This window comes from Desmodus rotundus, chromosome 10 (assembly GCF_022682495.2).
Source record: "Desmodus rotundus isolate HL8 chromosome 10, HLdesRot8A.1, whole genome shotgun sequence".
Classification (NCBI taxonomy): domain Eukaryota; kingdom Metazoa; phylum Chordata; class Mammalia; order Chiroptera; family Phyllostomidae; genus Desmodus; species Desmodus rotundus.
In genome coordinates this window covers 46,744,074-46,853,353 of record NC_071396.1, presented here as the reverse complement: position 1 = coordinate 46,853,353, position 109,280 = coordinate 46,744,074, and the positions used below count along the sequence as shown (strand labels likewise).

Genomic DNA, 109,280 nt, shown 5'->3' with positions numbered 1-109,280 from the left:
ATCATCCCATGAGTCTGGTACCTATTCTCTTACTGTCTTTTTCTGCTTAACGCTTACAACCCGCTCCCAAAGTAAATGTATGTACTTATTCTGTTTACTGTCTGTTTCTCCATGAAGATAAGCCTTGTGTTTTGTTCATGGCTGAAACTCAGATCAGTGTGAGTGCTCAACAGGGTCTTCTTACACTGTTGAGGGCCCACACTAGTCTTAGGAACCAAAGAAAATGTTTTAAGTTTTCTTTTTTAAAAAAAATGTATTTGTTGACAGTGATTTGAGAAAGAGAAAAAAGGGGGAGAGAGAGAAACAATGATTTATTGTTCCACTTACGGATGCGTTTGTTGAGAGCTAGGAAAGAGGGCTAGCCAATTTTAAGCATTGCTAAGCAGAAAACCTCTTGAAGGTCACCAGAATAGATAGGGGAGAGAAACAACATTGTTGGCCAAAGTAAGGGTAAAGGTAAACAATATGTGATTTGCAGAGGGCTTATTCTGAGTTACAGCCAATTAGAGGGCCATAAAACTTTGGGTGCCAGACTCATCTCGGGTCTGGACCCTTATCTTTAAACTGAGGGTACAAATTAAGTGGGACAGACAGATGGTTCTTATCAACAGGAGACAGACAGATAGTTCCTCCTGACCCCAGAGCTATGCAGAGATAACCGCAACTCCCACTTTTGTAACTTGCTTGCTTGCTTCTCACCGTATAAAAGAGCTAGCCTGTGAGCGTTCGGCGCGACTCCCCTTTGCAGCCTTAACGGGCACCCTGGGAGTTCGCCCCTGCGCAGGTAAAAATAAAGTACCATCTAAGTGCACTCCACACGTCTCCATTTGATTTTCTGCTCGCGTACGGGATACAACATTTGGAGGCCCCAGCGAGATCTCCCTTTTGGGAGTTTTGCTTTTGGAGACTGGGTGGACAGTTCGAACTCAGTAAGTAATTTGTCAGGATCCTGTTTTGGTTTTGGTTTCAGTCCTCCGGAGGCTTTGCCCTGAGGTAGTAGGCAGGACGCTGCCGGAACCCTACCCAGGGGTTCGGAGAATAGTGGGACGCCACTTCCGAATATAGGTTTTGTCTCTGTGCCGCGCGGCCTTGTCGTGTTTGTCTGTGTTATGTTGTCGGAGGTATGTTATTAATGTAGTGAGAATGAGAGTGTGATTGTGTCTGTGGCTCCACCGGCATCAGCCTACGGAGCGTGCGTGGGCCCCAACCTGCGGTTCCTTAGTCTGTCATACGGCATAACGGCTGGGAGTTTAACCCGAATTCTACGCGGGCAGCCTTAGCTAAGACAGACCTAAGTCCTCGCGAGAGGAGAGGCCAGGCGGGCGAGGCGAATATCCTCCGACCTCGTTAGCTGTTTGTCTCGATATTGTGCTTGTCTCAGTTACGTGAAACTAACCCTTGTGAAAATGGGCCAGCGGGAGTCCACCCCCGAACTCCCCGCTTGATTGCATCTTGAATAACTTTTCTGATTTCCAGCGTCGTGCACGCGGCTACGTGAGCGTGCAGCTCGATCCGGAGTTCCTGCGGACTCTTTGCCAGCTAGAGTGGCTGACTTTTGGTGTCGGATGGCCTGCAGAGGGGACTTTCGACCTCCCGGTATTGTTTGCAGTTCGGGCCACAGTTTATAGAGCCCCACACCCCGATCAGATAGTTTACATCAATGTGTGGGTAGATATAGCCCCAGACAAGCCAGGCTATATTCAGAAATGTCTAAGAAGGAGTGCTTCCCGCGGAAGAACGGTTCTGTTAGCCGGGGGAAGAGGAAAACAAAAAGAAATTCCCGGAGCCCTCCGCGCCTAGAGGGCGGAGGGTGCCTAAACTCTACCCCCACCACTACCAGGACCTGGGGAGGACATGTTAGACCCCTTGAATGCGCTCCCTCCCTACCCTAGGAGGGAAGTGCCGCATTCTACCCAGCCGGAGGAGGGAGGGACACTCTCGAGCCCTCCTCACACCCGAGGGGGAACTAGAGAAGGGGAGGAGGCTCTAGTATTCCCAGCACCTCCGGCACTTCTGCCACTCCGTGAGGCACCGCCCAGACCGGGTGCCCCTGCTGGAGCACCCCCTCGGTTGATATATGTTCCTTTCTCCACTAGTGATCTGTATAATTAGAAACACCAGAATCCCCCATTTTCTGAGAAACCGCAGGGATTAATTTCCCTACTAGAAACTATATTTAGGACTCACCAGCCAACCTGGGATGATTGTCAGACTCTATTTACCTCAGAAGAAAGGGAAAGAATTTATAGGGAGGTTGCAAAGATTGTGTTGGGAGAAGGGGAGGGAGGAATCTCCCGCTGCTTTCCTAGAAAGATTACTACAGGCAGGTGCGGTAGTTCTTAGGAGCAATAGGATAGTGCCGCCTCTGGATTCTAGGGTTTGCAGAATTGGCCAAGCCTCTCCATGAACTTACGAGGGGAAAAGAGGGAAATATAACTTGAACTGAAAAAGAGAACCAAGCCTTTGAGGCGCTTAAGGCAGCTTTGGTATCTGCACCTGCCAAATTTAGGAAAGCCGTTCCAGCCGTTTGTGGCAGAAAACGGAGGCATTGCAAAGAGAGTGCTGAGCCAGGCTTTAGGACCCTGGGGAAGGCCCGTGGCCTATTTGTCCAAGAGATTGGACCCAGTAGCCTCAGGGTGGCCAACCTGCTTACGAGCTCTAGTTGCCACAGCCATGCTAGTGAAGGAGGCCAGCAAGCTCACCCTTGGACAGAATTTGCAGATAATTGGGGAGCATCATATAGAGAGAATTTTGAAATCCTCTCCTGATCGCTGGTTGTCTAATGCACGGCTAACTCAGTACCAGGTGCAGTTGCTGAATTCCCCATCAGTCCAGTTCCTGAAAAGTGCCGCCTTGAATCCAGCCACCCTGCTTCCAGCCCCTGATCCAACCATCATGCATAGCTGCCATGAAATATTAGAGCAGGTCACAGGCATGCGCCCAGACTTGCGGGATGAGGCATACAAAAAACCAGAGCTCGCTCTGTTCTCGGATAGCAGTAGTTTCCTTAAGGAAGGGCAGCGGTACACGGGGGCTGCGGTAACCACGGAAACTGAAGTCCTTTGGCAGCAAGCCCTGCCAAAAGGAACTTCAGCCCAGAGGGCGGAGTTGATGGGGCGTTTGCAAGGTCTAATCTTAAGAAAGCTGCAGGATATCTCTGCATATCTAGGGACTTTGAGTAGAAGATGCCTGTACTGGTAGGGACTTTTGGCTGCCACGTACTGAGTTTAAGTGCTGAGTTTAAGTACAGTCCTTCCCAGGGTGGGAAAGGAGCAGGGATTAAAGGTAGACTGTAGTTAAATCTGGATGGGCAAAAATATGTAGAAAGGTTGTGAAAGTTTTAAACCTGGAGGAAAGGAAACCTCAACTACTTGTTTTCTGGTTTTATGGTAATGTAGTTTCATTTTGCTTCCGTTTCTAATCAGAAACCCCCTGTATCTGAAGACCTAGTTAGGGTCACCTGAATACCTAGTGAAGGTCGCCTGTAACCGGTTGGAGAGAATGCCTTTGCCACTCAGGACCCAGGAAGGGTCATTTGGGCCTGATGTGTGTTTCAGCCTGAGGCAAAGGAGCATGTCTCTGCCAAGAGACCGGACCTGAAGGGCATGTCTCTGCGGAGGCTCCAGTAGACGCACCGGTGCAAGAGGATGCCTCTACCTGTGTGCTGTTCTTATAGAACTCCGTCTGTGTTTTAGATTTTGTTCTGTATCTTCTCTGAAAAGAAAATTGAGGATTCCAGGGATAGTTAAAACTTCACACTCTGTAGGAAAGTGAACAAGGGAAAGTGCAAGATATGTAAATGAAGATGTATGAAAGGATACAGAAGGTTAGTGGATGTTGCAGAAGGTCTATGGGAAGCTGTAAAGATAGAAGAGGGTTTGTAAAAAGGTGTGTAAAAGGTTATAAAAGTTTGTGAAAGTTTTGGAAAGAAAGTGTGTGGGGCCAGTAATAGAAGGTATAAGGCATAGAGATGCAATCTTAGTAGATATCAGAAGGAAAAGGATTTTCCTTCGCACTTGGTATTTTTCTCCCTACCTGATCCCTCCAGAATTTGGCATTCTGAAGGAGTGAGTAATGACATAAGGTTTCTCTGCATAAATCCATTAAGACCAGTCATTAATAGTTTGTTAACCGATGCTTTGACTGGAATGTCACGCCTGAAGGAGGCATGTCTGGGTTCTGGTTGTCACCAGGAAGCCCCGAGGAACTGGGATTGACTTGAGAAGCTAGCAAAAGCCCACAGGAAGAAGCCTGGCACCTTGGTTGATTGTGTGGTTCGTGGCAGTCTTTCCAGGGAAGGAACGAAGGTTGCTTTCCTGAAAGATGGATAAAAAGGAACCTGTAGGCACAACGAAAGCCTCAAGGATTTAAGTGAAACAACTGGTACAGGTGAAGCCAGGTGGCAGATGTGTGGCTCTGCTTCTGTGCCCTGAGGGGCAGACTGAAGTCAGTCTAAAGGTTCCCTGAGTGAGTTCCAGCGAAGCGAACTTAAAGATCATAGGCGATCCAGGCTGCTCTTGGTGTGTTTATGCAAACGAACAGGCAGAATTAAACGTTGGACTCAAAGTAGTCTCTTTAATAACGATGAGGGTGCTCTTAAGGAGAAAAATCATGGTCTAAGGAAAATCACAATGCTCAGTATTGGATATAGGAATCATGCAGCTGTCTTGAAAGTTTGCTTTCATTTGAAAGTTGAAACTGGGTTTGTAATATTACCGAAGATGTTCAATTTACAGGCACGAAGGGCCTGTCAAATTGCCATTGCTGTATGTCATCGCAGCAAGGGCCTTGCAACTGAATGTCTTCCCAAAAGACAGTCTCACCAGCATAGAGACTGGCTTGGGAGTGGTTGTGTAAATTAACCTGCGTGTTCCTCCTTCTGTTTTCATAGGGCGTGGGACTATGGCCTCATTACCTGAGAGAATGGTTGCAATATAGGCCTCACTTAAGGAGCCCATCTTCATCATCTACCCCTGAGACTCAGCTAGTTTGGTTAAACTAGGTAGTTGGGTTGGTAAAGGGTTTGAGAGATCTGTGGGCTTCACTTCAGAGCTTATCTTCCCTTTTCTGTCCTAATAGCCAAGACAGAAAGGGCCCAGAGATCTGAAAGGAGAGAAATCCTGATATATTCCCCTCAGCCTGAGTGAAGTGTAGTGAGCCACAGGGTTTTGGATAGGTGTAGCATGTCTCATACACCTTCCCTTCCTCCAGATAAGCCATTCTTTACCTAGGTGCCTGCCTTTCTGATTCGGTAATTATGATTTAATTGTGCCTTCCAACTCTCTTGCCAAATCTGTCACCTCCAGAATACGACGAGGATGCCAACTGTCCAGTAATGCCAGCCTTTGGACACCGAGCTTGCAACTTCGCAGTGACAGCCAACTGACTTGGATTAAATAAGGTCCTTCCCCTTACAGGAAAGGACTACCTCCGTGCTGCACCCCCTTTCAGGGCACCCCTGACCCAAGGTTAGGTAGGACAACGTCCATGTCCAGCCGGAAGCAGTTACAAGAAGATGAGACCTTCGCCCATTGTCCTTTATATAATTATAAAGGGGTTATATATCTGAAAGGAAGGATTGAAGCAGGGTGCAGCCAAGAGGAGGTCCCAGGAAGGGATTTGTAATAGGGTCCAGAACTCAAGGTGTACCATTCCTAGGCCCCTTACTCATAATTCTTCTGGGGATTAAGCCTAGGGCCTTGCATCCTACAGACCCTAGTTCAGAATCTAGAAGCCACAGTCACTCGTACTGCAGTAGCTAAGGTGCTGGCCCTTCAGAATTATCAGCATCAGTACCAGAAACTAAGGCAGTTTACTGATACCCAGAACTATGGCCAGCTCTATAGTGATGCTAAAGGAGCCGAGAACAACTTTTTGCATCAAAAGGGGGGAATATAGTAGATAATGGTTTAGTTAGTATGCTGCTCCCAGTTACTATGCTGCTTCCAGGTTGCCCCTGGCTGCTCACTTACAGGTTCAGTGAGCCCAGGTGGCACTAAGGGAACCTGTGCTCAGGTTTGGGGAGGAAGTGAACCCCTAGGCTCTATAAGCTGAGCCTGCATGAATATTAGGAATTGGATACTAAGCCATGTAGGTACACCACCATTTTAGGTAAGCCGATTATAGAAATCGTTGTTTAACAACAAGGAACATGACCCACTCCTCCGAAAAGAATCCAGGATTACTGAAAGCCCCTGAGGGTATTTGGTTTATATGCCTCCAAGGAATATATCTTTGTTTGCCACCAATTTCTTATCAAGAATTTCGTGTAACTGGGTACATAATTCCCCAAGTGTATCTCTATGCAGGAAACCCAGATTTTGTTCTCCCCTCTAGGACTAGGAAAAAAAAAACTCCCCTTCTTATACCCATAGTAGCCACTGTTAGGATCTTAGGGTCCCCCGCACTCAGTGCTGCAGCCCTCATTCGGGAGATTTAGAGTTAAGGCAGCTTTTGCAGACTTTCTCTAAGGACATATCTCTGCTGCAAGATCAGGTAGCTGATTTAGAAAGACTGGTAGACTCCTTAGCAGAGGTAGCTGTCCAAAATCGGAGAGGATTAGATGTATTGTTCTTAAGGAAAGAAGGATTATGTGCAGCATTAGGAGAAACTTGTTGCTTTTATGCTAATCATTCAGGGATAATTAGAGATAGTATCAAGGTCTTAACCCAGAGACTAAAAGAATGAGAAAATCTAGAAGAACCAACGCAGGAATCTATTAAGATGTCCCCATAGTTGACTACCCTGATTTCCTCTATTAGTGGGCCTTTATTAATTATACTCCTCTGTTTAACCTGTGGCCCCATCATTAGTATGATTCAAGGATTTGACTCATAAGTGCCAACAAGGAAATGGGGGAATGTTGAGAGCTAGGAAAGAGGGCTAGCCAATTTTAAGCATTGCTAAGCAGAAAACCTCTTGAAGGTCACCAGAATAGATAGGGGAGAGAAACAACATTGTTGGCCAAAGTAAGGGTAAAGGTAAACAATATGTGATTTGCAGAGGGCTTATTCTGAGTTACAGCCAATTAGAGGGCCATAAAACTTTGGGTGCCAGACTCATCTCGGGTCTGGACCCTTATCTTTAAACTGAGGGTACAAATTAAGTGGGACAGACAGATGGTTCTTATCAACAGGAGACAGACAGATAGTTCCTCCTGACCCCAGAGCTATGCAGAGATAACCGCAACTCCCACTTTTGTAACTTGCTTGCTTGCTTCTCACCGTATAAAAGAGCTAGCCTGTGAGCGTTCGGCGCGACTCCCCTTTGCAGCCTTAACGGGCACCCTGGGAGTTCGCCCCTGCGCAGGTAAAAATAAAGTACCATCTAAGTGCACTCCACACGTCTCCATTTGATTTTCTGCTCGCGTACGGGATACAACACGTTCATGGGTTGGTTGGTGTACGTGCCCTGACGGAAGATGGAGATCTAATCTTCAACTTCTAACCACAACCATGGCACACTATAACCAAGTGAGCCGCCTGGCCAGAGCGGTTTTTAATGAATCCTACCTGGATTATGGTCCTTATTCCAACACAGTCATACAATTTTGAGTATGGCTTTTGCGGAAGCAGGAGGCCACGAAAACCAAGTACCTAGGGCTACCAATGCAGCCCTGGAGCTCAGTAATGGCTGAGTGAGTGAGTAAATGAATGAAGGAATTGAATTCCATGTCAACTCTTGCCGGGAAACTGCAAAGGCTGAAGCAGCCTAGCGCACCCCTGCAGTGAAGCCAGCTGCACAATCGCACTCAATGTTAGCAAGCACGTGAAATCCCTTTTAGAAGGTAATAAAATAATATGTTAACTGTTAGTCCTATCTAACCCTGCCCCAGACCAAAAAGGGGTTTGAGAAAAAAGTGTAACAAACAAAATTTACCTTTTGGACTCAACCACATAAGGAGCTCAAATATAAGCACAACTTTCCCCCTTCATTGCATGAAAGCAATTAACATCCCTAGTTAATAACTTTAAAGCATTAAAAGAGGTTCCCATGCATAGCTGTACATACTACCTACATCTCTTGAGACTCAGACTGTCTTTTAAAAATTCTACAATTGAAAAAACTGTTAAGTAGTAACAAATGGGCAAAACTTGATGAACTTCAATCCTGATGAGTCAAGACCAAATAACCATTCCAGGATAAAAGATTTTTTCATTTCAAAAAATTTTTTTTTCATTTGGGAGAGCCTATAGAAGCCAAATTAAAAATTTGCGTTTTAGTGATGGATTGATTGATATGAGGGAGACATCAATTGATCTGTTCTTCTACTTATTTGTGCATGCTCTGATTGATTCCTGTATGTGCCGTCATCAGGGATGAGTTTGTGGGAACAGAATCATGGACACGGAGAACACTTTGATGGTTGCCAGATGAGAACAGGGTAGGAGAGAATGGATGCAAAGGTGAGGGGATTAAAAATTACAAGTAGGTAGTTGCTGGGAACCGTTCTGCCTGGTTTTAGGAGCTGTAACCTCGGCCAACAGGCAAGAAGGTCCCATGGCTAAGGCTGAGAGAACTTGAGACCATAAGCCACTAAAGAGACAAAACTTATCCTCCCGGCAGGGGAGCAGCCTCTGCCTGCTTTACTTCACCCTGCTTGGCCCCTGGAGGATGGCTGGATAGCCAATGACAGGAAAGATTCCTCAAGGAAGGAACAACCTAAGGCATAGTCTCAAAGGGGCCATCAGGGAAGGATTTAGGGGACTATAGAGAAGGGGCAAAAGACCCTCACCCCTCGACTTTGTCATAGCCTGAGTCCTCATTCTATCTGTAAAGTCTCTTAATCTCTTGGCTGCCTGCTTCCCCTGCATGACTCAGGCCTGAAACAATGCGGGAGGCAGGTGCGGCCTTGTGCTGGAACAGGCAGTTTCCTGGGGCAATCAGACCTGAGAAAGAATGCATTAAATCCTGTGAAACCAGCTTTGTTAAGAATGCCCTGAAGTTAATATATACTAAATGTTTAGGGTCCAAGCACAAAATGAGTTTGTTTCCCCAGGTTTCATGGCCAATTGGCGTCACTCTGTCTACCAGACTCTGGCTCAAAAGGACCCTCTGGTCCCAGAAATGTTATCTGTAAACCATATCTCCATTCTTTGATATGTGTCCCTATGCGAGCTAAACTCAATAAAAGCCCAAGGAAAAAGGTGCTCTTCTCCTCTGAGATGAGCCAGCCTTTTCTCCCCGAACAGATCATGTCTGGGTAATCTCATTCCACCCGCAACTCTGGGGGACACTGCAGGACGGTTCCCCTGCAGGTAGTCACAGAATAGCCATGGGGATGTAAAAGTACAGTATAGGAAATGGAGTAGCCAAAGGTCTTATGTGCACGACCCATGGACGTGAACAATGGTGGGGGATTGCTTGACGGAGTGGGAGGCGCTAGGTGGAGGGGGACAAAGGGGAAAAGTCAGGACAACTGTAATAGCATAATCAAAATATAACTAAAAATATTAAAAAATAAAGTAGCTGAGAATATTCCAGAATTGAAGATAGACACAAGGATCGCTGAATTAAAATATTCTCTGAAAATCAAAAGGATAAATAATAAACTCAGAGCAGTAAAACTAAAGATTATTAAGGATAAAAGAAAAATCTTAAAAGCTATCATTATCCGCAAACAACAATTAGACCGACAGTAGGTAGTTTATCAGTAACAAACGGGTCTAGAAGTCAATGTAGTACCTTAAACATATTTAGAATTAAAAAAAAAAATTCAATCTAGAATTTTAAACCCAGCTAACCTTGAGGAGTAACATCAAGATTTGGTTTGTAACCTCCCAGACAGCGACTTAGATTCAAAGCACCTTCAGTGATAGTTTTGCACTAACTTGGTTGCACAACATAGCAGTACTCAGTGACTGGCAAACTGTTGCAATCACTTTGCCCTGACTGGTGTGGCGGGTTGGTTGGGTGTTGCCAGTTTGATTCCTGGTCAGAGCACGTGCCATAGGCAACCAATACATGTTTCTCCCTCACATCAATGTATCTCTCCCTTCTTTCTCCTTCCCTTCCTCTCTCTCTAAAAATAAATAAAATCTTTAAAAAATTATTCTTATCACTTAAATAACTAGCCACTATATGTAAATGCTTTCGATTAACTTTATTGAATAGGCAAATTGATTAAATTAGCACAGTTCAAACGATTGTTTGCATGGGTTACAAATGATATTTTTTTACAGGAATAAAACTGTGAAAATTACAAACTGTAAAAAGGAAGACAAATCTTGTCTCTAACATTTCAGAGAAGCAAGATTTATTAACACAGCACGTTGAAGATCAATACATATTTGAATCTGAGGACAAGAACTTAATGTTACAATATTATACACTACTTTACAAAATTAAAATTTCTATATAAGGATTATATCTGTAATAGTTAACAAAATCTTGAAATCACATTTGGTGGTCCCCTAGATAATAGCTGTTATGAATCTTTGATTAGAAGAAATAAATCTTTTATTCTAATTATTGTAAAAACAGTCTATTAGACTCAATACATTACATTAAAGTAAAACAGTGCCAACTAAAATAAATGGTACAGCTTGAGTGAATATTAATATGTCAGACGTACAGAAATGTTATTTTAAAAATCCTAGAAATTAGAAAAATAGAGTACTTTTTATGGTAGAACTGCCATACTCTGATTTAAATACCAAGATTGCCCTTGTCTGTTACTTTAGTAGTTGTAGATCTGTAGAAAATGCAAGGATCTTTCGTAATTTACAACTACAATTAAAAAAATATGGCATAATGTAAATTAGTTGCTTTACATAAAAAAATTAATACAAGTGCCCTACTGCCAAAAAAAAAAAAAATCAAACTAAAAAGCACTTCAATATTGCAAAAAATAATTGCTTAATATTAATCTCCAAAAGGGTCATTCGTTCCCTCGTTATCCACAGAACAAATATTGCGAATCCTAACTGAAGTTACGGTTCTCAATGGCCTGGCTATTATAAAATTATTCTAGATTGCACATGTTACACAATATCTGGAATAATTTTTTAAAGGAAATTTTTAAAAGGAAATTTGTGGACTATACTAACCAAGCACGTAGCAGTAACAAGAGCCATACCCACACAGGGATGAAGTGAGGCACAGGAAGAGTATCGTCCCTAGAAGCACAGACTTTTCCCTCTGGAATTTCTTTACTACAATTAAGAAAGGACCTACAAATATCAACATTTAAAATTCACATTAAGAAGAGAATTTTAGTTAAGAAACATCAGTGCATAATAATGACTGTTTCTTTAAAAGAGGGGAAATATAAATTTTAATTTGCTACAGTTTGAAAACTGCTTCCTAATAAATGAAGGTTTCAAGAATATTTCCAGTTCAATGTACAGCTTGCATACTGAAAATAAATTGTAACACTGCTTAAGGGAGATGATATCTTTATAAAACACAATTAATTATTCCCGTCTGGCTAATAAATAGTAGTGTATACTCTAGTGGGACCTGCTTTTTCCCTATCCCAAAACACTCATTTAAGTCAGCTCATATTGCTGTAAACCTGATAGTTGTTATTTCATTGGTGATCGTATGAGACCAAGATTGTAAACACATTTTTCTAACCCATGAAAACAAAGAAACAAAAATCTTTTCATCAAGTATTATACATGAACATCTTTAATAAGTTCATACAAGATATATCTGTGAAAACTGAGCCAAACTCTTTTAAAGATATTCCCTCACAGCACTTGAAATATACAGATGTATAATTTACCCATTTGTAAACAAAATTCACTTGAATGGTTTGACTATAGTATTTCTCTGGCTGAATCAAAAAAGCAGTCTCTTGAGCATGTTCAGAAATCAAGTTTCTTTCATAACTTCCATCTACTGAATTCGTGTAATCTCAATACCCATCAAATCCAACAGCAGCATTCACGCTTTAAGTTTCACTATCCAAGAATGAACACCTTATGCGTGGCTTTCAATTTAATTGTTAAAACTCCTCAGAAAAATGTTACTGATGTATTTTAGACAGCATTTAAGAAAACTTTTAATTTCTCTCATTCATATTCATGTCAGCAATATAGGACTTTTATTACATATCACAGAGCAGACAGACAGTACCCGCTCAAAGGATCCAGGTATCTAAGGCTTCTCATCCGCCAGTGTCACTGCCGGCCCCACACACAGTGAGGACAGCTCAGGTTCCTTTCAGTGCAGAATGAGAGAGTGCGTCCAAGCCTTTGCAGTCAAATCAGAAAACCACTGCATGAGTTTTCACATCAAATCAAGGTGATTTTGTTCAAGTATTGAGAATACTGACAAATTTTAAAGCTTGACTGTTATTTTATAATCTTCTTTTCAAGCTAGACCAGAGTTAATTTACTCTAGTTTTAGTTCGGTTAACATGATGATCCTTTTTTTTCCTTAATTAAGAAAAACACAGGTATGGGGAAATAGATTCTAGTTTTTCTATATGCTATTTACTTCTGACAAGTTTTATTTATTTTAGAAAGATCATTATCACTCGATTTGTAACTTCCCTGCAACATGTAGTCTTGTGAGGTTTTAAATGTAGCAGCCAAAAATTGAGAAAATAAAAAAGAGAGAGAAATATACATTTGGAACAAGGAAGTCTTTATTTTACAAAATGCTCTTTGCCTCTGCAATATTGTCTCATCTTAATTCAATCCTTAACAACTCAAACATAATTGGCAGCAAAGAAAAAAGGTATCCAATCATATTTAGGTATATTCTGATTTGAAGAGTACAGTATTTCAGAGTTGCAGGTTTGATTCTCTGCTGTAGTCCTTTATTTGCTATAGTTTGTTGAAATCACAGTGAGAACATGTAATCATCACATCAGTCCACAAACCTAATAGAAGAGGGAGGTATTTCCTTAGAAATAACTAAGCCAAATATCTTCACTCGTTCATTTATTCACTTGCTGTTGTATATGCAAGAGGAATTCATAATATGATAATGCAGATTCTGTTCTGTCTTCTATCATGTTTTGAAGGAAATTTGCTTTCATTGGACTCTCATCCCTTAGGAATAAAAGGAAAATATTTATATACATTAGATAAAATATAACAGTAAAATAAACACAGGATTTGTCACAATGCTTTTGACATAGTGTTTACTTATAGCTGGATGTAAAGCATAATTCAGTAATGTTTGAAAATTCTTTTTATTTTTCTCTATATTCTTCTAAAGGGTTTACTTAAGCAATAGGTCACATATATCTATGAGTCAAACTGTTTCACTATTAGCGAATGAAAATTCAACTTACCTTATTACATAAAGTATTGGGAAAAATGGTCTTTGTTCTCTAAGCCAAGAGATGAAAGCTATTGTTCTGGCAGATTCTGGTGTATCAAGTTCCGGAAGGTCTGTCTATTAAACAGAAACCAGCGATATTCAACTTACTCTAATCATATGTATCGTCTACAGTAATTCTCAAATTTTATCATGTGCGGTAGTACCCCGTTATCCGTGGGAGATGCATTCCAAGACCCCCAGCTGATGTCTGAAATCACGGACAGTACTGAACCCTATGTTTTCCACATACGTACATACATGCACACACACACACCTTTTCACTTAAAGGAAGGAAGCACTTTACAGCTTCTTTTTGCCATATCCAAACTGCCAGCATCACTGCTCTTGCACTTTGAGGCCATTCGCAAGTAAAATAACGGGCTCCTTGAAAACGCGCTCTCTGATACCCTGACAGTCGATCTGATAACTGAGACGGCTGCCAACTGACTACTGGGCAGGTGGTGCACACAGTGTGGATCCATTGGAAAAGGGATGATTCACATGCCAGGCAACGAAGAGAGACGGTGTGGGATTTCATCATGCAACTCAGAACAGCATGCAACTTAACACTTATAAATTGTTTTAAGTTATTTCTGGAATTTCCCATTTAACATTTTCAGACCTGGTTGGCTGTGGGTAACTGAAACGGTGGAGAGCAAAACCGCAGATAAACAGGGCAGTGCTGTGTCAAAGCACCTGGGGATCGTACTGAAACTACAGATACGATTTAGGCGGTCTGGGGAGGGGCCTGAGGCTCTGCGTACCAGTTTTCTAGTAAGGGGCGGGCAAGCCTCTTGAAGACGCAGATGGTGAATACTTTAGGCCTGCAGGTCGTTTAGTCTCTGTTGCAAGTACTCAATTCTGCCATTTCCACTGAAGTAGCCACAGACAATATATGTGTGACTGAACATGACTATGTTCCAAGAAAACTTTATTTACAGAAACAGGGCCCTGGCCTGGTAGCTCAGTTGGTAAGAGCATCGCCCTGAAAGCCAAAGTGTGGGTTCAATCCCAAGTCAAGACACATGCAAGAATCAACCACTGAATGCATACATAAGTGTAATACCAAATCAGTGCTTCTCTCTCCTCTCTCCCTCTCCCTCTCTCTCAAAAATCAATAAATTAAAAAAACAAAAAACAGGTGGCAGGCCCTCTTGGGCATAGTTTGCTGAGCCCTGATCTAGAAGAACATCCTAACTCTTCTCTTCATTTTATTACGATATTTAGAACTAACAGGTTCATTCGTGCGGCTGTCACAAATACAGTATCTTCTCTCCTCATTAAAATGTCCAGTCATTCAGACCACTAGTTTTACTCAAAGCCCAAAGCTCGTGCTAATCCTAGCTATAGTCCTGACATACGTTTTAATTTTTTAATTTAATTTTTAAAAATTTACTGATTTGAGAGAGAAACATCGACTTATTGTCCCACTTATTTCTGCATTCATTGCTTGTTTCTTGTATGTGGCCTGACTGGGGATCGAACCCACAACCTTGGTGTATCAGGATGATGCTCTAACCACCTGAGCTATCGGGCCAAGGGCTCACATTTTTTTAAGTACAAGAATCTCCTAATGCCTTCTATGAATGGAGTTAAACCCATAAATATGAAAAAATGCTGACATAAAACACATACTCCAAAGTTGCTGACAAACTGATAGGAACTAAAAACATGCAACACTAAATAAAACCATGTGATAATTAATTCTCACTTTTCAATTTAAAACTATCCAAATGCAATATAATTGAACAAATGACTTCTCATGGATTATTTCAATTACTCTTCTCTAAGCAACAACATTCTTAATGTACAAAAGAGACTGTTAGTTACTTGTCCAAGGTCACAGAGCTAGTGATAGAGTCCGTATTACTTTCTTCAATAATCAATAGTAATCCAACTGACACTGATCACAAGTCATTTGCTTATGTGGCAACTATCTTCGTTCTCACTCCAAAGCAGCAGTTAAAAGAGCCCTGCCAAAGAACAATGAAATCTCGTGCCCAAAACACGCACGACAAAAAAAAACCATGACTCTAATGCTAATGGCAGCAAGCTCTTTCTTTTTTTTCTTTTTTCCATCAACGAAATCCATCACTTCCTCTGAAGAAACAGTATACCACCAGACACACAAGAACACATAAGTCATCAGGATGATCACTTCATAAATCATACAAATTTCTAATCACTGTGTTGTACACGCAAAACTAATATAATACTGTATGTCAACTATAACTGAAAATTTTTTTTAAATTGAAAAAAGGTAACTCAATGATCAAAGTAACCTATAAAATGCATTTAAAACATAAAATGAGTACTTTCAATGCAAAGAGAATCTGTGGGAAGATTTTCTTTTTTGGAAAAACTTTTGGTACTATGCTATGATTTCAAAATGGGCTATTCAAGTTTTTTGCCACATTTGAAATGCCCTTTAAGTGCATTACAATCACTCTAAGACAGTCTTACCATAGTATGTGGAATTAATGCATAGCTTTGAACTCCTAGAACTTGGCTGAGAAAATTCTGTCCACAGTTTTTTCCAACCCAAAGCATCAGCACCTGGGGACAGGAGGAAAATCATTTTGAGACGTAGATTAAGAGTGAGTTGTTGACTCACCTTTCCCACTGATAATGTTTTAAAAGATCAAAATGATTAATAAGTTCAGTGATAATGTAGAGTCTTCACCTGAACTAATTAATATTTACCAAGACGAGACATTTTATGCTTGGTATGAAAGCAGGCTATGGAGGGAGGAGGTGGCTAATAGAAGAATGTATAGACTAAACAGCATACATTCTGTTCAGGAAGAGATATTGAGGGTAATGAAGGTACGGCAGAGTGCAGACCGAAGGGTCAGAATCAGACAGGTTACTCACAGAGCCGGCGTCCATGAGAAAAGCTCCGTCCCTGCTCAGCTTCTCCACTGAAAGCTGAAGAATAGGGGGCTGAGGTATAGTTCGATCATTGATGTTCAGTGCTCCCTGAGGAATGAAACAAAAGATTAAAAGCTTTTAGATACGGGTAATATGGAGTCACAATTAACCAAAAAATGTTTACACAATTATTCATACTTAAATATAAAAAAAGGTGAAGAAGAATACTTATCACTTATTGAAACAAAGCCACCGTGAAACCCCAAAAAAGCCAATATGACGACTTCTGGTCTTATATTATTTTAAAAATTAATATAATAAATGCAATTGATATCCACATATCCTGAACAGATAAATGAATTAGTGAGATTCACATAAAGCCTGGAATTTAGTTAATAATCATGGCTGATGGCATGGCCTGGTTACGTGCTCACCCTGCAGGAGGATAAGAGCGTGATACAAACAAGAGTTTAATAGTTTATTATTTATTAAGGCCAGAAATGGAAGTTTCTCATTTATAACTGAGCACAGTACTGTTATCTGAAAACACACACACCTTTAAATATTCATAACTATTTATTCGTAAGACCTCTGGTGCAGGACGTGTGGGGAGCAGGAGAGACTGTAAATCAAATATGGCCCACCAGAAATTCCCGCTAGAGGTTTTCTAATGGGAACTAAGAAAAGAGCCTTTGCTGTCTCTGCCGGTAAAGAAGGGCAGACATCAGTGGCTGTTTCCTAGTCTTGAAGAGAAGACTGATCTGAAAGAATGAGGCAACACCGAGAGAGCTGAGTCGCAGCTAACCCTGAGACTAGCTGGACCCTGCGCGCCCGGCCCACTTTCCTCCCCAAGTGCGCGTCCTCACACACACACACACACACACACACACACACACACACACACACACACACACACACACACAGACATGCCAGTAGTGCTTGTCTCCGAATGCCGCTGCTGAGTGTTCTTCTCCTCCTTGCTGCTGGTGGCTTCCATGTTACACACAATATATCGCGTTTATATTTTTATGTTAATTTGCCATTTTAATGTGAAAAAACATAGGCCCAACAATTTGAATTTGTCAAACACAGGATTAATCTCGAGTTATTATTTCTGTAATACAAACTAATAGTGTTTTCAACAGTTCTCATTTGCTAAAAGTTACCACAAGTTTCATAGGCAATTTTTCCCTTCTATATGCAAGATATCTTAAATTCTTTAAATTTTGAAAGGTTTTAACCAAAATATTACTTGCAACATCCTAATTTGATCACAGTTTTAGAAAGAAAGATTATGACTTAACATTTCAGTGCTTGGGATTTTAACTCAGGTCAATTTGCTATTGAGGACAAATAACATGACAACTTAGGTAAGTATTTTGTTCTGTAATTTAAGAACACGGTTACATTGAACGTGGATCTAGAGGGTCTGGACGCACTTGGATTCTCAGGATGCTCCTCCAGATCGATCTGTTTAAAGAAAGGAGCCCTAGGTCGCTCTGGTCAATCTGACAATCTCTCTATCTATCAGATCTGCCCTAGAGGTAAATAAATTTTCACCATTTTCAGAAGTGTCCCAAAACCAAAATTTCTTTTCATAGACCTAGTAAAGGAATAAAGTAAAAAGCTTAAAAACACTTGGCTCATTTCCACATTGGACTGAATATAATTAGGTTCGTAAACCTTCCAGTAAAGGCCACTAAAACCACAATGGTCTTACCTCGTCTGAAAGGTTGTCAACTCGGTACAGACTGGGGTGAGCTGTGAGCATGAGGTAAACCAAGGGCTGGTTCTTCACCTGACACATAGCAAAACTGCGTTCATCCAGACGCGCATCTGTCCCCGTCTGGAACGATTTCTGTAACAGGAAACCACCCCCCCAAAAAAAGGTATTTAAAAAATACTTGTAAAACTTTGCAAATATCAGTTATTAAAAAAAATATCTTCAGACAAAATCAGCAAGTTTGCTGTTAATCATTCTTTGAAATATATCTTTTAAGAAGCCGCACACAGGCACTAAACTGTAGCTCTATCCCCACCTGAAAGTCTTGGGAAATTAATTACCTAACACGGCAGTCATTTGATCTCACTGGTGTTGCTTCCTAATCAGTGAAACAGATCTAAATACTCCATCTACCATGTAGTGACAGTGACATAAAAACAAACACCACAGGAAGGATACTGTTACACTACAGGTGACAGACGAAATACACCCATGAAAAAATAAAATAACGTAAATACATATATGAGGAACCCAACATCTAAGTGGCCTATAAATGCAGGGTGAAGATCGATGGTGGCTAACTATCCTTGTTTCTCCCACAGTTAGCGAAATTAAACAATGTACAAAGTTTACGTATCAACCAGGAAGAATAATACACATAAGGACAATTATGTATCAGAATAGTTTAACAGGTAATTGTAAGTTTTAATTGATATATTAGCTTCATGGAAAATAATGAAGTTTTCTTTTGTTAAAGATTTTATTTGTTTTTTAGAGAAAAGGGAAGAGAAGGAGAAAGAGAGGGAGAGAGAGAGAAAGACATGCGGGAGAAACGTTGATCTGTTGCCTCTCGCACGCCCACACCTGGGGACCTGGTCCATAACCCAGGCATGTACCCTGAGTGGGAGTCAAATCACAGCCTTTCAGTTTTCGGAATGGTGTCCAACCCACTCAGCCACACCAGGCAGGGCAGACAATAATGAAGTTCTGAGATAAGGTTTTAAGCATTCCTAGTGATGGAAAGGAATAAAAAGAGGTAGAGAGATAGTGTAATGAGATTATGCCTCAAAACAAGTACATTAACTATGAATAAAGGGAGACTTTAAAAGGCTCTTAAGGTATTTTAAATTGGTATGTGGATAGTCACTAACAAAGAAGAAAGAGTACTACGGAAAATGGAAGGAGGGAAGTTTCATTTATTCATTCAAAAAATGTTTACCTAGTGCCTACCATGTACTAGGAAGTGTTCTAGGTGCTGGGACAAAGTGATGAAGGAAAAGATAAAAATCCTTTGCTCACGGACAAAAATCCTAGTAAAGGAGAAGTAAGTGATAAACAAAACGTGGTATGTCAGGTGTTAATAAGTGTTATGGTCCTCGCCCTCAGAAAACTTGGCTGGCAAAAAGTTGTATGTACAATGTTTATGGGGTTCAGAGGATAAATATTTTGTCTTTTGACATTTTCATTGCATTAATTTCTGGTTTTGATTTTCTTACCTGTTTAAGAAGAGCCAACACAAACAGTGGAAAAAGCCGCAAAGAAAAGGGAACCATGAGCCCGGGCTGGTGGCTGCTCAGGACGGAAGAACGGTAAGCGGAGAGAGAGTCGATGACGGCGTTCACTAGGGCATCCCGCGCGTCACTCAGACTGGCAGTCACAGACCTGTCCACGGCTAGTGGAGGCAGGGGCAGGGACAAAAGAAAAATAAAATAGAAGTTTAACTCCCCTACAGAACAGAAAAAATCAGCTTTAAATTATACACATTCTCTCTCAAATTTATCATGTGTGCAAGGAGCCAAACGTAGCAGTTAAAAGCAGATACTTTGGCGAATCCAGCCAACGTCTGCTGAAAAGCCGCTCTGCTATTTCCTAGCTGTATGACACTTTGGCAAGCAACTTAACCTTCATAAGCCTCAGTTGTCTTGTAAGTAGGAAAACTGCATTTCATAGAATCTAAGATGTTATTAATTGTAGTCCACTCTTTTATTTTACATACCACTGAGAAAGAAAAACTCCGCAATTAAATACACTTGTGTTTTTATTTTTTACTTCTTCTTATTCTTCTTATTATCATTTTGAGAGACAGAGCAATATCAACTCGTTGTCCCACTTCCCCATGCGTTCATTCATTCATTCTTGTATGCGCCCTGACCCAGGATCCAAACCACGCCCTTGGCATGCCGGGACAATGCTCCAACCAACTGACCCACCAGCCAGGACTAAACATACATGCTTTTTTAATACAGAGAATTTTTCTTACATCTACTGAAAGAACTCTTCAAGGATTAGTTATGTTCATCATCTGTCATGCTATTCTGTATACGTGCATTCTGCACACTCAAAAGTTGTTCAACACTAAGAACACTGCTCTTGTTTTGAAAGCCTCTTAAACTACTACTAAACTCAATTCATGTGGTACCAAAAATACACCCAGGAAGTGATGTTATTAACTGCTATGACCAAATTTGTGCATAGGCCAGAAGAATGAAGACCACTGCTACCTGCTCAACAGTAACTCTAAGGCTTCATCCATTTAAGACAAGCTGATTTTGATAAAACGTGAAAAATGTGCATCTTGGAATCAACCAAATTTAGTAACAGTGAAGAAAACTGTTATGAAGATTTTTTAAAAAATCCATAATACTGTCTGATAATATATTATAGTTGTTGGTGGTAATAATAAAATTACTTATAATGATAATACTGTTACCAAAAAGTACTAGTTAAAAAATAAACACAGTGACTCTCAAATTTCTTCAGTCATAATCTTTAACTTTTAACAATATATGAGAATACTAACATGGGTTTGGACCCTTTACCAGGCTCCATTAAAGAAAAATTTTCCCAGTAAGAAATGAAAAAAAAAAAGGGTAAATATCCCAATTATAGGCAGATTTAAGTTTGAAGCAAATGTACTCACTGACTTGCCTGAAGGAGAAAAAGAGTAAGAACTAAAATGATGTTAAGCTCTATGTGTTTGAGAAAGGGACCAAAAAAAAGGCAGGAAGGCAACCGCTGTGAAGACATGAACGAATTTTCTGCTGGCCCACAGGGTCTGGCCACGGCCTCGCACTTACGTGCGACACTGGCGGGTGTGCAGCCCAGGTCCCACGGCTCCAGTCTGGTGACTGTCACAGGGCACCGTCTCTGTGACCTCAGTTACAGAGCTCATTAAAAAGCTACTGGCTACTAATACCAAACATGATGTAAAAAATGGTTACTTCAAGTCCACAGCAGACAGATTATGAGGCAGAAAGCAGTTTGGTGTTGCCTACGGCCAATGGGGGAAGGAGGAGGAAGTGGGCTGTCAATGGACATGAGGTTCTTTTGGGGGTGACAAATATTTTTAACTTAGACTGAGGTGATAGCCACACAACTCTGTAATCATCCTAAAAACAATGGATTTGTACACTTAAAGTGGGTTCAGTGATAAAGTATATAAGTTATATCTCAATAAAGCTGTTTGAATTTAAAAGATAAGGCTATCTGCAGCAGATCCTTTATTCAAATAGTTATTTAACAGGTATACATGGGATCCGAAACACTGAAACCCTTCAAGCTAATTACTTAAATGAAGACAAACCATGTGGATTTTTCCAATGTTATTACCTGCAAAATATTTACAGTAGGTGATAACAGTTCTTACCCATATTGGCCAATAGCCCTGAAATTGCTTGAACATCAGCTCCAAGAAAGACTTCGTTCAGAGTTGAAACTACTGGCAGACACAAAGTATGAACACGAATCCTCCTTTCACCTTTGGGAAGGCACAAAAATGATAGTAAGAGACAACTATATTTAAAAAGTTTATATTAAAGTCATTTCTTTTCGATTCAAAACCAAATAGGGATAGTCAGTATAGATGGTATCAAAACTTTAATGTGAAAACTAAAGTTTGATTTATTTTTTACTAGGAAATTCTTTTTGTTCAATGTATTGCTGAAAAGACAACAGAAATGGTATTCAAATGATGGTAACATGCTAGCTTTAAAAAAATCTTTTCTGAAATTTTTTTGTTAATTCATCTACTTTGTAATAAAAATTGAGTGTGTGTATATCTACATACACACACAGGCGTGCAAATATATATATGACAACCCTACTCCAAAATGTGCTCTTGAATCTGTGTCTTTTTTGGTTGTTGTTCTATTTACTTTTAGAGAGAGAGAGAAATATCAATTTGTTGTTCCACTTAATTTATGCATTCATTGGTAGATTCTTTTTTAAAAAATATTTTATTTATTTATTTTCAGAGAGAGGGGAAGGGAAGAAGAAAGAGCAGGAGAGAAACATCAATGTGTGGTTGCATCTTGCCCCACTGGGGACCTGGCTAGCAACCCAGGCATGTGCCCTGACTGGGAATCAAACTGGTGACCCTCTGATTTGCAGGCCAACACTCAACCACTGAGCCATACCAGGCAGGGCCATTTATAGATTCTTGCATGTGCCCTGACTGGGGATTGAACCCGCAACCTTGGAGTTATCAGGACGATGCTTTAATCAACTGAAATAATGATCCAGGGCCTTGAATCTTTTTTTTTTTTTTTAATTTATTGATTTCAGAGGGGGAGAGAGAGAGAGATACCAATTTGCTGTTCCACTTACTTATGCATTTATTGGTTGAGTCTTGTATGCTCCTTGACCAGGGATCGAACCTGCAACCTTGGCTTATCGGGGCAATGCTCTAATTAACTGAGCTACCTGGCCAAGACTTGAGTCTGTGTTTTGATATTCAAAGTCCAGAAATAAATCTTATACTTTTCTCTTTAATCACCAAAGAAAAAATTAATAATTGACTAATAGCCATAATACTTTCTCTTTGATAATTTAACTGCAACAAAAATCAGTGAATACAAGAAACAAAAATGAAACACTTTTGACAATCATCAAATATAAAACATTATGTCAACCTTTAAAAATTTCTGATAAGCAAGACCTCGAACACCAGAGAAAAGAACAAAAACTTAGAGAAGAAAATTATAACCTAAGACTAAGGAAAATATACATATGAAAAACTCATATAAATTACTTTTAAAGAGAAGAAATGTCTGCATAAGAGGGTAACACTGTTTAGAGCTTCTATTCTAGGTAAAGGCTAAAATGAAACGGGCACTTGAGGGGGCTACAAATTACTAAAAGCTTTCTCAATAGCAATCAGATAATACCAAGATTTTTTTAGACAGTTCATCCCTACACTCTGCATTTCCAATCCTAGGAGTGCATCTTAGGGAAATTATTACAAACGACAGATCTGTGTACATGCATATAAATTATAATCATAAAACAACCTAAGCTTCTAACAGTACGTATATGAAAAGATACCCAACAGTAGTCATTAGGGAAACACAAAATAAAACCAAAGGAGATACCTATACCTTATTAAAATGATTAAAAACAAAAACCTCAAATGAAAAAAAAAACCAAAAACTAAACACTGAAAAGAGCAAATCCTGGTGAGGATGCCGAGCAGCTGGAACTCTCATATGCTGCTGGTGGGAATGCAAAATGGTGCAGCCACTTTGGAATCAGTTTGGCAGGTTGTCAAGAAGTTAAACATATACTTGACATACAACCCAGCAATCTGGCTCCTAGCTTTTAGGCCAAGTGAAATAAAAACTTACGCTCACACAAGATCTATACATATATGTTAAGAGGGACTACACTTGAAATTGCCCAAAACTGGAAACATCGCACATGGACCTCAACTGGAAAGTGAACAAACAAACTGGGTGCAATGGAACACCCCTTAGGAATAAAAAGCAACAAACTACTAGTTGGGGAGTAACACAGATGAACCTTGGATGTGCTCAGCTGAGTGAAAGAAGCCAGGTACAACAGAATGCCTGCTGTGTGACTCCATTTGTACGACATTCTTGCAAAGACCAAACTGTGGGGTCAGGAAACTGATCAGTGGTTGCCGGGAGTTGGGGATGGGAGAGAGGCTGACTACGAAAGCATGAGAAGCGTTGTCTAAGTTCTCCATAAATTCTGGATAATCAATAGGCAGAAAAGGGACTGGGATGTTCTCCTTCTGTCATATAAAAATGGTCCCGAGAGACAGAAATCTATCTTTCATATTTATGGTGAGCTGTTTTGATTTTAGAGGGGATATAAATGTAAGTAGACATAGCACAAAAACACTCCTGAAACTTTAAGGCGGTAAAACAGTAGGTGAGAGTGGTAAATCTTTAAAATAAAAAATTAAATTTAGCCAGCCTTCACATCATTTTTAGGACAAAACACATTAACCTGCTTTATATTTCTCTGTACTTAATATCACTATATAACATACTATTACCCCCAAAGAAGAGAGAGTTTACCACAAGCCACAGAGTACATGACCGAATCAAAAAACGTACCTCTGTTGTGACATTGTTCTCCAGTGAACAAGGCTGGACTGTATACTTAAAACTTGTTAAGAAGGTAGATCTCAGGTTAGGTGTTTTTGCTACAGAGAAAAGCCTAACAACGCACCTTTGCTGGACGTGTACAGGAGCGCCGACTGAAAGGAAACCAGCTGCGTGTCGGTGAGGCTCTCCTCCACGGACATCTGCACCGCATACCCAGCATCGGGGTTTACGTTGGGCAAAGACAGTAAGTCTGTTGACCGAACAAAGAAGTTCCCGTGGAAAGTGTGAATGGAAAGACCTAGAGGAAAGAAATATATCAAAATGATTTATATACACCTACACATGGATATTTACATTTTACCCTTGCCACTTATCAAACTGGCAGACAGTAAATAAAAAAAGTTTAGATGTGATGTTGTGATTTATAATAAGAAATATGTATTTGGTCTTTGCCCATTTCTGGCACAGAGCTCCTAAAACCCTTAGAATTTCCCAAGTAATGAGAGTCCTAAAGGTGTTTTTTACTATGTTAATGAAGTGACGTTTAGAAAGCACCTAGGTCATCTAAGGTGGGGGGGGGGGGCTGGTTGCCAGAGGAGCCCACTCTGTGATTAGAGGGTGGGGACTTTCATCGGACCCCCTTTGCTCAACACACATCCAAGGGAGGGTAAAGTGGCTGGAGCTTGAATCAATCACCAATAGCCAATAATTTTCTAGCAAATTAATGGAACCCAAGTAAGGGTTCATTGGAACTTCCAATCTATTACCAGACAATCAGAAGCACAGGCAACAACCTGGACTCAAAGTTAGCTTCTGCAGTGTATGTGTGTAGTTGGGTGAGGGAGTTCAGGGGCCTTCACCTGTGGGATCTGATGCTATTTCCAGGTAGACAGTGTCAAAACTGAGGTACTTGCTTGGTGGTACGGGAAAAAGCAACCCACACATTGGAATTGGGAGCACAATGGCATTAGGAATACACAGTATTTAGTGAGGGTGAGGGAAGAGTAAGAGATATCTTCTTAAATGAAAGTGAGGATTCAAATTTTCAAAAAACTTTTTTGAAGGATAAGTTGGCAATATCTACCAAAATTCTAAATGAATACTTACTTTAACCCTAGTAATCCCATACCTAAGAATTTATCCTAAAGATACACTCATTCCAGTGCCAAATTATACATTTTTTAAAAATTAAGCAGTACTATTTTGATGTTATAATGAAAAATCAGAAATATCCTCAGTGCCAATCAGAAGTATTAAACTGTGATTCGTACATTCTACTGAATACTAGTAGAAATTTAACAAAATGAAAGAAATCTATATAAACAAGTATTAATGGATCTTCAAGATTTGCTGAAATCATGAACAATGTCACATAAAAATCGGGAGTGATATCTCAGGAGCAAGAGGTCCCAGCCCCACACCAGCCCCCCAGCCCAGGGTTCCAGTATCAGGAATACAAGTCTACGTAACTTCTGGCTGTAAAAACTAAGGGGGAATGGGGCTCTGGAAGATAGAAACTTCTGTCAAAGGCAGTTCCTCTTAAAGGGCCCACGCACAGACTTACTTAGACCCATTCTCTCTGCGCTCCAGTGCTAGGGCAGCAGATTGAAAGGCATCAGAGACACATGGGGAGGGAACTGAACGGTCCAGCATCAGAGCGAGAGTTGGGGGGCAGCTTTCTCGTGGTGGCAGAGGCCACTGTTCCTTTTCTGAGCCCTGCCACCACAGAGCCACAGAGTTGGTGGGTGGGCACCATATCTGAGATTCCACCAAACTGGCTCACACTGTGTGCCTCATGCTGGTGATTCCCCGAGGCCCTGTTCCACCCAACTTTGAGGCCCAGCAGAGCTGTTTCCAGTGGCAGGCATGTGCCCAGAGTCTCCCAAACAAGATGAACCCAAAGAGGCCCACCTCAAGACACATCATTATTAAAATGCCAAGGTTAAAAACAAGGAGAGAATCTTAAAAGCAGCAAGAAAAAAAACAGTTAGTTACCTATAAGGGAGCTCCCCTAAGACTGTCAGCTGGTTTCTCAAAAGAAACTTTATAGGCTAGAAGAGATTGGCAAGAAATATTCAAAGTCATGAAAAGCAGGGACCTACAGCCAAGATTGCTCTCCCCAGCTAAGCTATCATTTAGAATCAAAGGGCAGAGAAAGAGCTTCCCAGACAAGAAAAAGCCAAAGGAATACATCACCACAAAACCAGCATTATATGAAATTTTAAAGGATCCTCTTTAAGAAGATCATCAAAAATATGAACAATAAAATGGCAACAAATACATGTTTATCAACAATTGAATCTAGAAAACAAGATAAACAAACAAGCAGAAGAGAAACAGAATTATAGATATATTGTGATGGCTGCCAGATGGGAGGGGGCTGGGGGAATAGGCGATAGAGATGAAGGGATTAAGGATAAATTGGTAGTCAGGGAACAGTCACGGGGATGTAAAGTACAGCACAGGGAACAGAGTAGCAACAGAAAATATATGCATGACCTACAGACATGGACAATGGTGTGGGGATTGCCTGAGGGAGAGGTGTGAGGGGGGTGCTGAGTGGAGGGAGACAAAGGGGAAAAAATTGGGACAACTGTAATAGCATAAACAATAAAATACAATTAAAAAAAGAAAAAATGATAAATGTAATGCAAAACATTAACAAAACAAAGGAAAAAAGCCACACAATCATCTCAAAAAAAAGTGATAGTACGTACACACACAAGCTAACGCAAGAGGACTTCAGCTTTATCAATGACATTATTATTACTCTACAAAAGGAAGTTATTACTTTGTACAAAAACAGATGCGCAAGATGGAGGAATGGGGAAGCATATCTTGCATCCTCACACAACCACAGCAAAAATTACAATTAGACTACAAAACAAACATCACCCAGAATCACCAGAATATCAAGCTGTATGGAAGTCTGACAACCAAGGAATTAAAGAAGCCACATTCATCCAGATGGGTAGGAGGGGCCAAGAGGTGGAACGTGCAGTCACACACCCACATATGGTACGTAAAAATTGAGAGGGACAGGGATATCCCAGTCCCACACCAGAGCACCCAGCCTGGGATTCCAGCGCCAGGCAGGTTAAGTTCCCATAACTTCTAGCTGTAAAAACCTGTGGGGGTTAGGGTGGCAGAAGAAACTGCGGGATTCTCAGGAGTCTCCTCTTAAATGGCCCACGATAGACTTAAGACTTATGCAGAGTCACTGCCTTGGCTTCAGCACCAAGGCAGCAGCTGGAAGGGCACCAGAAGCATATGGGGAGAAACTGAAGTGACTGGCATCAGGGAGAGAGCTGGGAGATGTCTTTCTCCTGGGTAAGACTTCAGAGGCTAGGCAGCAGCACTGTCCCCTCTGTGAGCCCTCTCCCATGGACCCACAGAGCGGTGACACAGGTTGCCCCACCCTGGCGATTCCCTAAGGCTCCACCTCATCCAACTTACTGGTGTGTATTTCTACAATAGGCCACGCTACTAAGATAAGGAGTCAAAGCAGCTCTACCTAATACACAGAAACAAACACAGGGAGGCTGCCAAAAATGAGGAGACAATGAAATATGGCCCAAATGGAACAAAACACCAGAAAAAGAACTAAACAAATGGAAATAAGCAATCTATGAGAACCAGGGTTCAAAACACTGATTATTAGGATGCTCAAGGAACTCACTGGGTATTTCAACAGAATAAAAACAAACCAGGCGGAAATGAAGGTTACACTAACAGAAATAAAGAAAAATATACAGGGAACCAACAGTAGAGAGGATGAAGTCAAAATCAAATCAATGATATGAAACATAAAGAACAAAAAATTCAACCAGAACAGCAAGAAGAAAATAGAATTAAAAAAAAACAAGTATAGGCTAAGGAGCCCCTGGGACATCTTCAAACACTGGAATCAAAGGGGTGCCAGGAGGAGAAGAGGAAGAACAAGAAATTGAACTTATTTGAAAAAACAAAGAAAGAAAGCTTCCCTAATTTGGTGAGAGAAATAGACAAGTCCAGGGAGCACAGAGAGTCCCAGAGACAACCACACCAAAATACAAGATAATTAAAATGCCAAAGGTTAAAGATAAAGAGAGAATCTTAAAAACAGCAAGAGAAAAAATGTTAGTTATCTACAGGGGAGTTCCCATAAGACTGTCAGCTGATTTCTCAAAGGAAACCTGGCAGGCAAGAAGGGACTGGCAAGAAGTATTCAAAGTGATGAAAAGCAAGGAACTACAACCTAGATTACTCGATCCAGCAAAGCTATCATTTAGAACTGAAGGGCAGATAAAGTGCCTCCCAGAAAAGGTAAAGCTAAAGGAGTTCATCATCACTAAGTCATTATTATATAAAATGTTATAGGGACTTATTTAAGAAACAGAATATTAAAACTATGAACATTAAAATGGCAATAAATTCACAACTACCAACAACTGAATCTAAAAAACAAACTAGGCAAACAAGCAGAACAGAAACGGAATCATGGATATGAGATCTTTTGGAGGGTTATCAGTTGGGAGGGGGAAAGGGAAGAATGGCGGGAAAAGGTACAGGGATTAAGAAGTACAAATTGGTAGGTACAAAACAGAGAGGGGGATGTTAAGAACAGTATAGAAAACGGAGTAGCCAAAGAACTTATATGTATGACCCATGGACATGAAGTAAGGAGGGGAGGATTGCAGGAGGGAATGGGAGGTACCAGGAAGGGACAAAGGGGGAAAAATTGGGACAACTGTAATAGCATAATCAATAAAATATATTAAAACAAGAACAGAACAGATGCATGTTTTGCTTATGAAATTAAAACCAACTTTAAAACAGTAATCAGAAAATAAAAGAAGAATACAGGTCAGTATGTACAAAAATAGAAAGGTATGGTTAAAAAAGGCCAGATGTAATCCCCATTGCTTTTTTATTATTTTTTTATCTCACCAGAGGACATGCGTATTGACCATAGAGAGAGGGGAAGGGAGGGAGAGAGAAATAGAGAGAAACATCCATCTGTTGCTTCTTGTGTGAGCCTCAACCAGGGACCAAACACACAACCTGGGCATGTGCCCTGACTGGGAATTGAACCCACAAGCCTTAGGTTCACAGGATGACATTCCAACCAAGTCGCACTGGCCAGGGCCCCATTGCTTTTATTTGAAGGCTAAAATATATGCTTATATATGCATGGGAAAAATTTTAAAGGCACATGAGAAACTTCAAGGTAGCACATACTAGATTTAGTTTAATTTTTCGTTTTATATCTTTTTGTACTGTGTCCTTTTTAAAAACTTTACCAAGAGCTTATTTCATTTGTTATGAGATTATGTAAAAAAAAAAAAAAAAGGCAAGACCTAACAGGCAAGTGACCACAAACATGTATTAAATTAAGCACTCTAGCAAGAAGGCAAACTGTTGGTATGCTGGCCTACTCTCAAGCTCTCTATGCAAAATTAGGTACATGTTAAATAGCTTCTGTCCTACAAATAGAAAAAGTTTTAAAAGCACCCTTAGGATATACATTTCCAGGAATGTATAGCCAGTACCATAGAAATAAATCATTTTTGAGGTCCATCAATCTTGAATGAATGGAATACAACAAATGGGCCCTTTAAAACATAAACACTAAAAACTATTCAAATAACTAAACAAGTGCAGCAAGGCTGCAGGATACGAGATCAGTATACAAAGTATTAATTTTCTTTATATAAAGTAGCAATGAAATTTTAAAAATAATGCCATTTACAATAGCATCAAAAATATTTAGGAATAAACTTAAAGAAATGCAAAACTTATACTCCAAAAACTATGAAACATTGTTGAAAGAAATTAAAGAAGACACAGATAAATGGAAAGACATACCACAATTGTAGATGGGAAGGCTGAATTCTGTTAAGACGGCAATATTCCCCAAATTGATCTACTTATTGAATGCAATCCCTATCAAAATCCCAGCTAGCTATTTTGCAGAAATTGACAAACTGAGCCTAAAATTAATATGGAAATACAAGAGACCCCAAATACCATAACAATCCTGGGAAAAAATTTAAAAGTTGGTAGGACTCATACTTCCCAATTTGAAATTTACTAGAAAGCTACAATAATCGAGACAGTTTGAAACTGGGTAAGAACAGGCATATAAATTAAAAGAATAAAAGTCAGAACACAGAAATAAACCCTCACATTTATGATCAACTGAATTCAACAAGGGGATAGAGGTCACAAGACAATTCAATGTGGGAAAAATAACCTTTTTAATAAATGATACTGCAAGAATTATATATCCACATACAAAAGAATGAAGTCAAATACCTACCTCAAATGAAATACAAAAATTAACCCAAAGTAGCCCTGACTGGTGCAACTCAGGGGATTGAGTGCCAGCCTGCAAACCAAAAGGTCACTGGTTCAATTCCCAAGCAAGCACACGCCTGGGTTGTGGGCCAGGTCCCCGGATGCAGGTGTGTGAGACGGAACCAACTGACCTTTCTCTTACACATGGATATTTCCCTCCCTCTCTCGTTCCCTCCCTCTCCTTCTCTCTAAAAATAAATAAATAAAATCTTTTTAAAAAGCCCTGGCTGTTGCGGCTCAGTGGATTGAATGCCAGCCTGAAAACCAAGGGGTCACTGGTTCTCTTCCCAGTCAGGGCACAAGCCTGGGTTGCAGGCCAGGTCCCCAGCTTGGGGCACGTGAGAGGCAACCACACTTTGACGTTTCTCTCCTTCTCTTTCTCCCTCTCTTCCCCTCTCTCTCTCTCTTAAAAAAAATTAACCAGAAGTAAATCAAAGACTTAGAGTATAAGAAGTATAACTATAAAGCTCTTAGGAGATAACATAAGCATAAAATGTTCATGGTCTTGGATTTAGCAGTGGTTTAATGCTATAACACCAAAAACGTAACAAAAACAAAAAAAAAATTGATGGGACATCAAATTAAAAACAATTGTGCTGCAAAGAGTACCATTAAGAAAGTGAAAAGTCAACCTACCAAATGGAAAAAAATTTTGCAAATCATATATCTGATAGAAGCTTTCTATCTAAAAATATATAAAGAACTCCTACAACTCAGTAATAAAAAGACAAACCAAATTTTAAAATGGTAAATTAATCTGAATAGATAGTTCTCCATAGAAGATATACAAGTAACCAATAAACCTAGGAAAAGATGTTCAACATCATTCATCACTAGGGAAATATAAATAAAATCCTCAATGAGTGTTGGGAACAGCCCTGGCTAGTTTCAGAAACTGTAACCCCCGTGGCTAAGGCCAAGTAAAAAGACCTTGGGACCATAAGCCACTAAGGTGACAAAGCTTATCTTGCCACCAGGGGTGCCACCTCTGCCCCCTTTACTTCACCCTGCTTGGCCCCAGGCAAATGACTGGTTAAATAATGATGAGTAAGATTCCTCAAGGGAGGCACGACCTAAGACAGGCTCAGTCATGAAGGGGCCATCAGGGAAGGACATGGGAGACTATAAAAAAGAGTCACCCCTCACCCCTCCACTTTGACATAGCCTGAGTCCTCATTCTGTCTGCAAGAAGTCTCTTAATCTCTTGGCTGCCTTACTTCCCCTGCCTGACTTAAGCCTGAAACAATGCCAGAGGCAGTGCGGCCCTCCCAGGCAATCAGGCCTACAGAAAGAATGCATAAAATCCTGTGAAACCTGCTTTGCTAAGAATGCCCTCAATTTAAATGATAAGGGTCCAAGCATAAAATGAGTTTGTTTCCCAAAGTTTTATGGCCCTTTAGCTACCTGACCCTGACTCAAAATAAGCCCTCAGAGTTCTTTGGATGTTATCTATTGTTTGATCATTACTGCTTGAAGATGATTGATGAGCTTTACCTATACACCCTGTATTCCTGTACAAATTTAACCCGATAAAAGCCCATTGAGGAACAGGCTCAAGGGCCTTCTCCTTTGAGAGACTGGCCACCTTTCCTCCCCAAGCAAATCATGTCTTAGAAGAATTATTCTCATCTGTGATGGGAAGGGGGCTCTGCTGGACAAAGCTCCACCACAAATGAGATACCACATCAAATCCATTACGATGGTTAAAATAAAAAATACAGCCCTGGCTGGCGTGGCTCAGTGGATTTAGTGCTGAACTGTGACCAAAGAGTTACTGGTTCGATTCCTGATCAGGGCATATGCCTGGGATGTGGTCTAGGTCCCCACTTCGAGGCATGAGAGAGGCTACTCATCGATGTTTCTCTCCCTGTCTTTTTCCCTCCTTTTTCCTCTCTCTAAAAATAAATAAAATCTTTAAAAAAATAATAATAATAAAAGTACAGGACAATAACAAGTATTGACAAGAATGTGGAGAAATCAGTACTGTTATTTGCTAGTAGGAATGTAAAATGGTGCAACTGCTACCACACTCCACACTTCCTCAAAAACTTAAACATACAGTTACCTTATGACCCACGTATTTGCCCGAGAGAGATGAAAATATGTCCCTGAACCTCCACACAAATGTTCATAGAGGTATTATTCATAATACCCCAAAAGTGGGGACAACCCAAATGTTCATCAACTGATGAATGGATGGACAAAGCGAAGTAATATATCTATACAATGGAATACCACTGGGCAATAAAAATACATAAAATATATTTTTTTAATTAATGAAATACTCATACATGCTACATGATTCTTGAAAACATTTTGCTAAGTTTAAAAAGCCAGTCACAAAGGAACTCAATAGTGTATGACTCAAGTCATATGAAATACCCAGAAGAAGCAAATCCATAGAAACGGAAAGACTGGTAGTTGCTGAGAACTGTGGAGTTTATTGGGGAAGTAAGTGACTACTAATCAGTACAGGTTTTCATCTGGGATGATGAAAGTGTTCTAAGAGGCTGTGGTAATATCATGGTAAATATATTTAAAACCAGTGAATTCTACACTTCAAATGGGTGAATTGTTAGTATATAAATTTTATCTCAACAAAGCTCTTATATAAAAAAATGAAAACAGAAAGCTACTGTGATAATCCATTGGTTATGGGTGACACTGATACTGTGAGTTGTCTGGAGTTGTGGCAACCTCTTACGTGTGTCATACCTTACATAAGAGATTGCGTCTGTCTTCTTTTCCATTGTTTCACTCAACCACTTTTTTCTTTTTATTATAATAATAGATAAAAACCACTTACTTCATTTGGCACACGGTTTGACCAATAGATTTCAACATTTATCTAACAGATGTGTAGATCCTTATCTTTTGGTATCTATTTTTTAATGCATACTTCACATAATCTTTCCACTTTAAAAAATGATTGCTTCATACCTTCCACTAAGCAATAATGTTTTAAAATCTGAATAAAAGATCAGGACCATGTTGAAAATGTGGAGAAATGAAGTATCGAGAATTATAATTTCCTAGTTTAATAATAAAACAGTTATCATTTAGCAGCCTCAAAATATTTATGATGAGAAACGAACTGGACACAGACATTCTGAAACTGTCAGACTACTTGCAAAGCGCCACTGTGAGGCGGTGTCAGTGGCAGGCGCAGGGTGAGGAGGGCACACGCGAAGAGCTCCCCTACTGATGGAAATGGGGATGGCAGTGGTTGCCCAACTATGAGAATGGACTCGATGCCACTCAACTGTATACTTAAAAATGGTTAAATGGTAAATCTTATGTTATGTATGTTTGACCATAATTTAAAAAATAATTGTTTAAGTAGAATAAAAATCTATCAGTAATATGTTTTATTTCCTTTGGGGACATAATCTTTTTTCATTGAGATATAATTCATATACAGTAAAAATCACCTTTTCAAGTGTACAATCCAGTGGTTTTTAGTACATTCAAAACATTCCATTTTAAAAAATACATTTATTCTTATTTACTTATTTATTTATTTAAAACATTGTGTGGCTGCCTCTTGTGTGCCCCCAAACAGGGTCCTGGCCAGCCACCCAGGCATGTGCCCTGACCGGGAACCCTTTGGTTCACAGGCCAGCGCTAAACCCACTGAGCCACACCTGTCAGGGCTATTTCTTCTGATTTCTAATTGCATATTCTATCAGAGTAAAATATGTTAGAATAGCAAATTTTGAGATAACACTAGGTAAAAGCATGTATATTTACTGGTGGTATCAAAAGCAATTTCCTCTCCTATGTAAATGCAAAACATAGTACCCCACCTTTGGTGCATCGAATCCTCATGACTGCCTCAAAGCCGATCTTCCGAGTGAGGTACCTCTGTAGCTCCTTCTGCAACTTCTGTACTTGGACTGGGTTGTGCTGATGGTGGTAAGAGGGATAGTAGTAGACACTGCCTGCTGAATACCGAGAGATACAACCTGGAAGAGAACACACTCCTTTTAAATCCTGCCGTTAACTACTATTACCACACCAAAGTAACTACAGGCATTTGAATCAATCTTTAACTTTCCCAGGTACTGTCCAATAGAATATTTCATTTCTTTAAACAGTAGCATAGAAGTCTCTCTATCATAAATTCTTAAAGTAGAAGACTATGTAGGGTTTATATCAGACTAAATTGACTTACTTACCCAAGGGAATAAAATTTCTTTCACTTTGTCTTCTATTTAGAATACCACTGTACAAATAGCATTTTGACGCTTACTTGAAAAAAATAATCATTAGGAGAAACTTACCCAGAGAAGCCAAATCAGAAAACTGTCCACTGAGAAGAAATAAGTCAACAGCCACCTGCTGACCGGAACAGTCCAAGGCTAATTTCTTATAGAAGTCAGTGGATGGCGTCAAGTGAATTTCCTATTAATGATAAATTAAAAAGAGAAAAAAATTTAAATCATTATATTGTCATAAAATTTAAATGTCTATCTATACATACCCAGGTGTTAACAATTATCCTTAGGAATTCTACAAAATCCTTTTGCTTTGGAATATTTTTGGGTTTTCAGTAAGAAACATATGGCTTAAGAACTTTTTCTTTTGATTTACTTTTAAAAAGAAATCTATTATACTAATTTCAATAATCTATTAAATTCTTAGTATGCTGGAAATGTTCTAAACAATTCACAGTTAATATCTATTTAGTCTTTTAACTACCATTAATAGGTGGAAACTATCATTATTTTCACTTTATAAATATAAGGAAACAGAGGGGCAAACAAGCTAAGTAATTATTCAAGCTCATACATGTAAAAAGCAGTAGAGCTGAGGCAGACTGACTCCAGGACCAACACCACAAGCATCATAATATGTGGCCTCTCAAAATCTTTTGAGAAATACACATCTCAAACTAAGGGTACAGACACGAAGTGCTCAAAAGCAATCCATGGTGGTCAACATACCAACCTACGAGTACTTTGTAGTGGTCACCCAGGTCCTACTTGGTCCCTAGCAAGTTTATTCTCTCAGCCTACCCTTCTCATCCAAGGCAGGCTGCATTGCTCATGGCCTGCTAAAGATCTAAAAATAAGGCAAGAGTGAATACGGTAGAAAATAATGTAATGAAATAGAAAAGTCTACATAAAAAAAAGAAATGTTTTATCTATTTCCTCATATTCCCTCCTCTCCACAACTGAAATATAAACAAAAAACAAGCTGTTTGGTCAAAGAGACAGAGCGCCAGCATAAATTTTAACGCAGATTTGATGACCTTCTAACCTTAGCAGATGACCTATGGTTGGGTTCCTCTCGCGGTTTCAGGGCTCCCACACCTAGAGTTGGGAGTTGTGTTTGAAAGACAGACATTCGCCCACCAGTTGGGGACATCAGCTTAAAGGCAGCCTGAAGTGCAGGACCCAAGGCACTCTGGGTCTCCAGGGTCTTGGTGAACATTTGTGGCAAAGTTTTCAGTAAATCTTGGACAAGCTTGTGAAATAAAGCAAGAAAATGCAAGAGTGTTACAATGTAAAAGATTTTTTTTACGAAAACTAATATAATAGACAAGACATTGAGTCATGATGATGGTCAGAGAATGTACAGACAGTACAGGAAACAATGAAGTTGGTCAAATGACAAGAAAGCTATTTTAAATAAACATTATCAATTGGCAAGCAAGACAAAAATTGGGGCCTTATAGTTCTTGCACATGCAGTAGTCCAGCAAGACTATAAGTCCAAAATGTATCTAAAAGAACCATCACAGATTAGAGATTTATTTTAATGCCATGAAATATGGCCTTCTCAATCCCCTCTACACACTGTATTCTTTTGAGTTCCAAAGAGAGTTTAACTCTTCCCTATTACAAAATCTAAGATATCCAGTAAATTTGCCAACTAGTAATAATCACAACAAAAGAAAAACAAAACGAAAAACAACTACCTATTCAGGTTAGGTTGTACAAATAAAGAGAGTTAATGGGAAAAAAAATACATCGCACTATGGCGAAGTCACCATTGCCAACAGCTGAGACCATAGACTTGCTAGTTAAAATGTTACCCCTACGGCATATATGCATGTACAGGGTAGACAACATCCCCCCTTCAGACACATTCTGTTCACCTCTCACTGTATTATGTCATGGCAATTTCCAGGCAGGTAATAAGAGTTTCTTCTGAACTGACCCCAATGACACTCTGTGAATCAGAAAAGCAAAGGGCACTGAAAGCAGCCTAGCTAAAGTGCTTCTATGCAGTGAGCAGAAGCTATCTCAGCAACCCTCCCAATTTCCCAAATGGCTGGCAAGGCAGGTTTCCTTCAGGTTTTCCTCCTTAATGGAGTAGGCTCATCTTCTACCCTCCTACAAATACCTTGCTACATCAGACTTAAAAGCAATCAGTTCAAGGGCAAACTCAAGAGCGGTTCTTCTGATGAGTTTTAATTAACAGCAAAATATAAAATATTACACATCTTAGAGATGTCACAGAAAGAAGCAACATTTTACTAATGTCATTGCAAAAATATATTCCTTCAATATTGCAACTTAACATGTCGGAGAGGAAAACGTGCCTTACCTCTTTACTTTCATTTAAGTTTACTAATAAGTTCTCTGGCATAGGTATAAAAACATCTGAAAGAAGAAACAAATATTTTTTAAACAAAACTTACTTGTTAAAGGTGTCCCAAGTATGCAAGACTGATAGAAGTAACCATGCCCATACTCACATAAAAGCCACTTCCTCCACTGTAATAGCACTGTCTATACACGTTCAGAGAGACCGACAGAGCCCTGACTTAGGCATTCACCACAAGCTAACTGTTGCTGTGTGAAAGGTAAACAGCCTCCCAATCAGAAACTACTGAGCTGTAAGAACTCAGTAAGGGTTCGTACAAACACTCTGCTTACTAGGTTAAAGACAGCAATTCAGAATCCTGCTTTATGTTCTTGCTTAGCCCTAGAAGCCATCCAAAGAAACATTCATTAAAAAAAAAAAAAAAAAAAAAAAAAAGGTTGACTCAGATGACATACAAGAATACTATGTCTTTACATATAAACATAACATAGTCCACTGGCAGACTGTCACTCAGAACGCAGGTGCTTTCTCATAAAGAAGGCCCCCGCCAGTGCCTCTCCTTGTGGAACTACAAAACCAAGTGAATCCGAAGTATGCTGACTGGCAGCCACACCGTGCGCTGCTCAGGATTCAGATCTATTCTTGCTCAGGAATGAAATTCCTTTCCTGAGAAGGACGCGACTGGGAAGGAAACGTGGGTGGTGGTGGAGGATTATGAGGGGTCTCAGTCTGCATCAGTGTACTGTTTGTTTTTATTACAAATAATTAAGGTTCACTATAATGTTTATAGAAAATAAACCAACAAATAATTTGAATCATTAAATATTGACTTTAGCTGTCATACAAAAATTCTACTGTTCAGATTTCTCCCCTTCTTTAAATTAAGTTTTATTGAGATACACTTCACCCTTGTAGAAGACATAATTAGCGATTAACATATTCAGAGCTGTACAACCATTAGCACTACCTAAATCCAGATCCGTTTCATCACCCCCCAAAGAAAACCCTCTCTGATTAACAGTCACCCCTCACTTCCCTGCTAACTCCCACAGCTCCAAGCAGCTTCCAGTCTTTCTGTCTCTGGATTTGCCTATTCTGCACATTTCATATTAATGGAGTCACAATACGAGGTCCTTTTTGACTGATTTCTTACACTTAGCATATTGCTTTCAAGGTTCCCCCATGTTGAAGCACCTAGCAGTGCTTTATTCTTTTTATTCTGTAGATATATCACATTTTGTTTATCCATTCATCAAAAGGTGGGCATTTGGGGTGTTTCTACTTCGTGGCTACTTTGCTGTGAACACTCATGTATACATTTCTGAGTAGGCTGTGTTTAATTGTCCTGAGTATATACCTACTGAGTGGAAATGCCGAGGCACATGGTAACTCTATCTTTAACTGCGGAAGATCTGACAGACTATTTCCCATAGTGGCTGAACTGTTTTCCACTCCCACGAGCAGTGTATGAGAGTTCCAATTTTCCCATATCTTTGCAATACTTGTTATTATTCTTTTACCCCTATTTTAAAATCATGTTTATTTTTCAATTACAGTTGCCATATATAATCATATTAGTTTCAGGTGTACAGCCCAGTGATTAGACATTGCATAGCTCGCTAAGAGGTCATCCCCCAAATCTCACACCCATCTGACACCACACATAGTTACTAGAAGATTACTGACTGCATTCCCTAGGCTGTGCTTTACATCCCCATGACTGTTCTGTACCTACTTATTCTGTCCATTTGTGCTTCTTAATCCCTTCGACCTTTTTCACCCTTCCTCCCAAGCTCCCTCCCATCCCGCAACCGTCAAAATGTTCTTTATACCTATGAGTCTGTTTCTATTCTGCTTCTTCATTTGTTTTTTTTTTTAAGATTAAATTGACAGAACATATTATTTATTGCCATCTTCTTATTCATATATTTTCTTTAAAAATTTTTTATTTTATTAATCCTAAAGAGGAAAGGAGACAGACAGACAGGCAGACAGAAAGTAAGAGAGAAACACTGATTTGTTGTTGAACTTACTTATGCACCCAATGGGTGGTTCTTATACGTGCTCTGACCGGGGATCGAACCCACAACTTTGGCAGATCGGGACAACACCCTAACCAACTGAGCAATCCTGTAGGGCTCTTTTTTCTCTTCTTCTTAAAGAAAAGTTTTCAACATTTCTTATATTACTGGTTTAATGGCGATGAACTCCATTAGCTGCTTCTCATCTGGGGAGCTCTTTATCTGTCCTTTAATTCTAAATGATACTTTCGCTAGGTAGAGTAATCTTGGTTGTAGATCCTTGCTTTTCATCACTTTCAATATTTCTTGCCAATCCCTTCTGGCATGCAAAGTTTCTGTTGAGAAATCAGGTGATGATCTTATGGGAGCTCCCTTGTACATAGGTAACTGTTTTTCTCTTGCTGCTTTTAAGGTTCTCTGTCTTCAACCTTTTGCATTTTAATTATATGTGTCTTGGTGTGGGCCTCTTTGGGTTCACCTTGTTTGGGACTCTCTGGGCTTCCTGGACTTGTATGTCTATTTTCTTCACCAAGTTAGGGAAGTTTTCTATCATTTTTCAAATAGGTTTTTAATTTCCTGCTCTCTCTCTTCTCCTTCCAGTACCCCCATGATAGAAATTTGTACACATGAAGTTGTCCCAGAAGCTCCTTACGCTATCCTCATTTTCTGGGAATTATTTTTTCTTTTTGCTCTTCTGGTTGGGTGCTTTTTGCTTCCTTATATTTTATTTTTTTTTATTTGTTGCTTCTTTATATTTTAAATCACTGATTTTATTCTCTGCTTCATCTACTCTACTGCTGATTCCCTGTAAATTATTCTTCTTTTCTGACTGGTCTTCTCTATGCTGTTGAGGTTCTCACTAAGTTCACTGAGCATCCTTACAACCAGTGTTTTGGACGCTGCATCTAGTAGACTGCTTATCTCCATTTTGTTATTTTTCTGGAGTTTTGTTCTTTCATTTAGGACATGTTTGTCTCCTTATTTTGATGGCTTTCCTGTGTTTGTTTCTATGTATTAGGTTGAGCTGCTCCATCTTCCAGGCTTGGTAGGTGGACTAATGTAATTGGTGTTCTGTAAGATCCAGTGGCACATCCTCCTCAATCACTCAGGCTGGGCACTCAAGGTGGGCTGTGTACACACTCCCCTTGTAGTTGAGCCTTGATTGCTATTAGCACATCAGTGGGAGGGACTTACTCCCCCCCCCCCACCAGGGCAATCACCTGCAAAGACTGGCTGCGACCACTGACCACTGACCTCCAAACAACATGGAGAAATCAGCTGTGCTGGGGCCCACCACACAGAGCAGGACCTAGTTCACTGGGGCTCTGGTGTCTGCTGAGTCTGTCCTTTGAGTGTGCTGGTGGAGGTGGTTGGGTGGTGATGCTTTGACATGGTCTGAAGCTGTCCACTGGGTGAGAAGGCTCTGGAGCCTCATGGGAGGTGCAGGCCAAGGTCAGCTACCACCTGTGTTCTCTGCCTGGGGCCGCCTGGCACAAGCTGCAAAGCAATCTGCAGACGGCTGCTACTTGTCCTACATTGGGAGGTGCCCACACGAGGCCAAAGCCCGCTGCTGCTAGTGTCGGGCCTGAAGCCAGAGGTACAGGGCACACTGAGGCCAAGTGCTGCTTATTTGAGAGATTTCAGGAAAATCTGAAGCATAAGCCAAGACAGGCCATTCCTATGAGAAGGACAGTAGAAACAGCTTGGGCGGGCCAGATTTGGGGGGTGGGGTAGGGCCTCAGGGAATGACCAGGTGGGGTAAACAGTGTAAGCCAAGTAGATAGAGTCTCAGATATGAAGCCCACCTGCCAGATCTGTGGGGGGAGGACTCACCAAAAAACAAGAGCCTCTGTCTGCACTTCTGTCTGAGAGTAAGCTATCCCTGCCCCCAGCTTTCACCCTAATGCCAGACAACTCAGTTCCTTGCTGCATGTCTCTGGTGCCTTTTAAGATGAGGTCCCAGCACTGCAGCTCTGAGGGAGAGTTCAATAAGTCCACACACAGGCCCCTTGAGAGGAGTGAACAAGGTCTCCAGAAGCCCTCTGGAGACCAGCCTGAATTCCCACTGGTCTTTACAGTTGGAAGTTAGGGAGATTTTTCTTCCTGGCACTGTAACCCTGGGCTGGGGGGCCTGGTGTGGGGCTGGGACCCTTAGTGCCTCAGGTGGGATCTCTGAAGCCAAGATAGCCCTCCTGATTTTTACTTGCCACACATGGGTGTTGGTCCAACCCAGAAGTGTCTCTGCCTCTTCTACCAGTTTTGACATTCTTTAATTCTCCAGTTGTAGGTCTTCCATTCAGTCCAATTTTAGGTGGTTCTGAATGATGGTTGTTCTGTAGTTTAGTTGTTATTTTGTGGTTGTGGGAGGAGGCAAGATGTTTACCTATATCATCACCTGGCTGGCAAGTCCTCCTTTTCCCCCCACCACGTTTCATGGATCTGTTTCTGTTATGTTTAGTCATTTGTTTTGTTTTTTCAGATTCCACACATATGTGAAATCACGTTATTTGTCTTTCTCTGACTTATTTCACTTAGCCTAATACCCTCTCAGTTCCTGCATGTTGTTGCAAATGGCCAGATTTCACTTTTTGATGAGTAATATTTCATTATGTATGTACATACACACACACTGAATTTTCTTTATCTAGCTTGCTTCCCATATCTTGATTATTATTACTACTGATGCAACGAACATAGAGGTGCATATGTGTTTTCAAATTAGTGTTTTGTTTTCTTCAGATAAACGTCCAGGAGAGTTGCTGGGTCGTATGGCAGTTCCCTTTTTCATTCACGGAGTACTCCCCAGACTGTTCTCCGCAGTGGCCACACCACCAGTGCCGCCTGCGGTGCCACCTGCGGTGCACAACAGCTCCTGTGCCTCCACATCCTTGCCAACATCTGTCACTTTCAATTTCTAGGTAACAGCCACACTAGTGGATATGAAGCGGTATCTCACTGTGGTTTTGATATGCATTTCTCTAATGACTAAGAACATTAAGCACTTTTTCTTTATTTCATTATTAGTCATGTGTATATATTCTTTAGAGAAATGTCTATTCAAGTCCTTTGCCTATTTTTGATGTGTTATTTTGTTGTTGAGTAGTTCTTTAAATGTTTGGGATATTAATCCTTCCTTAGATATATGATTTACATAATTTTCTCTCATTCTGTGAGTTGCCTTTTTACTCTCGATAGTGTTCTTTGATGTACAATAGTTTTTAACATTAATGAAGTCCAATTTATTTTTTCCTTGTTGCCTTTTCTTTGTCACATGCAGAAAATCATTGCCAAATCCAGTCTCATGAATATTTTCCCCTATGTTTTCTTCTTAAAGTTTTATATTTTATAGTTTTAGCTCTTAAGTTTAGGTCTTTTAGCCATTGAGTTAATTCTTTTAATCTGTTTAAGGTAAGGGTCCAACTTCTGTAATTTGCACATTCAGCATTCCCAGAACTACCTGTGGAAAAGATTGTCTTTTCCTATTGAATGTTTTTCTATCCTTGTCAAAAATCGAACGACCATACATGTAATGGTTTATTTCTGGGTTCTCTGATCTATTCCATTGGGCTCTAAGTCCATCCTCAAATACTTTTTGAATGAAGAAAGGAAAAGAGCAAAAGAGCCAGCCTGAGTTTTAGCATCAGTGTTTTTGTTGCCTTGTTCAGAATTCACTTTACTTCCCCGTTTCCGCCTCTATTAAATGAGGGGTTGGACTGACTGAAGGACTCCCGCAATTCTAACAACCTTATAATTTCATACTCAAGGTTTTCCTCAACGTAGTGGAATTACACCATACACTCCTAATTTGTCAAATAGTCATGAAATAGTTCTAGAACTGAAAATGACTAAGATAGTTCAATAATTTCAAGTATATAATATATACCTTCAATATCTGAAACTATTAGCATCTGAGGTTGAGAGAGACCTTCTTGAAGACTGTAGAAGTGGATTGTACTATCAAATGTTATGAAGCCAATTTTTGTCCTAGTGTTGCCAGGAAGCCTAAAAATAAATTTAGAAGTTTATTTTATCAAGTTTCCCCATACATATATACATATTAAACATCTGCTAAGAGTTACATTGCAAGCATCTACTTTCACATTATATGAGTCATCTCAACATAAATGTCTAACCCACCCAATGTTTCATCACCATGAAAACATACCCAACTCAAAGTGAAAACACTACACATAAGCCAATCAACAAAACCCAGCAATAATATAGCAATTCAAAACTCAATACATCTATACAAAATTATATAATCTCTTGGGAAATGGCATACAAAAACACGGGAAAGCATATCCAAAACTTTGTAGATGGTTTTAACTTATAAAAATACACTCTAAAATTACTATACACCCACTCTAAAATGCAATCTAAATTTAGGTACTGTTTATCTTTTAAAAATTTGACCCATGCCCGGGTGAATCGGTGGGCTCTTCCTCAACAGACAATACCCATACACAGCCTGCAACATCGGAAGTACGAGTGCCGGCAAGAACAAGGATGCCCCTTATCGGCAAGGTGAGGGTGTTAGTCTGTTTCTGATGAGATTTGGCTTCCACATTCTTCCATACAACACGAGAACGCTATAATTCATTACACTAAAAGGTCACACGAGTTTTTATGGGTTACATTAAGTATCTCAGCACCATTTAAAGTACAGATATTTTAAGGGACTTTTTAGAGATATGACAACCAAATTCAATGTGTGAACCCAATTAGGTTCTTACTCCAACAAACCTCCAGTAAAAAACATTTTGAGACAACCAGGAACAAAAACTGAACTGGTTTAAGTTCACATTATGAAATTATTGCTAATTTTGTTTGGCATGATACTTTTAGTTTAGTTAAGGCTAAAAATAATTCCAAGTATTTATAGGTAAGATGACAGGCTGACTGAGATTTACATTAAAATACTCAAGGGGGAGAAAAGTATGTGTGTATGAGTGCATGAAGCAAGAACAGCTGAATGCTAAAAATGCTGAAGTTGAGGAATGGATATGTGGAAGAACTATTACTATATGTTTAAACTTTTTCCATAATAAAAAGTTAAAATGAAGTTTCTCAGCGAAAGCAAGGCCTAAAGTTCACAACTGATTTATGTAGGCTTTTAGAACATGATTACATGGCTATTGTTGTATTTTGAAACTACTTATCCATTTTGCGAACACTGTTCGTTTCTAATTTAAACCGCATTAAGGTACTTACAAATCCAGATTGTCTAACAAACTCTGGCAAACTGAATTCAAGTATCCAGTTTCGACTGCATTGTGAGACACGTCAAATACAAAGAGGTACACTGGAGGCTGAGGAGGTCGCAACTGGAGAAAGAAGGGATCTCATTGAGCACACTCAAGGGTTAAATTTAAATTTACCATTTGTCATGTCCACATATAGCAAAACAATAAAATAAGCATTATTCACAGATTAAGTGGAGACTATAATAAACAATGGATAAAGAAAATAACATAAAAAGAACCTAAGTTTAAAAAACAAGCAGAGAAAAATAAAAAACAGGCAGAACTAGGTTAGATTGCTTTCAGATGCAGACTTAGAAAAATATGAGGATGTGACTGCCGAAAGTCAGAAGGGCGTTTTCTCCAGGACGGAAGGGGCGGAAACGTAATCAGCAGGGTTCTGGGGTGTTAGCAACATTCAATTTCTTGACCTGGGTGGTGCTAACACAGCATTTATAATTATTTGGTATCTTATATATTTATGTTTTATAGACTTCTCTGTATATGCATTATATTTCAAATTTTAAGGAAATTACAGTTCTGAAAGGTATAAATTAAGTTGTCTGAGCTGGTTATTTAACCAACACATTTCAGCCAAGTTTCATAAAAATCTACAACTATATTTTTAAATTTCCAAATTCAAAGATCTGTTTTCAATTCAACTCAGAGCATCAGATAACCACAACCAGAACTGGGCATACAGTGTACTGTACTAACTTTTCTCTTATTTTTTAGCATACATCGTTTGTGGAATCACAGTGTCTGTTGCCCAAGAGATATGTCAGGAAGAAGCAAAACCTCTTGCTACAGGCAAGTCCCAAAATTAAAGAAAGCCATTTTTGCAAAACCTGGAAGATAAAAGAAAAGAAACCCAGGAAGGCCAATTCAAAAGAACAAATGCTTCTGCATCTTTTGGGTTTAATTCAGCAAAGGGACAGCTACACTGCAGAAAGCTATTACCAACCATGTAAGCATCACAAAAATGTTTTCTACACTGAAATTTCTCTGTGGTGAAAAAATATGGAGCCCTCAGAATTTCTGTACTAAAATGGCCCCAACTGCTCAGGTACAGAAAGACTGTCTCACAAAAACATGCTAAAATAAAACATTAAAAGTTGGTGTTAGGTGAGGCCTATCTTCATACTCCCCTTCCCTTACAGGCAATCATGGCACGGTGACAGAATAATCAAATCAAAAGACCTAGAATTTAATGCAAGCTCTCCCACTTATTAAATGCTATTTAGCAAGTCACTTAATCTACACTTAACATAATAAGTCTCTTTTCACTGTAAAATAGGACTAACTATTTCCTTAGCTTAGTTCAGAGAGTTGTTTGTGGTAAAAAATATAGTGCTTTGTGAAATGTGAAGTGCTAATTAAACATTGGGCATTATTATTTTTAAAATGCAAGACCTCAGATACTCACACAAGTGTATAAAAGTACTTGCAAGAGGGTGTTCATCACACCATTATTTGTAATAAGCCCTGGCTGGTGTGGCTCAGTGGATTGAGCTCCAGCCTGTGAGCCAAAGGGTTGCTGGTTCAATTCCCAGATCAGGGCTCATGCCTGGGTTGTGGGCCAGGTCCCCAGTAGGGGGTGCACAAGAGGCAACCACACATTGATGTTTCCCTCTTTCTCCCTCCCTTCCCCTCTGTCTAAAAATAAATAAAATCTTAAAAATTGGAAGTGACTTAGAAGTAAATATGGTCCCAATATGATACTGTAAATTTCTGGATAAACACATAAGAAACGTAAGTGGAACTTTACACACACTTTTCAGACTTACTCTCATATACTAATTAACTATTTTTATAACGAACAAGTATAACTTCTATGAATTTTTTTTTCATTTTGAGTGCGTGTATTAAAGTTGGGACCACTGACATAAGGAAGGGCTTAGGATAGAAGCAACGGGAGAGCACGGGCAAGGCTGCTTTGGCTCCCTAGAAAGCCAGAGCAAAGGGGCCTTGGAGACAGGCTCAGGGGGTTGGCCTGGGAAGAGCTACCACTGCCCACTGCTCCCCTGGTTGCAAGTCCCATGGAGGTGCACACCTGAGGGAAAAAAGAGGGGGAAGGAAAAGGCGCAAGCGTGCTACTTTTATATATTTAAAACCATAAAATTTTGTTAAAGGACACTATATTGTTTCATTTACAATCCCGTATTATCAGATGAATAAGCTGTATTAAAAGTTGAAAACTTACCATGTATTCAGCAGGAGCCATAAACTCAATTGTAGCATTTTGAACTTCAGGTCTTTTGAGAGATTCTCCATAGACTCTGGTCAAAGGGTTGTACATGAATTCTTCAGGAACTATGTAAGTAAACACCATATAATGATAAACCTAAAAGATTAAGTTTACTAAACCCTGCATTTGGCTTTTGTCTTCATTTAGTAATTTATAAATACTTCAATATAGACTAAACATTAAGGGGTAACATATACACCTTGTTTTGAAGGTTCATTCAAATTCCCCATGTACTGAATGGCGCTATGTATATCTTGTTTTTATAACTAAATCACTTTCTCAGTGTCTTCTAATATCCTCTTTGTCTTAATTCTTGCTATAGCAGCTTTTCTAAAATAGCTTGAAAAATGATAAAAACTCATTAAATGCCAATTATTTTCTTAAATGCAAGACAAAACTTTGTCTTAAATTTCAATGGTACAAGGACATTCTCATTTGACATATAATATTCATACATACAGACTCTTACTGCTCCTGCAAAGTCTGAGAGTTTGGTGAATTTCATTACTTAATGAGGCCACTGTGGAGTATCAGTTGCCCATCACTTATGATGATAGAGCTCAGACAGTATCTTCTAAATGAATTATCATTGTATCTCTCTTCCCACTATTTAGAAATTCAAATTCCTATGTAAGCCACAGTTCATGAAATGGTCTGGGCTACATATAAGAGGGACTTCAACCTTTACTACACTTTCATTCCATATACTGAAGCACATACACATAAGATTTTCAAGGTGTATTAAACACTATATACATATTTTCTGAATTATTATAGAGTAAACTGAATACTTTTAATCTATCCTCACTTTTCTCTACTCTTTTTTTTTTTTTTTAAGAGAGGGGGAAGGGATGGAGAGAGGGAAACATTGACATGCAAAAGAAACATCAACTGGTTGCCTTCTATAGGGGCCTCGACCAGGGACCAAACCCACAACCCAGGCAAATGCCCTAACTGGGAATCGAACCGGAGACCTTTGTGTTTGTGGGACAACACCCAACAACTGAGCCAAACTGGCCAGGGCACTTTCCTCTACTCTTAAAATATACAAACAATAAAAATGGCTTTTAAAAATTTCTTAAATTCCTTTATTTCCCAATGCTTAATGAAATTTCCTTCTAAGCAGAGACTTCATTTTCTTTTATTTTTTTTTTAAATGATTTTATTTATTTATTTTTAGAGCAAGGGGAAGGGAGACACAAAGAGAGGGAGAGAAACATCAATTGGCTGCCTCTCACACACGCCCCAGCTGAGGACCTGGCCTGTACGCAGGCATACGCCCTGCCCTGACTGGGAACCCAACCAGTGACCCTTCACTCTGCAGGGCGATGCCTAACCAACTAAGCCACGCAGGCCAGGGCCAGAAACCTACTTTGCAGCGGATACCAGCGTACCTTTTCTCTTTTATAATCCTATTAAAGTGCTGCTGGTTAGATGACATCCCTCAAAAATAAATTAGGAGTTACTAAAAGAGATCTCCTCCCCCCCAATTACTGAGAAAACTACATTCAACTAACCTTCTAACACCGTCCACACCTGCCTTCATACAGCAGCGAATGCAGCTAATGGCAGCTTTTCTGTGGATTTATTTTCTTTTACTCTAGAGCACGAATTTTCAAACTTTTTCATCTCATGGCACACGTAAACTAATTCCTAAAATTCTACAGCACATCAAAAAATATATTTTTTGAGGATCTAATAAAAAAAATAGGTGTAATTTTGATTCATTCACACCAAACAGCTATTGTTGTGTTGGCTGCTGTCATTTATTTATTCGACAGATTAAGGAAAAAGGTCAGTGCCCCTGATTAAATAGTTAGGCACTGCATGTTTGAAAAATTCTTGTGGCACACCTGTTGAAAATCGCTGCCCTAGAGTAACGGCATCGGACAATTTCTAAATAAAAATTTCTTTTCTTTCTTTAAAATTACTTTATTGTTGTTCAATTACAGTTGTCTGCATTTCCCCCTGCCACTCCCCCCCACCCCAGCCAAACCTCCCTCCGTCCCCTGCTTCTACCCTCCCCCTTGGTTTTGTCCATGTGTCCTTTATAGCAGTTTCTGAAAACCCTTCTCCCCACTGTCCCCTCCCCCCTCCCTTCTGGTTATTGTTAGATTGTTCTTAATTTCAATGTCTCTGGTTATATTTTGTTTGCTTTTTTCTTTTGTTGATTATGTTCCAGTTAAAGGTGAGATCATATGGTATTTGTCCCTCACCTCCTGGCTTATTTCACTTAGCATACTAAACAAAAATTTCTTAAATTACAGGCTTGATTAACATCATAAAATATATCACTTATTATATACCTTATATAATAAATGTAAAAAAGTGGTATCAAAGTAATATTACCACTGTTTTGCTTAAAAAGTATATAATTATTTATATGTAAGTATAAGTGCATAGAAAAAAAGTTAACAGAGGCTAACTCTAAGTGGAATGATTATAGGTAAATAAGACAGGGTTTTTTTGTGTGGTTTTAACTTCACATCTGTATTATCTGATTTCCCCACAATGCAAGTAGAAACTTTTATGTTTTAAAAAAACATACCATCGTTGACTTGATAACATAAGTTACACTTCCATCTTCTCTGATCGAGAAAGCTGACAAAAGGGTTGATATACGTCCTGCATGAACGGCATCTCACAATCGTGCTGGAGGTAACCACAGGCGCCTGCGGGAGACACAGAGCTAACTGTTCAACAGCAGCAATCATCAAGCTAAAGGTGAAGCGTTAATCACACGTTCCAAATTACGGTTGGGATATTACAATTTTTGTAGAAAAAACCTAGGGTAAGAAGCATATGTCCAAATTGCCACACAAAAAAAGGACATAGCAGAAATGTATTGATTTGAAACCCTATTGCTTTTCTCCAGGACTGGTCTCTTAAAGTTTACCTTCTATTTATTTATTTTTAATATGTATTTTAAAATTGATTTTAGATAGACAGATGAAGAGAGAGAGGTAGGGAGAGAAACACTGATTTGTTGTTCTACTTATTTATGCTTTCATTGGTTGCCTCTTTATGTGCTGACTGGGGATCGAACCCGTGTTTATCAGAACGACACTCTACCCAACTGAGCCATCTGGCCAGGGTTTAAATTCCATCTTTTAATAAGTATTTACTTTCTCATTAAACATTTCCATTGCAAAACCAGCATAGTAATTTTTTTTTTAAGATTTTATTTATTTGTTTTTAGAGAGTGGGAGGGAGTGAGGAGGAGAGGGAGAGAAACATCAATGTGCAAGAGATACATCAATTGGTTGCCTCTCACATGCCCCCAACTGGGGACCTGGACCCCCAACTCAGGCAGGTGCCCTGACTGGGAATCAAACCAGTGACCTCTCGGTTCTCAGGCCAGTGCTCAATGCACTGAGCCACACCAGCCAGGGCAGTAAACTTACAATGTATTTCTGGGATGGGTGGCAAAGGAATGATCAACATTCTAAAACAAAGAACCAATGAAATTATTTGGAAGTTTCTTCTTGTTACATTAAGAGACTAAGTTCTCACGAAAGAAGACTCATATTTAAATATTCGATTAAACTTTGCAATTTTATTCCTATTTAAAGTTTATCTTACATATTAAAAGTTGTAAAGTCCTCATATAAAAAAGTCAGTAGAGGCAATACAATCTTATCATCAAAAGGAGGTTTGTCTGGGGAAAATCAATTAACTTACACACTGATCCTCTCAAGAATATGTGGCCATACATCAAAGTACCAGAGCTTTAGGTCAGAAGTCAAAGGGCTTGCCCGGCCTATGTGGCTCGGTTGGAGCATTGTCCTATAAATCGAAAGGCTGCCGGTTTGATCCCCAGTCAGGGCACATACCTAGGTTGCAGGTTCAATCCCCAGTCGGGGCATGAGCCAGGAAGCCACCAATCGGTTTCTGTTTCTCTCAGCAATGAAAAAAATGCTCCGGGTGAGGATTTGAAAAAAAGCCCTTTAATTAACAGCTTCTTAAAGCAACAAATTTTACTCCAAGAATGGCAGAACTGGGAGAATGGGTAAAGCATATTAATGGGTAAATAATTTTATAACTTTTTTAAATGATATGGTTCATTTACTCATTTTCTTTTAGTATCTCTATTCTTTTCAGTACCTCTTGGATTCTTCAACAATATGCTCATTTTACCCTACTTCAAAAGAGTTTGGTTATAAAATGGTTGAATTACAAACAAAAGAATCTGTCAGTGGTCAAATTCCTAAAGATAGTTCAAACAAATTCTACGTGTGACTCTTGCACTACTGTACAAAACTCCTCACCACCAAGACACTTTTCTGTAAGACATTTACTTTCAGTAGTGAGACATACCGCTGGGTCTTTGAAAGGATGAAGCAGCAGCCCCAGAGGGAGCTTGGCTTTGTTCAGTAAGGCCTGAGTCTGCGGGACGCTGGTCAGTGTGCATCGAAATAACCTACGTTGAAGTAAAAGTGACGTGTCAGTTGTTGCTGTGATCATTTTCGAACAACAACAACAAAAAGATTTAAAAGCTACAAATTTTAACACTGGATCAGATTACAAATAAAATATTTCAATGGGCCCTCTCAAATGTTATCCCATTTAAGTATTTAAGTCCTATTCAGAAAGACAGGGTAGATGGTTACAATCTCTATTATATAATTAAGGAAAGTCTCTTCCCTGCTGTGTGTAGGAGAGTCTAGACTATCAAATGACCTATTTCTTTATATAAATCTAGGCTACATTGAAATAACAAGGTGATGGTCCAAATGTGTAGGCACAAGTTAAGTTTGTTACTGAAAAGTTCAGCTTTGCTAAAGGTTCTAAAAGACTATTTATTACAAAATTCAATTTATCAGAACATCTTCACTATATACATTTAAACCTACACAGTCAATTTTAGGGGAGAAAAAGAGTATTATAACTATATATGTTATGAAAACAATTTAAAATGAGAGCAAATAAAGGATTATATAGAAGTCAAATCTCCGTACTTCGTACTGAAGAAAGGACAGAGCTGCCACAATGAGACTGAATGTCACGCTCCCATTAGAGCTGATAAGGGCAGCAATCACCTCAGAATTGAAAACCTATTTCTGGACTTAGGACATTTCAAAGATCCATTAAGTACGCAACTGACAGAGTTGTTTTCTGCATGCAGAACTACTTTAAGAAATTATTGTATTGGCACAACTTGTTCATAATATATGAAGCCCCCAAAAAACCTGGAAGATCTCTAGAATAAGTAAAAAGTCATATTTAGCAGGAAAACACTGCAGCCTTACTCTGGGTTACAGTTGAGCCTCTGGATATCTTCATGCAAATTTGGAACCGGAGGCTGCAAAGGTGTTGACGGAAGCATGTTTCTTTCTTGAAGAAGGTTAACAACTCTTAGCCCCTCTGGATGTAGACTTAATCCACTCATGCTTGCAGTTAAATGATTAGCACCGAAGGGAGTCTAAAGATATATAATTTCAAAGTAAGCAGCCTTTATAGTGTCTTCCGTTGAAAAGGGATGTGTATAAGGACTTAGTTCCTTAATTTCTCTCTAAATAAAACCATAATCTAGACTTTCTGGTCAACTTTTTGGTTCTGGAGATATGTAACAGAACAAAAGTCTTATGAAATACCCATTGTTATTATTCTAATTGATTAAAAATGTTCATTATACGCTTCCTAAAACTTTTTCATGTGTGTACAGTTTAAACCAAAAGATGGAAAATAAGTAACAAAACAAAAGCAAAAAGTTTACCTGAGTAAAGGCCTGTGGCCCACTTGGGTAACTCAAGGAAGAAGGCGGCATTCCGGCTGCACTAGGTGGCGACGTGTTCTGATAAGCAGGTGGTAAGGAGGGATATGAATATCCCACACTTCGGCTCACGGTAGTGTTCTTATTAGTAAGCTGTGGTGTTGCTAGAAACAAGGTAACTTTTAAGTTCTATTTTATACTCCAGAATAGTTGAAACCAACACATAGAGCCATTGAATTATAACTCCAAAATCCTTTGGATAATACAGTACTTTCACTTACTAGTTTTGTAAAATAAGACAAATGATAATATAATACTTCCACTTATTAGTTTTGTAAAATAAGACAAATACTAGTAACAAAGTAATAGCAATGATTAAAATCTATTTAATGTAGACTACAGCTATAAACAAAAATAAGTTTGGTACAGTTAATTTTTTTTTTTTATATTTATTAAACTTTGAATTCAGAAGAAAATTCTAATTCAAAACAACTTTAATGAAGACATATTTCTCTGGCTGGCATGGCTCAGTAGATTGAGTGCTACCCTGCGAACCAAAGAGTCACTGGTTCGATTCCTAGTCAGGGCACATGCCTCGGTTGCGAGCCAGGTCCCTGGTAGGGGGCATGTGAGAGGCAACCACACATAGATGTTTCTCTCCCTCTCTTTCTCCCTCCCTTCCTCTCTCTCTAAAAATAAATAAATAAAATCTTTAAAAAAAAACCATACTAAATGTCCAACTGCTTAAATAAATTTAAATAGCTCTAATTGATAAAAATACTCTACAGTTATAATATAATAATAAAACCCACAATCCCAATTCTAAGGGGAAAAACTAACAAAAAAAACTATATTCATGGCGATAAAAAATGCTAAGAGTAGGTATTGCTGTGGAACATGATTATGAAGATTTCGTCTGTTTCCAAGAATGAACACATATTTAGGGGGGAAAAAACTTTCATAGCATCTCACCCAAGAAGCCACCGCCTTCAATTTCATCATAACTATTGTGAACCACCATAGATCCATTATTGGTACTTGATGTAATACCTAAGAAGTAAGTTTACCAATATTTACATTAGAACATTGTTACAATATCTGCAAGACTGGAGCTAATTTCAGATAACTTTACGAATGACAAATATGGTTTAAACCACAGCCCAAGAAAAATGTCAAATGTTGAAATAAAAAGTTCAAACAATGACAGTTTTTAAATATACAATACATCAAAGTATCAAATAACTTTATAAACTTCTAAAAAGGATTGTCCTTTGAGGAGTTTATAAATTTGCAGACTATCTGAAAGATTTCAGCTTCTCTGAGACCAGCATTAAAAACCTCTGAAGAGCCCTGGCTGGTGTGGCTCAGTGGATTGACACGGCCCTGAGAACTGAGAGGTCATTGGTTCCAGGGCAGGGCACGTGCCTGGGTTGTGGGTGTGTTACAGAGGCAACTGATAGATGTTTCTCTTGCGTGTGGACGTTTCTCCCTTTCTCCTTCCCTTCCCTCTCTCTCAAGAAAAAAAAATAAAATCTTTTAAAAAAAATCTCTAAAGAGTAGTACAAACAGAAAAAGAAATCACAAAAATCAATACTATTTAAAAATAAAATGAGGATAAAAATAACATGTTTTCAAAATATGAAACAAAGTAAAATTTAGAATTAATTTGAAGGTGACATAAACTAATTAGAACAGCTGATTTAGTCTACAGAACCACTTAAAAAAAATAATGGCCTTGCCCAAGTAGTTCAGTCAGTTAAGAGCGTCATCCTGATACACCAAGGTTGCAGGTTCGATTCCTAGTCAGGGCACACAGGAATCAACTGATGAATGAATAATTGCAACAACAAATTGATGTCTCTCTCTCTCTGCCCTCTTCCTGTCTCTCAAATCAATTTTAAAAAATCTGGTCTTCACCCCAATTTAAAGAGTTCAAGTTAAATGTCATAAACATCTGCTTATGAAGAGTAAACATTTATTCCTAGGTATGTATGCTACTGATGAGCTCTTCTTCAGGTACAGAAGAATCTAAAATCAGTGAATAGCATCAACCTCTAGCACCTAAGCACAAAGGTGCTAATGTTAACAGCCACTTGAACACCAAATAGATAACTTTAATGGTCTCAATAAAGACAGTAACTGCTTTCTAGTTCTCAGAACCACCATCATTTGAGCCATGCGTTGATAAAAGAAAAAGTCAGTAAAACTGCAGAAACAAACAAAAACACTCGTGTATATTTTTAGTTGGTTAAAATTTTAAATAACGTGGCAATCAGTGGGACATTGTTTTATACTTTTGTTATTTATCATTAATATCATTCTTTTTAAACTACTCACAAGTCTCTTTTTATCCCCCTACTTACAATTCTAAAAAAAGGAAATATTAAAGGAAAAATGATAATATTTATTTTATGTAGTAGTAGGATACAGACAATGGATTTTCCCCTCTTACTCTGTTTTCCTATTTCCACATCTTGCTGCAATGGTTGTATTACTGCTAAAATCAAATTTCTTACCTCACAAAATGTTTTTTAATTAATAAACATATTTTAAAGTTACATCTTAAGACAATGCTTTAAAATCTTTACTTATAAAGATTTTATAAATAATGGATTGACTTCTGGCCTGCGAACCAGAAGGGTTGCTGGTTCGATTCCCAGTCAGGGCATATTCTCGGGTCGCAGGCCAGGTCCCCAGGAGGGGGCACACAAGAGGCAACCACACACTGATGTTTCTCTCCCTCTCTTTCTCCCTCCCTTCCCCTCTCTCTAAAAATAAATAAATAAAATCTTCTTAAAAATCTTTTATTTATATAAAACTTCAAAATGCTTACATATTTAACTTTTTATTTAGACACATAAATATTCATTAATATTTACAATAACAGTGGCAATCAAAATACTGCTTCCGTGGAAAAGAGTCAATATATTAAAAGAATAGTTCTAACATCATGTCCAGAAAAGCAGGAACTCTCCTCTCACCCTACTCTCCCAAAAGACACCTAACTTTATAACCACAGCAATAAAAAAGTTAACAGCAGTACTTCCCAAATGCTAGTGCATAGTCCAGCATACCCAGGACAGTGGAATTCTGAGGAATTTTGTTAAACTTTAAATTTCTGCCCTGGCTGGCACGGTTCAGTGGATTGAGTGCCAGCCTGCAAACCAAGAAGTTGTGGGTTTGATTCCCAGTCAGGGAGGTCCCCAGTTAGGGACGTACAAGAGGCAATTGAGTGATGAATCTCTCATACATTGATGTTTATCTGCCTCTCTTTCTCCCTCCTTTCCCCTCTCTCTAAAAATAAATAAATAAAATCTTTAAAAAAAAATTTCTGAAGGCCAACCCTACCCAAAACAACTAAATTTTCTGGAAAAATATGACGGATGCACAGATTTCAGATAACATTCATCCTCCTACCCTAAGTCAAACTTTAGGACCTGACTTGGTTTTGCCATGCTTACCTTCTTGGTTGACAGCTGAACTAAATGAGGGCTGGGGCCCGGCCCCATGTGACGATTTCTGAGTAGTGAGAGCCCTCCCGGGAGGTGGTCCTCCAGTTGGAGGGGGCCCAAGGGGAGCTCCTGGTTGAAAAGTGGTAGCCAGAGGTGAATTCACTAAGGGGGGTGCAGAACCTATGGAAACATTGGTTTTTCACACGTTACTTAAGAATTTCAAACAAAGGCCAAAACAGCCTTTTACCAAATCTGAGTAACTTCAAAATTTACATTTTAATTATAACCACCAACAAATGACCAGAAATATGTTAACTTCCTAGGTTTATGATTTAATTTATATGCATATTTGACACATTTCAAACTCTTTCCTACAATGCTTTCTACCTCTCAATTATTAAAGCAGTGTTATGAACTCAGCATCAAATCACTTATGGGGCAGGTATCGCATCCATCAGCAGATGTGTGGATAAAAAACTATGGCTGCCCTGGCTGGGGTGGCTCAGTGGACTGAGTGCTGGCCTGTGAACTGACAGGTCACTGGTTTGATTCCCAATCAGGGCACATGCCTGGGTTGCGGATCAGGTCCCCAGTTGGGGGTGTGTGAAAGGCAACCAATCCATGTATTTCTCGCACATTGATGTTTCTCTCTCTCTCTCTCTCTTTCTCCCTCCCTCCCTCCCTCCCCCTATTTCTTAAAAAAAAAAAAAAAAAAAAAAAAAAAGCTAGGGTACATTAACACCGTAGAATACTACTCAACCATAAAAAAAGAATATTTTACCCTTTGGGACAGCATGTAATGACCTGGAGAGCATTATGCTAAGTGAAATAAGCCAGTAAGAGAAAGACGAATAGCTTATGATTTCACTTATATGTGAAATCTAATAAACAAAATGAACTAATAAGCAAAATAAAGACAGACTCATAGATAGAGAGCAGGCTAACAGTTGGAGGGGGTGTGTTTATCGAACAAAAAAGGAAAAAAAAGGGAACTCATGGACATGGACAACAGCATGGTGATTGCCAGGGGGGCGGGGATAAATGGTGATGGGTGGAGACTTGACTTGGGGTGGTGAACACAGAATACACCATCATCAGGGTATAGATGATGTCTTAGATTTGTACACCTGAAACCCATATAATTGTTAACCAGTGTCACCCAATAAATTCAATAAAAAGGAAACAAAAAAGCAGTTTACTTTCAATAATAGTTTAAATACTATATTAAGAACACTCCTGCCCTGGCTGGTGCGGCCTGGTGGATTGAGTGCTGGCCTGTGAACCAACGGGTCGATGGTTCGATTCCCAGTCAGGGCGCATGCCTGGGTTGCGTGCCAGGTGGGGGAGCACGAGAGGCAACCACACATTGATGTTTCTCTCCCTCTCTTTCTCCTTCCCTTCCTCAATACAAATAAATAAATAAAATATTTTTAAGAAAATATAAAATAAATATAAAAACTTAAAAAGAGTAAAGAAGCATTAAAAAATACACATTGCTTCCAAATTCTCATTTGCCAAAGAGGAGAAACAAACTCTACAAAGTAGATTAAATACTAGTGATAAATGTGTGATTTAATTTTCATCCCAAGACTTTATTTTTATCCTCAGACTTTGTAAATGAAATAGACAATAAATTTTACTTATAATATATTCTATAGTTAATTCTGTATTTTGTAAAACTAAAGGAATAAAGATAGGCAAATACAAAAATCTTCAATATGCTTCCTCAATAGTGTTCAACTCTCCAGGGCTGAATTGAAAAATTATCACGTTACTAAACCTTGGAGCTCCTAACAAGACTAATCAGTACCCTGTTGACAAAAGCGAAGACAAAGATTACCACCCCGCAACTCCCTTATCAGAGAAGCGCCCACACAGACCTTTGGCAACACAGACAGGTCAAGGCACAAAAGGGCAAGGTGCATTACCAACTCAGCATGAACAGGAACGTGTGATACGTCTGGCCATAAAAATGTGACAACCGAGTGTTTACCAGCATGCAAGTGCACTGACAAGATTTCTCAATCTTTAAAGAGAGTATTTTCAAATCCAAAAATATGCTACATTTAATAGAATAGACATTATTTTTTTCAAGCTGCATAAATTTTATTTATAATGCTAATACCTACAGTTTTAAAACGTGCCTTCTAAGATCCCTACAGCTAAAGTAAGGATGGGAGAAAAAAAAGAGAATTTTAATATGTGAACTATAAATTTAGTGTAACTTAGATACACAGTTTTGAAATCAATCAGGCACCTACTATCAATGATGAGTTAAAAAAACAGAGGTTTAAAAATGAGGACTTTTTTTTAGAGGTCTCATAATGAAAAAGGGTAGTCATACATTTATTTTAGGTTCGTTTTATTAGTTTATATATCTGTCTCCTTCTTTTACATGGAACCCTTCGTACATAAGCTCGACACTATGTCTCGCTCACCCGTGCTGCAGTCAAGGTGCTCTCCCTGAGAGTCTCCATTACGGCCAAAAATATTTCAGATTAGTGATCATATGCATTTAAACAAGAAGCTACACATGCTCCTAAATAGTTTTTAGAGAGTACCTGTTCCCAAATTATTTTCTTGTGGCTTTGGGTAAATTATTCAAGCCTCAGATTTCTTGCTTGTACAAGAGACTGTTGTGAAAATTAAGTAACAAAAAACATATAAAAGTTTGGTAAAGTGCTGGAAAATAATAAATATTCAATAAATGTTACCTTTATTAATAATGAAGTGAATGTTCATTAATTTTAAGTGATTGATGCTCACTCATGGTATCAAATGAATAAGAATGAAAGCAACCATAAGAACTTGGTGCTAACGATTGTGGGTCAAAAGATTTCTACAAAGAAACTAAATTTCTAGAATTAGCCGTAATCTTCATAAGGCCAAAATATATTTACCGGGGCCAATGGCTGGTCAAGAAGCTAAGAGCTAAGAAAAATAAGGAGTTCAGCAGTTAACAAGCTACAAGCCTGATGAAGGGTAGAGAGTATATAGGTCCAGAAATGCACATGAGTATAAAAAGGAAACTATTGATATTACTATTAAGCTTGGATGCTCTCACTAGTTCATTTCCTTAAGGATGTCTGCTGAGCAGACTCAACCTGCAAATCCCAATACAGGATTTTAAATGCTTTTCAAAGTAACACTACTAGTGTTGGTAAGTGTATAAGACAAATTTTAGTAGTTAAATCAACCTACTTTTGAATGAGATATGACCAAATACTGAGGTTAAAAATACAAAGATCAAAGTCAACCCAAGAATATATTTCTTCCCAAACTGATATAGTTTCAACACAATCCCTTGTCAAAATCCCAGTTGTCTTTTTTTTTTTTACAAAAATGTACAAGCTGATTCTAAAGTTTTTATGGAGAAAAAGCAAGGAACCCAGAACACCAAATCAATCTTGAAAAAGAAGAAGCAAGTTGGTAGAGTCACACTTCCCAAATTCAAAGCTCACTACCAAGCCTCAATAATAAAGATGTTTAGTACTGGTGTGAACATAGACATATAGATCAATAAAATAGAATTCAGAGTCCAGAAATAAACCCTTACATTTAGGACCAACTGATTTTCAACAAGGGTGCCAAGACAATTCTACGGGAGAAAGAATGGCCTACCACACAGTCCCGGAACCTCTGCATATTCGCATGCACAAGATGAGCCCCCTACCTAACACCACACACAAAAATTAACTCCACACTGATTGAAGAGCCCTGACCAGCATGTCTCGGTTGGTTGAGCAATGTCCCGCAAAGCAAACAGTTGCTGGTTCGATTCCAGGTCAGGGCACATGCCTGGCTTGTGGGCCCGGTCCTGGTTGGGGCAAGTGGGAGAGGCAACCAATTGATGTTTCTCTCTCTCTCTTTCTCCCTCCATTCCCCTCTCTCTAAAAATAAATAAATAAAATTTCTTAAAAATTGATCAAAGACCTTAATGTAGGAGCTAAAACTACTGGGTTGATCCAAAAGTTCCTTTAGTTTTTTCTGTATGATGGCTCTAGTAATGCTTAGTTGTCTTCAACTTCATTCAAAATTATTTTGTTAGATTGTTACAGCTGTCATATAAGCATGCATTAAAAAAACTTATTAAAATTAGTAAATTTGTATGCAGACATTTTAATATTGAAGATGGAAGAAGATATACAACATTTCAGCATATATGCTTTATTATTTTACAAAAGGTAAAAATGCAACTGAAACACAAAAGCAGACTTGGTTGTTTTTTTTTGGAGAAGGTGCTGAGAGTGATCGAATGTGTCAGAAGTGGTTTGCGAAGTTTCTTGGTACTAGTGACATTCTGACCAAATAATTCTTCGCTGTGCGGCTGTCGTATGCACTGGGAGATGTTTGGCAGCACCCCTGGCCTCTACCCACTAGAAGCCAATAGTGGGAGACAGCCGACATACTCAAAATATCCAAATCAATAAAGTTATTGGTGAAAATGAAAACTGTGTCTTTTATTTTACAGAAAAAACTAAATGGACTTTTTGGCCAACCTGATATAAAACTCTTAGAAGAATACACAGATATAAATCTCTGTCCTCAATAACACTCCTCATTCTGAAAGTATTATCTGTTTTGACATCCACAATCCTACAGTTTCTAGGGCCAAAAACTGTCTACACCATAACAAAGATAACCCAAAACTCAGATCAAGACCAGAGAGAGACCACAGGGGTTGAGCTTCCCTGGAATACACAACAGAGCCCAGCTATTAAAAGTGATGACTGGTCCTTCAGGAAGTGGTTCTGCATGCATACCTCTATCCCTGGAATATCGTAAGTGACTCAAAGAAACAGAGGATGAGAAGCAAAGCAGGAACAACTCATAATTTTAAGTTAACTTAAAGGTTAGAGAAGTGATTTATTTAAACGTTAACAATGGTTTAAAAAAATCAACAGTCTTCCATATGGTTTTAAGGCTTGAAATATTAATTCAAACATCTGAATAAGAAAAAGTTTCCCATTTCTATATTTTAGAAAACTCTTACCTGATTTTCTGAAGTTGTTTTGAAGTGAAGGATCTCCAGCAGAAACATACTGATGACTTGTCAAATTTGTATTCCCAGACATAGCTGGTCCGGATGATACAAGAGGGCCATGGTTTGTCTGTGAGCCTGTGGATGGGTAGTTATATTGCCAATTCAAAGGCGGTGATACATTGGCTCCAGGATGAAAGCTACCAGAAGGCACTGGGGTAGCAGCTGGATTCTGAGATGCATGTTGTGGCATTTGGGGAACAGGACCACTATGGAGTGAAGGTGTTACTGGATTAGAAGCCACAGGTGGTCTATGAAGAGTCTGCCCAGGTCCCTGATAATTAGTTAATGGAGAAACAGTCTGAGAACCACCATATTTAGACTGTACAGAGATGGGATTCAAAGTCTTTGCTGGTATTAGGTGAGAGTAGGACCCTGGAAGCTGAGAATTATATCCTTGTGAAGACATCAGTTCATTTTGGATGGGACCTTCCAATAAGAAGAGAAAAAAACCCTCAGTTTTACAAACAAATAAAGCAACATTTAAAAAATACAATAAAACAGACCTCCTGGTTTGGCTCAGTGGATTGAGCACTGGCCTGTGAACCAAAGGGTTGCTGGTTTGATTCCCAGTCAGGGCACAAGCCTGGGTTGCAGGCCAGGTCCCCAGTGGGGGGCATACCAGAGGCAACCACACATTGATGTTTCTCTCCCTCTTTCTCCCTCCCTCCCCCTCTCTCTAAAATTAAATAAAAATAAAATCTTTAAAAAAATACAATAAAACATACGGTATTATTACAACTCAACAATAAAAAGACAAATAACCTAATTTAAAAATGAACAAAGTATTTAAACACACATTCAAATACATTTCCAAAGAGATACACAATTATATGGCCAGTAAACACACGCAAAAAAACACTCAATATTAGTCATTAGAGAAATGCAAATCAAAACCACAATGAGGGAGGAGAGGGGTCCAAGGGGACTAAATGGTAACGGAAAATAACATAATAGAGATTATATATTTAGAGAAAAAAAAACACGACAAGAGCTCTGGCCGGTAGGTCAGTCGGTGGGCCTGCTGTCCTCATGTGACAAGGCTGTCGCTTTGATCCTGGGTCAGGCACATACAAGAATCAACCAATGAATGAATAAATTAGTGGAACAACAAATCAATGTGTCTCAGTCTGGGCAACCAATGTACAAATGTCATCAGACGAATCCCAGTGCTTTCATAATTATACGATGCTTATACAAACATACACGAGCCTATGTATATGTAGCGAGAGAGAACTTAGGAGGCCCACAAAAACATATGTAAATATACAGCGTAAGTTGGAGGGAGGGAGTTAGTCTATATACATTCCTCTCTCTCTAAAAAAAAAAAAAGGTATCCTTCTAGGACGAAAGAAAGAGATCCAAATATGTTAGCTGCTGCACTGTTTATAATAATGAGGCACTGGAAACAAATGAAATATCCATCAATAGTAGATTAAATTGTAGATTAGTCACACCAGATAGACTCTGTCAATAAAATGAATAAACAAGATGGACATGTACCAACAGGGATAAGTTACAAAAAGAATATTACCAGAAAAAAGAAAGTTACAGAGATAATTACACCTTTCTTATAAACCTTGTTATGAAAAAATTCAGACATACACGAAAGTATAAAACCACTTAAAGCAATCTCCCACAAAAAATTGAAATGTTGAATGAAACTGCATTTGATTTATAAATTAACTTTTGGTTTTTGACATTTTTATGATAGAATACATTTCCCATTTAGAAACATGTATAGTTCTTCATTTATTAGAAACTCATGTCTTCTAATTATATTGCCAGAATAAAACATATGTTGCTTCTCATCTGGAAGTAAGTGTACTATATTCTTCTGATTCTATCTGCTTCTTACTCTCTAGGCAAATTTTAGTAGGAAGTTCCATTTTTCTGTAAGGTTAGGTTTAACACAGAGTATATCAACTCAGACAAGAAAGTGGCCCATGTTTTAAACCAGAGTCCCTCAACCTAGCTTTGTTATATTAACCAAACAGGGCTTTTCTCTCATTAGGCTACTCCAGTTCCAATCGGATTTTATTATCTGTTAATATTTGTTCACCTGTATGGACCATGTTCTTTTACGAGTATCTCTAGTTCTGGAGTGGTGGCGGTGCAGGCTGCACTAAAGGATAAAGCCAGCGTCGTCTGTTACTGTGGCACCATTTGCTAGCAGACCCAAGACCTTGTGAAACAGGACTGCCATTTTACTCTTGGAGCTTATGTCCCCAGGCCTGGAAATTACTGGGAAGCAAGAACAAATGTGACTAACCATCTCCCCACCTCCCACAGCCGGAGGCAGAAGATAACATTGGAGCAAAGTATAGCTTATGCAAAACAAGCTGACACCTCCTGTGTTACATCGCCCCCAACAGCCCAGGGGCCACACAACAGCAACGCCCCCGTCCTTTTATAATCCAAAAAAAGCTCAAAGCTGGTGTCTCTCTCCAAACCATGCTCCTTTCCACTCCTGGAAAGTGAATGAAAAACTTTGCTCTCTGCATTTGCTACTCTTTGCGAATTCTTTCACAGCCCACATCATCGGCCACCCTAACACTTAAACCAACTTGGAGCAGATTTGCAGTTCCAAACAAATACAAGCCTTTACAATTCTACCTTTTAACAGTTTGCCACACAATATAAAATGGCTTAATCAATACCTCCCACCAAAGACTGAAAGTCCCTTTTAAATATGAATGTATGATGGAAGCCTTCTTCTTTGAGTTCAGTAAATGCCTATGGTAAGGTCACTGTGTCAACTGACACCAATTACTCCATTTAATGGCTAAAAGCCTTTACTAGCAAGCTATTCAAAGAATTTCCTACCCACCTTTCTCTCTACTCAGCTCCAGCCACACTCACCCTCTGAAAGTTCCTTCAAGAAGCTTAAATATGCTCCCACCTTAGGATTCTTTTATTCTGCCCAGAATACTCTAGATAACATCACTCTACCCATTCAAGTCCCTTTCAGAAGTAACCTCCTCAAAGAGACCTTGCCTTAAAATATCTAAAATAGCACCATGTTCATTCTATTCCCCTGTGACCCTGCCCCATTTTTCTTTCTAGTGTTTATCTGACTACATTATTTATTCATAGTCTGTGTATCCCACTATTACATAAGCTCCATGAAGGCAGGGACTTTTTTGTTCATTACTGTATTCTCAGTATCTAAAAGGTGCCCATCACATAGTCGGTACACAATAAATGTCTGTTGAATGAGTCAAAGAATAAATATTATAGCACAGTCTCTCGTGTTGAACAACAGAGCACTATCCGGGGAAAAGTGAGAATCGACTTTAATAAAGGCTCGTTTCAACTGCTATAGCCATCACCCGATGGGATCCCTTAAGATTATTCCACAGTACGGAACCATAATGTTGGATATTTTTGTAAGCAAGGCTTTTAAATAAACTAAAAGAGCGAAATAGTCTCTTATCTGAAAAATTCAGTCCTGAAGACATGAGGCGGGATAAGCATCTATCAATAAAATGGGGGAAGCTGGAGTCGGGGAAAGGGGGCAGCACCAGCCAGGGCAGAACGGTTACAAGCGGGGGAGTTGACCAAACAAACATACAGAGGACAACGGAAACAAGGCCTCTCCCTCTCAGAGAAGAGTGTTACAAATACGGAAAGAAGGAAAACCAGAATGAACCTAGTGGAGGTGGGCCTGCATTGGGGGTTACAATCAAAACTCATGGATTTCCTCATAAATAGGTGGACTCCCTAACTCCGTCTGCTGAGACTGTGAGCAGAGGCACGCCGACAGCACTCATCACATGCAGTACAGAAATCGTGGTTTCTAAATACTATGTTCCATTAAAAGGAATCATGGCTAACTCCTGAGCTCAGAAAGGACCAGATGAGCCTGCAACACCTTATGGTGCCAGAAAGCACGCAAGCGCCCAAATATGACGAGAATGATGAGAGGACACAGAAGGCAGCTAGAGGGGCCCCCACCAGCCCAGTCTGAGACACAAGCACCAAAATACACAATGACTTATAACACAGTGAATACAGGGCCTACACCAATACAAATGAATGAATGAAAGTCCAACAAGAAATAAGATACTTACGTGGTCTCAAGGTACATCCCCATAACATATTTATTAATTACAAAGGGAAAAGAAATTTTACTGTGGAAAAGCTTGGCAGATACCACCTTAATCAAGTGATCAAAGTGAACATCATCAATAATGGAAAAAAACAAACGCAGGCACCACCTGATAGGATGCGACGAGAACTGAGCATCTCTTCCAGAACAGTCCTGCTACAGTCGTAGCTTCATCATGGTGAAATGTCCGACGATCAAAATTGGGGAACACGCTACAAAGTAACTGGCTTGTAATTTTCAAAAGCATTTGGGTCATGAAAGTTAAGGAGAGACTGGGGAACTGTTCCAGATTGAAGGACACTAAAGAGGCATGACAATTAAATGTTAAATGTGACTCCAGACTGGGTTCTTTGGCTATAAAGGGGTATATTAGGACAACTGGTGAAATGTGCATGGGGTCTTGAGGATTAGTATTAATGTTAGATTTCTATTTTGATAGTTGTGATGTGCTTATTTTTAAAAAAACATTCTCATCTGTAGGAAATACAAACAAACTAAAGTATTTGGGAGTGATGAAATATCGTGTGAGCAACTTACTCTCAAATAAATGGTTCCGAAAAATTTCTTTGTAATGGACTTGCAACTTGTCTATAAATTTGGGATTGTTCCAAAATAAAATGTTTAAAGCAATGCTAAGTAGTTATATTGTAGAGACTACAAATCACACGTACTTAATAAGTGAGAAAAGCTACTAAGAACCTAGTGGCTTAGGGTAAAATTTCCAAAGACAGCAGCTTACCCAAACTCAAACTGTGGTATATCAAACTTTATTTCTTATTTATATACATTGCTTAAGCTGTTACAGCTGCTCCCACTTTTCTCCCCTCCCCTCCCTCACCCCACGCCAAGCCCCACACTGTCGTCCCTGTCCATGGCCTGTGTACAAGTGTTAGCCCCTTCGCCGTCTTTCATCTCACTCCCTCCACCCCCTTTCAGGCAGCGGTCAGTCTGCTCTAGGTGTGTAAGCGTCTGTTGCTATCTTGTATGTCAGTTTAGTGTGTTCGCCAGATTTCAGACAACTTTAAAGCAGGGGAAAATCATATACTCTGGAAAGCTGTTCTAGTAGGACTGACAACACTGATGTCAAAGGTTAATGTGAAAAACCATAATGAAGTACCAACTCACACCTACTAGGATGGCTGTCATCAAAGGCTGACAATACAAAAGTATTGACCAGGATGCAGAGAAACTGGAAACTAACACATTGCTAGTAAGGAGCTGCAGCCACTTTGGAAAAGTTTTGCCATTTCTCAAAATGTTAGACATAGATACACATGCTCCATCAGTTCCCCTCCCAGCTATACACACCCAAGAGAATTGACAATATCCCATACAGAACCTTGCACGTGAAAATTCAAAGTAGCATTACTCATAATAGTCAAATGGTAAAAACTACCCCAAATATCTATCAACTGATGAATGAATAAACAAAATGGGGTATATCCATACAATGGAGTGTTATTTGGTCACGAAAGGGAAGTACTGAGACAGAAAAAAAAATATTTAGGGAATTATAGAAGGTCAGAAAATCAAAGACTGGCAGAATCACAGTCACCTGTCCAAACAAGAGGGGAAAAACCCCACTGGGACCAAAAGCAACAGATAAAGTCCTTTAGTTCTGGCTCCTGGCAAATGCATTGTCTCTGCTGAGGACATTTCAGGTTAATTTCTTAATCTTTCTATTTTAATTAGGTTTTCTTTTTCCTCACCCAAGGAAATGTTTTCATTGCTTTTAGAGAGAGAAGAAAGGAGAGAGACATCAATGTGACAGAGAAATATCAACAGGTTGCTTCCCACATGTACCCCGACTGGAAACCCCAAACCCAGAACCCAGAACCCAGGTATGTGCCCTGACTGGAATAGAATCCATAACCTTTTGGTGTGTAAGAAATGATTCTCCCACCAACTGAACCACCCAGCCAGGGCTTAATTAGGTTTTTTCACTGATCCCCGTCTAAAGGCTCTGAAGAAAGTCTGCGAACCGAAAGGTCACCAGTTCGATTCCCAGTCAGGGCACATGCCTGGGTTGCGAGCCAGGTCCCAGGTTGGAGGCGTGCGAGAGGCAGCTGATGAATGTTTCTCTCTCGCACATTGATGTTTCTCTCCCCTCTTTGTCCCTCCCTTCCCCCTCTCTAAAAATAAATACATACATACATACATACATACATAAATAAATAAAATAAATCTAAAGAGAAAAGTCCTAAGTCCTACACAAAAAACTTCCTGATAGTACAAGGTCACTCTATACCAGGGACTTTTAATAGGTGTGCTTCAAGAACTTTTAAAACATGCAATATCTGACTAGTCAGGGGCATGGACCTCTTTTCCCTTGGACTGTCAAATAAAAAAATAACAGCCAACACAGCAATAGCTGTAAGGTGTGAATGACTCAAAATTATACTCATTTTTTGTCAGACTGGAAAAAACATATTTGTTGGTGTGTTGCAGATTTTTAGTAATTAGTTTGTGTGTGCCATGAGATGAAAAAGGCTGAAAATCACTTCTATGAAATGTTTATAGAAAGAGGCATTATGAAGGTGTGATTAAGAGCACAGGCTGGAACAACTGAGATCTAATTCTGGCCTTGAAATTTAGTAACTATTTGTCCTTGAGCAAGATATTTACCCTTTATAGGCCTCAGCTTCACCTACAGCATGGAAATAGCAACAGTACCTACACTACAGTGTCGATGTGTATGGCAGGCAGAAAAATGACGCCCATAAATACGTCCATGTCCTACTCCCTGGAACCTGTATCTGTCAGTTTACATGGCAGAAAAGGAATTAAGGTTGCTCATCAACCGACCTTGAGCGGGGAAGTCAGGGTGAGCCCAATGTAACCGCAAAGGCAAAAGAGGAAGGCAGGAGAGTCAGGGTCAGAGGGATGCCAGGTGAGAAGAACTTCACAGGGGATTGCTGGCTTTGAAGGTGGTGGGGGGCCATGGGCCAAGGAACAAATACAGCCTCCAGGAAGTGGAAAAGGCAAAAACCACATTCTGTGCTACAGCCTCCCACAGGGAATGCAGCCCTGATGACCCACTTCAGACTTCTGACCTCATAACTATAGGATCATAAGTGTGTTGTTTAAGTCACGAAGTTTGTGGTAATTTGTTATAGCAGCAGTAAGAAACTAATACAATGTGACAGTGAGATTTAGTGAAATGTTCACAATGGTGTCTCTCCCAGAGTTAATAGTCAGTAAGTGTTTGCTACTGTCATCACCTAAGAAACAAGTTTTGTGTCCTTAAACAACGGCAGCACTCACCAATTTTTCCATCACCAGTAAACCAAATAATTTCATCCAAACTAATCTTTTTTTTCCTAGTCCTTCATTTAATTAAAGATGGATCCTAGCCCTGGCTGGTGTGGCTCAATGAATTGAGCGCCAGCCTGTAAACCAAAGGGTCACTTGTTCGATTCCCAGTCAGGGCACATGCCTGGGTTGAGGGCCAGGTCCCCAGTAAGGGGTGCTCGAGACTCAACCACACACTGATGTTTCTCTCCCTCTCTTTCTCCCTCCCTTCCCCTCTCTAAAAATAAATTTAAAAAAAAAAAAAAAGACTGATCCTATATGTAGGCTAATTGTTCATTTTTTTCCAAATGGTTAAGAACATTCTATTTTTCCCTGATTGGAAAGACAAATTTTACTACATATCTCCTGATACACAAAGGTGAGATAAATCCACTCCATCCCTGCTCACAGTCCAGATGGGAAGACAAAAATTCCATATAGGGAGAGCACCCTTCTAGTTAGTTGCTAGAGGGTATGCTTTTGATTCATGAATCACTTAATAAACTCAATTAGGAAAAAAAAAATTTCAATTTAGCACCTCACCTCACACATCACACTCTGATCTCTTAAAAGAGTCGACCAACTAAAACTATAAATACAACAAATGGATGCCACTGCATGAGTACAATTTGTGAGTCAGTCACTAACAATAAGGGCTTTAAGAAAGCAATGGCCCTGGCTTGTATGGTTCAGCTGGTTGGAGCGTCAACCCATAATCAAAAGGTTGCAGGTTCGATTCCTGGTCAAGGCACATGCCTAGGTTGCAGTTCGATCCCCTGGCCAGGTTCGATCAATCCCTGGTCTGGGCACATACAGGCAGGAGGCAACCAATCAATGCTTCTCTCTTGCATTAATGTTTTGCTCTCTCCCTTCCACTCACTCTAAAAGCCAAAAAATAAAAATAAAAATAAAAAATCCTCCCCTGGCTGGTGTGGCTCAGTGGACTGAGTGTTGGCCTGTAAACCGAAAGATCACTGGTTCCATTCCCCGTCAGGACACATGCCTGTGTTGTGGGTCAGGTCCCCAATTGGGGGCATGCAAGAGGCAACCAATCGCTGTTTCTCTCCCTCTCTTTATCCCTCCCTCCCCTCTCTCTAAAAATAAAGCAAAATCTTTTTTTTTAATGTCCTCAGGTGAGGATTTAAAAAAAAATAGAAGGAATTAAAGTAGAGGTAAGAGGCAATTTCAGGATCTACAAGACATTTACGAAATGTGATGTTGAAACGGCAAAGAAATGGACTAAATACTAAAAACAATGAGGGTCAGGTCATGTATTAACTATAATCCAAATAAGCTAGGTGATAGTTTCAAAAAATATCAACTAACATTCTGTAATTATATGTATCCACATAAAGAAACCAAAGAGATCCTTGACTTAGGTACTCATTCAAGGAGCTAAATCCTGGGATTGAGAGATAACAACCAGATATATTGAGTAACAGTGGTTAAGTAAGACTGCCTAGGTTTAAACCTCGGTTCCACAAATCTCGGTTATTAGCTGTGTGACCTTGAGCTAGTTGCTTGACCGCTCATCTCAATATTCTTGTCAGTAAATATAACAGTTCTTTTTCAAAAAATTTTATTAATTTATTTTTAGAGGGAAGAGAGGGAGAAAGAGAGGGAGAGAAACATCAATAGGATGGGTGCCTCTCTCAAGCCCCCAACTGGGGTCGTGGCCTGCAACCCAGGCAAGTGCCCTGACAGGAATCAAACCGGTGACCTCTCAGCTGGCAGGCCAGCACTCAAGCCACTGAGACACACCAGCCAGGGTCATAACAGTTCTAACCTCATAGGGCTGTTGTGCGGATTAAATGAGATGACGCATATAATGTAGCCGAGAACAGCAACTGGCCGTAGAGTAAGTAAACAGTATTAGTTCTCATTGCTACCATTTCTCTTTCCGGAGCTCCCAGTGTACCAGCAGAGACAGAAGAGAAGCTCAATGCAGTAAGTTCTAACGTTACAGATGGTATTAAGGTTGGGAGTCCAAAGTTACTTGTCCCACTGAAAACAGTCACAGCAATCAGTGTTACAGACCACACGCCAATTTTATTCACAGCCTGCTTTGATCTTAACTAAAGATTTCCTACATTCAACATACGATGGTAAACATGGTTTCCATCATAGTGAAACTAAAAGAGATCTGTACTTCTGTCGTGCCTACAACAGAGACATGAGTACCAGTCTAGCATTTAAACTGATGACTAAACCCCCTCACACACATATTCTGTTGAGTTTCTGCTGATAGCATTATTCAAAAACTCACAGAAAAATTCACGAGAAAAAAAACATGTTGGAAGTGAGCTCTAATCTTACAATGAATAAGTTAATACATGTTTAGTGACCTAAACTACAAAATGCCCAAATCTAAAACTTACATTCACTCAAATTAGTAACTCCTAAAAGACACCATGTAGGGAACTGGAGAGAGGATGATGCACAAGAGCCGATATTCTTGCCCTCAGAGGATTTATAGTCTAGAGGCAAATCAGATGTTATTTTATAAAATTACAATATAATGAGAATCTGGGAAGAAGAGAGGGTTAAGAATATTCTTCTCACCCCTAATCTACATGGGAAAGTGAGTATTACATAAACATTACCAACATAAACTGATTAAAACTGCAGTTTCTAACTGCCTTAGCAAATGGATTCAAACAGTCAAAATAAAGCAGCTAATTAACAGTAGGAATCATGACTTGCCTTTAGCCGTATTACAGGGTAATCAGACGAAGATCTGCCATTTTAAATAGTCTTGCAGTTTCACTATCAATTTTTGCAAAGGAAATACGTAGACACGAATCTACACAGAAACTTAGAAAAACCTGCCTCGACAATTACATTTTTTTCTTTCTTTTTTTAACATTTTTTGTTTCAACAATTGAACATTATAATGCAATGTAACAATCTACCATAGAAAGAAATGTCTCCATATGTGAGGAATTTTGTAAAATAGAGACACCATGCAATACCATATGAAAGCAAGTTAGAGAAAAGTGGAAAAGGTGGTTACAGTAGTCTCCCTCATTCAGCTTCGTTGTCTGCAGTTTCGGGTACCTTTGGTAAACTGTGGTACGAAAATCTTGAATGGAAAATTCCAAAAATAAAAAATTCGTAAGTTTTAACTTCCGTGCTATTCGGAGAACCTCACTTCGTCTTATGTGAGCCTTGTATGATCTCTCACCATCACGGAAAGAAGGGCGAGTACAGTACAAGATATTTTGAGAGACCGTATTCATGTAACTTATTACAGTATACTGTTTAACTGTTCTACTTTATTACTGGTTATTCTTGTTAACCTCTTACTGTGCCTAACTTATAAATTAAACTGTCTCATAGGTACGTGTGTATAGGAAAAAACACGGCACACACAGGGCTCAGTGCTATCTGCAGTTTCTGGCGTCTACTGGAAGGCATCCCCCGTGGATAAGGGGGACTACTGCATTTGGTCTTTTGATTACAATCTAAAAACACCTGGAGAGCCAACCGAACTATCATATGTCATTTAAGCAAGCTACATTACATTGAAAGCTTAAGAGTATTTGCCCTGGCTCATAGGGCTCAGGGGATTGAGCGCCAGCCTGCAAACCTGAGAGTCCCAGGTTCAATTCCCAGTCAGGGCACATGCCTGGGTTGTGAGTCAGGTCTCCAGTTGGGGGCGTGTGAGAGGCAACCACACATTGATGTCTCTCCCTCTCTTTCTGCTTTCCTTCCCCTCTCTCTAAAAATAAATAAATAATTTTTTTTTAAAAAGAGTATTCAATAGACTATTTAAGGAGCAATAACTGCCTTGAAAGAGTTAACCAAAAAAAAAACATTCCAGCATTGAACTTTTGTTCACCTTCTAGAAAAATACCTTCCCTTCCAATTCTCCACATCCGTACTCTCTTTATTATTACCAAGATGTACGAAAAAGGAATCCAATCTAGGACATTAGCCATTTTACTGAGACTACCTCTACAAAAAGCTGTAGAAACGGGGCTTATAAAAAGACTGTCAGTTACATCTTTTAAAAGGTATGTATTTATGCAATTCTATGACTTCCTTCCTTATATGAATTCCCATTTGTCTCCGGGAGGCCTGTGTACCAGGAGCGGGCCGTACCCTGGGTTTTATCTTCCCAAGGACGGGACTTAGAAGAACAAATGCCCGTCGGACTGTGTCGAATCAATGTAGCGTCATCTCCAGTACGCATACCAGTGGCTACATTCCTTTGACATTTCAAAGTTAACAGACCTATACTTTCATGTAAGCTTACAAGCATACTGGCAGTATTTGCCATTTAAAGCGCATGTCAAGTTGTAATTTATGGATACGAAAAAGCCACAGCCATGATATCTTGCTTAAGTTTTTTTTTTACCTTAAAGTAAATTTCTTAAAAATGATTTCATCCTCAGTACAAATGTAAGAAAATAATCTAAAATAAACGTAGTTTGACACTATGTTACCATAAATTTGAGATAGAACAACTGATTCAATGTAACGCCATCAATGCTTACCCTACTTATTCTGGCTTCTGCCCACTCACACACATTTTAAAAAGTCTTTTAGAGCCTTCTTTGTCAAAAAAAGACAGCAATCTTCTCTAAAAATAATGTAAATTAGCTATTTTAGTCATTGGCTACATTCTCGAACTTCACAGCAATGTTGGGCTCCCAAGGGCAATTTAAGTATTTTAGTATTATTCTACCTCTGTTTCCATGAACCAAAAGGTAAACTGGTAATTTGGAAGGATGTTGGCAGACAGTCCGTCTTTGTTATAACAATGATAATAAAATCGCAACACAGGACAACTTTTAAAATCCTAGAAGAGGTAAAAACCGATACTCTCACACCAAATGACAAATTATAGTGCTACATGCACACTCGTCAGAGGTTCAGAAAGTTGCGTCCAACCACTCTCCAAGTGCCGTAAAGACCCCTGGAAATCAAACAGGAGGCACTACCCTCTATGTGGTTCTCCCGAAGCAGAACTACTGAACAGGTGGCGCAAGAACAATTCCAGGGAAGTTCTAGGAAAGATGAGCGGGCCCTAAAGGGATCTCCAGAAGGCACAATCATTCATTCATCTCCGTAAATTCAGACTGAGTATGACCCCATCCCACTGCAGGCCCTGCTGGATCGAAATGAATCAGACCCCAAATTCTGATCTCTGGAAGACAGGCGAGGTGGCGCGGAGTGGGAGGCACATAAATAACTAGGAGCTTTGTATGCGAGTTTTGCGGTATGGACCGAATCTATTTTTCACCCAGGTATACACAGGGCGTTGCAAGTGCTGTCTGCTAAACAAATGAATAAATAAACAAATAAATATGAAACCCTAAGACGAGCCGGAGGTTGCGGGTGCATATTCGCCTGGGTCTCCGTGGCCCAGCGGCCCACTGCCACCGGCCCCAGGTCGGGAGGTCACCCTCTCCTCCCGCCTCAGCAGCAGCAACTAAGGTTCAGCGCGAGCTGGCCCCAGGCTGCGCCCTCCCCGCGCTCCCAAGCAGCACCTACCATTGGTGTAGGGAGACCCCGAGGCCGAGGCGGCCCCGTTCTGGGCCTGGAGGCCAGTTAGGGCGCCGCCAGGGGCTGGTGTCCCCGCCTGGGACATGACGACGGTGGTTATCGGGTTGGAAAGGGATGGTCGGGATCTGCCGACAGCTCCAAGCAAAAAGGTGAAAGACGACTGCTAGAAGCTAAGGGAAAGAACGAACGACTTAGGACTGAAGGCAGGGAAGAGAGAGGGCGCCACATCAAGCCCTAGGCCTGGCGCCACATTGTCCCCAGCCCACCGGTGGCCACCGGTTGGCCTAGGAGCTGAGGGTAGGGAGTTGGCCGTGGGGCCAGAACGCCGGGCTGTAAGGAAGCAGCCAGGCTGAGAGGGGAGAGGCCCCCACCGGAAGTGTCTGTCAGCCGCTGGCTGCGCAGGCGCAGTCAGGACACGTGGCACTTCCGGCTCCGGGCTGGTGACTGCTACTGCTTTCCGTGCTCTCCCAGCGGGGCTGCCCACGGGCCACCTGACAGCTCCGGGTGTCCTGGCCCTAAGGACTGTGCTTGGCCTCGCCTGCCACGTCACTGACTCTTCCCACTGGCCGGAAGTGGCGTGTGTCACCTCTACGGAAATCCCCGCAGCAGACGTCATCTGGCCGGCAGGGTCGGGATCTTAGCGCAGTCAGGGCTTCACTGGCTGCTTTCGTGGACTGGGAGTGACAGTCCTCTCCTGGGGTTTTTGTGAAGATTACCTGAGATTGTAGACATCATCGTCCTCTGTCGAGACTACATCTCTGGTAGCTGAACCGATTAATGTTCATCGCAGTATTTCATTACACATTTAGTCACCATATTCCAGATGTAAGTTGTAAGGGAATTTTTAAAAAGAGGTGGTACATGTGTTAAAAGTGTATTCATCGTGGAGGAGGCCTTTGCTTTTTGACCTGAGAATTCAGAAGTAATTTTAATTGTGAAACTCGCTGATTCATAGCAGAGTCACGCTGAAGTTCATTAATAACACACTAATCAGCATGTTTAAGTGGCAGTTTTATTTCCTCATCTAAGGGTTTACAGTAACGTAAAACATTCAAACTTCCTTTCTGACTTTTTTTTTTTTCCTGCCAAAGGGAGATAGAAACTGGAATGATTAGTCAATATAGTTAATGGATGATCTCAATAATCAACTTAGCTATCTCCATTCTAGGTAGATTTTTCCTGCTCTGAGCTAATGATAAAGTCCTTTAAACTACAGATTTGAACTGCTGATTAAAATGTAATGTCAAAGTTTTTACAGTCTCTGAAGTACATCTTACTTACTTAATATAATATAAAGTGTCTGCTATAAAATATTAGATTACATGCAAAATGAGCAAAGACCTAAGCCACTGTACAGGTCTGAAAAGCAAACAGTAAGAATTCAAAAGCATTACATCCTGTCCTAACCCGATTCAATCATTTGCCCGAGAACCTTACTAAAAATGTGTCTGCTCTGTGGGCCATTCCACAACTCCTTTGTACAAGTTCCAAAGTCTTCAGTCTTCTTCAGGATGAAGGTGACACTTTCCCTCACCCTGTTTTCACCGTATAGCCCCATAACAAACTCCCAAATCATACAGCCCAAGAACACCTACAAAGATGCACGAGCACAAACGTCTCAATCTAAAGAGGAAACACCTCAAAGAGAAACAACCTTCCGGAGGTGAGAGAAAAAATTGGAGTGACTCTTCAAATGGGCAAATGCTTAATTCTGGTCTCAGATTTGCATGAGTTTCTTTCTCTTTTTTATGCAACTCCTTAATGATCTTGGTTTGTTGACCTTGGCACAGGAGTTTGATTTGACTAAATCAAGCTTCTTTGAACTTTGTTCTGTTTAAACAGTATCTGTGTTCAGAGGGGGGAAAAAACTGATAGAGAGGATTAGCCATTTAAAAAAGTAAATAACCTCATTGGTTAAATCAGGTTAAATATACAAATAATTTGCTAATAAGTAAACAATGTTTTTTTTTCTAAAATTTGTTCTACCCTGTGTTGCTATTGCTCCTCCCAAAATTATAGTTAAGTTCCTTAATTTTTTTTACATTTTTAATGTAATCAGCTTGAAAATATTGAGAAGAAAAGCAGCATTTGTCATCTGCTCACCCTCAGGGACAATAGAAAGTTAAGTTTAAGTACCTGAGGTAAGACAGCATATTTTTCAAGTTTAGTATTGTCCACACATTGTCAAATCTTTCTCTGACTTCTAAAATGTGGTCACACAAATTTCAATTAAAAAAATTGTAGTGCTATTACCGGTTGTTAAGGGTATTGGTGTTTCTTTGGTCAACTACCTATTCTGCCCCACACTACCATACACTTTTCTAAACTGATGTCAGTAATACATTCAACTTTTTTATCCTGTTTTCCAGAACAATAGAACCTTTGGCCACATCTGCACCATTCATATGTATTATATGTATCAGATTTCCTGTACATTGTTTTCAGAGCCTTCAACTCTGGCTGGGTCGCTCAGTTACTTAGCATGCTGCCCTGTGCTAGGTTTGCAGGTTCGATCCTCACTCAGGGCACATGCAATAATCAACCAATGTCCCTAACAGGGTGGCTTTCTTGGTTGGAGTGTCACCCCACACACCAAAAGGTTGGGGGCTCCATCCCAGGTCAGGGCAGATGCCTAGGTTACAGGTTGGATCCCTGGTCCAGGCAGGGCACATATGGGAGTTAACTGATCACTGATCAATGTTTCTCTCTCCCTCTCAAATCAGTTAGTATATACCCTCAGGTGGGAATTAAAAAAAAAAAAGAATCAACCAATGAATGCATAAATAAGTGGTACAGAAAATCAATGGTTCTCTCCTCACCTCTAAAATCAATAAAAAAAGAAAACAATAAAAAATAAAGTGACATCAGAGTGTTTGAGTCAGGAGACAGCACTATGCCAAGAACATTCCAATAAAGGTGATTATTTATTTAGACCCACCAGAGAGAGAGAGAGAGAGAGAGAGAGAGAGAGAGAGAGAAAATTCTCTGATACATGGAAGTGGACTTAGGCTCACACCAGGGCCCCTTAACCTGCCTGCTCATGACTGTTGAATTGTCAGCTGATAAACAGGACGGATTGTGTTTACTTTTCAGGCTGGGGAAATTGTTTTAGAGCCTTTAATTATTTTATTTTATTTTTTCAAAGATTTTATTTATTTATTTTTAGAGATGGAAAGGGAGAGAGAAAGAGGAGAGACACATCGATGTGCCAGAGATACACTGATCAGTTGCCTCTCATCCCTGCCCCAAATGAGGATGGAACCTGCAACCGAGGCACGTGTTCTGACCAGGAATCTAACTAACGACCTTTTCTTTGCAGAACAATGCCCAGCCAACTAAGCCACACCAGTCAGGGCTGGCCTTAATTACTTTTAAAAATTTGTTCCATTTCAAACAAACGAAAAATGATTTCAATGACAAACAACAGGTTTGTTCTGAAACTTGTGGCTCCGTGTTAGGAACGGTTCTCTTAGCCTCATTCGCCTCTGACAGGACATCTGTTTACATCTGAAGTCCGTGGCGCCAAAGCTGAGGCACAAGTACACACCCATCTCACACCAAGCCAGTCAATCCTGTTGCTTTCTTTGAAAACCTCAACTTTGTGTAGTTCTTGCCTTTCTCTCTGCCCACTTATTGCTTTCATCTTGCACTTGAACTGTTGGGATAGCCTTTCTGGTTTCCCTCTCTTGATGCATCCTACATGTTGGATTGAACTCCTCAACACTGATTCTGTTTATTTTCCTGTACCCCAAAACCTGTTGCTCCATGTGCCTGCTCCATCAAGTTAAAGGTTGTCTGCATGGCCTTTCTCACCTCATACTAAGGAAAATCAAAGTCCTACCCATGGCCTTCAAGGCCTCACATGACCTGGTTTTGCTACCCCTCTGTACTCATCTTTTTCCACACTACCTCTCACTCCATTCCAGACACACTTCTATTTCTCTTGCCACTAAGTAGAAGCCTGCTTTTTATTTTGTTTAGGTATTCTTTTTTAAAATTATATTTTATTGATTATGCTATTACAGTTGTCCTGATTTTTCCCTCTTAGCTCCCCTCCACCCAGCACCCCTCAGGCAATCCCCCCACCATTGTTCGTGTCCATGGGTCATGTGTATAAGTTCTTTGGCTACTCCATTTCCTATACTGCACTTTACATCCCCATGGCTGTTCTGTGACTACCTATTGTACTTCTTAATCCCCTCACCTCTTCACTCATTCTCCTCCTTCTCCTCCCATCTGGCAACCTTCCAGTAACTAACTTTTCTCTTGCTTTTAAGAATCTCTCTTTATCTTTAACATTTGGCCTTTTAATAATGAAGTGTCTGGGGGGGGGCCTCTTTGCATGCATCATAATTGGGACTCTCTGCGCTTCCTGGATTTGCATGTCTATTTCCTTCAACAAATTAGGGAAGTTTTCTTTCACAATTTTCTTCAGATAGATTTCCAATTTCTTGCTCTTTCTCTTCTCCTTCTAGCACCTATGAGGCAAATGTTGGACATCTTAAAGTTGTACCAGAGGCTATTTATACTATCCTCGGCGGGTTTTTTTTTTTCAACTCTTTTTTCTTCTTGTTGTTCTGCATGGTTGTTTTTTGCCTCCTTATGTTCCAAATCATTGATTTGATTCTTGGCTTCATCCATTCTACTGTTGTTTCCCTGTAAATTCTTCTTTATCTCAATTAGTGAATCCTTCATTTCTGACTGGGTCTTTTTTATGCTGCTGAAGTCCTCACTAAGTTCTTGGAGCATCCTTATAACCAATGTTTTGAACTCTGCATCTGATAGATTGATTATCTCCATTTTGTTTATTTCTTTTTCTGGAGTTTTGTTCTGTTCTTTCATTTGGGCCACGTTTCTTTGTCCCTCATTTTGGCAGCCTCCTTGTGTTTGTTTCTGTGTATTATGTAGAGCTGCTTTGACTCCACGTCTTGGTAGTGTGGCCTAATGTAGTACATGTTCTGTAGAGTCTAGTGGCACAGCCTCCCCTATCACCCAAGCTGAGTACTTGAGGCAGCCCCTTTGTGTGGGCTGAGTACACCGTCCTCTTGTAGTTGAGCCTTGGTTGCTGTTGGCAGATCAATCAGGGGGATTTATCCAGGCCAGTCAGCTGTAAGGACTAGCTGTGAACACTGATTACCAACCCCCACCCTCTGTGGAGGTTCAGCTGTGCAGGGGTAGGGTGGTGGTGCTCTGATGTGGTTGGTAGCTGTCCACTGGGTGCATTGGCCCTGGGGTTTCCTGGGTGGTACAGGCCAAGGTCAGCCTCCATCTGTGTTTTGCCCGAGGCCACCCTGCCTGAGCTGTACAGCAATCTGATATGGCAGCTACTTGTGTGAGGCTTGGAGATTCCCAGGGGAAGCCAAACTGTGACTCTAATCTGACTGACCCTAGGGCCCTCTGAAGCCAGCTGTTGCTTGTTTGATAGGATTTAGGAACCAAGACCAGCCATTCATGTGGAAAAGCAGCCTGGGTGGGCTGGTAAGTTGGGTAAGGTGGAGCCTCTGTGGATCTCCAAGGTTGGTCACACGGTGTTAGCCAGGTTGACTGAGTCTCAGATATGGCACCAGCCTACTGGCTCTGTCGGTGGGGATGGCTCAGCAAAGGGTTAATGGCCTCTGCTCACCCTGATGCCAGACACTTCAGGCTCTCGTTGTATATCACTGGTGCCCTTCAAGCTGCCACTCTGGTGCTGCTGAGTCTGTGGGTGGGTTCCCCAGGAGGAACTGCTTAGGGCTCCAGAGGCCTCCTCCACCGACTCAGTCCCCACTGGTTTTTACAGCCATACATTGTGGGGACTTACCTTCTTGGCACTGGAATCCTGAGCTGGGGAGCCTGGGTCTAGGACTCCTTGCTCCTGAGATATCCCTTCCGAATTGTTATCCATGTTGGTGTGGGGCCAGCCTATTCCATGTCTGAGCCCCTCCTATCAGTCTGGATGGATGTGGTTTCTTCAGTTCCTTAGTTGTCAAGACTTCCATTCAACTCAATTTCTGACATTCCTGAGTGATGGTTGTTCTACATTTTAGTTGTAATTTTGATGTGATTGTACGAAGAGGTGGCCGCGTCTGCCTATGTTGCCATCTTGACTGGAAGCTCCTGACTTTTACATTTACTTCCATTATCTGGGGTGCTCTTCCCCAAGACACCCATGTAGTTCCATCTCTAGCACCCTCTGCCTTTATTCAGATATTATTACCTTATCGAAGAGGCCTTCTCTGAAAACCCTATACAACAGCATACCCTCCCTGCTCACTCTCTATCCTCTTACCTTGCTTCCCCCCATAGCCCTCCTAATTAATGTTATATATTGGGATCTATGTTTGTCTTTCTTCGGCAGAATACAGTTGTATACATATCCCGTCAATTCTACAGGAATCATTGTGGTTTCACGTCTGCCTCCTTGTTTAGATGTTACAGAGTAGAGGCCGGGGACTATGTGCTCTTTACCTCTGTGTTCTCAGCACTTGGCTTGGGGTCTCAAACTTCACAGGTGTTCTATGAACATTTTTAAATGAATAAATTTAAAGTGTGATCTCTTCTAATCTTCCATTCTGACTATTTTGACCTTCATTAATTCACTACTATAAGGTCATATTGCACTTAGAGTCTAAACCACATCACCAGCACTTGTTTCTAAACTACGTTAGTCTCTTATTCTTTTAGGTTCTTAATTATTATGCTACCTGGTGTCCCATCTGATGCAGACCTAGTAGTGTAACTGAAATAGTGTCAACTATGGGCACTCTGGTCAGGCCCCGTCTTCCCTGGGCAGGACCGGAGGTACCATATCAAATGCCGATCCTTTTTTTTCCTTAACCCCAGATACATCCTCCTGCCCCCACCTCCTCTACAAGCACCCTGGCACCCTAATAGCAGAGATCTGAGATGCAACTCCCCCTCTAAACCTATCTTTCATCATATTTTCTGCTGAATGTCCTCACCAGCTCTTTCATTCATTGATTAATTCATTCATTTGACAAAAATTGACTAAATGCCTTTTATATGCCAGGCACTGTGCTAAATACCAAGCAGACACAAAATAGAACACACAGGGTCTCTTCCTTCTGTGGAGTTTACATTGGAGGAAAAAAAATTAAATTGTAAATTAATATATATCTTAAGTTTAAAATTGGTAAGTGCTATTGAGGTATTTGGTACTAGGATAGAGACTAGCAAGCAGAAATCTGATTTGGATAGGATAGTTAGGACAAGAGGGGATATTTATTTAATTTTTTAAATATTTTATTCACAAATGTTTAGAGAGAGGGGAAAAGAGGGAAAAAGAGAGGGAGAGAAATATCAATCACCAGCAACCTTTCAGTCCACAGGCCAGCGCTCAATCCACAAGAGGATTGAGCCAGGGCAGGAGGGGGTATGTAAGTTACAATCTAAAGTAAGGGAAAGCTTCCTTTAGATCCCTCTCTGGGTAGCTCAGTTGGTTAGCGCATCGCCCTGATACACCAAGGCTGTGGATTTCATCCTTGGTAAGGGCACATATAAGAAGCAACCAATGAATGAATAAATAAGTGGAACAACAAATTGATGACCCCTCTCTCTCTCATCAATAAATTGAAAGTTTTTTTAAAAAATAAAAGATGGGAAAACCAGCTACCTATACAAAGAAGATGGGGAGAAGGAGGGAGCTGGGCAAACAGAGCAGCATCTACAAAGGCCCAGAGGCAGCACTGAGCTTGCTGTGGTGAGCAAGGCAGAGTGGACTGGAGCCGTGATGCAGCAGATAGGACTGGAGAAGTAGAGGCGGGCAGAGCAGAAAGAGCCTTCCTTATAAGGCAGAGTAAGAGGAGTAATTGATCCAACTCCTGCTCAAAGATGAATCCATTTTTTCAAAAGTTCGTCTGACAGCTGTGAGAATCATTGATTGGGAGGCAAAGAATGGAGTTGTTGTGACTCAGGCCAGAGCCAACCATGGCCTGTGGTAAAGTGCATAGTGGGGACAGTAGACTCACCAATCCAAGTTAAAACTTTGACCTTTGCTATCCCCTTTACTTTTGCTACCAACACACATTGAATCACAAAATCTTATAGGTTCCAGCCCTCACCCTCTCTTACACACGACTCCTTATGTCTCTGTTCCCACGGGCCCAAAGCGGGCCGTGTAACCTCTCGCTTGCATGACTGTAGCAGGCTCGTTGCCGGCCTCAGCTTTCAGTCTGCACTGGTTCCAATGCAACCCGCACCATGGTGCCAGAGAAAACTTTCAAAAACACAGCTCTGACCATGTTTCTGTTCAGCTCAAAATCCCCTAAAGATGGAATAGTTTGGGAGTCGAAGTCCCTGAGAGTTCAGCCCAGTCAAACCTGGTGCTTTTCCCATCTCTATTCCTTTCTCTGTGTTATTCTCTCATTATAATACACCATCCTTTCTGGATATCAATCCCCATTTCACATATACAGGAACTGAAACTTTGAGTGCCTACTAATGTTAGAACCAGAGTCTCAAGCTAGAGGTTGTACCCTTAACTATTACGCTCTGTTTAAAAATGCAGCCATTAAAATTCATATTTAGAAGAATACTGAATTATATGGGGGACGTGCCCATCTTAAATAATGAAGATTTAAATTTTAAATGAGTTACAAAACTATGTATAGTATAATTATAATTTTATCAAGTTGATTATATTTGTGAGGTGTAACGGGGGGTGCTTTTTGTTTCCATTTTATTTTTCTTGTTTTTCCAAATGTTTTACAATTACTATGTGTTACTTTTATAACAACAATAATCATCAAAACGCTTAGGGGGAAATATCGCATGGATCCTTTAAGGCTTTCCTCCAACACTGGCATCTCCTGCCTCTCCTCTCTCTCACCCCCACCACCACTCAGTGCTTTCTTACCTTCTCTCTCCCCATCTTCTTTTAGAATTGAGACCCTAACACATCTCCCAGCCAAACGGAGAGGTCCTTGAGTGATGACACTATGTCTTGTTATTGTCACATTCCTCCACTCCCTGTTATTGTGTAACATGATGCTGAGGCCAGTATGAACCATAATTTAGATTTTTTAAAGGCTGCCTAAAATGCCAGAAATGTCAGGAAAGAAAGGCTATCCAGATAAGAGCTACAGATCAATCCTGAGAAGCCCAGAGAAATGCCTCAGGCCACCTATTAACCCAAACTGACTTCAAAAGTAGGTGAGGGAAGGCAGACTAGAACAACAGGATCCTATAACTCAGATCAGTGGACTCTCGGAAAATTCTTCTACCCCTTGAGGACAAAAATGTACCTAAGAGTCCTTCATGTTATGAATACTCACCTGCTAATATGTACTGAGCACATCTACTGTGTGCCAGCCACTGACAATAGGTTCAAGAGGGGAAAAGGCAGATGGGGTTCTCGACTTCAGGAAGCTTACAGAATTCTGTTGAGGGAGAGGTTATATAAATAAGCATATATACAGTGGTGCCTTGGTACTCATCGTTAATTCATTCTGGAACTAGTGACAAGTTCCAGAACTAATGACAAGTGCCGAAAGTGACGAGTACTGATGAAGCATTTTCCCTAGCAGGGCGGCGTCATGACCCATACCAGTTCTAGCAAACGCGACTGAGTCCCAGGCAAGCGCCAATTACTGAAACATTTTTTTTCTTGTCAAAATGCGACGAGTGGAGGGTCTGATGAGTTCTGAAGCTGATGAGTACCAAGGCATGATTGTACTTAGTTGTGCAATTATAAGATAATTTCAAAGATAAGGAAAGTTGTCCAGGTGCTGGGGAAATCTGTAAAAGAAGACTTAGCCAAGTCTGAGAGAGAGGCTTAGATGAGAGAGGGCTGTCTGTGCTGAGATTTGAATTGCGTTCAGGAGGTAGCTAGGTGGAGAGAAGCCTGGAGAAACCTTTCTGGCAGAAGGGATGGTAAGTGGGAAGGGAGGAGGCATAGAGTGAGGTGTTTCCTGAGACTGGAGCAGAAAGGGGAAAATCCGTCAGAGCCAGGTATAGGCCTTGTTGGAATCTGTTGAGTAATGTGATTTGGTCTCCAAACAGCTCTTCCTTCTGTTCCCATTACTTAGAATCCTAGGCTTGAACATTTGGATGAAAAAGGGGTTTACTGAAATTAATTTCATAGGGTGATATAATCATAAATTCCTAACTGGGAAGGTCATGGTGGGTGGTCACATCCCAGGCACATAACCTCTTTAGTATAAGGTTTACTCTTTGCCTTCTGCAAGCAAATCCATTTTGTTTGCTCTCCATTGTTCTGTGTATCTAGGTTAACACACTTGTAAAATGCCAGAGTAATCCTTTTTCTTTTGGACACCTAGGAAGCATAATCACCCTCAGGGGAGCGAAGAATCTTGTTAACCACCCGGTAATCCAACCCTCACCTTGCTTTCTCCCACCTTCATTCAATCTTCCTTATGTTCCCTTCTTAATTCCAAATTCAGGAAAGAACCTGTGAACTGTCATTCTAGAAAGCATTTTTTCCTCAATCTGTTGAGAACTTGCTTCTAGTTGTATCCTGTTTGGCTCAAATAAATTTATATAAAAATACGAGTTTGGACCTTGTTGAAAAGGCAATCTTAGAAGCACTGTCATCGCACCTTCCATGCAAGGCACCCAAATACTCCCATTTACACACATTCAAGGAAGGTACAGGAACACTAAGCTGTAAGCCATGAGCTGCAGAGCCAAGACAGTCTTGTTAAGGCTAAATATCCAGGATCCAATGCATTTAGCTTCATTTAGCTCCTGGCACTTAGCTACATTTTGTAAATCACTTGTGGATTCAAGAAACAGGTGTACTTTAAAAGTGTAGTCTTTAAAAATGATGTCACGGATACTTTCACCAAATTAGAGACTGGTATTTCCCTCTCTGTTTAGGAAAAGCCCCTGAAGCCCCTTCGGGCCGGTGTAGAGAGGCCAGGCTGCGGGGAGGCCATCGCCGACCTGGGGGGGCGTGCTCAGCCTGGGGTTTGACGGCGGAACCCTTTCCAGGCGGAACTTCGGCCACGCGGTACCACAGTCCAGCGGACAATCCAGAGTGAAGCACCCTGCCGGTCGGGAAGGAGCTGACGCGAGCTGGGCCCCGGCAGCCATCAGCCACCGCGCTTTGAGGTTCGGTTTCAACACCACGCTAAGGAATTGCTTCTTTCCAGTCGCAGGTGAGTGCCAGCCTCTCCTCCTGGGAGAACCGGCGGGCTGCAGCTGTGGATCGCTAGGGAGGTGCACTTTTGGGGGGCCTGGGCCCACCCGGCGACACTGCCCGTAGCGGGGCGCCCCCTTTCCGCCCTGGAATCAGGCGGCGCGAGGCAGGATGGGTGCCTTTTCTGGTGGTGTACGGGGCCACTGTGATGGTCCTCTGGGCAGGACACCACCGCTGTCAATCGGTGGGTTATTTCAGGAAGAACGAGATGACTCGAAACTGCAGGCAAACTCTTCCTTCCCCTCGGCCTCAGTTTCCTCACCAGGTAAGGGGAAGGCAGCGGGAATCTCTGACAGCTCGAGAGGCTGCGACGTGGTGTGTTGTTTTCAGGTCTCCTAGTTAGTGTGCGGGCAAACTGAGCTTTTTTACTAACAGTAGTTTATGTCTCGCCATAGCCCGACTCCCATTTCAGTGGGGAAAAGATACACTACTGGGGGAAACTGTAGTGATTTATAAATCGATCCAAGATTTTACAACAAGATAGAAATTTGTTTTGACAAGCAGCGAAAAGTCTGACATCGTTGGCTAAAAGAACCAAACTCGTCAGAAATTTAGGGTATTTGGTACATGGGGCAAAATTAGGTGAAGATCGAAATCCTTTTATCTTGAAAAATTAAAAGTGGTATCATTGGCATGTTTTTATATCAAGACCTGTATTACTACATGTCTTACTCTGAAGAATGTTCTCTGTTCAGCGTTAAGTATGAGTTAAAAGTCACATTGAAACAAATGAAGGAAAGAGAAAGGAACACTTACAACAATCCACTAAGGAAGGTGGTAATGTCCTTTCTATTTCACAGACGAGGAGTAAAGAAGACTTACAGTTTGTCAATGATTAATGGTGATTATCAAAGCCATTTGTAATATATGTAATAATGTTTAGTGGATTTGCATTTGTTACCAAAATATTTTGAACTTTAAAAACTTTAAGATTATATAGTTCGTTGGCATTTCTTGATTTTGCAGAAAAGGAAGGTGTTGCCTTTATTTTAGACATGTTAAAGAAGTGTTTTCAATAATTGTGAAGATTAGCAGTTTAAATAAGGTACACTTTAACTTTCCTTTCCCTGCATTTCAAGCAAGAACTGAGTCAAAAGATTAGGCTGTCGGAAATAAAAGTCACTGCCATATCATTCGAAGCTTACAAATCAAAATTCTATAGTAATGATTCATTATTTCTCCACCCTCTTCTCTTGGCTGAAACTCATTTAGATTATTTCTGCAAAACATTACTAAGCAAATCATTTTAAAATGACAGTGTTGAAAAGTGTCTCTTCCTTGTGCATAGCTTTTAGAACTTCAATTAAAAGTATTTAAAGGATTGAATTTAAGTTGCTTATGTCAATTTTCATTTTGTTAATTTAGTATAAGCTAGTTTAGACTCACAGCTTTTTTCATAACAGAGGTTTTTTTCCCTCTTAAAAATATCCTCTATTTATGTCAAAGGTTTAACCATCTTTCAATGGGGTGCCACTTTTCCCTATAGGAAAGTTGCGTAGGTACTTGTTGTTAATTACATGAGCCAAAAGGTCTTGTTCCATTATTGTGAGTGCTATGCATTCAATGCTAAAATGTTTTCTTGAGTTTATTGGCATCATTGCTTCAAAACTTTAAAGGCCATAGAAAGGAAATCTAACAATTTTAGGGGAGAATATTTATAAAGCAGCAGGGTCTTGAAACATTGAACATTGTTACCGTCCGCCCTTGATAATACACAGGGCCTTGCTGAAATTCTGCAAAACGTGGTCAAGAAGAGTTTTTGACCTCTTTTTAAAAACATTTTTATTTACTGACTTTTTAGAGAGAGGGAGAGGGAGACAGAGAAACCTCGATTTGTTGTTCCACTTATTTATGCGTTCGTTAGTTAATTCTTGTATGTGCTCTGACCTGGGTTTGAACCCGCAACCTTGGAGTATAGGGAGGACACTCTAACCAACTGAGCTGCCCAGCCAGGGCCAGATTTTGGCCTTCTTTATATTTCTAGTATTTCAGTTCGAGAGCGAGGTGTGCATAACTCCTAAATTAGCTCACAGATAGTATACCCAGCTTATGGATTTGTACATGTTTTACTCATAAATCTGATACAGTTATGTAGAAAATTATGATTAATCTCCTCTAGTGAAACTTCTGTTTTTTAGCTTGGAGCGTAAAGAAACTAGTCTAGTGCCTTTTGTGGAGCCAGCCAGTGACAGTGCTGTTAATATTTGAAGTAAAATCAGAATATCATTACAAATTTTTTCATATTAAAAGTTAATGTTGAAGTTAATTTGAAAATTGACATTTAAAGTTTTGCACATTGAATTTAGTCTGAATGAGTTAAACTACCTTATATTGTATACTACTCAAGGTGTTTTCAAGTGCATTATCATATTTAATCCTTCCTACCACTCTGTGAGGCGGTGGCGGTCCCATTACATGCAGGAGGAAACCGGGGCCCAGAGAGAGTGACTTTCCCAGAATTAGATAATAGTGTCAATACTTCAGAAGACACACATTAAATCCATATTTTTTAAATTCCAGGATATGTACTCTCCATTCTCCCTCAGCTCTACCATTCTTTACTTCCCGGTTTGGTATTAATTGTCTAGTCCACTCTGACAGCGTATTTGTCGCATTGAGACTACCATAGCTTTTAGTTTCCCCCAGCCGTACTTTCTGGAGTATTTGCATCTCATTGTATTATGTGTATTTTTTCCCTTAAAGTACATACCTACCTGGTTCTACCTAGTTACTTATGTACACTTGTTGTACATATTAGAAGGTCATGTAAATTTGTAAATTTGACTTTAATTTTCTCACAGTAGCTTTCCTGAGATCACATATCATAAACTTGCCCTGGGAACTCCCGCGCAGAGCTCTTAGTGCACTCCCCGTGTTGTGCAACCGCCACTGCTCTGTGATTCCGGGACGTGTCGTCACCCTCGGAAGAAACCTAGTCCCCATTAGCAGCCACTGCCATTGCCCCTTTCCCTCCTGAGAAACTCGAATCTACTCACTCGCTCTAAGGATGTGCCTGTTCTGGACATTTCCCACAGATGGAATTATCCATACACGTTTCATGGGACGGGGCTGTAGGAGGTTATTTTTACCCTGAGGGGTTCTGTTCCATTCCACCCTCTGCACTGATTTCCACGTTCCTTGAGTAGATCACGTTTCTAACCCGCATGGGGCCTTTTCCTGGGTGCTGTTCGTGCAATAAATAAATCTGCTGACGTGGATGTATTTCCTTGTTTTTGACCTTTGCTCTTCACATGTCTTCATAGGGTGTTCGTGGTGTTGTGTAACCTGTTCTCAGGGCTCAGGTATCTGTTTGTGGCTAAGGAACTTTTATTCTTAGTTGGGCATTTTTACCTCTATTTTAAAATGACTAATGAAAGCTCCTAGCTTGCTTTAATGCTCTTGGAAACCACGAGTTTATAGAAATATAAATATCTCATCATCTTTTAAAGCAGTTTCCCCTTACAGGTTATTAAATTATTTCTCTTGGGACAAATTTTATAGCAGCAAATAGCTACCATCCTTATGCAAAAAAAGTCCTTTTTCCTTCAAGGCTTACCCCATTCTACCCTCCTTATAGCTCTCACCTCCCAAAGTCACCTTCAGTGAGGACTTGGCTACTGGATTCAGTCGTGGGTTCTGTGGCAAAGCCCTCCCTGCTTCTAGGTGATCCCACTGCCCATCAGTGTGGACAGTGAATCCTACAGTTTGGCTTCCCCATCTTTCACCCCAGCTGTCTACGCCACCACCCGCACCTCATCGTCTCATGAATTCTTGAACCCCATTTTCTCCCCATTTTGCCAGCACAGCTGTGGCCCACCTTTCACTTCTGTCACTGTCTTCCTGCAGCTGGGCCTGCTTTCCCACTCAGGCTTCACCGCCTGCCTTGCACCTTCGTCCACCCAGCCTGACCTCCTCAGATCAGCTTAGTCTCACTCGCGCTCTCAAATTCCTGCTCTTGTCTTTTTTTTCTTTAAGGTTTTATTTTTAAAGAGAGGGGAAAGGAGAGAGAAAGAGAGGGAGAGAAACATTAATGTGTGGTTACCTCTTGCGTGCCCTCAACTGGGGACCTGGCCCGCAACCCAGGCCTGTGCCTTGACTGGGAATCGAACCAGCAACCCTTTGGTCTGCAGGCTAGTGCTCAGTCCACTGAGCCGCATCAGCCAGGCTTCTTTTCTTTTTTAGTTCCTAATCTGAAAGTCCCTAATTCTCTTTTACTCTGTGTTCTCTGGAGTTGAGCAGTGCTGGAGAAGGAGGGGAGGATGGGAGCGGACATTGGAAATCAGTGCAGGTGGGTTTCAGTGCACTCGCTGAAATCATCAGTGCGATGCTCTGAAGGCTTCAATTCCCCCACACCCCGTCTTCACTTTGGGAGTCGGCTCCCTGCTACCTGCACTCTGTGTTCCTGGCCCCTTCCTCGTAATCTTGGAGGAAGAGATGTGCTCTCAGTCCAGGCTCTTGAAACTTTGCCCTTTTCAGTTAACTCCTTCCTTCTCTTTCTCTCTCATCTTTAACCCCTTCCCTTCAATTTATCAACATACTCGAGCCTCTCCTTCCTTAAGAAGAAAGTCTCATTCCCTCATTTCACTTAGACTGTTCTAAAAGAGGAACCCCCCTCACTGCGTCTACCTATTAACTCCTGTCCCAGCCACTTCTCAATAGCAGCAACTAGGTATTAAATACTGACTTTGTGCATTGTATCTCCTGTGGTCTTTACAACACCCCGAGAGATTTTGCAGAAGAAACTTGTAACTCGTTCAAGGTCACATAGTTAATGAATTGTGGAGATACGCTCTCCTCTACTGCAGCGCCACCGTGGGCTGCTCATGCTCTCAACAGTTGTCTCCTTGTCACCAACGCCAGCTGTGACCCCCCGCAGTTGTATATGATGGGACTCACTTTCCAGTTTTGCCACTGCTTCTTCTAGTTCGATCCTTCAGGGGTTCCACTGGCTCTTCCACCCCATCTGTCCTTTAGAGACAATCTCGGGCAATGACTCACTTCTTCTGCAGCCTTTGGCCGGTGCTTAAAGGCAGGAGGGCTTCAGGCAGAGGTGGTGGGAGAACATTCTGATGTTGGGAAGGACAATGCATAGAGGCTTTAAGGTGGTAAAATACAGGTCATCAGAGGTGAATGGCAAGCGGTTTACTTTGGCTCGGGAAAAGCTACAAGTAGGGAAGTAATGTGTATTAAGCTTGGAAAGATAGCTAGAAGGTAGGTAGATAGTGGCAGTTCTAGAATAATGGACTAAGAGTTTGACTGAGTCATTTTTCAGCTTACAAACCTCCAGTGGCTCTCTATCCACATGCATGAGGTGACCGCATAGTTTCCCACCGAAATCAGGGCCATTTTGAGAGTGAAAAGAGGCAGTATCAGTAATTACACTGAGATAACTTCTGAGACTGTCCTCAGCAAACTAGGAGTTACAGTCACCCTGACTCTGCAAAAAGTCAAGTCCAAGATGACTTTTCTTTTTAATCCCCACCCAAGGACGCTTTTTAGGGAGAGGGGGAGGGAGAGAGACTAACATGGATTTGAGAGCGAGAAGCACCAATTGGTTGCCTCCCGCGTGTAGCCAGACCAGGGATCACACGTGTCCAGATGGGGGACTGAACCGCAACCTAGGCGTGTGCCCTGACGTGGAATTGGATTTGCAACCCTTCCGTCACGGGACAGACGCTCCAAACAGAGCCACACTGGCCCGTGACAAGATGACATTTTTTTAATCCTCACCCGAGGACATGCTTATTGATGTTAGAGAGAGGGGAAGGGAGGAACAGAGAAAGGGAGAGCAACACTGACCGGCTGCCTCTCATGCACACCCCAGCTGGGTGCCGAACCTGCAACACAGGCATGTGCCCTGACCGGGAATCGAACCCCTCGCAACCTTTCAGTTTATGGGACAATGCTCCAACCGACTGAACCACAGTGGTCTGGGGCCAAGGTGGCATTCTGATGAAACTGTTCTTGAGGGTGTGGACAAATTGGGTAAAACCAATTTCAAGGTTAAGTGGCAGTTTAGGGATGTGACATAAGGCTCCCGACTTGGTGACCCCTGTGGGGGTCAGAGAAGGCTGGAGACTTCTGCACAGAAGGTGGTAGAACTGGGGAGTAACTGGGTGTGGGATGGGAGGGAAAAGAAGGGTTACATGTCAGAGTCGTGAGCTGAAGAGATTGAAAAATTGTACATAATACTTTAAGCAAACTTTGACCTTTAAATCTATTTGTTGGAAAGCTTTAGAGTCGCGTGGGAAAGGGTTTGGACTTGGAAGTCAGAAAGACCCAGGTTTGAACCTGTGATGTGCCAATCATTAGCAGCTGCGTTTTAGTTATTTTAGCTTCAGTTTCTTTTTCTGTAAAATGGGCACAGTAATAGAAAGGTTGTTGGGATGGTTAGCGGTGATACATGTGTGCAAAGTACCTAGTACCGTGGGCCACACAGTAGAAGAAATAACAGTAACAGCAGCTCACAGTGAATGCTTACTCTGTGCTGGAAGCGTAATAGTAATTTATTTAATCTTCACAACAACCCCCCTAGGTAGCTACTGTTCCCCCATTTTTACGGGTGCAGAAAGCGAAGTAACTTGCCTCAGGTAGACAGTAAGTGGTAAAGCCCTGGCTCCAGAGCCCCCGCTCTTACCCTCTAGACCACAGGAGGCCAACACGGGGCCTGCGGGCCGAATCCAGCCCTCCGCCTGTGTTATCCCGGCCGGCACCAGCGCCAAGCTCCTTGCCCCTAGTTAAGGAGTAGTCACATTTATACATTTATCCAGAGTCCTAAAATTGCATTCGGCCCTTTGAAGGCAACTGTGAGGCTGACATGGCCCAGGGGAAATGAGTTTGACGCCCTGCTCTAGGCCGTAATGCTCATGGGCGTTCAATAAGGGGTAGCTGTTTGTTTTGCTTTGTCATATTAAATGAAAGATTGATTTTATATCCTTCTGTTTGTTTTGTTTTCAGATTCTATTTATTTATTTTAAGAGAGAGGGGAAAGGAGATAGGGTGAGAAACATCAATGTGATGTTTCTCCCAACTGGGACTGGACCCACAACCCAGGCATGTGCCCTGACCGGAAATCAAACCGGTGACCTTCCGCTTTGCAGACCGATGTCCAGCCCACTGAGCCACACCAGTCAGGGATTCCGTATTGTTTCTTCTGTCCGTATATATATATGTGTAGCGAGCATGAAGGCCGAATGCCTGTGTTTGTCTCACTTTGTTTATCACCTTGGCTTCTGCCTCAGTGATTAGGACCCATTGAATTTTACTCTCAGTTTGCAGGTTTAACCTCAATCACACTGTCGAACACTCCCTGACTTTTTGCTGTCCCCATTTAATTTTGCACCTCTGCATATGATATAACCTTCACGAACTTTTAGCAAACTCTTACTCAGTCTTCAGGATTTGGGCTAAACATCATGCAAGAAACCTTTCCTTGGTTGTGCCTTGTCGCCATAGAACCACGGGAATAGGACTTTGGGTTTAGAGACAAGCAGGACTTGTGAGCATACGTGTGTCCAGAAGGTACCCAGCCATGTAAAATGAAAAATAGAGGCATTTATTGAAGAAGATGCAAGATACAAGAAACATTGTATACAGGACAGTGATGCCTCAGTCCTCTTCAAAGTAGGCACCTTGGGACCTCACACAGTTCTCCCAAGTGCCATCAGCTGCCCCGTCATATTTTCCTGAATCTCACTGGTGGTCTGAAATCTCTTCCTTGTCAAAGGTGTCTTTAGTGTTGGGAAAATCCAGCAGTTGCAGGGTGCCAATTCTGGGCTGTAGTGGGGCTGAGTCACCTAGGTGATGTGATGTTTCTCCAAAAAAACTCTGTACGAACATGATGCATGAGCAGGCACGTTGTCGTGATGAAGTTGCCAATCACCAGTTGCCCATGGCTGCGGTCTTCTGAATCATCCAGATAGTTTTGGTGGAGGAATGTTCAAGCTTAACACAAAATTTCATGCAGTTTCGTTGCTCTACTTGCTCAGTCATTTTGAATGTGACGGCCACACAGTACACATGCTCACTCAGCGGCATCTACTGCCCCACTGACTAGTACAGTGAGGTCATCATTGTTCACACATGCGCATTCCAGTCTGCTCTCCTTGGCTGCCAGGTTACATCGATGTTACACAAACCATTCTCGTTATATTAACAATGGCTGGACTTTTCCCAACAGATGACCCCCTACAATTTTCGATCTCTACATGATGTGGAATGACAATAGTAGAAGGAAGTATAATTTCAACTTGAGTAAAACAAGAACTATTAGACTTTTGTGTATGTTGTTACTGTTGTAGATCTTACTCATGCGATCCTGACACAGGAAACTTCATAATTTACCAGTCACCGTCTTAATCAGGAGCGATTTGGTGGCAGAGACAAAATTCTGCTCACGCTGGTTCAAGGAAGGGTGAGAGGCTATTTCCAGGACCCAGGGCATCTCTTAGTCAACACTGCTAGGCCTCGTCCAAAACGGAGGTGGGCCGGCTCTGCCCTCTGTCTCCTGCTCTAAGGCGACTTGGTCTCTCCACACCCTACCCTGTAGGAGCCCTGCACTGGCGGGCCGGCCGGGTCTGACTGGCAGCCCGCAGGGACGAGGAGTGGTCAGGGGAGCCGCTTTGTATGCCACGCTCTTTCTAAAGGACATCACAGGCAGTACTGCCCCGCAGCCTTTTGGGTTTGGTCCAAGTCTGGGACCTGAGTTTTTTTGTTCGGCTCTAGAAAATGAACTTTATTGACCTGAAAATATATTTTTATGTACAGTATGTGATCTTTCTCAAGGGGCTTCTGTCTCTTAATTTGCGCATTAGCACTATTAGTTTATCAAGCACATGTCAATTAAATGCTGAGTTGAACTACACACTGCATTTTCTACTGTGATTTAAGATTTTTTTCAGCATTCAGCGATATAATGAAAATTTGAAAAATGCAAAAAGATAAAGCCAGAAATTTACCACTTGGTTCCAACTGCTCCAAAAGACCAAAAGAAATAGAAAAGGGGTTTTACTCCATTAGGTATGACCAGGCTTTGAAACTTCATTGTCATTAACTTTCTTCTCTTCTTTCTCTTCTCCCTGCCTTCCTCCTGACTCCATCATTTTGGTAAATATTCCATAGGTCATACATACTATAATTTTAATTTGATTTGAACTAGATTATCTCCAAATTTTTCTTATGTAACACTTTGATGCACATCTTTATATGTAAAGCTTTTCTGTATTTAGGACAATTTCTAAAAGTAGGATTCTTGGGTCAAATGGTATCAACAGATATATTATTGCCAAATTGGTTTTGACAAATATTTGTGGGAATTTTTACTGCCACTAAAAGAAATTTATACTGTCGCTAACGATGCCTCTCTTACCACACCTTTTATAGTCCTGGCTGTTACAGCTCTTTTTCACGTTGGTTCCTCGGATGGACAAAAAGTGGTCTCTCCTCGGTATTTTAACAGCATTTGGTTTTTGATCGTCAGTGTGGATGAGGTTAGACCAGCCTGGACAAGTGTTGAATCCCTTGCGGGGACGTTGTCGTAGGGTTACCGCTCAGTGCTGGTGTCAAATGTGTGTTGGCGCTTGGTGTTGATTACGGAGTTGGAACGTTCTTGTTTTCCAGGCCCTGTAGGACTTGGACATGTCCTTTATATTCGACTGGATCTACAGCGGCTTCAGCAGTGTGCTGCAGTTCTTAGGTAACGTCGCCCATTTCTGTCACCCACGTAAGCCTGCGCGTGTCAAAGCACTGGTTGTCTGGAGCCACTTTATCATATACCCAGCAGCAGTTATGAGTGTGGGCTGTGCAGTTGTACAAACATGTTTAATGACTTATTGTATCTCTTTCTCCCTCTCCATACAAATATTGAGTAAATAAAATCTTTTTTTTTGTAAAGAAATGAGCTATTAAGCCATAAAAAGACATGAAGGACCCTTAAGTGCATATTACGAAGTGAAAGAAGCCAGGCTGAACAGGCTACCTACTATAAGATTTCAACTATACGACATTCTAGAAAAGACAAAAGCACAGAGACAGGAACAGTCGGAGGTTGCCGGACGGCGGGAGGGGTCCGGGCGGGATGAACAGGCAGGGCACAGATGATCTGCAGGGGTCGGAAGTGCTTTGTATCATATTACGGTGGCATTCCAGAGGTGCAGTGGCAGAGGAATGCCATTGTACCTCATCCAGACACAGAGCGCACACGGCCGAGAGTGGGCCCTCAGGTGAACTTTGGCTGGTTATGCTAGGTCAATATAGGTTCGTTCTTGGCTGAAAAGACGCTGCTTTGGTGACATGGATAATATGTGGGGACAGGGAGGCATATGGGGGATTTTTGCCTTTCTGTCGATTTTGTTGTAAACCTCTAACTGCTCCTAAAAACAAGAAGTCTTTGAAGAAAAATTACAGAAGTCAGTGTGGAATTTTGCAGTAAATGCCCATCTATGACAGTTTGGTCAATGCTGTCTTCTTTCTGTTTATCACTTTATCAATGCTTAGCTGATACATCTGAAATTATGTGCTTTTTTGTTGTTTTTTCTTAGTTTTGTGAAATCATGTGAATGGTTTAACCTTATTCTAAGGGAAATTTGACAATGAACCAAATTTTCATCCAAATACTAATTTTTATTGTCAAAATACTGAATTTCATCCATCAAATTTGCTTTAATTTTTCTTTTGATCTAACTTCGTAAATACATGATTTCAAGTACTTTATAATGTTTCTCTAGTAGAGTAATAGCTCATATATTTTCCCCCAAATTGTCAAGGGGGTGGCATTGCAGGTAAGTTTAGTTTTATAATTATTTGAATTCCCAAATTATAATACATGTAAAATAGCTTTTCAAAACTAAAAATAGGTCACAAATCCAAGCTTATTCAGGCCAGTTTATAAAGTCTTAAAAGTTCAAAAGGTGTTTCTTTCTTTTCTTTTCTTTTTTTAAAAAACACTTTATTTAGTTTTAGAGAGAGGGGAAAGGAGGGAGAAAGAGAGGGAGAGAAACATCAACTGCCTCTTGCACACGCCCCAGCTGGGGGCCTAACCCACAACCTAGGCGTGCGCCCTGGCCAGAATCGAACCAGTGACCTTTCATCCCACAGAACCAGGCCCAACCAACTGAGCCATACCAGACAGGGCTAAAAAGGTGTTTCTTTATCCAAAATCTAGAGTAATTAGGAAAAGTCTGTAAATAACTAAAGGTAATGTACTTTAACTGAAGGTCATTTTATTTGGATAACTTGTGTCAGGTATTCCTTTGACTAACCATAGCTCTCCCCATAGGATTATATAAGAAAACTGGTAAACTGGTGTTTCTTGGACTGGATAATGCGGGGAAAACCACCTTGCTGCACATGCTAAAAGATGACAGACTCGGACAGCACGTCCCGACACTGCATCCCAGTAAGCACCCTCCCCCATACAGTGTTTCTACTTTGTCAGGGATGCTGACTCATAGATGCTCACCAAATTGTTTTTGTTTTGGGGGGGTTTTTTGGTGGATAAATTATAATCAGGTGATTTGACCTGTTTTTGAATAGTAAATAGTAGGTGACCCAATTCCCAGGGAATGTATTTAAATCTTGAAACAATAATATGTTCTTGTCAGTTAGTACACCCTTCTCCAGCCAGAGGAATTAAAAAGTTATTGTCTCAGGGATTGTGACGCAATTGAGGCCTGTCCAACCAGATGTCAGTGAGGCTGCATAAGTCACCATAGTCTTGTTACGTGAATAATGACTTAATACATACCGTCCTGTACGTGAGGTTGTGTAATAGGTACCTTTTGAAAAAGCAAAGTTAAACTGACAGAGTTATTCCAAAGAAGCTTAACTTATAAATAACTGGAATCTCACTTTGACTGTTGAAAAGACTGTGAGTCAAGTAGACAGAGTTTAAAGACAATTTAATCCACAGATTGATTATGGAATAATGAATGTGGCCTTACTAAGTATAACACTGAGAACTGGACCAAAAAATAGATAATATGATAGTTATCTAGTTCAGCAAATAATTGAAGAATAAGGAGTGAGAACAGAACAAAGTACCATTTTATCTATAAAACTATTAGTGAAGTTGGAAAAGGAAGATTTCATAAAATTGACAAATCTTTTCTTATATTAGGAGGAGAGAGAGGGCTTGGCAAATGAGATTGTGATACAAGAACAGTACTGTTACAGAAAAACTGGCCATGGTGAGACTGAGTTTATAAAATGGTCTGCAAAACAGCAGAATTGGAAGAGACTATATTAGGTGTAAGTCGCATTTTAATTTTTTGATGTTGCTCTCGTATCTATTCAACGAGTCCTTACTGAGCGCCCGCTTTGTGTCAGGCGTTGCTCTAAGTGCTAGGAGCAAAAGCAATGGCGCTGAACCGTCGCTGCCTCAGCCTCCCTGCAGCTCACAGTCCCTTCGGTTCATGTTTCTCAGTGAATCAAAAGTATCTGTGAAAAAAGTAACCTATATCTACCCTATGATCTGGCAGTTCCATTACTAGGTATTTATTTAAGAGAAAGGAAAACATACGTTCACCAGAATCCTTGTTCAAGAATGTTTATCCTAGCTTGTTTGTAATAGCCAAACACTGGGAACAGCTCAGAAGTTCATGGAAAAAAGAACAGGTAAACAGTGGGATTCTGGTCAACGAGGAAGAGGAGCAGACCACTGGTGCACATGCGAATGCACGTTACACTGCGTGGGAGAAGCTGGTGACAGGAAAGTTACACACCGTACGCTCCTGTTTGTGTGCAATCCGAGAACAGGCGAAACTAACCCGTGGGGACAGAATTCGGATCCGTGGTTGTTTCCGGGAGTGGAGGCGGGGGCTGCCTGGGAAGGGGCTCGAGGAAGCTTCCTGGGGTGTTAACAGTGTTCTGTATCTTAGTTGACCGCACTGGGACTCTTTCAATAAAGCAGGGAGTGTAACCGTAGAGGTCGTTTGAAAACCACATCCAAGCACTGTCTTTTCCTTATGGAAAGGAACACACTTGGACCACAAATTGCATTAACTATTGATCCAGTTGGCACACTGTGTACAGAATCTTCAACAAGATAAACTACCCTGGGGCCTTAGCAGTTACTGAATAGGCAACAACTACACCGAACCTTTCATTGTACCGGAGGAGACTTCTGCTTTGGCCATGAGGGGGTAACAGAGTCTGGAATTACCTCCCCACTGGAAACAGCTAGGAAACTGGACAAAAATGTGGACCACAGCTGTTGTCAGATATGGGACTGCAGCAAGCATGTGACTGTGACTCCTGAGAGAAGGAGTCAAGCTTTACCACAGGAAATCGTTTTCAGACCGTGGTGCAGGGAGAGGAAGCCCGAACACAACCCAGAAGTCTTGCCAAGTTGAGGAGGCAGAGAGCAGCATTTGGAAAGGTAGAGGTGGCCAGCATTTGCTGGGCAAGCGCTCCGGAGAGGAAGGAGCTCTGCAGAGAAAGAACTCCAGGAATTTTTGTGGCTGAATACCAATCTGCACGCATAGGGGTAGAGCTCCACGTGGCCAAAGAAGTTTCTGGAGGAAAAGTTATAGCGGAGCTGTTAGCCAAATAGTTCCTAGTGCTCACATGGCCCCAGGGGTCGCTCATGTCCCCATAAGCCAGAGTGGAGAGATCTGGCTGAACACACAGGACGTTTGTTAGAAACTCCAGGAGGATCAGGCCTTAGGAATGGGTTAAAGTAGCCTCAGAATAAAGGCTACTTTAGATCTGCCCTCACCAAGCTTAAAAACTGATCTGTGATCAATTTAACTGCCTGTCAGAACAAAGGCCACTTTCTTCAAAAAGAACATAACAAAGTCCACCATCCAATCAAAACATTACTAGACATGCAAAAAAGCAGAAAAGTATAATCCATACCCAGGAGAAAAATCAATCAGCAGAAACAGATCCAGAAGTGGCAAAGATGACGGAATTCAAGCTAAACAGAAAGCTAAAACAGCTGTTCTGAATGTGCTCAAGTATGTGAGGAAAACATGAACATAATGAGAGAAACGAAAGATGTAAAAGAACCAAATGGAACTTCCAGAAATAAAAAAAAATAGAATATCTGCAATAAATTTTCACTGGATGGGATTAACAGCAAATTAGTGCCAGTACCGCAGAAGGCAAGGCCAGTGAACTTAAGTCAATGCAGTGGAAACAGAAGATGAAGCACAGAGGGAAAAATGACTGAGAAAAAGAAAATGAACAGACCCTCGGTCACTGTGGGACAGTATCAAGCCATCTAGCAGACCTATTATTGAAGTCCCAGGAGGAGAAGGTAGGGAGCAGAGAAAATATCTGAAGAAATAATGGCCAGCTGTCTTTTATTATAATTGTGTTTGTCATTAAAGACTGTCCCCTGTGAAATTTGACAGCCATGAGAGAAAACTGTGTATTTCACCTGTATCGTTTAAGCGGACTTGCAGGAAAAATTATCAGGTTGGAAGAGTCACTTGAATTCACAAAAAATAATTGAGTAGATTAATGTTTCCAACAGGAGAAGCAGGGAAGGAAAAATAAGTGAGTGATGGCTTCGTGGTAGGTTGTAAACGCTAGAGTTGAGTATTACCTTTCCTGGGGGCACATTGTCGCTATGAATTGGAGTATATCTAAGTCCAAAAAGAATTCTTTTACTAGTTCCTAAACGTTTGACCTTAATTTCAATTAAAATAAATCAAACATTAAGCAGTATATACCATGGATGGGTTTCTGATTTTCATGTTATAAAAATATTTTTTTTTTATTATTTAGCTTCAGAAGAACTAACCATTGCTGGCATGACCTTTACAACTTTTGATCTGGGGGGACATGTTCAAGGTAAGATTCTATTACTCTTACAGTGGCTTTATTGCAACCTAATAGAAAGGTGACCGTGGTGTTCCAGTGCATGAAGTCTCCTTCTACTCAAGGAAGGCCGGAGGAGACTTGACATTGAGGAATTATTACCCCCAGATAAAGGTTTTAAAAGCAAAGCGTGATTTTTCATGAAACTCCACGTCCGTTTAAGTCTGAAGTGCTTTCTGTGGGAAGCAAGTGAGCCAGACTGAGCCTCCCTTCTCTGTCTGCCCCAGCCCGCCTCTCACTACTGCCGCATGCTAGGAGTGTTGCTGCCCTGTGTGAACACCTTCACTGGCTAAATCTCTGCCTACAGATTAAAGGCCAGACTCGTAGCCCCGGCCCTTGGGATCTCTGCGATCTGATTCCAGTTTGCTTTTCAAGTCTTTATTTCCCGCTGTTCCCCTTCCCATTCTCTTTACTCCAACCAAACCGAACCCTCCTGGGGTTCTCCCACCTCTGTGCTTTTGCCCATGCCGCCCAATCTGCACACGAGCGACCCACCTGCGGGCCCAGGGTGAGGCTGCTACCTTCCCCGAGGAGCTGCGTCCCGCTGGGAGTGCTCCCTACTATACTTCCACAGCTCCGAGGGCACTTGTGTGCATGTCTACAAGTTTGGAGTAACTGCCTTATCTCCTCTCCCAAACTTTCTGGGACCAAAATCCTGTTCATTTTTTCTATCTCCAAGAGGTTTTGGCAGTACCCGGCACAAATGAAGAATGGTACAAATTTGGCGGGCCTTCTAAAAGCCTCATGACAAATAGTTGAAAAGATTTTAAGTGGTTGTGGCTAGTGAAAGCACATTTGAGACATAATGATTGTTTGAAATACACATAAAGTCATTTCTGGAATATGATAATTAGAGGGAATTAGATCTTAATGGAGCTTATCTGAGACTTCATTTCTATATTGTTTTTAAGATATGTCATTAAACTGAAGTCAGAGAAAAGAGGTCTTTTCCTCTGGGGTATTCCCAAATCTCTTTTCTGCTCTAGAAAAGAGCGTCATGGAAGAAACCGCCCTACTGGTGTTACAGACATTAAGTGCTACTGTGATGGGAACAGTTCGCTTTCATTATTTTAACTTAAGTCTGTGCCCAGTACTAGTTTCCTTCTGCCACCGACTCCAAATCTACCTCTGGCAAAAGCCCAAAACACTGATAAGCTAGAAATGTCAAAAAATGAATATTGCATAAAAAAATAGTAGCAGTTCTCCAGTGAACTTAACGAGCATCGTTGTCCATTGGTAACAGACAGGAATTCTACTTCTAACATGGGGAAACTGGGGCAGAGCACTCTGTTGGCTTGCCCCAAATCAAGGAAAGCCTGAAAGTTCTTCTTCTGGAAAGATCTTGACAACACTGGGTAAAAGATTAACTTGAGTATATAGAGAAGTAGCAGCAGCTAAGGGATAATTAATTACACTTGATAATCGTATTGGACTTTCGTCAAACCACCTGCTAGCTTTGACCAGCACGTGAAGTCTAACTCCTGATTGTTTTTGTTAGCTCGAAGAGTGTGGAAAAACTACCTTCCTGCTATCAATGGCATTGTATTTCTGGTGGATTGTGCAGACCACGAGAGGCTGTTAGAATCAAAAGAAGAACTTGATGTAAGTTAAATGATTAAAACGGAACACAGTTGAATCGCTAGGAAGCCTGGGAAGATAGGCTGGCCATCTAGGGGTCAGAGTGCAGCTTTCCTGCGGGGTCCAGTGCACCTCCTGGCAGTTGGTGGAGCTCGCAGAGGGAGTGGCTGTTAAAGAACTACCGAGGCAGGCCCCCTCCCTGAAGACTTGCGCTCCCCCGTGCCGTGTGCCCCTGTCGTGTGCGTCACATCTGCGCCATGCCTGGAGTGGCTTGATCTTGGGTCCTGGTCATACAAGGATGCCGGCTTCTCAAGAAGTTGGCTAGAAGCTGGAAATGGTCTAACATACGGTCGTTGTCACCTCTGCCTGGAATGAGCAGGGCCATGTGTAGCTGCTTCCCCTAGACCAGATGCTTCTTAGAGGGGCTCAGGAGCAGCGGGCAAGGCCAGTGCCGATCTAGGGCCTCAGAGAGAGCAGGCCCGTGACTTGTCTGAAGGTTGGCCTGCCCATGCCTCTGCCCGGAACAGGCACACAGGCTCTCATTCATGCCAAAGGTCCGGGTAGGCGCCGTGGTCGTGAAGCAGGGTCAGGGAGTTCCCGAGTTGCCACCTGACGCTGCGCACTGTGCGTATTGCATCATTTAATTCTAGTTCCCAAAGCGCCTCCATAACGCAGGTGCTGCGGCTCTAAACTCTCTTTGACTCTCAGTGAGACCTGTTTGTCCAAGATCTCCCAGCTCGGAAGCAGCAGAACTAGAAATGAAACCAGTCTGCCCAAGGCGTTGGCTCCGGTCCCTGTACCGCCCTGATGCACACAGCAAGCAGTGTGAGCGCCTACAGAAGGAGCCTTAGGGAGACGGAAACATTCAGCTGATGGTTCATTAAACAGAGCTCACTTTAAACAGGAAAAGTTTGCCAAAGAAAGTTGGCAAAACTGGCGTGTTGTGATAGAGAATGAGTCCTTGGTACCCGTTTGTCATCTTGTCAGAATAGTCCTTCGGAGGTCTTCATATAAACATTTTGTGTTTCTTTTTGTTTTGATTCTCTTCAGTCACTAATGACGGATGAAACCATTGCTAACGTGCCTATACTGATCTTCGGGAATAAGATCGACAGACCTGAAGCCATCAGCGAAGAGAGGTTACGAGAGATGTTTGGTTTATATGGTCAGACAACAGGAAAGGTAAAAAAAAAGTTTGACAAGGGTGAATATTTCATTCAACAGTATATTTTTATCTTCTGAAATAGTTTATTTCAACCCCTGACAATAATCATGTTATTAGTCTAATTGGTACAGTCTGGCTTCATTTTTTTTTAAATTAAGGTATAACTGACATAACATTATGTTAGTTTCATGTGTACAACAAAATGTGCTTTCATATTACTATTGTTCAACTACAAACGCCCATTATCTTTTTTTTCCTTAAAAACTATCATGTACTGAACATCACTAATGATCAGGGAAAAGCAAATCAAAACCACGTGCATGCCAGTCAAAATGGCTCTTATTAAAGTTAACAAACAGCCCTGGCTGGTGCGGCTCAGTGGACTGAGCGCCAGCCTGCGAACCAAAGGGTTGCTGGTTTGATTCCCAGTCAGGGCACATGCCTGGGTTGCGGACCAGCTCCCCAGTGTGGGGCATGCAAGAGGCAACCACACATTGATGTTTCTCTTCCCCCTCTTTCTCCCTCCCTTCCATTCTCTAAAAATAAATAAAATGTTTTTTTAAATTTAAGAAAAAGGCTGTGCGTTGGCAAGGATGTGGAAAAAAGGAAACCCTCGGGCACTGTTGATGGGGATGTAAATTGGCGCAGCCTCTGTGCAAAACAGTATAGAGGTTCCTCCAAAAATTAAAAGTAGAATTACAATATGACTCGGCAGGTCCACTTCTGGGTATTTATCTGAATTAGTTGGAAACGCTAATTAGAAAATATATATACACTCCATTTTCAGTGTGTACGTGAGGCAGCATAAAGAAATTTTACCATTTGCAGCAACACGGGTGAACCTAGAGGCCACTGTGCTAAGTGAATCAGAGGAAGGCAAGTACTGTATGGTTTTACTTATATGTGGAATCTAAGCACCAAACCAAAACAACGCACAGATAAAACAAAGCAAAAACAAACTCAGAAACAGACCCCAAAGGGATGGTTGCTGAGGGTGAGGGGCAGGGGCTGCGTGAGAAAGCTGAAGGGGAATAGCCGGTAATACTGCGGCAGGCTTGCACGGTGACGAGTGACGACTAGAATTAGTGGGGGCCGCACTGTGAGGCATACAAATGTTGAGTCACTATATTGTACACCTGAAATTAATAGAATAGAACATTGTACACCACCTGTACTTAAATGAAAATACCTGCCATTTACACAGTTGGGCCTCTTTTAAATGTCCTCACTTGTTTGCTTTCTACCACTGAATGAGACCTTCTCTTGGTGATAAAAATGTCAAAGCTCATGTTTATAGGAAACTAAATGAAAGCTTTCAAATTTTTTTAAAAATAAATTTTCAGAACTAACCACCAAATAATATGCTTGAGTGTTTAAACATACCAGTAGTGTATTTGGGCCCCCAGTTCGGTGTTAAGGCCCTGAACTCACTAGAGACAAAAATAGAATGTATGTAAACTTGGGCATAGGAGTGTTTTCGTGTCTTCTGAACATATACTTTAAGAAGATGCATTTTTTGCATTCATTTCTACTAGTATTTGTTCGGGAGAGGGACTTTCAATAACTCAATTCCACGTTAATTTTAGGAAATGCCGTGTTTTGTCATAAAACCTTGACTCAGAGAATATTCATCCTAAATATTTGTGAAGCCAGTTTGAGTAACTTGAGTTTTTTCCAAGCCAGTCAAAGACTGTTTTCATTCTGTGTGCCTCACAGGCCGACCTCTGCCCCATTCTGTCCTGAAGCAAAACGAGAGGACGCAGGTGCCAGCCGTGGCTTTGTCACCGTCACCTGTTGTTCCAAGACACATTAGCTGCCGCTCTCCTGGGGAGTGGAGCTTTTGTTTCACGGGGGTCTCCAGCTTGGTGTCTCCTTCTCTTCCAGGGCCACACTCCTCTGAAAGAACTGAACGCCCGGCCCCTAGAGGTCTTCATGTGCAGCGTGCTGAAAAGGCAAGGCTACGGGGAAGGCTTCCGCTGGATGGCCCAGTACATCGACTAGCGGGCCTGCTCCGGGGTTTGATGACTGGCCACGTGTAACTTGAATTCAATAGACTTTCATTGGTTAGAAAACAGATATTTTTTAGATTATTAATATTATATCAACTTAATTTGAGTGAGAATTGAAATCCGATGCAAATAAGTTTGACTATCACAATGTTAGCTTTCTAATTCCACGAAGATACTTAGTTTGTACTCTTTGTAATCACCCCCAGCGCCATTTATAAAGGGCAGCCTCCCAGCAGGACATCTGAAGCACTTTTGAACAATATGAAACTACAGATAGAAACCACAATTAAAAGCTCATCATGTTAAATTTTTATGTACTTTTTGGAACTAGTTTTTCAATTTTAGATTTTGTGCACCCACCCACCCTGAGTGTACAGTTAACAATTGGCTCATTGATGATTGCATGATGCCTCACAGGTTTCGGTATTTTTTCTTACGCAAACGTCATGCAATAAAACAGACCCTCGTGTTCGGCGTCGCCGTTGGGCAGGTGTTTCGCTCTAGGGTCTCACCCAGCCAGCGAGCTGCGAGCCTGAACACGTACGTTACACGTGTGAGGTGGTTGTCGAGAAAGAGGTCTGCCTCAGAGTATTGAGAACAGGGTTTCGGTCCTGGGGACTTGCACGTTGCCCGGAGACGGGTCGTGCTCGGTTGTACCTCATGCCACATTTCTCTCTGAATCGGTGAATTTTTGCAGCAACACTACCGTGCCCAGTACCGGCGGGGTCCGTGTCCCAGTCCCCGTGGGGAAGATCCTTCTGGAGAAGATCACCTCTTCCGGTACCGCAGGAGGCCGATTGCTGGTTTGCGAGGCCCCTGTCGCTCCATTCCGGTTGTCTCTTTCTGAAGTGACAGGCCCCGGTCTCCCCATGTTTACAGCTGCTCCCCAGTCTCTTCCCACTCCATGGCACTTGCCAGCAGAAGTGACCTGCGGGTCTTTGCGGGGCCTGCGGACCTGAGGGAAAGGGAAGCCCATCCCCCTGCGGCAGTCCTGCAGGTTGCAGGGTTTTGCTCCCACCCTAAACCTCGCTTGCATTCTTGGCCATGTTTTATTTCTTGGAAAGGAAACGAATGCTTGTGTGTCACTGTTTTTTTCCTCAGTTGCTCTCAGCCAGCTGTTCACAGGGCGGCACAGTGGCTTTTATTGGCACGGGATGGTGTGCACCAGCCTCGTTCATGGCCTCGCTAATAAAATTTTGGCTAGCTTTTTAATGCATTTTAATTTCCTAAGACATTGAGTTCTTTTTTCCATTTAAGATTCTCCTAATTAGTAAAAATCAGATGAAAGATAAGTGCCAAGTATGTATCTTTAAAGACTCTCAAGCTTAAGAGTTCTCTGTTGGTTATAAGCCAAGATTTTACAGTGTATTTAACCAATTGCACTGAGAATATATTGTTCCAATGCCATCAAGAATAATTTAAATATTAAATTTAGTGTTTTCTCTAGCTGTTGTCCAAATCAGTTTCTCTTGTCCTCTTGTCAGTGACGGGAGATGGGAGCGGACGAGCACTGAGGGGCCTGACTGGAAGGGACTTTCTGGACATACCATGTGGGTGCAGTAATTTGGCTGTTCTGTTTCACTTTCAGCTTCCTTCCAAGCGAAAATAAAAGCTTCCTCCCTGCTTAGAAACATCAGTAGCACCATGGGAAAAGTAGGAAATGACATTTCAGCCTGTCGGTTTACTTTGCCAGATATGTTTAAAGCCCTTGCTTCTGATGCCCTGACTACACGGAGCTAGGCCTTATTAAAAGTAACTGCCTCTTGTCGATGGTATGTTTCTTTACTCAAGTATTGTTTCCTGATGTCTATTGTGATGCTTCAGAAGTCAACTATTTGCCTCATAAATTGGTATAAAGGCAGAAGCGTACTGGTTTCTCCAGAGGGGGAACAATGCGTTTTGGTACAAACTACCTTGCTCCAGAATTCTCATTCTGGTTCTGACCCTGGGATCAAAGAAACCAAGTCGCTTTGTGGACCGCATCTAAACTGCGGGTGTTTCCTGTTGATGTGTGGCCTGAACCCCTAGAAAAAGAGCTGCATGTAGTAGCCACATCTGTCCTCCGAGCGCCAGGGACACAGGCCCGCAGAGTCCCCCACCAGGGGCCGCACTCCAGCTCCTCGGGCACTCGCCCTGCGCCCCTGCGCTCAGGAGGGCGGCGAGGAGGGGTGCGCCCTCGCCCTCAGGGAAAGCGCTCTGCGTGAGCCTGCACCTGGGGGTGCTCGGGTAGATGGCCCTGTTGGGGGTACAGATTAATGTGCCTCCACTGCAAGGTATGAAAATAGGCTTGTTAACACTCGTGTGCAGGATGAGATTTGGTTCCAGGTAAATCGGGCACTGTCCAAAAGATGTTGTAGAACCTTAATTCCAAAACTAAAAATTCGGAGTCTTAGCCCACTTTTATATTTCTAAAGAGATTCTTAATGCCACAGCTATTTCAATGACTATCGTTATTCTGGGGAAACTGGCTAAATTGATAGATTCCAGTTTGTCTTTATCTCAGTCTCTTTAGAATGGAGAGAATAGCATTTTTTATATTAGAGCATAGACATTTCCTAAAGCACAGTCGTCCCCCTTCATCCCACGGGAGATAAGTCACCTCCAAGACTGCCGGGAGGTGCCCGAAACCGCAGACAGTACTGAGCCCTCTATACTGTGTTTGTTTTGGGTTTTGCAGTACACACACGCTTTTCACTTTAAGGAAGCACTTCGTGGCTCCTCTTCGGCATCCCCGAATGCCGGCACCATTACTCCGGTGCTTCGGGCCCTTGTTAAATAAGAGAGGGTCGCTGGGACCGGGCCCAGACACACTCCCGCCAGCTGCTGACTGACCGACAGGCAGGCGGTGTGTGCCGAGTGGATTCACTAGACAGAGGGATGGCTCACGTGCCGGGTGGGACAGAGCAGACGGAGTGAGATTTCATCACGGTGCTTTACTCAGAGTGGTGCACAGTTTAAAATGGTGGATTTTTTATTTTTGGGATTTTCTATATAATATTTTTAGATCATGGTTGACCGCGGGTAACTGAAAGCTCAGAGAGTGAAACCGCGGATGGGGGGACTACTGTGTATGAAAAGTATTCTTTACCCTGGCCTAGTTAACCCAGTATCTCGGAATGCCAAAGACGCGTGAGGGCAGACACGGCCCGCACAGACCTGCATTTTAGCTTCGTGCGCCTGTGACCATCAGCACGCGGCTGCGGTTTACTGCCTCTGAGCAGAACCCCGTTTCTTTTTCCAGCTTTCGCTGGCTCACGTAACCTGCTACATAGCCTGCTGGGAGCCGTTCCCACAGGGCAGTGGCTGTGCTGATAGTGCTGCTTGCCGTCTGCAGAATGACTCCATCAGCCGCATTCAAAACCCAGCACTTCCCTAAGTCTCACCATCAACAACGATACTTTTAACACCGGTGGGGTTTTTTTTTCTTTCTCTCTCTAAAATGAACAAACATATCCTCTGGTGAGGATTGAAAACAAACAGTATACTGCTTACTTGACATGATTTGAGAGACTCAGGAGACAGGCTCACATTTTGTAAAACTGAGTGGTGTGTGGCCAGTGTGGCCTTTCGGTCTCGTTAGTCACATGCGCTACTGAAGTTTGTAAGGGTTCATTGCCGCGTAAAAGTCGGCCATGGCACGCCGATAATAGCTAGTGTAAAGAAAGCCTCTCAGAAAATCTCGTGTTCCTTTTCTTTACTGGATAACCTTTGGGTCACTTTAAACATGTAAATGGTGAAGCTTCAAAAAAGTCTCCGAGAAAGCATGAAAAGTAGAGAGTAGCAAATATAAACACCTTAATGTAGAATGAATAGGAAATGAAAGGTTTTCTATAAGCCTTTGCTATATTTTGATATAAGTATGGATTCAGAAAACAAGAAATCTTCAGTGAAAGACTAAATTCTCAAAGCTACATGTTGATGCTTCTGGTTATTTCCATCATTGCCCTTTGTTTGAAATGCAGATTAGTGCTTTGTAACCAAATAACGAAAAAGAAAAAGAAGAAGCCCCTGTAATGCGGGGCTGTCCCTTTGTGTAAAGTGAGGGGGATTTTGTTAGAACCACCTTTCCAGTCCTGAGCCCTCACACACACCCCCACCCCACACCAGGACAGAAAGATCCCCGCGTAGGAAGGGCGTCTCCAGGCTATGGAAGATGCGGTTCGGAAACAACTAATTCTTGTCCTCGTAATTTAGAGCATGGAGTAGCTAACACGCGTGAGACCACTGGCTCGTTGTTCGGGCCTTTTACCACACTTTCGAATAGTGTCCAAAGTAACTAGTCAAGTAAGCAAACTTAGGCGAAGTCCACTTTGTCTCAGGGGTGTTCTCACCCCACACTGATTTTAGGGCAGAGAAGGGAAAGCCTTTTGTGTGGTTTTACACAGAACTATTTTTGGAAAGCCTCCACTGGAGTGGATGAGTTCTTCAGCGTGTACTTCATATAGGGGAGTGAGTATTAGGTCTAATGTCAGTTTAAGAAATGTGGAGGTAAGCCCTGGCTGGCGTGGCTCGGTTGGTTAGTGTCATCCTGTGAACCAAAAGGTGGCAGGTTCGATTCCTGGTCCGGGCACATGCCTGGGTTGTGGGTTTGCCCCAGTCAGCGTGGGTTCAAGAGGCAACCAATTCATGTTTCTCTTTATTCCTCTCTCTCTCTCTCTCTCTCCCTTCCTCTCTCTAAATATCAATGACCGTGTCCTCAGGTGAGGATAAAAAAAAAGTTTCCTTGGAGGTAAAAAAAAAATTGTCTAAAAAATTGGGTGGAGGAAAAGGGGTGACAGTTCTGCGGTGTCTGCCATCCGAGTTG

General features: G+C 41.0%; 2 protein-coding genes and 1 long non-coding RNA gene across 3 annotated transcripts; 2 read left to right on the top strand and 1 right to left on the bottom strand.

Moving 5' to 3' along the window:
• Nucleotides 1-351: 351 nt before the first annotated feature.
• On the top strand, nt 352-7,335 carry LOC128779443 (uncharacterized). Its single transcript, XR_008425377.1, has 2 exons — nt 352-1,596; nt 5,307-7,335. It is a non-coding gene; the product is annotated as an uncharacterized lncRNA (long non-coding RNA).
• A 2,748-nt stretch (nt 7,336-10,083) lies between these two features.
• Nucleotides 10,084-74,221, bottom strand: SEC24A (SEC24 homolog A, COPII coat complex component). Its single transcript, XM_024575331.4, has 23 exons — nt 73,732-74,221; nt 60,783-61,259; nt 55,799-55,969; nt 53,310-53,387; nt 52,341-52,501; nt 51,874-52,046; nt 50,942-51,044; nt 49,173-49,296; nt 46,580-46,689; nt 44,348-44,460; nt 43,020-43,138; nt 37,116-37,171; nt 35,824-36,030; nt 34,845-34,965; nt 34,368-34,526; nt 24,347-24,520; nt 21,519-21,629; nt 19,369-19,544; nt 17,870-18,007; nt 16,153-16,257; nt 15,742-15,834; nt 13,250-13,353; nt 10,084-13,004 (listed from the first exon to the last, which is right to left on the bottom strand). Exons 1-23 carry the CDS (start codon nt 73,826-73,828, stop codon nt 12,890-12,892), a joined length of 3,285 nt encoding a protein of 1,094 aa, XP_024431099.2. The 5' UTR covers nt 73,829-74,221; the 3' UTR covers nt 10,084-12,889.
• Nucleotides 74,222-84,709: 10,488 nt separating this feature from the next.
• Nucleotides 84,710-106,243, top strand: SAR1B (secretion associated Ras related GTPase 1B). Its single transcript, XM_024575046.4, has 7 exons — nt 84,710-84,860; nt 94,520-94,595; nt 96,177-96,296; nt 99,632-99,697; nt 101,223-101,326; nt 102,353-102,484; nt 104,352-106,243. Exons 2-7 carry the CDS (start codon nt 94,538-94,540, stop codon nt 104,466-104,468), a joined length of 597 nt encoding a protein of 198 aa, XP_024430814.1. The 5' UTR covers nt 84,710-84,860; nt 94,520-94,537; the 3' UTR covers nt 104,469-106,243.
• The last annotated feature ends 3,037 nt before the right edge of the window (nt 106,244-109,280 follow it).

Excerpts from the sequence above, each read along its gene's own strand:
- SEC24A (XM_024575331.4), bottom strand. The coding sequence starts at position 73,828 with ATGTCCCAGGCGGGGACACCAGCCCCTGGCGGCGCCCTAACTGGCCTC. Across the intron at positions 52,047-52,340 it reads GGCCACAGGCCTTTACTCAG|ACTCCCTTCGGTGCTAATCA; the intron begins GTAAACTTTTTG and ends ATATATCTTTAG. Across the intron at positions 19,545-21,518 it reads AGGGCTATTGGCCAATATGG|CCGTGGACAGGTCTGTGACT; the intron begins GTAAGAACTGTT and ends TGCCTCCACTAG.
- SAR1B (XM_024575046.4), top strand. The coding sequence starts at position 94,538 with ATGTCCTTTATATTCGACTGGATCTACAGCGGCTTCAGCAGTGTGCTG. Across the intron at positions 94,596-96,176 it reads CAGTGTGCTGCAGTTCTTAG|GATTATATAAGAAAACTGGT; the intron begins GTAACGTCGCCC and ends CTCTCCCCATAG. Across the intron at positions 99,698-101,222 it reads TCTGGGGGGACATGTTCAAG|CTCGAAGAGTGTGGAAAAAC; the intron begins GTAAGATTCTAT and ends TGTTTTTGTTAG.